Below are 144,179 nucleotides of genomic sequence, written 5' to 3'. Positions count from 1 at the left end.
CAATATCGCACCAACCGAGACTCCCTGATTCCCATCCATAAGCTAATTCGTCAATTGGAGAGCCAAGGAGTGATCAGCAAGACTCATTCACCTTTCAATAGTCCCATATGGCCAGTGCGAAAGTCTAATGGCGAGTGGAGACTAACAGTGGACTATCGCGGCCTGAACGAAGTCACGCCACCACTGAGTGCTGCAGTGCCGGACATGCTGGAACTTCAGTATGAACTTGAATCGAAGGCAGCCAAGTGGTACGCCACAATTGATATCGCTAATGCATTTTTCTCCATCCCTCTAGCAGCAGAGTGCAGGCCACAATTTGCCTTCACTTGGAGGGGAGTCCAATATACTTGGAATAGGCTGCCCCAGGGGTGGAAACACAGCCCTACCATTTGCCATGGACTGATCCAGTCTGTGCTGGAACAGGGGGAAGCTCCTGAACACCTGCAGTACATCGATGACATTATTGTGTGGGGTGACACAGCAGAGGAAGTTTTCGAGAAAGGGAAGAAAATAGTCCAAATCCTTCTGAAAGCCGGTTTTGCCATAAAACAAAATAAAGTCAAAGGACCTGCACGGGAGATCCAGTTTTTAGGAATAAAATGGCAAGATGGACGTCGTCAAATCCCAATGGATGTGATCAACAAAATAACAGCTATGTCTCCACCAACTAACAAAAAAGAAACACAGACTTTCCTAGGTGTTGTGGGGTTTTGGAGAATGCACATCCCAAATTACAGTCTGATTGTAAACCCACTCTACCAAGTAACTCGTAAGAAGAATGAGTTTGAATGGGGCCCTGAACAACGACAAGCCTTTGAACAAATCAAGCAGGAAATAGTCCATGCAGTAGCCCTTGGGCCAGTTCGAACAGGACCAGATGTAAAGAATGTGCTCTACACTGCAGCCGGGGAGAACGGCCCCACCTGGAGCCTCTGGCAGAAAGAACCTGGGGAAACTCGAGGTCGGCCCCTGGGGTTTTGGAGTCGGGGATACAGAGGATCTGAGGCCCGCTATACTCCAACTGAAAAGGAGATATTGGCAGCATATGAAGGAGTTCGATCTGCTTCGGAGGTGGTCGGTACTGAAGCGCAGCTCCTCCTAGCACCCCGATTACCGGTACTAGGCTGGATGTTCAAGGGAAGGGTCCCCTCTACGCATCATGCAACTGATGCTACATGGAGCAAGTGGGTTGCACTGATTACTCAGCGGGCTCGAATAGGAAACCCCAGTCGCCCAGGAATATTGGAAGTGATCATGGACTGGCCAGAAGGCAAATACTTTGGGATATCATCAGAGGAGGAGGTGGGTCGTGCTGAAGAAGCCCCACTGTACAACCAGTTGCCAGAGAATGAGAAGCAATATGCCCTGTTCACTGATGGGTCCTGTCGTATTGTGGGGAAGCATCGGAGATGGAAGGCTGCTGTATGGAGTCCTACGCGACGAGTTGCAGAAGCTGCTGAGGGAGAAGGTGAATCGAGTCAGTTTGCAGAAGTGAAAGCCATTCAGCTGGCTTTAGACATTGCTGAACGAGAAAAATGGCCAGTTCTCTATCTCTACACCGATTCATGGATGGTAGCAAATGCCCTGTGGGGATGGTTACAGCAATGGAAGCAAAACAACTGGCAGCGTAGGGGCAAACCCATCTGGGCTGCTGCTTTGTGGCAAGATATTGCTGCTCGGGTAGAGAACCTGGCTGTGAAAGTACGCCACGTAGATGCTCATGTGCCCAAGAATCGGGCTACTGAAGAACATCAAAACAACCAGCAGGTGGATCAGGCTGCTAAGATTGAAGTAGCTCAGGTGGACCTGGATTGGCAGCATAAAGGTGAATTATTTATAGCCCGATGGGCCCATGACACCTCAGGCCATCAAGGTAGAGATGCAACATACAGATGGGCTCGTGATCGAGGGGTGGACTTGACCATGGACGCTATAGCACAGGTTATTCATGACTGTGAAACATGTGCTGCAATCAAGCAAGCCAAACGGTCAAAGCCTCTTTGGTATGGAGGACGATGGCTGAAATATAAATATGGAGAGGCCTGGCAGATTGATTACATCACACTCCCTCAAACTCGCAATGGCAAGCGCCACGTACTTACAATGGTGGAAGCAACCACCGGATGGCTGGAAACATATCCTGTGCCTCATGCTACCGCCCGGAACACCATCCTGGGCCTTGAAAAGCAAGTCCTATGGCGACATGGCACCCCAGAAAGAATAGAATCAGACAATGGGACTCACTTCCGAAACAACCTTATAGACACTTGGGCCAAAGAACATGGTATTGAATGGGTGTATCACATCCCCTATCATGCACCAGCCTCCGGGAAAGTTGAACGATACAATGGACTGTTAAAGACTACATTGAAAGCAATGGGCGCTGGGACGTTCAAAAACTGGGATACGCATTTGGCAAAGGCCACCTGGTTAGTCAATACTAGGGGATCTACCAACCGAGCTGGACCTGCCCAATCAAACCTGTTACGTACTGTAGATGGGGATAAAGTTCCTGTAGTGCATGTAAAAAATATGCTGGGTAAAACAGTCTGGGCTACTCCTGCCTCAGGAAAAGGCAAACCTATTCGTGGAATTGTTTTCGCTCAGGGACCTGGATATACTTGGTGGGTGATGCAAAAGAACGGAGAGGTCCGGTGTGTACCTCAAGGAGATTTAATACTGGGTGAGAATAGCCCATGAACTGAATTGCACCATGTTAAATAGTATATTATACTGTATGTTATCACTACCATGATTACTATAGGTGACTAATTAGAATGTATGGAAAAGAGTGTAACCTGAGCATGACATAAATGGTATGGAATAAGGGGTGGATAGATGTCCTGGTTTCAGTTAGCACAGAATTAATTTTCTTCCTAGTAGCTGGTGGAATGCTGTGTTTTGGCTTAGAATGAGAAGAGTGCTGATAACACCCCGATGCTTTAATTGTTGCAGAGCAGTGCTTATACTAAGCCAAGGACATCTCAGCCTTTGCTCTGTCCTGCCAACGGGCAGGCTGGGGGGTGCAGTAAGAGCTGGGAGGGGACAGACCCAGGACAGGTGACCCAAACTAGCCAAAGGGGTATTCCATACCATCTGACGTCATGCTAAACAATATATAGGGGTGGCTAGCCGGGGGGAGGGGGCCGGACTGCTCGGGGTTAGGCTGGGCATCGGTCAGCGGGTGGTGAGCAATTGCATTGTGCATCACTTGTTTGTACATATTATTATTACTTTCGTATTATCACCATTGTATCATCATTATTATTATTGTTATTATTATTTTTGTTATTTTCTTTTCCTGTCTTATTAAACTGTCTTTATCTCAACTCACGGGCTTCACTTTCCATTTCTCTCCCCCGTCCCAGAGAGGGAGGGGGGAGGGTGAGCGAACGGCTGCGTGGTGTTTAGCTGCCGGTCGGGTTAAACCACGACACTAGGGTACAGCATTTGTCAAAACATGACAGGTCCTTGGCTCAGGGTTGCAAGAAGTGCGGCTTATCGGTCTCAGTGTGCACAAGAACAATCGAGTCCCCACCTGGTACAGAGCCTAGCCGTGGTGTCTCCACTCCACTCTATGCTCCGTACTGTTCCTTAGAGTCAGCATCTAAGGTTGGAAGCCTAGGGAACGCTCAGGTAATGCAGCTACGCCCTACCCTGAAAGCCTCTTCAACGTTGTACATTTTCTTTAAAATGTGAATGTTAGTTTTATTGTCCTAGTTACTTCAGGCAACTGTACCACAATGCCATGGCATGGTTTACGGGGTATGTTTCCAGCCACCCAGTAGTTGCTTCTACCATGGTGAGTATGTACCGTTTGCCTTGGTGGGTTTGTGGGAGTGGTCCGATATAGTCAATCTGCCAGGCCTCACCATATCGATATCCAAGCCATCTCCCCCTGTTCCAGGGAGATTTTACCTTCATGGCTTTCTTGACTGCAGCACAGGTCTCACACTCATGGGTAACCTGTATGATGGCCTCAATGGTCAGGTCCACCCCTCAATCACAACCCATCTGTATGTGGCATCCCTTCCCATATGTCCTGACGTTTCATGGGCCCATCGAGCTATGAACAGCTCACCCTTACGTTCCCAGTCTAGGTCCACCTGAGCCACTTCAATTTTCGAAGCTCGATCCACTTCTTAGTTGTTCTGATGTGAGGTCTTTCATGTAATTATTTTGTCTAAATTAAACTTTCTTAATCTCCATAATGAGACCAATAGGTATCACATTCCTCTCTGCAGCTTCCTGAGGAGGGGAGGCAGTGAGGGAGGTGCTGGTCTCTGCATCCTCGTAAGCAGTGACAGGACATGAGAGAACCGCACACACATCTGCACCAGGGGAGGGTCAGACAGGGCATGAGGAAACATTTCTGTTATGTGAGGGTGGTCAGACACTGGAACAGGCTTGCTACAGGGTGGTTGGTGCCCCAGGCCTGACAGTGTTCAAGGGACATTTGGATAATGCCCTCAATAACATGCTTTATCTGATGGTTAGCCCTGAAGTGATCAGACAGTTGTATTTGATGATCCAAAATCTCACAGCTGAAGTGCTACTCCTATTCTATTCAATAGAATATTCTAGAATATTCTATATAGAATATATAGAATAGAATAGAATAGAATAGAATAGAATAGAATAGAATAGAATAGAATATTCTGAAGGAGGAGGAGACATGTCCTTCACAGGAGAGAAAGCCTGGGAGGAAAATTGGTGCAGTTACTTTACCTGCAGTGGGACAGAGTTCATAACTACAAACCCAGACAGGTCTTAGACTTTTTCGGTATGTCAGTGCTAGTATTTGTATTGCCTATATGGGAAAGGTTATTGATCTACTGGCAAGAAGATGATCAAAATTATTTCTACTTTTACTCTACAAATATTAGTTGAATTAGAAGAGGGATAAAGCTGGCCAGAGATATCCTGATGATTTTCCTCACTAGTCATGTGGTAGGAGTTGCTCTCAGGCAATGTTTACATTTAAAATGAAATTCATTCTTGATCTAATCATCTTTGAAATTACCTGAATCTATTTCATTTATTTATTTATTTATTTAAAACTAACATCCTTCACTTTTGTTTTATTTTCATATAAAAAATATATTGGACATAGAAAATTTGGGTATACTTTTTCCTCCTCTTGCCAAGCTCTATTCAGTAGTTCTTGTTCTACCTTCCTGGCACAGGCATGTTGTACAGTACTATAGGCTTTTTTGTATTATTGTAATGTATTGCTGCTGTAGCACTTTGTTAAAAGCTTTACACACACATAGGGAATGATATTGAAGCTCTGTAAAATCTACATATGGAAATGCAAATGAATAGAAACAGTGATTATCCTTATTTCAGAGGACAGAGGATGACAGGTTGAAAGCACAAGGGCAGAAAGATTTAATTTAATTTAGCATAGCTGGCACACACCTATTTTATACACTAGGCTGTATAGGTGTTATTTAACCCCATGTTCAAAGGAAATCTGAGAGTAATAGTACACAGTATTAAAAAATGATGGGGGCTTCAATTCTGATGCTTGTTCAGAACACAGGCCCCTGTCTGCCTTGATATGGGAGGTGAGATGGAAGGGCTCGCTGGTATCCATTTATGCACAGCTCAGTGCAGGACTAGGAAATACATGAAACAACAGAGACCAGTTCATTCAGGGAGGTAAACAATTCAATTAATAATCTTACAAATAAAGCAAAAATAAAATTCACATCTCCACTAGCAGAAAACATTATTTTTTCTTTGCAGATTAAAAACCTCTAAAGTAGTTCAGAAAAATGTTTACAATGAGTGCAACCTAAACTTTTGGTAGATGTGCTTAAGTTTTTTAATCCAGCTTCCCTAAAGTATCCACTACAGTTGTCCTCACTTGTCTGGTGAATATTTCAATATCTTTCATGTAATTATTTTGTCTAAATTAAACTTTCTTAATCTCCATAATGTTTGTTATTTCACCTTACACTAAAAGAATAAAAATATGAATTGCCTCTCATTTTCCCTTCTTTCCCCAATGGACAGTCACTCTCTTGGCTACAGTAAACTGTCTGATTTCATGAAATGCTTCAGTAAGTTATAATAAAGTAACTAAATTTTGCTTTTCAGAAAACATTTGGAGGTGTCACATTAAGCTGTAGAACTATTAAAGGTAATGTTAGCTGTTTATTTTGAGTTGAATGAAACATCACTATTCTTAATGAGAAACAGCATAATTTGTTGAGAGTGACAATGAGATACTCATACCATGTATGAAAGGTGATTATATTTCTACAGCTTTTTCAGTATTGCAGAAATTCACAACAACCTCTTAAAACATATAGCAATATCATATTAGTCAACTGTCAGAGAACCAACTCTGAATTTTGCAAAAAGAAATGAAATGCATCATTCCTTGTGTTAATAAGGACTAATGCAAACTTTTCATATAAGTAGCAGCTAAATCTAACACCCACACAGTTCCTCTGAATTAAGGTTCTGTAAAGGTGAATAAACTCTGTCCCACAGACTATACAGCCTACAGGAGAATGGGGTTAATTCCTTTGTTAATCATGACTGTGAGAGTAAACACCATTCATATAGCATATATTGTTTTTTGCTTTTTTTTTATAGCTAGTTTTGAACCAGATGATGAAATGTAAAAGCAAGTTAGGGAGTTAAAGAGATTCATTAAAATATTCCTCTGTAAAAGCTTAGAAATATTTGTTTAGGAATAATGATAATAAAAAGTATAATGATAATAAAAAATATACTAAAAAAAATAATAAAAATCCCTCATCTTTAAGGGATTAGAGTGATAACACCTTACCTAGTGGTTTACCAAACTAAATTCTTACTGAATTCCCAGCTGGTGAAAACTGCATTGTTCATGTGGATTTCCATACACATTTTTTGAGCATATCTGAGTCATGGATGAGAGATTGATAAATTCAGTCTTGTATAAATCAAGGTGTTAGGAATCCTCTTGCAGAAACCAGCTGGCACAAATCATGAAGAATGTCCCCCATTAACCAGGAACACATTTCAATGGTTCTGTGAAACAGGCAAATGAACATATTTCTACAGTGAGGAGAAATATTTTTTCCTATTTATTGCTAACCTGGAGACTACAACCATATCTCCACCCTCTATATTTTGTAGTTTTGATGAGCAGCTGAGTGACCTCATGTCTGGATTATTTTGTAATTTCTGTGCTGCCCCATCTCAAATGTTGTAAATCTCTTCACTCCTTATTTGCAGTTAAATCTGTGATAGTAATGAAAATTACCCATCCCTTAGGATACCTCTTAGGTCACTTCTAAACTCTTACCTTTAACTTGTCTTTGTTGTAGAACAACATCTATTTTCTTTTTAAAAAATCCTTAGCTTCCATGGATATATGTCACATGACTTCAGACAACTGATAGATGCTCTTTGAGTGTTTTTAAGAAAATGAACACCTGACTTAGATATTTTTGGACAACTACTGCTCCTACTTTCCATGTAGTATATAGGAAATAAAAACAGCGAATCATAGAACCACTTAGGTTGGAAAAGACCTCTAAGATCATCAAGGCCAACCATTAACCTAGCACTGTCAAGTCTACCACTACACTATATCCCTAAGCACCACATCTACACGTCTTTTGAATATCTGAAGGAATGGTGACTCAAATACTTCCCTGGGCAGCCTGCTCTAATGCCTCACAGCCCTTTCAGTGAATAAATCTTTCCTAATATCCAACGTAAACCTCCCTTGGAGCAACTTGAGGCCGTTTCCTCTTGTTCTCTTGCTTGTTGCATGGGAGAAGAGACTGACCCCCACCCTGACACAACCTCCTTTGAGGTAGTTACAGACAGTGATAAGATCTTCCCAAAGCCTTCTTTTCTCTAGGCTAAACAACCCCAGTTCCCTTAACCAGTCCTTGTAAGACTTGTTCTCTAGACCCTTCACCAGCTTTGTTGCCCTTCTATGGACTTGCTCCATCACCTCAGTGTCCTTCTTTTGGTGAGGGGCCCAAAACTGAACACAGTACTGTGGTGGTTTTACCGTGCTGGGCAGCTAAACCCCACAACCGCTCTCTCACTCCCCCTCCTTTAGATAAGGAGGGGGAGAAGTAAAGCAAAGAACAACTCACGGGTTGAGATAAGGATAATTTAATTAAAGGGAAATAATTATAATAATTAAATAAAGACTACCATGAATTAAACAATTTAACTAAGGGGAAAATAAAAGGGAAAGGGGAAAAAGGGAGGAAAACAAACAAACAAAATAAATGAAAGCTATATGGAAGTGCAGAGGAAAGAAATTACTCTCTACTTCCCACAAATGAGCGATGATTGACCACGTCCTTGAAGCAAGGCCTCAACGCACGCAGCCGGTGTTCGAGAGGAGGACCGACGTCTTCTCAACGAGAGCCCACCCCTCCCCTCTTCTTCCTGTTTCCACCTTTTATTGCTGAGTGTGACACCACATGGTATGGAATATCCCTTTGATTGGTTTAGGTCAGCTGCCCTAGTGATGTTTCTCTCCTCACTTTTTGCCCACCCCCTAGGAGGGTTAGAGAAAGGCCCAATGCTGTGCCACTGCTGCTCAGCAGTAGACACAACACTGGTGTGATAACACTGCTGTTCCAGCTACAAGTACAGAGTACGGCACTGAATGGGCTGCTGCCGGGAAAGTTAACATTCCAGCCAGACCCAGTACAAGTACTCGAGGTGCGGCCTCACCAGAGCTGCAGGGGGACAATCATTTACCTAGTCCTTCTGGCCATGCTATTTCTAATACAAGCTAGGGTGCTGTTGGCCTTCCTGTCCACCTGAGCACACTGCTGGTGCATATTCAGTTGGCTGTCAACCAATCCCCCCAGGTCCCTTTCCATTTGACAGATTTCCAGCCACTCTTCACTTAGCCTGTAGCGTTGCATGGAGTTGTTGTGCTTCAGTAGCAGGACTTGGCACTTGGCCTTGTTGAACTTCATACATTTTGCCTCAGACCATCGATCCAGCCTATCCAGAGCCCTCTGCAGAGCCCTCCTACCCTCGAGCAGATCAACACTCACACCTAACTTGGTGTTGTCTGTGAACAAGGTAGCACTCGATCCCCTCATACAGATAATTGACAAAGATATTGAAGAGAACTTGCCCCAGTACTAAGCTCTGGAAGACACCACTTGTGACCTAAGCATACAAAAGTTTACCATTTCTGAGCTTTGTGAGGTTTGTGTTACCATGCTTGCCACGGGTATTATGATGTTGCTATATTTGTAAAGCAAATATTGTCCTCTTACAGGCTCAGGCAGCAGGTAGAGTGCAGCCTGTTCATTCTGCATGGGAATCACAGTTGTATTGTGGTTTGTGCCAGACAATTTTATTTGTTAGCATTTTTATTTCTTATTTAAATTCCATGCATTTGTTCTCCTCTCCAGTTTTTTATATGAGCTTCTTTTAGACACAGTTGTGTTATATATTCCCTTTAATCTTTGTATTATTGTGGTGGTTTTACCGTGCTAGGCAGCTAAACACCACAACCGCTCTTTCACTCCCCCTCCTTAGATGAGGAAGAAGTAAAGGAAAGATGGGGAAGAAGTAAAGGAAAGAAAAACTCACGGGTTGAGATAAGGATAATTTAATTAAAGGGAAAAATAATAATAATTATTATTATTATTAAGGAAAGATTATTATTAACTAAACAATTTAACTAAAGGGAAAAATAATGGAAAGTGGAAAAGGGAGGGGGAAAGGGAAAAAAAGAAAAACAAACAAACAAAACAACTAAAGGCTATGTGGAAGTGCAGAGTAAAGAAATTACTCTCTACTTCCCACAAATGAGCGATGCTTGAAGCAGGGCCTCAATGCACATAGCCAGTGTTCAGGAGGAGGACAGACGTTTTCACAATGAGAGCCCACCCCTCCCCTCTTCTTCCTGTTTCCACCTTTTATTGCTGAGTGTGACATCATATGGTATGGAATATCCCTTTGGTTGGTTTAGGTCAGCTGCCCTGGTGATGTTTCTTTCTCACCTTTTTTGCCCACCCCCTAGGAGGGTTAGAGCGAGTCCTGATGCTGTGCCAGCACTGCTCAGCAGCAGACACAACACTGGTGTGATACCACTGCTGTTCTAGCTACAAGTGCAGAGCACAGCATTGTATGGGCTTCTGCCGGGAAAGATAACATCCCAGCCAGACCCAGTACACATTGGCCTTCTGGGCCACCTGGGCACACTGCCAGCTCATGTTCAGGTGAGCATCAATCAGCACCCCTAGATCCTTATCCTCTGCACAGCTTTCCAGCTACTCTATTCATTCTAATGAGCTGATAATTCTTGGTGCACAACAGCACTAACACTTAATTAGACCAAAAGTTCCGCACAGCTGAATAAACTGCCTCAAGTACTGCCTAGCAGCAAATAGAAAATCAGGAAAAACAAAGGTACTACTGAGTCATGTCAGTTTCTATCAGCCAGTAGTTTAAGTGTATTTACTGAAGAACAGGCATTGTTTAAAGAAGAGTCGCTAAAGTTGAGGTCCCCATCATAAATAAGATGCTTTATTTTCCCCCAGAAGTAATTGCCTAGAAGCACAACATTTGATTTTCTTCCTACTTTATAACATTTTTCAAAGACAGCACAGCAAGGGTCTACTTTAGATCCCTAATTGGGTCCAATATTCATCAGTGGACAACTTTATAGTAATCATCTCTTTTCAGGAACAGTATCTAGCTTCTTGTATCAGAAGATAAAAAATGGCCCTGCAGAAATCAGTGAGGAAGGCATCTAGTCATTCTAGATCAGGTAACAGAGCCCCAACTGCCTACGATAAACAAAGGTACCCTTCATGCCGGAAGACATAGAGTCCCTCATCACCAATAGATAAGAAAAACTGTGTGTGATTAATCAGTTTTTTTCCCTTTATACCCAAAGCTTGAGAGAATCTGTTAAAGGAATGGGCAAACTTAGTCCAACAGATTCTTAAGCCTTTAGGGCAGACATCTTTGCTGGTGTTGAGCCGCTCAAGCAGAAGAAACAAGCAGAGTATGTATCCTGGGAACAGAACACAGTTCAGGTACAGTAGAAGAGAAAGGCTGATGAACTACCAAAATTATCCAGGTAAAGGAACAAAGGCAAATATGGAAGAAGTTGCAATGCTACATACTAGAGAATCAGATTACATTCTGCTCTGTATACTCATGCACAGAAGTGATGCTTGTCTTTCCAGGCCCAAGATAGTGTTTCGGGCCGTGGCATGGTTTACAGGGTATGTTTCCAGCCACCCAGTAGTTGCTTCTACCATGGTGAGTATGTACCGTTTGCCTTGGCGAGTTTTTGGGAGTGGTCCGATATAGTCAATTTGCCAGGCCTCACCATATTGAAACCCTAGCCATCTCCCCCTGTTCCAGGGAGATTTTACCTTCATGGCTTTCTTGATTGCAGCACAGGTCTCACACTCATGGGTAACCTGCGTGATGGCCTCAATGGTCAAGTCCACCCCTCGATCACGAGCCCATCTGTAAGTGGCATCTCTCCCCAGATGTCCTGATGTTTCATGGGCCCATCGAGCTACAAACAGCTCACCCTTACGTTCCCAGTCTAGGTCCACCTGAGCCACTTCAATTTTCAAAGCTCGATCCACTTCTTTGTTGTTCTGATGTTCTTCAGTAGTGCGACTCTTGGGCATGTGGGCATCTACATGACGTACTTTAACATCCAGGTTTTCTACCCGGGCAGCAATATCTTGCCACAGGGTAGCAGCCCAGATAGGCTTACCTCTGCGCTGCCAGTTGCTCTCTTTCCATTGCTGCAGCCACCCCCACAGAGCATTTGCCACCATCCATGAGTCAGTATAAAGATACAATACTGGCCAATTTTCTCTTTCGGCGATATCTAGGGCTAGTTGTATGGCTTTTACTTCTGCATACTGACTCGACTCACCTTCCCCTTCCATGGCTTCCACAACTCGTCGTATGGGATTCCACACAGCAGCTTTCCATTTCCGATGGCTCCCTATCACACGGCAGGATCCGTCAGTAAACAACGCATACTGCTTTCTGTCTTCTGGCAACTCATTGTATGGTGGTGCCTCTTCAGCACGGGTTACCTCTTCTGTTGGCACTCCGAAATCTCTGCCTTCCGGCCAGTCCATAATCTCTTCCAGGATTCCTGGGCGATTGGGTTTTCCCATTCGAGCCCGCTGTGTAATTAACGCTATCCACTTACTCCATGTAGCATCAGTTGCATGGTGTGTAGTGGGAATTTTCTCTTTGAACATCCAATGTAACACAGGTAGCCGCGGTGCCAAGAGGAGCTGTGCCTCTGTACCCACAACTTCTGAAGCAGCTCGAACACCCTCATATGCTGTGAGTATTTCCTTTTCAGTTGGGGTGTAATTGGCTTCTGATCCTCGATAGCCCCGACTCCAGAAGCCCAGAGGTCGACCTCGAGTTTCTTCTGGGGTTTTCTGCCAAAGGCTCCAGGTGAGCCCATGCTCCCCAGCTGCAGTGTACAGTATATTTTGCACAGCTGGTCCAGTACGGACAGGCCCAAGGGCTACTGCACGAGCTATTTCTTGTTTGATTTGTTCAAATGCCTGTTGTTGCTCAGGGCCCCACTCAAAATAGTTTCTCTTTCGAGTCACTCGATATAGAGGACTCACAAGCTGACTATAGCCTGGCACATGCATTCTCCAGAATCCCACGAGGCCTAGGAAAGCTTGCGTTTCCTTTTTGCTAGTTGGCGGAGACATTGCTGTTATTTTATTGATCACATCCATTGGAATATGGCGACGTCCATCCTGCCATTTTACCCCCAAGAACTGGATTTCCTGTGCAGGCCCCTTGACCTTGCTCTTTTTAATGGCAAAACCAGCTTTCAGGAGAATTTGGATTATTTTCTTCCCTTTCTCAAAAACTTCTTCTGCTGTGTTGCCCCACACGAGGATGTCGTCAATGTACTGAAGATGCTCAGGAGCTCCCCCTTGCTCCAGTGCAGACTGGATCAGTCCATGGCAAATGGTAGGGCTGTGTTTCCACCCCTGGGGCAGCCGATTCCAGGTGTATTGGATGCCCCTCCAAGTGAAAGCAAACTGCGGCCTGCATGCTGCTGCTAAAGGGATGGAGAAAAATGCATTAGCAATATCAATTGTGGCATACCACTTGGCTGCCTTTGACTCTAGTTCGTACTGAAGTTCTAGCATGTCTGGCACTGCAGCACTCAGTGGTGGCGTGACTTCATTCAGGCCTCGATAGTCCACTGTTAGCCTCCACTCGCCATTAGACTTTCGTACTGGCCATATAGGACTATTAAAGGGTGAGCGAGTCTTGCTGATTACTCCCTGACTCTCCAGTCGGTGAACCAACTCATAGATGGGAATCAGGGAGTCTCGGTTGGTGCGATATTGCCGTCGGTGCACCGTTGTGGTAGCAATTGGTACCTGTTGTTCTTCAACCTTCAGCAATCCTCCACCAGAAGGGTCTTCTGAAAGGCCAGGCAGGGTAGACAGCTGCCTAATCTTCTCTGTGCTCAAAGCAGCTATGCCAAAAGCCCACCGGTATCCTTTTGGATCCTTGAAGTACCCTCTCTTGAGATAGTCTATGCCAAGGATGCACGGAGCCTCTGGGCCAGTCACAATGGGATGCTTTTGCCACTCATTCCCAGTTAGACTCACTTCAGCTTCCAGTACAGATAGTTGTTGGGATCCCCCTGTCACTCCAGAGATACAGGTGAGTTCTGTCCCTTGGTAGCCTGATGGCATTATGGTACATTGTGCGCCAGTGTCCACTAAAGCTTTGTATTCCTGTGGTTCTGATGTTCCAGGCCATCGGATCCACACAGTCCAATAAATCCGGTTATCCCTCTCCTCTACCTGGCCAGAGGCAGGGCCCCTCTAGTCCTGGCTGGAGCGTCTGCCACTTAATTCTTGCAAATGCACAAATTCTGGCAAATGAGAGGTAGAGGTCCCTTCATCGTGGTCAAGAATAACATCAGCTCTTCTACTGCCTCTGGGGTACTGCCCAATAGAAACTGGAGCAGCATTTCTCTTAGGAGCCCCTCTTCTTGCTGCTGTATTTCCTTTCAGTTCACGTACCCGAGCAGCTAGGGTTGAAGTAGGTACACCATCCCATTTCCTCATATCTTCCCCATGGTCACGCAGATAAAACCACAAGGTGCCACGTGGTGTACGTCTTGGGTACTCTCTCTCTTGAGCAGGCGAATGCTGATTCTTAGTGGCTGAAGTATCACTCTGTCTAGATGAGGGGGAATATACTTTCTCCACAAGCTTGTCAAGTCCTTTAGACAATTTCTCCACAGCTGAGACACAGGACTGTAGCGGAGCAGAGAGATTGTCTTCATATTTTTGAAGTTGGCAGGAGACATCATACATTGTTGGTCCCATCCCCTCATCCCAGTGAATTGCTGCCAGGGTACTGGCATGTGCTGCTGGTGCACTCCGCACAAATTTACGCCACATGGATGTTGTGCACTGGACTTCATCGGGGTCTTGAGGTGTCTGGGCATTGTCCAAATCACTATAAATCATCTCCCGCACAGCTTATTCCTGCAGATGCTGGAGACCTTTATCCACAGTGGTCCACTCGCCTATGTGATATACAATATCTTCCTTATGGGGATATCTTTCTTTGATAGCTGCCAGGAGTCGTCTCCAGAGGCTGAGGGCCTGTGCTCCTCTCCCGATTACTTTGTCGATTACCCTTTCTCTAGAGAGGGATCCCAGCTGCTTGGCTTCATTGCCTTCTAATTGTAGGCTACTGGCCCCAGCATCCCAGCATCGGAGCAGCCAAGTGAGGATGTGTTCACCTGGGCGTCGACCATAATCCTTTCGTATTTCTCGCATCTCACTCAGGGATAAGGATCGAGTGATTTCTGATTCCTTTATGATTTCCGTCTCGTCTTCCTGCTGTTTTTGTGACGGCTCTGCTTTAGAGGTACCTGCCAATTCCCCTTCTCCCTCCTTCTTAGGAGAGCCTTCTTCCCTTACTAAACGAGCTGACCTCCGTTTCCATTGTTTTGACTTGACTATGGGGGCGACTGATACCATAGTTGGTTGGTCCTCTGGGTCAGCCACAGCATGTGTTACTTGGTCATCAGATTCAGAGACTTCCTCCCTCTCTTCAAGTTGCTGGATGATGTTAAACAGTGTTTGATAGGAATAAACCAGGACCCAGCACAATGCTGCAAGCTGTCGTTCTCCGGCATTATCAGGGTCAGGACATACAACTCTCAAACATTCTACCAAGTTTTTAGGATTTAGCACTTGCTCAGGGGTGAAGTTCAAAACTATTGGAGGAGACACTCGTGACAGGTATCTGCTAACATCATCCCACACACCGTGCCACTCACCACGAGACTGTTTCGGGACAGATTCCCAAGTAAGTTTTCTAAACAATCGACTAATCTTAGAGAGAAAATGAAACCTGTTATTCAGAATTAGAAATAGCAATACATGGGTTACAGATGGATCTTCAAAATACTCCCAAACTGTTGTAATTAGCCCACTGTGAAAGAAGGGAAAGGTACCATTCCTGATATTATTAATAAACTGGTGTCCAGATGAGAAAAGGAAGGCAGTGTAGTTCTGAATATTCTCTGAAAGATAGTTTCCATGGGACCCAAATGATAACAGCGCAGAGCCTGAATTCCAGAGTAAAACCAAGGTCAGTGCTTGGCAGCACAACGAATTAAAAAAAGTGAACACAGATTGTAGCACTTGGTCGGATCGGATATATAGGAGAAAGGAGAATATGACACGGATTGCATGATATATGAACAAAGCCATTATTATTAACAGGGCAAGGAACATGGTTACTAGCAAGCGTGTTAGTTGTATGCGTTTAATCAATTCTATTGTTATCTCAACCCTTCGTGCCCCACGTTGGGCGCCAAAAAGGACTGTGGTGGTTTTACCGTGCTGGGCAGCTAAACCCCACAACCGCTCTCTCACTCCCCCTCCTTTAGATAAGGAGGGGGAGAAGTAAAGCAAAGAACAACTCACGGGTTGAGATAAGGATAATTTAATTAAAGGGAAATAATTATAATAATTAAATAAAGACTACCATGAATTAAACAATTTAACTAAGGGGAAAATAAAAGGGAAAGGGGAAAAAGGGAGGAAAACAAACAAACAAAATAAATGAAAGCTATATGGAAGTGCAGAGGAAAGAAATTACTCTCTACTTCCCACAAATGAGCGATGATTGACCACGTCCTTGAAGCAAGGCCTCAACGCACGCAGCCGGTGTTCGAGAGGAGGACCGACGTCTTCTCAACGAGAGCCCACCCCTCCCCTCTTCTTCCTGTTTCCACCTTTTATTGCTGAGTGTGACACCACATGGTATGGAATATCCCTTTGATTGGTTTAGGTCAGCTGCCCTAGTGATGTTTCTCTCCTCACTTTTTGCCCACCCCCTAGGAGGGTTAGAGAAAGGCCCAATGCTGTGCCACTGCTGCTCAGCAGTAGACACAACACTGGTGTGATAACACTGCTGTTCCAGCTACAAGTACAGAGTACGGCACTGAATGGGCTGCTGCCGGGAAAGTTAACATTCCAGCCAGACCCAGTACAAGTACTCGAGGTGCGGCCTCACCAGAGCTGCAGGGGGACAATCATTTACCTAGTCCTTCTGGCCATGCTATTTCTAATACAAGCTAGGGTGCTGTTGGCCTTCCTGTCCACCTGAGCACACTGCTGGTGCATATTCAGTTGGCTGTCAACCAATCCCCCCAGGTCCCTTTCCATTTGACAGATTTCCAGCCACTCTTCACTTAGCCTGTAGCGTTGCATGGAGTTGTTGTGCTTCAGTAGCAGGACTTGGCACTTGGCCTTGTTGAACTTCATACATTTTGCCTCAGACCATCGATCCAGCCTATCCAGAGCCCTCTGCAGAGCCCTCCTACCCTCGAGCAGATCAACACTCACACCTAACTTGGTGTTGTCTGTGAACAAGGTAGCACTCGATCCCCTCATACAGATAATTGACAAAGATATTGAAGAGAACTTGCCCCAGTACTAAGCTCTGGAAGACACCACTTGTGACCTAAGCATACAAAAGTTTACCATTTCTGAGCTTTGTGAGGTTTGTGTTACCATGCTTGCCACGGGTATTATGATGTTGCTATATTTGTAAAGCAAATATTGTCCTCTTACAGGCTCAGGCAGCAGGTAGAGTGCAGCCTGTTCATTCTGCATGGGAATCACAGTTGTATTGTGGTTTGTGCCAGACAATTTTATTTGTTAGCATTTTTATTTCTTATTTAAATTCCATGCATTTGTTCTCCTCTCCAGTTTTTTATATGAGCTTCTTTTAGACACAGTTGTGTTATATATTCCCTTTAATCTTTGTATTATTGTGGTGGTTTTACCGTGCTAGGCAGCTAAACACCACAACCGCTCTTTCACTCCCCCTCCTTAGATGAGGAAGAAGTAAAGGAAAGATGGGGAAGAAGTAAAGGAAAGAAAAACTCACGGGTTGAGATAAGGATAATTTAATTAAAGGGAAAAATAATAATAATTATTATTATTATTAAGGAAAGATTATTATTAACTAAACAATTTAACTAAAGGGAAAAATAATGGAAAGTGGAAAAGGGAGGGGGAAAGGGAAAAAAAGAAAAACAAACAAACAAAACAACTAAAGGCTATGTGGAAGTGCAGAGTAAAGAAATTACTCTCTACTTCCCACAAATGAGCGATGCTTGAAGCAGGGCCTCAATGCACATAGCCAGTGTTCAGGAGGAGGACAGACGTTTTCACAATGAGAGCCCACCCCTCCCCTCTTCTTCCTGTTTCCACCTTTTATTGCTGAGTGTGACATCATATGGTATGGAATATCCCTTTGGTTGGTTTAGGTCAGCTGCCCTGGTGATGTTTCTTTCTCACCTTTTTTGCCCACCCCCTAGGAGGGTTAGAGCGAGTCCTGATGCTGTGCCAGCACTGCTCAGCAGCAGACACAACACTGGTGTGATACCACTGCTGTTCTAGCTACAAGTGCAGAGCACAGCATTGTATGGGCTTCTGCCGGGAAAGATAACATCCCAGCCAGACCCAGTACACATTGGCCTTCTGGGCCACCTGGGCACACTGCCAGCTCATGTTCAGGTGAGCATCAATCAGCACCCCTAGATCCTTATCCTCTGCACAGCTTTCCAGCTACTCTATTCATTCTAATGAGCTGATAATTCTTGGTGCACAACAGCACTAACACTTAATTAGACCAAAAGTTCCGCACAGCTGAATAAACTGCCTCAAGTACTGCCTAGCAGCAAATAGAAAATCAGGAAAAACAAAGGTACTACTGAGTCATGTCAGTTTCTATCAGCCAGTAGTTTAAGTGTATTTACTGAAGAACAGGCATTGTTTAAAGAAGAGTCGCTAAAGTTGAGGTCCCCATCATAAATAAGATGCTTTATTTTCCCCCAGAAGTAATTGCCTAGAAGCACAACATTTGATTTTCTTCCTACTTTATAACATTTTTCAAAGACAGCACAGCAAGGGTCTACTTTAGATCCCTAATTGGGTCCAATATTCATCAGTGGACAACTTTATAGTAATCATCTCTTTTCAGGAACAGTATCTAGCTTCTTGTATCAGAAGATAAAAAATGGCCCTGCAGAAATCAGTGAGGAAGGCATCTAGTCATTCTAGATCAGGTAACAGAGCCCCAACTGCCTACGATAAACAAAGGTACCCTTCATGCCGGAAGACATAGAGTCCCTCATCACCAATAGATAAGAAAAACTGTGTGTGATTAATCAGTTTTTTTCCCTTTATACCCAAAGCTTGAGAGAATCTGTTAAAGGAATGGGCAAACTTAGTCCAACAGATTCTTAAGCCTTTAGGGCAGACATCTTTGCTGGTGTTGAGCCGCTCAAGCAGAAGAAACAAGCAGAGTATGTATCCTGGGAACAGAACACAGTTCAGGTACAGTAGAAGAGAAAGGCTGATGAACTACCAAAATTATCCAGGTAAAGGAACAAAGGCAAATATGGAAGAAGTTGCAATGCTACATACTAGAGAATCAGATTACATTCTGCTCTGTATACTCATGCACAGAAGTGATGCTGTGTAAATTAATGCTTTCATGGATTTTATGAAAGTAAAATATGCAAAACAGTTTTGAGTGACACTTCCCAGGAAAAATAAAAATCAGAAACTCATCAGAAAACAGAGTTCTTCAGTGAGCAACTGTGTTGAGTCTGTCTGGGATGGAGTCACCTATCCCTGCAGAAGCCCACACAGTGCTGTGCTCTGCACTCGCAACTGGAACAGCACTGGTATCACTCCAGTGTTGTGTTTATTGATGAATAGTGCAGCAATAAGAAATAGCTTGTGCAGTAGCCCTTGGGCCTGTCCGTATCAGACCAGCTGTGCAAAACATTGTCCTGGTTTCAGTTAGGAAAGAGTTAATTTTCTGCCTAGTAGCTGGTAGGGTGCTATGTTTGGGATTTAGGATGAGAATAATGCTGATAACACACAGGTGTTTTAATTGTTGCAGAGCAGTGCTTACACCAAGCCAAGGATGTTTCAGCTTCTCACTCTGTCCTGCCAGCAGGCAGGCTAGGGGTGCAGCAGGAGCTGGGAGGGGACAGATCCAAGACAGATGACCGAAACTGTCCAAAGGGGTATTCCACACCATCTGACATCATGCTAAACAATGTATAGGGGTGGCTAGCTGGGATGGGGGGGCTGGCTGCTCGGGGTTAGGCTGGGCATTGGTCAGCAGGTGGTGAGCAATTGCATTGTGCATCACTTGTTCGTACACATTATTAGTAGTACTATTATCATCATTATTGTTATTATGATTATTATTACTTTGTCTTAATAAACTGTCTTTATCTCAACTCATGGGCTTCACTTTCCCATTTCTCTCCCCCATCCCAGAGAGGGAGGGGGGAGGGTGAGCGAACGGCAGTGTGGTGTTTAGCTGCCGGCCGGGTTAAACCACGACAGTCCTTTTTGGAGCCCAACGTTGGGCACAAACGGTTGAGATAACAACAGATCTGACCAGAGTGTGTTAAACTAAAATTGGTATAAGTATTAGACCTGCTTAATAGTTGCTAGTCACAGCATTGATTGCTTTGATCTCAAGTCTGCTGTGCCTTTTTCCCAAATTTAGTTTTATAGCACGTTACTTTCCGTATGTGCTCCCTGCCGTGCTGTTTATCCTTTCCGGGCCCTGGTTTAAGATCATTATTGTACTCTGCGGTGTAACAGTGGCTTATGATATGATGAAATATCTGGTCATGACTCTAACTTGGTATTTGTACTCAGCAACGTCGTTGACTCTATACTTTGGAAACCGTATCTCGGAAACTATTAGCAATTATACCTATTGCCTTTTTTCATCAGAGAGCCAATCTGTGGAGGGGAAAGGGGAAGATATTTTTTCCTACTTGTTCACTCTCCCTTTCTCCTTCACCACCCTCTTATCCTTCGAGCTAGTTACAATAGTTATTCAAGATTTTGAATATCCTTGGGATTTTCAGACCAGCATGTTCTTGTTGTTATGTCTCCTGAAGTCATTTCAGGTTTTGTTTAAGGTTAAACAACTACTTAGGAATCTCATCCAGAGATCTATCCTGAGGCAGGTTAGTTGAGAGTGGCAGGGAGCGTGGGAGGATATGGGCAGGTTTCTAGAGCAGTGGGCGCCTCCAGTGTTTTGGAAATTAACCCCTGAACAACTGAAAAATCCTAAAAAAAATGGTTAGAATTCTTGAAAAATGGTGTGTCATCACTCTGGCAATTCCAAAGAGATACAAATCACTGCAGCATGCTGGGGTCTGTCCTATGTCTATCAAGCTGCAATTGATGCTACTATAAACCTAGTGACAGACCCTGTGGCCACTCCAACTCCTGCAGCCACTCCGGCCCCTACGATGGCCCCTGCAGCCACTCCAGCTCCCATGGCCCCTCCAGCTCCCGTGGCCTCTCCAGCTCCTGCGGCCTCTCCAGCTCCTGTGGCCACTCCAACCCCTGTGATGGGCCCTGCAGTTGGTTCAGATCCTGTGACAGGCCCAGCGGTTGTTCCAGCTCCTGTGAAATGCCCTGTGGTTGTTCCAATCCCTATTATGTGCCCAGCGGTCATCCCAGCCCCTGTGATGGGCCCAGCATGTATTCCAGCCCCTGTGGCAGGTCCTGTGGCTTGGTCAGAGAAACAAGCTGTAGCAGTGCAGTCACCTGTAGACAGTCACCTGTAGACAAGGTGAAAAGATGGTATAGAGTGTCACATTAAGGGGTGTAGCCGAATAACCGTTATGGGTCCGGTCAGATTCAGGGTAGCCGATTAACTGTTACGGGTCTGGCTGGATTCAGGATACTGAACTACAACGATCACAGATTCACCAGTAACGTATAACCGCCCTTACTCTAGTCGCTTTCAATGAGAACAATTGTGATGGTTTTACTTGGGTGGGCAGCCGAGCTCCACCACAACTGCTTTCTCCCCCCCCCTCCCAAAGAGGAAGGGAGAGAAAATACAACACAAAGAGCTCGAGGTTTTGTTGAGGGATTCTTGAGACAGCACAGAGGCCATAACTTGCTTCCGCTGAGCAAACCAAGCTGCCCGTACGACTATGAGAAGTTCCCATGATCTACATTCCCACACGCCCGATTGAGGAATTAAAAAATATTGTTGCCAGCAGCTGGCTTGTGGATAGTTAGGGTCTGGCAACCAGAGGATTTCGCGCTGTATGGAAAGGTGGAGCCCGTCCCTTGATGGACAGTAGTGCATGGTCTGTGACGTAAGCAAGCGGAAGTGACGTTGTGGGCCTCGGCTATATAACCCCATGTGACTCAACAATAAACGCCATTTGCCATCCACCACATTGGTGTCTGTGAGCCGATGGACCGAGCGGCCTGGGGTTGGTCGCCGTGCCGTTCCTGAACCAGGTCGCCACTGCCCCCTGAAGACAACAAGTGGTGCCAAAACCCGGGAAAACTCCTGGATTCGGGTGAACGGCGGCCGGAGCGGCAGGACCAGCCCGGCGGGGAGGACGCTCCCGGACCAACAAGGAAGATGGAAATTCTTGTGAAGGTCGTATCAAAATTATGGAAGCTATGGGGTGGCTCAGCTGAGGAAGCCAGGGGTGCCGGTGGGGAACCAGAGCCTGAGGAAATCTGGGAGAGACCACCGCCATGTGCGCCCCAATACGGTGTCGAACTAGAAGACGAAGAGTGGGGAGAAGAAGCCTCCGGTGGGAACGGGGAAGAAGTGCCAGGTTTTACTAACATGTGCAAATGGGAGAAAGAGAACGGCTGTGGGGGAAACCGGGGAGGAGGTAGAAGCGCGAGAGAGGGGCAGAGAGCCAATCGGAACGTCCATCCGAAAAAATGCTCTTGTGGGGCAAACACCTCACCGAGAAGGTGGCGGGGTGAGCCACGAGGGAGAGAGCGACCCGCCCGCAGGGGTAGTGGGTGGGGCCGGAACTCGATGGGAGGGTACCGGAACTCGGAGGTGACCAGTCAGTCGAGCTCCGACTCCGGATCAGATACTGATTCAAATTTGGAGGAGGAGGAAATGGGGACAGATAGCAAAAATATCCCCATCCGAAATAAAGCAGCACCACGAGGGGGAGAAATTCCTCTCACGGATTGGAGGAAAATTAAAATTGCGTGCGCTGACTGGGCTCTATCGGCCACGCTAGCATTCCCAGTCCGGGTGATGGATGGGAGACAGAGGGTCCACTCACCAATAAACCCTAAGGATGTACAAGCGATTGTTAAATCCATTGTGGATAAAGGGCTTAATTCTGCAATGGTCTCCACCCTCATAGATGGTGTTTTTGGGGGAGATGACATGCTCCCGTTTGATATAAAACAAACTTGTAGACTGATCTTTGACGGGGGGGGATGATCATTTTTAAACAAGAATGGGAGGACAACTGTATGAGACTACTGGCCCAAGTAACTGGGGCGGATCACCCACTATATGGCTCTAGCCTGCAGCGGCTAATGGGTACGGACCCAACAATGATCGCCCCCCAGGCGCAAGCCCAGGGCCTGCGGGCCCATGAAGTTATGGCAACTACTCATGTGGCCAGAGAAGCTCCAAACAGCCAACGCCCCAACTTCCAATGGAAAATGCTGCCTCAAGGAATGCCTACTGTCTGCCAGATCATGGTGGATCAGGCGCTGGCGCCAGTTTGGTGCAGTGACCTGACCACGACTATCATCCACTACATGGACGATATCCTGATCGCTGCACCGTCAGGAAGTCAAGTGGACCAGCTAGTGTCAACAGTCTCAGAAACTCTAAAAACAAACGGGTTTGAAATCGCGAGCGCGAAAATTCTCGAGCGCTAGAAGAAGGCCCATCAGTTATAGTTAGAAATGAGCTGGGAGGATGGGAACAAGGGTGGAAATTAGTTCTGACAGGGCGAGGGTATGCTGCAGTCAAAAAAGATGGCAGGGTCAAATGGTGTCCGCTTAAGTCCATCAAAACGGACCTTCAGAACAAAACTAATGAAAACTGAGTTTCTGTTCACAGGAACGAATCATCGGACACCCCCATAATCTGTATACCCCGGTGACAAGAGAAGCCAATAAGTCGGCAAGCGTCCTGTCTACGCCTGAGAGTTCCACACTGGCAGAATCCAGACAACAGCGAAGCAGCCTCCATGGGTGGGGGGCTGCAATGCCTTTGTGTGATCTTATCTTTGGACCTTGTATACTAAATAAGCTTGTGTTGTTTGTTGGAAGCTGGTTAGAGAAAGTTTACATTATGTTGGTAGAACACCAACAACTACTTTAAGAGTGTATTTACTCAGGGTTACCAGTTACCTCCTAGTTTTCTCCTGGTTATTGTGCCTTATGCTTTTTATTTAAGTTATGATGTCTACCTCTTAAGATTGTGTAGTGGGTTTACGTGGCAAGGTTTTGGTAGCAGGGGGCTATAGGGGTGGTTTCTGTGAGAAAGATCTAGAAGCTGCCCCATGTTTGGGAAGGGCCCCATTGTTTTCCAGATCCGAGCCAATAAGCGATGTTGTTTGCGCCTCCGTGAGAGCATATTTAAGACAGGGAAAAAACGCTGCGCCACACAGCAGCCGGGAGAGTCAAGGGAGTGGGAGAACAGCCTTGCACCAAGGTCAGTGTAGAAGGAGGGGGAGAGGTGCTCCAGGCGCCGGAGCAGAAGTCCCCTGCGGCCTGTGGTGAGGACCATGGTGAAGCAGGATGTCCCCCTGCAGCCCATGGAGTACCACGGTGGAGCAGGGTTCCACGCTGCAGCCCGTGGAGGAGACCACGGTGGAGCAGGTGGCCCTGCACCGACGGAGGCTGCCGCCTGTGGAAGACCCCTGCCGGAGCAGATTCCGGGCCGGACCTGTAGCCCGTGGAGAGGAGCCCACGCAGGAGCAGGTGATCTGGCAGGAGCTGCTGCCCGTAGGGGAGCCAGGTTGGAGCAGTTTTCTCCTGAGGGATGGACCCCGTGGTACGGACCCATATCTGGAGCAGTTCTGGAAGAGCTGCTGCCTGTGGGAAGCCCACGCCGGATCAGTTCATCAAGGACTGCATCCCGTGGGTGGGACCCCACAGCACAGGGGACGAGAGTGACCGAGAAGGAGCGGCAGAGAAGAAGTGCTGTAGACTGACCATAACCCCCATTCCCCGTTCCCCTGCGCCGCTCGGGGGGAGGAGGTGGAAAAGGGTGGATGGGGGGGGAAGGTGCTTTTTTTTTTTTCTTTTTTTTTTTTTTTTTTTTTTAGATAAGAAAGGTTTAATTAAAGGGAAAGGGAATGGGAGGAAAAAAAACAGAGACAAAAGAAGCAATCAGTCCGCGCGGAAGCACAGAGGGAGGAAAAATTATTCTCTACTTCCCATCAGCGAGCGGTGTTCGGCCACGTCCTGGGAAGCAGGGCCCCAAACGCGTAGTGGTTGTTCAGGAGGAACAGCCCCCTCCCCCACGAGAGCCCCCCCTTTTATTGCTGAGTGTGACATCAGGTGTTATGGAATATCCCTTTGGTTGGTTTAGGTCAGCTGCCCCAGCAATGTCCCCTCCCCATCACTTGCCCACCCCCAGTCTGCTGGCTCTTGGGGGCTTGGAAGGAGTCCTGATGCTGTGCCAGCACTATGCAGCAATAGACACAACACTGGAGTGATATCAGTGCTGTTCCAGCTACGAGTGCAGAGTACAGCACTGTGTGGGCTGCTGCAGGGAAAAGGTGACTCCAGCTCAGACAGACCCAACACAGATTGTTATCAGAATTGTTTTTTAGATTGTTATATTTTAGCTAATTTGGTTGTGCATAGGGAGGGGGGAAATGTGGGTAGTTAGGGTCTGGCGGCCGGAAGATGTCGCGCTGTACAGAAAGGTGGAGCCCCTCCCTTGATGGACAGTAGTGCGTGGTCTGTGACGTAAGCAAGCGGAAGTGACGTTGTGGGCCTTGGCTATATAACACCATGTGACTCGACAATAAACGCCATCTCCAACCAACACACTGGTGTTTGAGAGCTGATGGACCGAGCAGCCTGGGGTTGGTCGCCGTGCCGTTCCTGAACCAGGTCGCCACTGCCCCCTGAAGGCAACACTGGCTTCAAGGACAAGATCTACGTGACTGCTAATTACAAGGGGGTTGTTTTCTTGCAGGTGGGGTTGTTTTCTTGCAGTTGTTTGTCTGAGTGCTTTTGACCAATAATCTTGTGTGAGACACTATCCGCCCCTGTTAAGTTTGCTATAAAAGTCAGGCTATTCGGGTAATAAAGTAGAGCATGATCTGACAATACTAGTGTCTGTCGTGTTTTTGGCCGTTCTTCCTGCAACAAGGTTTGAGATGAGAAGGATTTAATTAAAGAGAAAGGGAATGGGGAGAAAAAGAAACAAAAGAAACAATAGAGCCACACGGAAGCACAGAGAGAAAGAAAAAAAAAGTTATTTTCTATTTCCCGTCAACGAGCAATATTTGGCCATGTCCTGGGAAGCAGGGCCTCAAAACGCATAGTGGTTGTTCAGGAGGACAGCCCCCTCCCCCATGAGAGCCCCCCTTTTTATTGCTGAGTGTGACATCAGGTGTTACAGAATATCCCTTTGGTTGGTTTAGGTCAGCTGCCCTGGCGATGTCCCCTCCCCATCACTTGCCCAACCCCAGCCTGCTGTCTCTTGGGGGCTTGGAGGGTGTCCTGATGCTGTGCCAGCACTACACAGCAATAGACACAACACTGGAGTGATATCAGTGCTGTTCCAGCTACGAGTGCAGAGCACAGCACTGTATGGGCTGCTGCAGGGAAAGGTGTCTCCATCCCAGACAGACCCAACACAACCTCCACCCCTTATTCCATAACATTTGTGTCACACTCAGGTCCCACACAGTTTAGTATATAGATGCTCTCATCACAATTGTTTCCTGTCCATTAAAGTATTTATACGGCTGTACTTCTTTTCATTCCATAGGTCTTTCCCCAAAGTGTTCATAAAAACTGTTGATGGTTTCAGCTTCATCTGTCAAAGTGGTCACTCAGGGCAGGCGAAGTTGGTTTTCTTGACACCAGCACCAGCTTAGCTCACATCACTGTTGCACTTGCCTGGTTCCTTGCGATGTTGACCTGTCGTTGGTTCTGCAGTGTCCTCCTACAACACATAACTTGGATTACAGATTAATTTTCTCCCAAGCTTAAATCTCCTTGAGGCACACACCTGATATCCCCATCCTTCTGCATGACCCACCAGGTATACCCTGGTCCTTGGGCAAAGACAATCCCACGAGTGGGTTTGCCTTTTCCCGAGGCAGGAGCGACCCACACCGCCGTCCCCATCCACTTTCCCACATGCACTACAGGGACTTTAGCTCCTTTCACTGTGTGTAGGGGTTTTGTTTCAGCAGGACCAGGACGACTGTCAGACCCCCTGTTGTTAACTAGCCAAGTGGCTTCTGGTAGATTTATATCCCAATGTTTCCATGTCCCAGCACCCAATGCTCGTAACATAGTTTTTAACAATCCATTGTAACTCTCAACCTTCCCAGAGGCTTGTGGGTGATAAGGTGTTGCGAAGCACGGACGAAAGCACGACAGACACCAGCAGGCCATGGGATTTCTAAGGCCTACCCCTGGTTGCTTAAAGCAAGCTTAGATCGAACAATTATGCCAATTCCCAACAATTCCCCCCTTTTCTTTTTGTACAAGCAGTACTTGGTTTTACAGCAGATGTCAAATACATAACACAACACAACTATATAACTTAATCCTAATAACACTACAATTACTGTAAGCACTTAATGGTAACACAATCTAATAGTAACACACTTAAACCTAATCACTTGATGGTGATCGACGGCTGTTCTTGACAGTCCTTGAGGTGTCACAGCCCACGTCATTGTCAGAATGATTATCAGGAACCTCTTCATGGTCGTCTTCAGCGTGTGCAGATTCTAAAACTGCTTCAGTCCACTTTGCAGTGATCCACTGGGTACCTGTTCCCGGCACCACTTCAAAATCCCTATAACATTTTGCAAGTAACCCTTTAACCACATTTATCACAATACTACGTGTAATGATGATTGACACCACAATGAACAGAATCCTTAATCCCCCTTTGACTAATCCCAGTAACCATCTATGCATTGTTTCAAACAAATCAGTGAACCATTGATTGAAAGGATTGATACCATATTGACTCTTTCTCATGTGCTCTTTCAGGAAAGTAATGAATTTGTGAGTTGAAAAGGTCTAAACAGTACATTCCCTTAAATTTCTCCAAGTGGCTACTTCAAACAATGACTCCGTACTAGTGAAACTTGATTTTGCTCAACCGATCACAACTAGCCCTGCTAGTTGCTTACAATTGACTCCCCGTTTTTCTAACAGCGCTGTAATAAATCCATTTCTTCTGATTTTTGCCAGCACCAATTTCCTATGCTTTTAGCCTGCCCTATGGTTATATCCCGGGATCCTGCACTGTGGCAACAATAACCTCTACTAAGGCTATATTCCGGAATCCTGCACTATGGCAACAATAACCTGAATTATGGCTATATTCCGGAATCCTGCACTATGGCAACGATAACCTGTACTATGGCTATATCCCGGGATCCTGCACTGTGGCAACAATAACCTGTACTATGGTTATATTCCGGAATCCTGCACTATGGCAACAATAACCTGAACTATGGCTATATTCCGGAATCCTGCACTATGGCAACGATAACCTGTACTAGGGCCATATTCCGGAATCCTGCACTATGGCAATAACCTGCACTAAGGCAATAACCTGCACTGTGGCAAACCTGCACTAAGGCAATAACCTGCACTATGGCAAAAGCGCGCTCTCACTCACACAGTACACAGCACAATCACACATACAGAGCACAATCGCACACCCAGAGGCCTCTGGCACATCTCACTCTCAATCATACCACAAGAACATAATTTAGAATGATAAGCAAACAAACAAGTATTGTCTCTCATTGTGTTCCTCGTGAAATGACTTGCAACACTTTGTTTTAAAACCTTACCCTTACACAAATACTTTCAACACAAAATACCTGGACATTTAAGAATAACACATAAAATTATTAACACTCCAGTTAGTATCCCTCCAGCAGCTGAAAACATACTGTTTGTCTGCAGTTTCAGGAGATCTTTGTCTGCTCCTGCGGTGAGCGGCTGAGAGTGGAGTCCCCTCCGAACAAAACGCTCAGGGTGCACCTAGGGGCGTCCACACCACAGCCAATCCCCGCAGCCGAGCAGTTGTTACGTGCGGCCGCAGATGCCACTCCAGGCACTAAAATTGCCAATGCCGCTCTAGCTGCAACCCCACACAATTCAACATTATCATTGCAATCCCATGCAAGCAATGCCCATTTATGTCTGGTGATCTCACGCAACTGTAACAAGCTAGGAGCAAATACAATGAGTTTATCTAAGTAACATGGACATCTGATATCATTTGCAGAGATACCTTGCCAGGTCCTATCCCCACAAATCAGAGAAACATCAGGAGGTAAGGCCAAAGCTGTACAATTGTTCCAAACACTGTAGTTGTTACCCCTTGTCTCCGTGCTATAAACCCCTAAACCCTGCTTAGCAGCGTCATTGTAATCACAGGTGTTATTTGTATTTCTATACCCGTATGGCCCTTTCCAGATTCCTGTAGCAGAATTCATCTGATAGCCACGGCTACATTCACATTCGTAGCCACCTTTCAGGTTGATACATATTTGACTACAGCTACCAGGGTTTTGGCATTCATCAATGTCTCCACAGTTTCTCTTGTCTACAAACTCAAACCCAGCTGGACAGTCACACTCATTTATGATGCATTCCTCCAGGGGCTCATCACCCCAGTCCTTGCAGTCTCTCTGCTGGTTACACACTTTATTGATATCTATGCATTCTCCACTTCTGCACTTGAATTTGCCAGGTCCAGAGCACTGAATAACATTGTTACAGTTTGCTTCATCAGTGCCATCCAGACAGTCTCTCACACCACTGCACTGCCTACTCCCATGGACACAGTTCCCATCTTCACATCTGAACTGGTCTGGCCTGCAGGTCTGAGAAGGGCAGTTAATTTCATCACTTCCATCCTTGCAATCAGGATCTCTGTCACAGTCTTTTTCACCATCACATTTCCAGGACACTGGGATACACTGGGTTGACTGAGGCAGCAGTGCACAGGCAGGTGAGGGCAAGCAGCAGGCAAAGTGCCCCACAGCGCGGCAGCGCCCGCCGCCGCCCTGCACCTGTGTCACTTATACTATTCCTATTACCCGTTCTGTTAGTGTCAGTGGCATCCTCCTGGTACCGTTTCTGTCTTTGTCTCCCCTTACTCTCCCCCTTTTCTTTTTGCCACTGACCATTCACCACAAATGGATGAGACACGATTACTAGTTAGGAAAGAGAGTGTAACGTCTGCTATACGGCTGCAGGCCGTGCCAGCTGCAACCCTAGCAGCTGTTTGTGAACAAGCCTGCCAGTGGTCATTTGGCGGTGTAATCTGCGTCTCTGCACTCCTGCCCTGCAATAGAGCTAAATCGTCATTAATAGTCTGTAGAATGTGGCAACCCCACGGAATGTTATCCAGAAACATAGTTATAACACCGATCTGGGGACGAATAGTCTTTTTTGCATTGCAAGATAAACCTCTTATAAAAGGAATGCTAGAGCGAAACAGCACAGCCGCTGCTGCCGCTGCCTCCATGGTTCCGTCAGACAGGCTGCAGGGTCCTGATGTCCGTCCCTCTGCTCTGTGCCGACTCGCCACACGGTGAGGGTCGGCTGCCGTTGTCCACTGACGCCTCTGGTCTCCCATACCAACTCGATCTCGGATGTCCCGCATCGCACCGCGATTACTTCAATTTCACGCGATTACTTCAATTTCCCGCGTTTTCCGCGGCTCCGTTTACCACGTCCCTCCACGATTCCGCGTCCCACCGTGATTCCCTTTTCCGCGTCTCTCCGCGATTCCTTTTTCCACGTTCCCCACGGTTTCTTTTCCCCGTGTCTTACCGTGAGTCCTTTGTACAGTGTTTGCGGCTTGGTGTCTGGTCAGGTGCAGCGCCGGTCTGATGTCCGCTCCGATGTCCACTCCGATGTTCCGGCGGCGCTCCGATGTCCCGCGCTGCTCCGATGTCTCAGTCTCGGGCTCAGGCTCAGCGCTGTGATGTCGCAGCGCCGCTGGCCCCGGCGCCGCGCCGATGTCCCGGCGCCCGGCGCCGCTGATCCCCGATGTCCCGGCGCCGCTGGTTCCCGCGCCACGCCGATGTCCCGCTGCGCTGCGATGTTCGCCCTGGCGCCGCTGCGATGTCCGTGCTCGGCTGCGATGTCTGCTCCGGTGCTGCGATGTCCGTCCCGCTGCGATGTCCTGTTCAGGTCCTGTTCAGGTCTCAGCCTGTTCGGGCGCCATTTGTTGCGAAGCACAGACGAAAGCACGACAGACACCAGCCGAGTCAGACCATGCTTCACCATTTTATTGCCCGAATAGCCTAACTTTTATAGTGAATTTTACAGGGGTGGACAGTGTTTCACACAAGATTATTGGTCAAAAGCACTCAGACAAACCGTTAAGAAAATAACACCACCTGCAAGAAAAGAACCCCCCTTTTGATTAGAAGTTAGGAAAACAACCCCCTTTGTGATTAGCGGTCACGTAGACCTAGTCCTTGAGGCCAGCTGCTGGTAACAATATTTTCTGAGTTCCTTAATTAGGCGATGTGGGAGTCATTGCCGTGGGAGCTTCTCACAGGTACTCTGGCAGCTTGGTTTGCTCAGCTACAGCAGGCCATGGGATTTCTAAGGCCTACCCCTGGTTGCTTAAAGCAAGCTTAGATCGAACAATTATGCCAATTCCCAACAATAAGGGATGTGATACACCCACTCAGTGCCATGTCTCTTGTCCCAGGAGTTGACCAAATTGTTTCGAAAGTGACTCTCATTGTCGGACTCAATTCTCTCTGGTGTACCATGTCACCACAGCACTTGTCTTTCTAGGCCCAAGATAGTGTTTCAGGCCATGGCATGGTTTACTGGTTATGTTTCCAGCCACCCAGTAGTTGCTTCTACCATGGTGAGTATGTACCGTTTGCCTTGGCAGGTTTGTGGGAGTGGTCCAATATAGTCAATCTGCCAGGCCTCACCATATCGAAATCCAAGCCATCTCCCCCTATTCGAGGGAGGTTTTACCTTCATGGCTTTCTTGATTGTAGCACAGGTCTCACACTCATGGGTAAGCTGTGTGATGGCCTCAAAGGCCAGGTCCACCCCTTGATCACGAGCCCATCTGTAAGTGGCATCCCTCCCCAGATGTCCTGATGTTTCATGGGCCCATCAAGCTACAGACAGCTCACCCTTACGTTCCCAGTCTAGGTTCACCTGAACCACTGTACTGGGTCTGGCTGGAATGTTAACTTTCCCGGCAGCAGCCCATTCAGTGCTGTACTCTGTACTTGTAGCTGGAACAGCAGTGTTATCACACCAGTGTTGTGTCTACTGCTGAGCAGCAGTGGCACAGCATTGGGCCTTTCTCTAACCCTCCTAGGGGGTGGGCAAAAAAGTGAGGAGAGAAACATCACTAGGGCAGCTGACCTAAACCAATCAAAGGGATATTCCATACCATGTGGTGTCACACTCAGCAATAAAAGGTGGAAACAGGAAGAAGAGGGGAGGGGTGGGCTCTCGTTGAGAAGACGTCGGTCCTCCTCTCGAACACCGGCTGCGTGCGTTGAGGCCTTGCTTCAAGGACGTGGTCAATCATTTGTTTAGTTCATGGTAGTCTTTATTTAATTATTATAATTATTTCCCTTTAATTAAATTATCCTTATCTCAACCCGTGAGTTGTTCTTTGCTTTACTTCTCCCCCTCCTTATCTAAAGGAGGGGGAGTGAGAGAGCGGTTGTGGGGTTTAGCTGCCCAGCACGGTAAAACCACCACAACCACTTCAATTTTCGAAGCTCGACCCACTTCTTCGTTGTTTTGATGTTCTTCGGTGGCATGATTCTTGGGCATGTGGGCATCTACAAGACGTACCTTTACAGCCAGGTTTTACATCCATGAGTCAGTGTAGAGATACAATACTGGCCATTTTTCTCTTTCAGCAATTTCTAGGGCCAGCTGTATAGCTTTCACTTCTGCATACTGACTTGATTCGCCTTCCCCTTCCATGGCCTCCACAACTCATCGTGTGGGACTCCACACAGCAGCTTTCCCTTTCCGATGGCCCCTACCACAGGGCAGGATCCATCAGTGAACAACACATACTGCTTTCTGTCTTCTGGGAACTCATTGTATGGTAGTGCCTCTTCTGTTGGCACTACAAAATCTCTGCCTTCCCTCAAGTCCATGATCTCTTCCAGGATTCCTGGGCAATTAGGTTTTCCCATTCGAGCCCGCTGTGTAATTAACGATACTCACTTACTCCACGTAGCGTCAGTTGCATGATGTGTAGTGGGGATTTTTCCCTTTGAACATCCAATGTAACACAGGTAGCCGTGGGGCCAAGAGGAGCTTTGCTTCTGTACCAACAACTTCTGAAGCAGCTCGAACACCCTCATATGCTGTGAGTATCTCTTATTCAGTTGGGGTGTAATTGGCTTCTGATCCTCGATAGCCCTGGCTCCAGAACCCCAGAGGTCGACCTCGAGTTTCTCTTGGGTTCTTCTGCCAGGGGCTCCAGGTGAGGCCATGCTCCCCAGCTGCAGTGTAAAGTATGTTTTGCACAGCTGGTCCAGTACGGACAGGCCCAAGAGCTACTGCAAGAGCTATGTCTTGTTTGATTTGTTCAAAGGCTTGTTGTTGCTCGGGGCCCCAGTTCCTCTATCACGGCTAGGAACAATGCAGTTAAGTGCAATTTATTACAGCAAGAGGTACATAGGTTCTTTGGATTGCTGGTGATAGTTACTGTCTGCAAAAGCAAGCTAGCATGCATGAAATACACAGGTGTTCAGCCTGGAAACTAATGCGTTAAAAGACACAAAGACTCTATAGAGACTCCTAAGTTTCTGCGGAGACACCCAGTATAGCCAAGTGTTCAAGTCTCACTCAAAGGTGTCCCAGTGGGGGGGGAAGAGAGGCTCAGCCCGTCGACTGATCCCAGGAGTCAGGAGGTCCAATCGTAATGGTATATTCCCTTGTAATGGTATCTCCCCTGATGACAGTATCTTCCCCAACATCCCCTCTCTCTTAGGCCAATTTATATTATTTTCTATCTTTTAGGTGGAGCTTGAGTGACTCTAGTCAAGCATATCTGAGTTATGATTGGTGAAAAATTTTCCCGTCTCCATTTAAAGGAATAGGCTCCTTGAAATTCAGAGTGCATGCTCAGTGAGGGGTGGTTGCACCTTGGAGGCGGGTAGCCTTTGGGATGGAGGTGTGTTTTGATATTATAATGATATTATAAAGAGCAAAAGTACACTAGGGTACAGCATTTGTCAAAACACGACAGGTCCTTGGCTCAGGGTAGCAAAACGTACAGCTTATCGGTCTCGGTGTGCACAAGAACAATAGAGTCCCCACCTGGTCACAGAGCCTAGCCGTGGTGTCTCCACTCCACTCTAGGCTCCGTACTGTTCCTTAGAGTCAGCACACCAGGTTCCCCCAGTATGATAGCATCTAATGTTGGAAGCCTAGGGAACGCTCAGTTAATGCAGCTACGCCCTACCCTGAAAGCCTCTTAAATGCTGTACATTTTCTTTAAAATGTGAATATTAGTTTTATTTTCCTAGTTACTTTAGGCAATTGCACCACAGAAAGTCAGGTTGTTTAGAAGGCAGAGAAACTTCTTCTAAGACTAAGTGTAGAGAAGACAAGGCCGGGCCATCAGAGGAACAGGAAGATGAAGATGTCGGAAAAGCAACAGTAACTACCTATGGTGGTTTTACTTGGGTGGGAAGCTGAGCTCCACCACAACCACTCTCTCATTCCCCCTCCTCAAAGAGGAACCAGGAGAAAATACGATAAAAAGGGCTCAAGGGTTGAGATAAGGACAGGGAGATCACACAGTAATTATTGTGATGGGCAAAACAGCCTCAGCATAGGGAGACAGTAAGATTTATTGCTTATTACTAACAAGCTAGAGGAGTGAGAAACAAAGGAAGGAAACCAAAAGCACCTTCCCCCTTCCCCCATCCACCATCTTCCACCTCCTCCCCCCGAGTGGCGCATGGGGACAGGGGAATGGGGGTTATAATCACTCTATAGCACTTCGCCGCCTCCGCTCCTTCTCAGTCACTCTCGTCCCCTGTGTGGTGGGGTCCCTCCCATGGGATGAAGTCCTTGGTGAACTGATCCGGTGTGGGCTTCCCACAGGCAGCAGCTCTTCCAGAACTGCTCCAGATATGGGTCCGTACGACGGGGTCCATCCCTCAGAGCGGTTGTGGTGTTCAGCTGCCTAGCACAATAAAACCACCACAAGCATGCTGCTCCAACTTCCAGCAAGCAGTCCTTCAGACACAGAAATTAAGATTCTGACCAGGATTAGAGGGGCCCTGCCTCCAGCCAGGGGGAGGAAAGGGACAATCGAGTTTATTGTACTGTGTGGATTCGATGGCCTGGCACATCAGACACACAGAAGTATAAGGCTTTAGTAGACACCAGTGCACAATGTACTCTAATGCCATCAAGCTATAAATGGCCAGAGCCCAACTCTATTTATGGAGTGATGGGAAGATCTCAGCAGTTAACTGTATTGGAGGCTGAAGTGAGTCTGACTGGGAATGAGTGGCAAAAGCACCACATCGTGACTGGCCCGGATGATATTTCAAGGACCCAAAAGGGTTCTGGTGGGCTTTTGGCATAGCTGCCTTGGAGACAGAGGGCATTAAACAATTATCTACCTTGCTCGGTCTCTCAGAGGACCCCTCTGTTGTGGGGTTGCTGAGGGTCGAAGAACAGCAAGTGCCAGTCGCTACCACAATTGTGCACCGGCAGCAATATCGCACCAACCGAGACTCCCTGATTCCCATCCATAAGCTAATTCGTCAATTGGAGAGCCAAGGAGTGATCAGCAAGACTCATTCACCTTTCAATAGTCCCATATGGCCAGTGTGAAAGTCTAATGGCGAGTGGAGACTAACAGTGGACTATCGTGGCCTGAACGAAGTCACGCCACCACTGAGTGCTGCAGTGCCGAACATGCTAGAACTTCAATACAAACTACAATCTAAGGCAGCCAAGTGGGATGCCACAATTGATATCGCTAATGCATTTTTCTCCATCCCTCTAGCAGCAGAGTGCAGGCCACAATTTGCGTTCACTTGGAGGGGAGTCCAATATACTTGGAATCGGCTGCCCCAGGGGTGGAAACACAGACCTACCATTTGCCATGGACTGATCCAGTCTGCACTGGAGCAGGGGGAAGCTCCTGAACACCTGCAGTACATCGATGACATTATTGTGTGGGGTGGCACAGCAGAGGAAGTTTTCGAGAAAGGGAAGAAAATAGTCCAAATCCTTCTGAAAGCCGGCTTTGCCATTGTGAAATGTGTTCATCTGATTTGTGTCAATGTGGAACAATGCTAGGGCCGCATGATATGATGAAATGCGACCTTCTGTCTTACATGCCCTTCTGTAACCACAAGTCTAAGAAAAACAGAGTGGTTAATGTATATAGTTCTTGTATCTTGCAAAGGAATGGTCCAGCAATTCGTTTCAATAGGGGATAAGAGAACAAAGGGGTTTCAGAATAACTGCTGACTATTATGACTATTGCATGGGACACTATGCAAGTCTCTGATATCTGGCCAAGAGATTAAGGAGAAGGGGAAAGCCGAAGGACGACTAAAAGACAAAGCTTGCAGGGGACACTGAACAAGTCTCTGACATCCGGCCAAGATGGACAAAGGAGAAGGACAAGAAAAAAACCCTGGGAGGAAGACTACGAGCCTTCAGCACAAGAGACCCCCAGAGGGACCACCGTAGACTGATACACATGCTCCAGAAGGAGGGTTTGGATTCCGGGAACTAATTATAATAACCCTGCCTTTTCTAGAAGTAACAATGAATATGTAGGAGCCTAGGAGCATAAAAACCAGCCGCTTGATGTAACTTGTGTGCATCTTGGTGGAGCAGAGACTCCCGGCTCACCCAGTGCTGTTTGCTTACCTCTATTAGGGGTAAATGGGACTTAGCCAGTTATTACAGCCATAAAACAAAATAAAGTCAAAGGACCTGCAGAAGAGATCCAGTTTTTAGGAATAAAATGTCAAGATGGACGCTGTCTAATCCCAATGGATGCGATCAACAAAATAACAGCTATGTCTCTAACAACTAGCAAAAAAGAAACACAAACTTTCCTAGGTGCCGTGGGGTTTTGGAGAATGCACATGCCAAATTACAGTCTGATTGTAAACCCGCTCTACCAAGTAACCCGTGAGAAGAATGATTTTGAATGGGGCCCTGAGCAACGACAAGCCTTTGAACTAATTAAGCAGGAAATAGCTCATGCAGTAGCCCTTGGGCCAGTCCGAACAGGACCAGATGTAAGGAATGTGCTCTACACCGCAGCCAGGGAGAATGGCGCCACCTGGAGCCTCTGGCAGAAAGAGTCCCGGGAAAAGCGAGGTCGACCCCTGGGGTTTTGGAATTGCGGATACAGAGGATCTGAGGCCCGCTACAGTCCCAACAAAAAAAGAGATATCGGCAGCATATCACAGAATCACAGAATCACAGAATTTCTAGGTTGGAAGAGACCTCAAGATCATCGAGTCCAACCTCTGACCTAACGCTAACAGTCCCCACTAAACCATATCCCTAAGCTCTACATCTAAACGTCTTTTGAAGACTTCCAGGGATGGTGACTCCACCACTTCCCTGGGCAGCCTGTTCCAATGTTTAACAACCCATTCGGTAAAGAAGTTCTTCCTAAGATCCAACCTAAAACTCCCCTGGCGCAACTTAAGCCCATTCCCCCTCGTCCTGTCACCAGGCACGTGGGAGAACAGACCAACCCCCACCTCGCTACAGACTCCCTTGAGGAATCTATAGAGAGCAATAAGGTCGCCCCTGAGCCTCCTCTTCTCCAGGCTGAACAAGCCCAGCTCCCTCAGCCGCTCCTCGTAGGACTTGTTCTCCAGACCCCTCACCAGCTTCGTCGCCCTTCTCTGGACCCGCTCAAGCACCTCGATGTCCTTCTTGTAGCAAGGGGCCCAAAACTGAACACAGTACTCGAGGTGTGGCCTCACCAGAGCCGAGTACAGGGGGACAATCACCTCCCTAGCCCTGCTGGTCACACTGTTTCTGATACAAGCCAGGATGCTGTTGGCCTTCTTGGCCACCTGAGCAGACTGCTGGCTCATATTCAGCTGACTATCCACCATCACTCCCAGGTCCTTCTTTGCCTGGCAGCTCTCCAACAATTCCTCTCCCAGCCTGTAGCTCTGCTTGGGGTTATTGCGCCCCAGGTGCAGGACCCGGCACTTGGCCTTATTAAACTTCATGCAGTTGACCTCAGCCCATTGGTGCAGCCTATCCAGATCCTCCTGCAGAGCCTTCCTACCCTCGAGCAGATCAACACACGCACCTAACTTGGTGTCATCTGCGAATTTACTGAGGGTGCAATCGATGCCCTCGTCCAGATCATCGATGAAGATATTAAAGAGGACCGGCCCCAGCACCGAGCCCTGGGGGACGCCACTAGTGACTGGCCTCCAACTGGACTTGACTCCATTCACCACGACTCTTTGGGCCCGGCTATCCAGCCAGTTTCTAACCCAACGAAGCGTGCGCCAGTCCAAGCCAAGAGCAGCCAGTTTCTTGAGGAGAATGCTGTGGGAGACGGTGTCAAAAGCCTTGCTGAAGTCAAGGTAGACCACATCCACAGCCTTTCCCTCGTCCACCCAGCGCGTCACTCTGTCATAGAAGGAGATCAGGTTCGTCAAGCAGGACCTGCCTTTCATAAACCCATGCTGACTGGGCCTGATCGCCTGCTTGCCCTGCAAGTGCTGCGTGATGACTCTCAGGAGGATCTGCTCCATGAGCTTCCCTGGCACTGAGGTCAAACTGACAGGCCTGTAGTTTCCCGGGTCTGCCCTCCGGCCCTTCTTGTAGATGGGCGTCACATTTGCTAGCCGCCAGTCAACTGCGACCTCCCCCTATAGACAGGACTGCTGATAAATGATGGTAAGCGGCTTGGCCAGCTCCTCTGCCAGTTCCCTCAGTACCCTTGGGTGGATCCCATCCGGCCCCATCGACTTGTGCGCATCTAAGTGCTGTAGAAGGTCACCAACCAGTTCTTCATGGATAGTGAGGGCCACATCCTGCTCCCCATCCCCTTCCACCAGCTCAGGGTACTGGGTATCCAGAGAACAACTGGTATTGCCGCTAAAGACTGAGGCAAAGAAGGCATTGAGCACCTCCGCCTTCTCCTCATCTCTTGTAACTAAGTTTCCCCCCGCATCCAGTAAAGGATGGAGATTCTCCTTAGTCCTCCTTTTTGTGTTGATGTATTTATAGAAACGTTTTTTGTTATCTTTAACGGCAGTAGCGAGATTGAGCTCCAGATGAGCTTTGGCCTTCCTAATTTTGTCCCTGCACAGCCTCGCTACATCCTTAAAGTCCTCCCTAGTGGCCTGCCCACTTTTCCAAAGCTTATAAACCCTCTTTTTTCTCCTAAGCTCAAGCCACAATTCTCTGTTGAGCCAGGCTGGTCTTCTTCCCCGCCAGCTCGTCTTTGGGCACGTGGGGACAGACCGTTCCTGCGCCATTAAGACTTTCCTCTTGAAGAGCGCCCAGCCTTCCTGGACCCCTCTGCCCTTCAGAACCGCCTCCCAAGGGACTCCACCAACTAGTGTCCTGAGCAGCTCAAAGTCAGCCCTTCGAAAGTCCAATAGAGCGGTTTTACTGGTCCCCGTCCTGGCCTCGCCAAGAATAGTGAACTCCACCATTTCGTGGTCACTCTGCCCAAGACAGCTCCCGACAATCACATCCTCCACCAGTCCTTCTCTGTTTGTGAAGAGAAGGTCTAGCGGGGTGCCACCCCTGGTAGGCTCACTAACCAGCTGTGTCAGGAAGCTATCTTCCACGCTCTCCAGAAACCTCCTAGACTGCTTTCTCAGGGCTGTGTTGTGCTTCCAGGATATGTCAGGGAAGTTGAAGTCCCCCACGAGAACAAGCGCTGAAAATTTCGCAAGTTCTGTCAGCTGCCTGTAGAATTCCTCATCCGTCTCCTCATCCTGGTTCGGCGGTCAATAGCAGACCCCGACCAGGACGCTAGCCTTATTGTCCCTGCCGATCCTAACCCAAAGGGACTCGACCTTGTCGTTCCCAGACTCGAGTTCTACAACCTCGAAAGACTCTCTAATATAGAGAGCCACACCACCACCCCTTCTGTGCTGCCTGTCCCTTCTGAAGAGCTTATAGCCAGGCATTGCAGCACTCCAGTCATGAGAGTGTACCCACCACGTCTCAGTGATGGCAACCAAGTCGTGGCCTGCCTGCTGCACGATGGCTTCCATCTCCTCCTCTTTGTTACCCATGCTGCGTGCATTGGTGTAGATGTACTTCAGCTGGGCCATTGCCTTATCCTCCGGCCTTGCTATTGTTCCCCCTGGCACAGCCCCAACAATCCTAGCTTCAGCCCCATCCCCCTTCTTACCTAGTTTAAAGCCCTCTCAATGAGCCCTGCCAGCTCCTGGCCCAGGATCCTTTTTCCCCTAAAAGATAGGGACCCGTCTGCGGCCATCTGGCCAGGTGCTGAGTGAAGTGCCCCATGGTCGAAAAACCCAAGATTTCTGCGTTGGCACCAGCCCCGGAGCCACGTGTTTAACAGGTGGGCTTTCCGTGTCCTCTCTGTACCCCTCCCTGCCACCGTAGGGATGGACGAAAACACCACCTGCACTCCCGCTCCATCCACTAACCGACCCAGCCCCCTAAAGTCTTGTTTGATAGCCTTCAGGCTTCTCTCTTCAATGTTGTCACTGCCTGCCTGGACTATCAAAAGAGGATAATAATCAGAGGGGCGTACCAGGTTGCTGCCCGGGTGGAGAACCTGGCTGTAAAAGTACGCCATGTAGATGCTCACGTGCCCAAGAATCAGGCTACTGAAGAACATCCAAAGAACCAGCAGGTGGATCAGGCTGCTAAGATTGAAGTAGCTCAGGTGGACTTGGACTGGCAACATAAGGGTGAATTATTTATAGCTCGATGGGCCCATGACACCTCAGGCCATCAAGGCAGGGTTGCAACATACAGATGGGCTCAGGATCGATGGGCGAACCTGACCATGACTGCTATTGCACAAGTTATTCATGATTGTGAAACATGCTGCAATCAAGCAAGCCAAGCGGTTAAAGCATCTTCGTTATGGGGGAGGAATGGGGAGGTCCGATGTGTACCTCAAGGGGATCTGATGTTGGGTGGGAATAGCCCATGAGTTGAATTGTATTATGTTAATTATTATATAATGCTGTATGTCATCACTACCTTGATTGCTACATGTCAATGTCACATTAATGGTATCACAGTAACAGCCACGCAGATAATGATGAATGAATTTTGATAGAATTGGACAAGCACAGCGGTGTGATGGAACCAGAACGAGCTTCAGCATGCGATGATCCAACATCACACATCATCCCTTCTGCCTGTCGCGTTAAGGGGTGTAGCTGATTAACCGTTACGGGCCCGGTCAGATTCAGGATACTGAACCAGTCGGACATTCACCAAAAACACATTAACCGTCTGGGGGTCCAGTCAGACATTCACCAAAAACGCATTAACGGCCTGGAGGTCCGTTCAGACATTCACCAAAAATGCATTGACCGCCTGGGGGTCTGGTTAGATTCAGAACACTGAACTATCACGGATAACCACCCTCACCCTCGTTGCACTCAATGAGAGTTATCACAATGCAATCAAGTATGGTTTATTACAGCAACAGATAATCAGGTTCTTTTGGATTGCCGGCGATAGTGACTGTCTGCAAAAGCAAGTTGGTATGCATAAAATACACAGGTGTTATAGGTGTTATAGGTGTTGTAGGTGTTACAGATGTTACAGGTGTTTATAGATGTTACAGATGTTACAGGTGTTATAGATGTTACAGATGTTATAGATGTTACAGGTGTTACAGGTGTTTACAGGTGTCACAGGTGTGCAGCCTAGAAATAAACGCGTTGAAAGGATCAAAGACTCTATAGAGATTTATAAGCAAGTATTCAGATCTCACCCAAAGGCGTCCCAATGTGGGGGGAAGAGAGGCTCAGCCCGTCGACTGATCCCAGGAGTCAGGAGGTCCTAAGGATGTTGTCCTCGGGATGGTATCTCCCCTGACGGTGGTATCTTCCCTAACATCCCCTTTCTCTTGGGCCAATTTATATTATTTTCTATCTTTTAGGTGGAGCTTGAGTGGCTCTAGTCAAGCATATCTTAGTTATGATTGGTGTAAAGTTTTCCCGTCTCCGTTTAAAGTAATAGGCTCCGAGGAATTCAGAGCGCATGCTCAGTGAGGGGTGGTCGCACCTTGGAGGTGGGTAGCTTTTGGGATGGAGGTGTGTTTTGGTATTATAATGATATTATAATGAGCAAAAAGTACACTAGGGTACAGCATTTGTCAAAACATGACAGGTCTTTGGCTCAGGGTGGCAAAAAGTGCAGCTTTGTGCACAAGAACAATCGAGGTCCCATCTGATTACAGAGCCTAGCCGTGGTGTCTCCACTCCACTCTATGCTCCGTGCTGTTCCTTAGAGCTAGCACACCAAGTTTCCCCAGCACGATAGCATCTAAGGCTGGGAGCCTAGGGAACGCTCAGATAAAGCAGTTATGCCCTACCCTGAAAGCCTCTTCAATGCTGTACCTTTTCCTTAAAAATGTGAATGTTAGTTTTATTTTCCTGGTTACTTCAGGCATTTACACCACATAATGCACCCCGTGACTATAGTCACTCAAGCTTCACGACAGTTGGAATATGTCGGGGATATCACATACATTCTCGGATTGAGGTTTATCGAGTGTATGTACATTGTGTAGAGATGCTAAACGTTTCATCATAAACCAGAGTTTAACATTCAAACTAATTGTAGTATTAGCAGAATAATAAAAGGGTGAAGCATCTTGTTGAAGATTCCCTTGGCAGCTGGCAACCATCCAAACAAAGTGTCCCACCAACGGTGTCTCTCATCTCTCTTTACTCTTTCCATCACTCGATGCATTTCTTGTGCATCATGATGGACAGTAATCAGAGTCTTTTGTCCATTTTCTCGGACCTGTGTCATCAGCTGCTTCAGGTCCTCATGTACCAGCAATTTCTTCACCAAGGTAAGGTTCATTCCAATAGGAGTAGGCAGCAGTTCATGAAGCAGAATATAATTAGATGCAATAAGTTGATAAGAAGTGACAGGAACTGAATATTTAAAATCACATCCTAGAATTTTGGTAAAATTGCAAACACAAACATTTGAGTGATTACCGGTATCTACCACTGTATTATCTACGACTATAGAATCACAATGAGTTCTCATGCAAACACAACCTTTCCCAATATATACAAGTACAGTTTCGAGGGTTTCATTAGGATGTATCTCAAAGTGGCAAATATTTTGCTCAATGTCAAGACAAATGTCTTGGGATTCCAGCGTGTTACTTTCACAGATGAAACCTTTTTGTTCACGCACAATACATGCATTTACATCAATTGTTTGCCACTTTCCTCCCTTTTGATGGGCCCATACTTTATGCTCTTTAGGATAAAGTATGGTTCCATTATGATTGAGTCCTAATGCAATGATTGGATATACATTGTATACGGTGGCATTACTTATAGTAAGTATAAAGGCAACAATTTTATCATTTTCTGCATAATGGGTAAAGTTGACTAATTGCCACCATGCTTGAAATTCTTTTTCAAATTCTGAAGCATTATCCCAAATCAATTTTCGAATTTCAGTGGGCAAAGTTCCTCCTTCTCCCTCTCCAATAATAGCTGCTGCTACAGATTGTATCCATAACTGTACTTGGATACAGCTCAAGGCAAGGGAGGTATTGCCTTGGGCTTTTCCAAGGGCATTTACAATTAATTGATGATCATTTTCCTCAATTTGTTCCCAATGGGGTAAAATATCTGATAGAAGCCATTGATTTGCTCCTAAAGCCAATAAGGATGATTTTATTGGTTGTTCCAGTTTCCTTAGGTCATCTGTAGTAGCAGTTATTCTACTCATTAGGACCTCAGCATCAATGCTATTTAATATACCTAATCCTGTCCCTAATAACCTAGTTGCATCCTGTGGCCCTTTTTAGGGACCAACTAGGGTCAAAGAGAATTTGTTATTGAATTATGTAAGGGCCTGTATTGAAGATGGAAGGCAGTTAGACTAATGGGAGGCTGAGTTGGTTCATTTTCAAATATCTGCAGGGGCAGAGGCTTCTTAATTCTGTGCCTCTGTAACCCCAAAGACAGTACACAATTATAGGTTTGGTGAAAGTAAAATTGTACCAGCAATCAAAATTTGGTTCAGTTATTGTGGAAACTGTCTTAATTTCAGTCGGCTGATTATAAGTGGATTCATTAGTTATTCGACAACCAATTTGTCTTAAAGTTCAGCCATTCTTAGAGAATCATTCCAACTCCATTCATCTTTTGAAAATATTTTGATTTAGGTCCTTTTTGTTTTGAGATGTTCCAGTGACTGTGCTATACTGTGACAATACATGGTTAAATGCCGTGGTGAAACACCTCAGCTCCATGCACAGCCACAGTAGCTAAGTTTCCTTTAAGGTCTGTAATTGCATCAAGGTCAGGGTAAAGCATGGCATTATTAATCCAAACTGTTGATTTGTCATCTTCCAGCTGCCCATATACAGTTTGCTCAGGGTTCCTGTGAACACAAAAGAAAATAAAATATGCTCGGTTGTATTCAACCGGCAGGGTTAGAAAGAGGGTGAAATAGCAATCTTTGATTTCCCATGCATAGTAGTTAGCACTATTACTACTGTTAGATACACAGAGGGCTTTCACTATCTCTGCCACGTTTGGAACTGCGGCAGTCAAAGGTGTAGTGTTAGCATTCAACTGTCCGTATTCCACTGTAAAATGCCATTGCCTGGTTGGTTTCTTCACTGGCCACACCAGTGAATTCTAAGGTAAATGAGTCCTTTTAATAATGCCTCTTTTTTCCAATTCTGTTACTACCCCGTCAATCCCCATAAGTGCTGCTGCTGACAACAGATATTGCCGATCATTAATGATTTTAGCAGGGGATAAGGGTATGGATGTTTGTAACAGGCTCAGTCTCATGGTGCCTGAATCCCTTTGAAGTGTTGCGAAACTCCACACAGTTCCATCAGGGAGTTTCCACATACAACCATGCAGTATGTCAAATCCTAAAATATTAGTATATGCAGCACCAACTAATACTTCTATCCTGGTTAATTTTTGTTCCTCTGGCAACAAGAGTGAATTTTTTGCAGTGGGGCATTGTTTTTCCACGCCATTGATTCCCGTGAATTTAACCCTGCGTTGACCAGGTGTTATGCTCAGGGTTTGTTCTGTCTCGTGTGTAATTACTGACATTTGGGTCCTGTTATCAATAAGAAAATTTACCAATATTTTTGGGGGTTCAACAGGAATGGCAATTATAGGGTCAGAGTGTTCATTAGAGAGCCATTGAATTGCTAATACCCACTGAGCAGGGTGGCTCATTGCCCTCCCCAGGGACAAGAGTTTTTTTGCCGACACCACAACTCACCTTGTTCCCTATTAGGTTTGAACCTCTCTTTGAATTTGTGATATCTGGGATTTTTAGTGTGGATTTGGCAGACTCGCCGAGAGTGGTCTTGGGATTTAACACTGGATGAATTAATCCAGCCTATTCGGTGTCCGTATTTATCTATGTCTTGTACCAATTCACTCCAGGTGGGAATAGGGGAGTTAGGATTTCGCCTACAACCACTATCATCATCCCTACAAGCAGCTAGTATGTGATCTTGGGTGTTTTCTACAAACATCTTAAGACAATCAGGGAGTCCACGGATGAGAGGGGTTAATTGAACCGGGTCAATAGGAGCTAACATTGGGGAATTCCTTAATTTATCTCTTTCATATATCGCCTGAATGCAGGCTGCTTTCTGTACTGCTACAGCCAAGTCAGCTCCTGGTGTGGTGGTTAAAAATACTCCAGGTCTCCAAAAGCCTCCTACTTCTTCCTTACACAACATCATTCGATCTCCTCCTTTAAGAGAAACTCGACACACATACTCAACTTCTGATTCCCCTGACCGCCTTGAGAACTTCTCCTGTATTTTAACCAACTCTGCTGGTGACAACGGAATCGTTTGCACAGTAGTACGGATTTCATCATTATCATCAACAGTAGTCTCAGTCTTAACCAAAGGTCTCAAGGAAATCGATTGAGGTTCAGAATCAGAAATCTCTTCAACACTATCATCACTGTCAGACCAGAAATCACTGTCCCAACTTTCAGCTTCTACACTATGCAGCACTCCACGAATCTGCTTGACCGGAGCGCAAGGCTGTACTTTATTTAACAGATGACTAACCCTCTCCAGCAATTGTTTAAGATGATTATTCTCACTCACAAGTTTATCATTTTCAGTCACAAGTTTGTCATTCTCAATGGAAAGTTTATTATTTTCATCCAAAAGTTTACCCACTCTGATTCCTAATGTTTTTCCCGTCTCCCTTTCAAAGGCCAATGATGACTTCAACACATCAATCTCTGATTTCAAAGCTGTATGTTCCGCATCAGAGATCAGTTTGGGAGCAGGAGTTTCCTTAGCTTTTTGCCGAGCACAAGACAAACAGGCTCCTAACACAGCACAAATTGCACCTTTACCCTTTCTTTGACCAATCTTTCGTGAAGCCTGACACTGCTCAATGCGCTCTACCACTTTCTCTTCATCTTTCCAAAACTTTTGGGAAAACTCCTTCCCTGCCTGGGAAGGGGCACATTTGTATTTTTGCAGAAGTTTATCCATAGCAATCCTGCCGACTACGCCAATTTTACTGTCGCGTTAAGGGGTGTAGCTGATTAACCTTTACGGGCCCGGTCAGATTCAGGGTACTGAACCAGTCGGACATTCACCAAAAACACATTAACGGCCTGGGGGTCCGTTCAGACATTCACCAAAAATGCATTAACCGCCTGGGGGTCTGGTTAGATTCAGAACACTGAACTATCACGGATAACCACCCTCACCCTCGTTGCACTCAATGAGAGTTATCACAATGCAATCAAGTATGGTTTATTACAGCAACAGATAATCAGGTTCTTTTGGATTGCCGGCGATAGTGACTGTCTGCAAAAGCAAGTTGGTATGCATAAAATACACAGGTGTTATAGGTGTTGTAGGTGTTACAGATGTTACAGGTGTTTATAGATGTTACAGATGTTACAGGTGTTATAGATGTTACAGATGTTATAGATGTTACAGGTGTTACAGGTGTTTACAGGTGTCACAGGTGTGCAGCCTAGAAATAAACGCGTTGAAAGGATCAAAGACTCTATAGAGATTTATAAGCAAGTATTCAGATCTCACCCAAAGGCGTCCCAATGTGGGGGGAAGAGAGGCTCAGCCCGTCGACTGATCCCAGGAGTCAGGAGGTCCTAAGGATGTTGTCCTCGGGATGGTATCTCCCCTGACGGTGGTATCTTCCCTAACATCCCCTTTCTCTTGGGCCAATTTATATTATTTTCTATCTTTTAGGTGGAGCTTGAGTGGCTCTAGTCAAGCATATCTTAGTTATGATTGGTGTAAAGTTTTCCCGTCTCCGTTTAAAGTAATAGGCTCCGAGGAATTCAGAGCGCATGCTCAGTGAGGGGTGGTCGCACCTTGGAGGTGGGTAGCTTTTGGGATGGAGGTGTGTTTTGGTATTATAATGATATTATAATGAGCAAAAAGTACACTAGGGTACAGCATTTGTCAAAACATGACAGGTCTTTGGCTCAGGGTGGCAAAAAGTGCAGCTTTGTGCACAAGAACAATCGAGGTCCCATCTGATTACAGAGCCTAGCCGTGGTGTCTCCACTCCACTCTATGCTCCGTGCTGTTCCTTAGAGCTAGCACACCAAGTTTCCCCAGCACGATAGCATCTAAGGCTGGGAGCCTAGGGAACGCTCAGATAAAGAAGTTATGCCCTACCCTGAAAGCCTCTTCAATGCTGTACCTTTTCCTTAAAAAATGTGAATGTTAGTTTTATTTTCCTAGTTACTTCAGGCATTTACACCACACTGCCCTGAAAGACTGCTGGGACAGATAGAGCCCAAAGTCAGTCACAGACTCCACAAGCTCAGTGGACATTTTATATACATATATGAAGGTGGTGACTAATTGGAATGTATTGGGAAATGTGGGACCTAAGCATGACATAAATGGTATGGAATAAGGGGTGGCTGTTGTCCTTGTTTTGGCTAGGATAGAGTCAATTTTCCTCCTAGTAGCTGGTATGGTGCTGTGTTTGGGATTTAGGATGAGAATAATGTTGATAACACACAGGTGTTTTAATTGTTGCAGAGCAGTGCTTACACTAAGCCAAGGACTTTTCAGCTTCTCACACTGTCCTGCCAGCAGGCAGGCTGGGGGTGCAGCAGGAGCTGGGAGGGGACAGACCCAGGACATCTGACCCAAACTGGCCAAAGGGGTATTCCATCCCATCTGACGTCATGCTGAACAATTAATATGGGGGGGGGCTGGCCAGGGTGGGGAGGGATGGATCTGCTGCTTGGGGACAGGCTTGTCAGCGGGTGGTGAGCAATTGCATTGTGCATCACTTGCTTTGTACACATTAGAAGTATAGTAGTACTGTTGCTATTATTTTCCTTTCTTTTCTGTCCTAATAAACTGTCTTTATCTCATCCCATAAGCTTTCACTTTTTTTTTTTTTCCTGATTTTCTCCCCTGTTCCACAGGGGGGTGGGGGGAGGGTGAGTGAACAGCTCTGTGGTCCTTAGCTGCTGGCTGGGTTAAAACACAACAGTGATTACTTAAATTATTTACTCAAAAATTAATTTATTCTGAGCTTCAGTATCCTTTGTTTTCTTGATTTTTCAAAGGCCAGGTTGGAGACCTTTTATAAAGAAGGTTATTATTTTTTTCACTGTTAGCAGATGCAATTCTAGACATTATATTAATTTCTAATACATGGAGCAAGTCAGAGTAGATCATAAGGAAGAGGTTCTTCATTGAGAGGGTGTTTGCACACTGGAACAGGCTCCCCAGGGAAGTAGTCACTGCAACAAGCCTTTCAGAGTTTAAGAAGCGTTTGGACTGTGCACTTCGTCACATGGTCTAAACTTCTGGGTAGACCTGTATGGTGCCAGGAGTTGGACTCGATGATCCTTACGGGTCCCTTCCAACTCAGGATATTCTATGATTCTATAAATGTTACTACCTCTGTAAAATCCCTGGATACTCTGTAACAAGTCTTGTATGTGTCTGCACTGTAATCTGTTTTTAAAGTGTGTGGAGATATGAGTTCTGCTAACAGGTGCTTGCTAGGTTCTGCACTATGCTTGCCCTATAATGGTCTTACACTTCCTGGTTAGAAGTTACTGCAATATATTGCCAGTTTGCCTGCTTATTTATCGGTTGTGATTTAACCTGTCAGACAGTTAAATACTACACGCTTGTTTGCTTCCCCCCACCCCCAAGTGGGATAGGGGAGAAAATTGAAAAGTGCAAGAACTCATGAGTTGATAAGGATAGCTTAATAATAAGAAGGGGGGGAATAAACCAAGTGATGCACAATGCAATTGCCCAGTGTAGTGGGTTTACGTGGCAAGGTTTTGGTAGCAGGGAGCCATAGGGGTGGTTTCTGTGAGAAAGATCTAGAAGCTGCCCCATATTTGGGAAGGGCCCCATTGTTTTCCAGATCCGAGCCAATAAGCGATGTTGTTTTGCACTTCTGTGAGAGCATATTTAAGACAGGGAAAAAACGCTGCGCCAGACAGCAGCCGGGAGAGTCAAGGGAGTGAGAAACAGCCTGCAGGTGCCAAGGTCAGTGTAGAGGGAGGGGGAGAGGTGCTCCAGGCGCCGGAGCAGAAGTCCCCTGCGGCCTGTGGTGAGGACCATGGTGAAGCAGGATGTCCCCCTGCAGCCCATGGAGTACCACGGTGGAGCAGGGTTCCATGCTGCAGCCCGTGGAGGAGACCACGGTGGAGCAGGTGGCCCTGCACCGACGGAGGCTGCCGCCTGTGGAAGACCCCTGCCGGAGCAGATTCCGGGCCGGACCTGTATCCCGTGGAGAGGAGACCACGCAGGAGCAGGTGGCCCAGCAGGAGCTGCTGCCCGTAGGGGAGCCAGGTTGGAGCAGTTTTCTCCTGAGGGATGGACCCCGTGGTACGGACCCTTATCTGGAGCAGTTCTGAAAGAGCTGCTGCCTGTGGGAAGCCCACACCAGATCAGTTCATCAAGGACTGCATCCCGTGGGTGGGACCCCACAGCACAGGGGACGAGAGTGACCGAGAAGGAGCGGCAGAGAAGTGCTGTAGACTGACCATAACCCCCATTCCCCCGTTCCCCTGCGCCGCTCGGGGGGAGGAGGTGGAAGAGGGTGGATGGGGGGAAGGTGTTTTTGTTTTTTTTTTTTCCTTTGTTTTCTCACTTCTCTCGCTTGTTAGTTGTAGGCAATAAATCTTACTATCTCCTTATGCCGAGTCTGTTTTGCCCGTTACAATAATTATTGCGTGATTTTCTCGTCCTTATCTCAATCCTTGAGCCCTTTTCACATATTTTCTCCCCATTCCTCTTTGAGGAGGGGGAGTGAGAGAGCGGCTGTGGTGGAGCTCGGCTGCCCACTCGAGCGGAACCATGACACCCAGGCAGCCCCCCAGCAACGGTCCCCTCAATTTTTATTGTTCTGTGTGACATCCTATGGTATGGACTATCCTTTTGGGTCAGCTGTCCTGGTTCTGTCCCCTCCCAGCTTCTTGTGTACCCTTAGCCTCCTTGCTGGCAGGACAGCATGAGAAGCTTGAAAAGTCCTTGATTTAGTGTAAGCACTGCTCTGCAACAGCTGAAACAGCGTGTCGCCTGCATTATTTTTCTCCTAAGTCCCACACACAGCACCGTACCAGCTACTAGGAGGAAAATTAACTCTATCCCAGCCAAAACCAGGGCATTATTGAAATCCTTCAGGAATGAAGGAGGGTGAAATCTGTAACTGACAGTTCTGGTGGCAGGAGTCCTTTTTCTTTTTTCCTCCTGGTGAATGGGGGGGGGGGGTGGTGGTAAGATTTTTATATATTCAAGAAAATGCAAAGGAGGAAAATTTTTTTTTGGGGGGGGGTTTAGTTAAACAGTTTCATGTATAACAATTCTTAATTTCTGGCATTTAAGCATAATAGGAATTGACAGATTTGAATATTTGAAGTCTTAAAGTTGTTCCAGAATCCTGTTCTTCTGATCTTCAAAACCCCATTTCCAGCTGTGTTTTTTTTTAATTATTTTTTTTTTATTGTCATTTTGTGGTGTTTTGGATTAAAACACCTCTTTTCTCAGTGGAATTTACTCCTTCAGATGTTTATGACCAATGGTTAAATATATCTTAGTTCCTCATTTTGTGAGGCAAAGCAAGCAGAGAAGTTTTCTTAGAGGCTTCTTTTGTCCATGATGACTGAAGTAGTTTGCTATTGCCCTTGGAAAAATTTTGAATTGATGACGGTATTCCAAATGTGGCCTTACTTGTATTTTGTTTTGTGATGATATAAAAAAGAAAATGTTCAGGGAAGAACGACTGTGCTGTTTAACATTTGTTTGTTTGTTTGTTTTTAATTAATTTGGTAAGCCCAAGCTAAAGATAGTTGTTTTAGTTCCATCTTTTTGTTGTGTTTTTTTTTTTTTGGTAATGTGGAGTTCTGGGAGTTGACTCTAGATGATGTTTTTCTTAGCCTTTTCACAGAAGTCTTGACTTCTGATTCATGCGGTTGCTTTCAATTTCCCTTTTCTCAACACGTTACTACTCTTTCTAAAACAGAGGCAAAATATATTAAGCTTTCCTGAATACTGTTGTGCTAAGACAACTTTGTTTTAAAAGTGTCTCCAGCTACTTTAAAACTGATGAAAAATACTTTGTCACAAAAGGACCCTATCAACTCCATCATAAAAAAAAAAAAAAGACAAACTGACCTTTTTGATTGTTTGATTTGTGTAGTGTTCTCGCTTCAGCTGCTAATGTGGCTCAAAGTGGGTGACTTATCTTTACGAGATCAAATCTCTTCACTGTACAGTGTTTGGAACTAGCTGTTCATTTTTACTTGGTGTTCGCTGCCTTGTTGATGTTCAGACCTCACAAAACAATAGAATTAAATTTTCAGTAATTAAATACTGGAATAATTTTTGCACGTTACCTGAAACAAAATTCTTTACAGACTTCTTAGATGACCCTCAAGAAAAAAAAATGAATTAATTTTTTCTTTGCTGCAAGCTATTCTACTATCCACGTGCATAGCAAAACATACATTTTGTGAAGATTTTAATCTAAATCTATACCAATGGAAGGCTTTTTTATGAAGTCACTATGCAGAACTTGAATCAGACATCAGAAACTATTGCTACCGTGAGACTTAATCAGACTGCTAAAAATGTTCAGGAAACTGAAATGCATTTGAATGTTAATAGTAAGAGGATAGCAATATTTCAGTATCCTTTTATTGCCTTTTTAGAATTTTACAGCTCTGTTTCAGTGATGGGCAACCTAAGCCAAGTTAGCTTTCAGGATACTTTTACTAAAGGCAGGTATGTTTTGAGTTTGTGCTACTAAAGAACGATGAGTTCATCGTGACAAATTTTGGGCTTAATCTTTTGTTACCAAGACAGCTTCTGAAAACAGTAAAATCACCGTATTCAGATCTATGGAGCTTACCTCAATACATTTCTGATAGCCGTTTTTTAATGTTGGGAGTACAACTGTTTTATCATGGAATCATGGAATGGTTTAGGTTGGAAGGGACCTTAAAGATCATATAGTTCCACCCCCACCCCCACACCCCCCCATGAGCAGGGATGCATTCTACCACCTTCCGCTAGACCAGGTTGCTCAAAGCCCTGTCTAACCTGGCCTTGAACAATTCTAGGGATGGGGCATCCACAACTTCTCTGGGCAACCTGCTCCAGTGCCTCACCACCCTCTGAAGAATTTCTTCCTAATATCTAATCTAAATCTATCCTCTTAGTTTAAAGCCATTACTCCTTGTCCTATCACTACATTCCCTGACAAGGAGTCCCTCCCCAACTTTCCTGTAGGCCCGGTTTAGGTACTGGAAGGCTGCAATGAGAACTTCCTGGAGCTTTCTCTTCTCCAGGGAACAACCCCAACTCTCTCAGCCTGCCTTTCTAGGAGAGGTGCTCTCTGGTCATCATTTATCAAAGTTAATGAACAGTGATTGATCTGGTGTGTCTCTTCTTAGGGGAACAGAGGGCCCTCTTTGTCGGCCTGAACCTACCCGTAGGGAGGTCTGCTGCCTCCCTGGGGCCAGGGTCAGGGACGTTGCCAGGAAGCTTCCCACAATGGTACGCCCCTCTGACTATTACCCTCTTTTGATAGTCCAGGCGGGCAGTGAGAACATTGAAGAGAGAAGCCTGAAGGATATCAAAAGAGACTTCAGGGGGCTGGGTCGGTTAGTGGATGGAGCGGGAGTGCAGGTGGTGTTTTCGTCCATCCCTACGGTGGCAGGGAGGGGTACAGAGAGGACACGGAAAGCCCACCTGTTAAACACGTGGCTCCGGGGCTGGTGCCAACACAGAAATCTTGTTTTTTTTGATCATGGGGCACTTCACTCAGCACCTGGCCAGATGGCCGCAGACGGGTCCCTATCTTTTAGGGGAAAAAGGATCCTGGGCCAGGAGCTGGCAGGGCTCATTGAGAGGGCTTTAAACTAGGTAAGAAGGGGGATGGGGCTGAAGCAAGGATTGTTGGAGCTGTGCCAGGGGGAATGATGGCAAGGCCGGAGGATAAGGCAATGGCCCAGCTGAAGTGCATCTACACCAATGCACACAGCATGGGTAACAAACGGGAGGAGATGGAAGCCATCGTGCGGCAGGCAGGCTACGACTTGGTTGCCATCACTGAGACGTGGTGGGACCAGTCTCATGACTGGAGTGCTGCAATGCCTGGCTATAAGCTCTTCAGAAGGGACAGGCAGCACAGAAGGGGTGGTGGTGTGGCTCTCTATATTAGAGAGTCTTTTGAGGTTGTAGAACTCGAGTCTGGGAACGACAAGGTCGAGTCCCTTTGGGTTAGGATCGGCAGGGACAATAAGGCTAGCGTCCTGGTTGGGGTCTGCTATAGACCGCCGAACCAGGATGAGGAGACGGATGAGGAATTCTACAGGCAGCTGACAGAACTTGCGAAATCTTCAGCGCTTGTTCTCGTGGGGGACTTCAACTTCCCTGACATATCCTGGAAGCACAACACAGCCCTGAGAAAGCAGTCTAGGAGGTTTCTGGAGAGTGTGGAAGATAGCTTCCTGACACAGCTGGTTAGTGAGCCTACCAGGGGTGGCACCCCGCTAGACCTTCTCTTCACAAACAGAGAAGGGCTGGTGGGAGATGTGGTGGTTGGAAACTGTCTTGGGCAGAGTGACCACGAAATGGTGGAGTTCTCTATTCTTGGCGAGGCCAGGACGGGGACCAATAAAACCGCTGTATTGGACTTCTGGAGGGCTGACTTTGTGCTGCTGAGGACACTGGTTGATGGAGTCCCTTGGGAGGCGGTTCTGAAGGGCAGAGGAGTCCAGGAAGGCTGGGCGCTCTTCAAGAGGAAAGTCTTAATGGCGCAGGAACGGTCTGTCCCCACGTGCCCAAAGACGAGCCGGAGTGGAAGAAGACCAGCCTGGCTGAACAGAGAATTGTGGCTTGAGCTTAGGAGAAAAAAGAGGGTTTATAATCTTTGGAAAAAAGGGCAGGCCACCGAGGAGGACTATAAGGATGTTGTGAGGCAGTACAGGGACAACATTAGAAAGGCCAAAGCTCATCTGGAGCTCAATCTGGCTACTGCCGTTAAAGATAACAAAAAACGTTTCTATAAATACATCAACACAAAAAGGAGGACTAAGGAGAATCTCCATCCTTTACTGGATGCGGGGGGAAACTTAGTTACAAGAGATGAGGAAAAGGCAGAGGTGCTTAATGCCTTCTTCGCCTCAGCCTTTAGCGGCAATACCGGTTGTTCTCTGGATACTCACTACCCTGAGCTGGTGGAAGGGGATGGGGAGCAGGATGTGGCCCTCACTATCCACGAAGAACTGGTTGGTGACCTGGTACAGCACTTGGATGTGCACAAGTCAATGGGGCCGGATGGGATCCACCCAAGGGTACTGAGAGAACTGGCAGAGGAGCTGGCCAAGCCGCTTACCATCATTTATCAGCAGTCCTGTCTATCGGGGGAGGTCCCAGTTGACTGGCGGCTAGCAAACGTGATGCCCATCTACAAGAAGGGCCGGAGGGCAGACCTGGGAAACTACAGGCCTGTCAGTTTGACCTCAGTGCCAGGGAAGCTCATGGAGCAGATCCTCCTGAGAGTCATCACGCAGCACTTGCAGGGCAAGCAGGCGATCAGGCCCAGTCAGCATGGGTTTATGAAAGGCAGGTCCTGCTTGACGAACCTGATCTCCTTCTATGACAAAGTGACACGCTGGGTGGATGAGGGAAAGGCTGTGGATGTGGTCTACCTTGACTTCAGCAAGGCTTTTGACACCGTCTCCCACAGCATTCTCCTCAAGAAACTGGCTGCTCTTGGCTTGGACTGGCGCACGCTTCATTGGGTTAGAAACTGGCTGGATAGCCGGGCCCAAAGAGTCGTGGTGAATGGAGCCAAGTCCAGTTGGAGGCCAGTCACTAGTGGCATTCCCCAGGGCTCGGTGCTGGGGCCGGTCCTCTTTAATATCTTCATCGATGATCTGGACGAGGGCATGGAGTGCACCCTCAGTAAGTTCGCAGATGACACCAAGTTAGGTGCGTGTGTCGATCTGCTCGAGGGTAGGAAGGCTCTGCAGGAGGATCTGGATAGGCTGCACCGATGGGCTGAGGTCAACTGCATGAAGTTTAACAAGGTCAAGTGCCGGGTCCTGCACCTGGGGTGCAATAACCCCAAGGAGAGCTACAGGCTGGGAGATGAGTGGTTAGAAAGCTGCCTGGCAGAGAAGGACCTGGGAGTATTGGTTGATAGTCGGCTGAATATGAGCCAGCAGTGTGCTCAGGTGGCCAAGAAGGCCAACAGCATCCTGGCTTGCATAAGAAACAGTGTGACCAGCAGGGCTAGGGAGGTGATTGTCCCCCTGTACTCGGCTCTGGTGAGGCCGCACCTCGAGGACTGTGTTCAGTTTTGGGCTCGTCGCTACAAGAAGGACATCGAGGTGCTTGAGCGGGTCCAGAGAAGGGCAATGAAGCTGGTGAGAGGCCTGGAGAACAAGTCCTACGAGGAGCGGCTGAGGGAGCTGGGCTTGTTCAGCCTGGAGAAAAGGAGGCTCAGGGGCGACCTTATTGCTCTCTACAGATACCTTAAGGGAGGCTGTGGAGAGGTGGGGGTTGGTCTTTTCTCCCACGTACCTGGTGACAGGACGAGGGGGAATGGGCTTAAGTTGCGCCAGGGGAGTTTTAGGTTGGATCTTAGGAAGAACTTCTTTACTGAAAGGGTTGTTAGACATTGGAACAGGCTGCCCAGGGAAGTGGTGGAGTCACCATCCCTGGAAGTCTTCAAAAGACGTTTAGATGTAGAGCTTAGGGATATGGTTCAGTGGGGACTGTTAGTGTTAGGTCAGAGGGTAGACTCGATGATCTTGAGGTCTCTTCCAACCTAGAAATTCTGTGATTCTGTGATTCTGTGTATATATAAGAGAAGGCTTGCTAGGAGACGAGTTCTTCATGGTCTGTCATTATAACTAAATCACTCTTGTTAATGCTTGTATGGGTGCATGCTACTTATTTTCATTCTATCCAAATTCTTAAGGTGTGAATTTTTAGTTAAATGTGGGACAGTCCTGTATTTCTCAATGGCGGAAATGTTCTTCTGAGATGCTTATCAGTGCTACCTATTTGCCTTAGGCTCATCAGTCTTTGCAAAGGTAACTGTTTGATGTCAAGCTGGAAGGACATATCAAGTGAACTAAATAGGTCTCTTCATTTTTTTATTAACATCTGCAATAATGAAATAGAGCATACTTATTAAATATGTAGGTAGTACAAATCTGAATAGAGGTTGCAGTCGCTTTGGGGGGTACAGAATGCAGAAATGTCTCTGACTGCTGGAGATAGGTGAAGTAAATGACTTGAATAGCAGGGGAAAAAAACAAAAATGGTCAGATCTTGTAGAAGAAATCTTTGAAACGATGTAAGAGCAATTCAGTGCTGGAACGTGTTGCAGAAGAAAGTGGTAGTCTAACTTGTTGGTGTAACTTAATTTGAAATCAGCCAAAAATCAAACTGATGTTTGGCAACCAAACTGACTGTAAATGGTTTAGGCATAGCAAATCTTGCCTGAGGTGACGGTAGTCTTGCTGGCCTTCCGCTCTCACTTGGCGACCTGTTTTCAGTTTGCCAAAAATATTTTCCTGGGGATGAAGAGTACTCTAGTGTTGATACTTGTAATGAAGCAGAGCTCATACTTGTAATGAAAACATATTCTGTATTAAAATACATTCTAAGGCAAGCTTGTTGGCAACATCAGAAAGGTAGCAACTAAGAATATTTATGGAGCCTGGTAAAACATGGGGTTGGTAACTTAAAGCTGGATAGGCTGTATATTCTAAAATGTGGTTTAAAGAAAAACTAACCGATCAGGTGGATGATTAGTTGTGTGGCACTTGCCACACTCAGGGTTTTGGGTTCTACAATCTCAGGTGCACTTTTGACCAGCCATGTTGGCACTGGATGGTGCACACTTGACCAGGTGGTGCAAGAGCATTCTGGGTAGCAAGTTGGCAGGATTTATTATCAGAGCTTTGAACTAGATTTAGTGGAGGAAGGAATGTACCTCTTACAGAAAAGAACTAGGGACTGCTGAAACTTTAGGAAGCAACAGGGGAAATAGTTGTGAGTTGTCACAAAGGAAGGAGGAATTGTCACAAATTGTCACAAAGAAACTGTCAGAAATAGGAGGGCTCCTATAAAAAGACCTGGTGGATGAGATACCCTGGAACACTGTCCTTAGCTCTGTTCATCTCCTTTGTCCCTGGCAACTCTTTAAGGATGTTTTTCTTAGAGTGCAAGAACTCTCCACCCCCCTGTGTAAGAAAGAAAGCAAGCAGGGAGGGCAGGAAACTGGGATGGCTGTGCAAGGACCTGCTGGTCAAACTGAGGCGCAAGAAGGAAATGCACAGGCAGTGGAAGCAGGGGCATATGGCATGGGAAGAGTACAGGGATGCTGCCTAGACGTGCAGGGATAGGATCAGGAAAGCTAAAATGAAAGAAAAAACAAACAAAAAACCAGCTTTAGTATGAATTCATGGCATAAAAAAAAGAAGCAGCAACTCAACTAAGTAGTGCAGTTTAATACTTACAAATTTGCTAAACTTCTTTTTAATTGTTGAAATTTCTCTTGCTGGAAGTCTGCAGTAGCCCAATTCAGGCCAAAATGCAATAATAATTATCAGTTACCTAGTTCAGATTCCACAGTGCTTGTTAAAACTTATCAAATTACAGCAGTTTTAGATTAAAGTGACCCACGTCTGTGTTCACTAACAGATTTGCACTCTGTTGTGCATAGGATGGAATACGTTTATTTGCTTTTCCCTATAGCATGTGCTTGAATGTTAATTATGTTTTCACTACATGAATTTCTAATAACGTGTATATCATACTTAAATATTTTTGAGTCATTGATAATTTTGCGGTATCCAGCCGTAGAGCATGATTCCCTTATAATTCAGGTAGTGTTTCATCCATTTCTTTCCTTTCAGTGCTATTGTTCAGCATTAAGCAATAGTTTATATTACCTTGTGTCCTGGTTTCAGTTAGAAGAGAATTAATTTTCTTCCTAGTAGCTGGTGGAATGCTGTGTTTTTGCTTAGGATGAGAAGGGTGCTGATAACTGCTTGAGGGTAGGAAAGCTCTGCAGGAGGATCTGGATAGGCTGCACCGATGGGCTAAGGTCAACTGCATGAAGTTCAACAAGGCCAAGTGCCGGGTCCTGCACCTGGGGCACAATAACGCCAAGCAGAGCTACAGGCTGGGAGAGGAATGGTTGGAGAGCTGCCAGGCAGAGAAGGACCTGGGAGTGATGGTTGATAGTCAGCTGAATATGAGCCAGCAGTGTGCTCAGGTGACCAAGAAGGCCAACGGCATCCTGGCTTGTATCAGGAACAGTGTGACCAGCAGGGCTAGGGAGGTGATCGTCCCCCTGTACTCAGCTCTGGTGAGGCCTCACCTCGAGGACTGTGTTCAGTTTTGGGCCCCTCGCTACAAGAAGGACATCGAGGTGCTTGAGCGGGTCCAGAGAAGGGCGACGAAGCTGGTGAGGGGCCTGGAGAACAAGTCCTACGAGGAGCGGCTGAGGGAGCTGGGCTTGTTCAGCCTGGAGAAGAGGAGGCTCAGGGGCGACCTTATTGCTCTCTACAGATACCTTAAGGGAGGCTGTAGTGAGGTGGGGATTGGTCTGTTCTCCCACGTGCCTGGTGACAGGACGAGGGGGAATGGGCTTAAGTTGAGCCAGGGGAGTTTTAGGTTAGATGTTAGGAAGAAGTTCTTTACTGAAAGGGTTGTTAGGCATTGGAACAGGCTGCCCAGGGAAGTGGTGGAGTCACCATCCCTGGAAGTCTTCAAAAGAAGTTTAGACGTAGAGCTTAGGGATATGGTTTAGTGGGGACTGTTAGTGTTAGGTTAGAGGTTGGACTCGATGATCTTGAGGTCTCTTCCAACCTAGAAATTCTGTGATTCTGTGATAACACCCCGATGTTTTAATTGTTGCAGAGCAGTGCTTATACCAAGCCAAGGACATCTCAGCCTTTCGCTCTGTCGTGCCAACAGTCAGGCTGGGGGTGCAGTAAGAGCTGGGAGGGGACAGACCCAGGACAGGTGACCCAAAATAGCCAAAGGGGTATTCCATACCATCTGACGTCATGCTAAACAATATATAGGGGTGGCTAGCCGGGGGGAGGGGGCCGGACTGCTCGGGGTTAGGCTGGGCATCGGTCAGCGGGTGGTGAGCAATTGCATTGTGCATCACTTGTTTGTACATATTATTATTACTTTCCTATTATCACCATTGTATCATTATAATTATTATTGTTATTATTATTTTGTTATTATTATTTTCCTGTCTTATTAAACTGTCTTTATCTCAACTCACGGGCTTCACTTTCCATTTCTCTCCCCCGTCCCAGAGAGGGAGGGAGGAGGGTGAGCGAACGGCTGCGTGGTGTTTAGCTGCCGGCCGGGTTAAACCACGACACCTTGCATTCTCTTGTTTACTGAGAAATGTTTCTCTGCCTGTGGGGAGAACAAGGGGTAGAAAAAGTACTCTCGCGTTTTGCCTTAAGCCATTACCTTCTCTTGCCCATGTTCAAACTAGTGAATTTTACTGGATTTTGGCAATATTTCTGGATATTCAGGCTCTGTTTCCATTCAATCGAGAGGAAAGTACGGCGTTCTTGGCATCTAGTTTTCTCATGAGGAATCTTAATGTGGCCTCTGAGATTAACTTTCAGGGGCTAATTTGGGAAATCAGCTTCTTCTAAGAAGCTAGTGAAATAGCTTCTATAATCCATTCTAGACAGTATCAGAAAATATTTCAATGAGATAATTTTGCCACAGCTTTCTGATCAGACGTCACGCAAGATGCTTCATCCAATTTGCAGGAGGAAATAAAGGAATGAATATTAGTTCTAATTTTATGATCTTTTTGAAATATTTGATTAATGTGACACTTTGGTAATAAAAGGACAAATGTGACGCTGTAATGAGATAAGGCTAGCTAGATTACAAATCATATCTGTTTGAGACAACAATACCAGACAACAGAAAGGAGGTAGTGATTATACCACAAGCATAATGTTCTTGAAATGAGTACTTTTTAGATGTTTACCTTGTTTTTCAAATTACAGGGACTTGCCATGGAGTGCTGAAGCCTTGCCTCATTGATTCAGAGACCTAAATGGCGCAGCATGACTTTGCTCCAGCCTGGCTTAATTTTCCTACTCCACCATCATCAACAAAGGTATGTTTTTGCTGTTCTGATCAGGCAGCTTCAATATTACAGAATCACAGAATCACAGAATTTCTAGGTTTGAAGAGACCTCAAGATCATCGAGTCCAACCTCTGACCTAACACTAACAGTCCCCACTAAACCATATCCCTAAGCATTATTGCAGATGTTAATAAAAAAAATGAAGAGACCTATTTAGTTCACTTGATATGTCCTTCCAGCTTGACATCAAACAGTTACCTTTGCAAAGACTGATGAGCCTAAGGCAAATAGGTAGCGCTGATAAGCATCTCAGAACATTTCCGCCTTTGAGAAATACAGGACTGTCCCACATTTAACTAAAAATTCACACCTTAAGAATTTGGATAGAATGAAAATAAGTAGCATGCGCCCATACAAGCATTAACAAGAGTGATTTAGTTATAATGACAGACCATGAAGAACTCGTCTCCTAGCAAGCCTTCTCTTATATATACACAGAATCACAGAATCACAGAATCACAGAATTTCTAGGTTGGAAGAGACCTCAAGATCATCGAGTCCAACCTCTGACCTAATACTAACAGTCCCCACTGAACCATATCCCTAAGCTCTACATCTAAACGTCTTTTGAAGACTTCCAGGGATGGTGACTCCACCACTTCCCTGGGCAGCCTGTTCCAATGTTTAACAACCCTTTCGCTAAAGAATTTCTTCCTAAGATCCAACCTAAAACTCCCCTGGCGCAACTTAAGCCCATTCCCCCTCATCCTGTCACCAGGCACGTGGGAGAATAGACCAACCCCCACCTCGCTACAGCCTCCTTTAAGGTATCTGGGCCTCCTTTAAGGTATCTGGGTATCAATGGGCCCATCCGGCCCCATTGACTTGTGCACATCCAAGTGCCGTACCAGGTCACCAACCAGTTCTTCGTGGATAGTGAGGGCCACATCCTGCTCCCCATCCCCTTCCACCAGCTCAGGGTACTGGGTATCCAGAGAACAACCGGTATTGCCGCTAAAGACTGAGGCGAAGAAGGCATTAAGCACCTCCGCCTTTTCCTCATCTCTTGTAACTAAGTTTCCCCCCGCATCCAGTAAAGGATGGAGATTCTCCTTAGTCCTCCTTTTTGTGTTGATGTATTTATAAAAACATTTTTTGTTATCTTTAACAGCAGTAGCCAGATTGAGCTCCAGATGAGCTTTGGCCTTTCTAATGTTGTCCCTGTACTGCCTCACAACATCCTTATAGTCCTCCTCGGTGGCCTGCCCTTTTTTCCAAAGATTATAAACCCTCTTTTTTCTCCTAAGCTCAAGCCACAAGTCTTTGTTGAGCCAGGCTGGTCTTAAAGAAGTCTAAGGAAGTCTAAATGTCATAACATCAATCATAATAAAAATAATAATAAAACATAATAAATATGGGAAGGGTGATAACAGATGATATATATCAAGTCTTGCTGTCATGATTTAAATAGTTGAACCTTGGTTCTCCAACTCATATCTCTAGTAGGGGGTTTCTGCTTGAGCACCTGAGTTCATGGAAAGAAGAATGCGGACACATTGCCAGAGCTGTTGTTAGATTAAAATTTCCTTCATCAGTAACTCAAAAAGAATTATTGTATTGCTGGAAAAACTGAGAGGTATGTTCTTGATGTTCTTGCTTCTGATTTTGCTTTGTCCTATACATTTTAGAGAATGTTTTTTCTTATTCCATCATCCAAGTGATCAAAAAAATGCTTTTGAAAATAGACCTTCTGTCCTGGTTTCAGTTAGAACAGAATTTTCTTCATAGTAGCTGGTGGAGTGCTGTGTTTTGGCTTGGGATGAGAAGAGTGCTGATAACACCCCGATGTATTAATTGTTGCAGAGCAGTGCTTATACCAAGCCAAGGACATCTCAGCCTTTTGCTCTGTCCTGCCAACGGGCAGGCTTGGGATGCAGTAAGAGCTGGGAGGGGACATACCCAGGACAGGTGACCCAAAATAGCCAAAGGGGTATTCCATACCATCTGACATCATGCTAAACAATATATAGGGGTGGCTAGACGGGGGAGGGGGCTGGACTGCTCGGGGTTAGGCTGGGCATCGGTCAGCGGGTGGTGAGCAATTGCATTGTGCATCACTTGTTTGTACATATTATTATTACTTTCCTATTATCACCATTGTATTATTATTATTATTATTATTGTTATTATTATTTTGTTATTATTATTTTCCTGTCTTATTAAACTGTCTTTATCTCAACTCACGGGCTTCACTTTCCATTTCTCTCCCCCGTCCCAGAGAGGGAGGGGGAGGGGGAGCGAACGGCTGCGTGGTGTTTATCTGCCAACCGGGTTAAACCACAACAGTCCTTTTTGGCGCCCAACGTGGGGCCCGAAAGGTTGAGATAATGGCAGATCTGACCAGAGTGTGTTAAACTAAAATTGGTGTAAATATTAGACCTGCTTAATAGTCACTTGTCATAATGCTGATTGCTTTAATCTCAACTCTTCTGTGCCTGTTTTCCAAATTGAGTATTATAGCACATTATTTTCCGTATTTACTCTCTGTCATGTTGTTTATCCTCTCCGGGCCCTGGTCTCAGATCATTATGGTACTGTGTGTTGTAGCAATGGCTTACGAGACGATGAGATATCTGGTCATGACTCTAACTTGTACTATACTATGTACTCAGTAACATCGTCGACTCTGTACTTTGGAAACTGTATCTTGGAAATTATTAGCAATTATACCTATTGTTTTTTTTCCATTAGGGAGTCAATCTGTGGAGGGGAAAGGGGAAGATATTTTTTCTTACTTGATTACTCTCCCTTTCTCCTTCACCACCCCTGTATCCTCCTGGATCACTCTCCCTTCCTCCTTCACCACCCTCTTATCCTCCGAGCTTATTACAATAGCTCTCCAAGATATTGAATATCCTTGGGATACTCAGACCAGCATGGTCTTGTTGTTCTGCCTCCTGAATGTGCTTCAGATTCTGCTTAAAGTTAAACAACTACTTAGGAAGCTCATCCGGAGATCTGCCCGGAGGCAGTATAGTTGTGGGTGGCAGGGAGTATGGGAGGATATGGGCAGGCATCTAGAGCAGTTGGCACCCCCAGTGTTTTGGAAATTCACCCCTGAACAACTGCAAAATCCTCAAAAACTGGCAGAATGCTTGAAAAAAAGGTGTCATGATTCTGGCAGTTCCAAAGTAACACAAATCATTGTAACATGCTGGGGCCTGGCTCATGCCTATCGAGCTGCCATTGATACTGCTATCAACTTAGTGACAGACCCTGCGGCCACTCCAAGTCCTGTGACAGATCCAACGGCCACTGTGACCCCTACGGTGGACTCTGCAGCCGCTCCAGTCCCATCTCCTGCAGCTGCTCCAGCTCCGGTTCCTGCAGCTGCTCCAGCTCCGGTTCCTGCAGCCGCTCCAGTCCCAGCTCCTGCAGCCGCTCCAGCTCCGGTTCCTGCAGCCGCTCCAGCTCCAGTTCCTGCAGCTACTCCAGTCCCTGCTCCTTCAGCCGCTCCAGTCCCAGCTCCTGCGGCCTCTCCAGCTCCAGTTCCTTCAGATACTACAGTTCCTGCAGCCACTCCAGCTGGGTCAGAGAAACGAGCTGTAGCAGTGCAAGTTGACCCTGCAGAGGGTATTCCAACCCCTGTGGCAGACCCTGTAACGGGGTCAGAGAAACGAGCTGTAGCAGTGCAAGTTGACCCTGCAGAGGGTATTCCAACCCCTGTGGCAGACCCTGTAACAAGGTCAGAGAAACGAGCAGTAGCAGTGCAAGCTGCCCCTGTAGAGAAGGTGAAAAAATGGTATAGAGATTCAGGTCGTTTAGAACGCAGAGAGTCTTCTGCCAAATCTAGGTATAGAGACGACGACGACGCTGGGCCATCAAGGATTCAGGAGGAGGAAGATGAGGATGACGAAAAATCAACAGTAACTACCCGAAGCCTATACAAGCGTGAGTTACGAGATGTGCAAAAAGATTTTGGTCGCTGTATAGGTGAGCAGCTTGTCACCTGGCTGCTCTGGTGCTGGGACTCTGGAGCCAATTGTGTGGAATTAGGTGGCAGGGAAGCCAGGCGGCTGGGATCCCTTGCTCGAGACGCCGGCATTGACAAAGCAATTGCAGATGGAGCACAATCTCACAGCCTCTGGAGGCGTCTCCTCTCAGCTGTGAGGGAAAGGTATCCCTTCAAGGAAGAACTTTTATGTCTACCAGGCAAGTGGACCACTATGGAGAAGGGAATCCAGTACCTGAGGGAATTAGCCGTACGGGAAGTGATTTATGAGGATCCAGACCTCAGACAAACATCCAAAGATCCAGATGAAGTCAGGTGTACACGACCCATGTGGCGGAAGTTTGTACGGAGTGCACCATCATCATATTTGCCATTTGCCAAGGCGATCGGCTCCGGGGCAGATGCGTTCTGCAGCGGAGCGGGGGATCGGGCCAGGCAGGGCTAATTATTCCGGCATCGAGCCTACTTGAGGGAGCCGCCAGGACCTGGCAGCCCTCGTGAGGGAGGCTGACGAGGCGAAGGCGGAACCAGCAGCGCCCCCTCCCCAGCCGTTCAAAAGCTGCCCCTAGGGAGCGCGAGCGACCAGGAGTGCGGCGACCAGGACGGACAAACAGGGCGTGGCGCATCAGAAGGGAGTGGCGCGGCAGTTAGCGTGGCAGTTCGCGCAGGAAGGGCGCACAGGAAAGGCAGAGCGCTCCCCCTGCCCACACGAACACCTCCTTAACAACAGCCATTAGATAGGTGATAATGGTCTCCACCAGGCACGGTGCGCTCTCCAGAAAGTCGGTACACACCCAGACCGACTACCCGTTAAAAAATGCCGCAGTTCAGGTCACCAGATGCAGGGAGTGTCTGAGCCTGTTGCTGCCATCGGCGGGAGGCAGAGAAACTGTGTGCGTGAGGTGCGAGCAGGTGGATGACCTGGTCCGGATGGTGGCGGAGCTCAAGGAGGAGATGGAGAGGTTGAGGGCCATCAGGGAGTGTGAGCAAGAGATAGACTTGTGGAGTAACTCCCTGCAGGGCCTCAAGGGGAGGTACCGAGGTGAGACTCCTCAAATGGGGGTGGACCCCCTGCCCTGTAGCCGTCGGGCAGAGGGAGGGGATCTGGGATTTCAGGAGGAATGGAAACAGGTCCCTGCTCGACATCGCAGGCAATGCCCTCCCCTTCCGGCCCCGCATTCCCAGGTGCCCTTACACAACAGGTTTGAGGCCCTGGAGCTCGACAGACCAGTAGCTGAGGAAGAGGTAGCAAGTGTTCCCAGGAGGATGCCTAGGGCGAGGAGGTCGACTCCACGCCTCAGGACTGCCTCCATCAAGAAAGACAGGAGGGTTATTGTTGTTGGAGACTCTATTCTTAGGGGAACAGAGGGCCCTATTTGTCAGCCTGACCCTACCCATAGGGAAGTCTGCTGCCTCCCTGGGGCCAGGGTCAGGGACGTTGCCAGGAAGCTTCCCACAATGGTACGCCCCTCTGACTATTACCCTCTTTTGATAGTCCAGGCGGGCAGTGAGAACATTGAAGATAGAAGCCTGAAGGATATCAAAAGAGACTTCAGGGGGCTGGGTCGGTTAGTGGATGGAGCGGGAGTGCAGGTGGTGTTTTCGTCCATCCCTACGGTGGCAGGGAGGGGTACAGAGAGGACACGGAAAGCCCACCTGTTAAACACGTGGCTCCGGGGCTGGTGCCAACGCAGAAATCTTGTTTTTTTTGATCATGGGGCACTTCACTCAGCACCTGGCCTGATGGCCGCAGACGGGTCCCTATCTTTTAGGGGAAAAAGGATCCTGGGCCAGGAGCTGGCAGGGCTCATTGAGAGGGCTTTAAACTAGGTAAGAAGGGGGATGGGGCTGAAGCTAGGATTGTTGGGGCTGTGCCAGGGGGAACGATGGCAAGGCCGGAGGATAAGGCAATGGCCCAGCTGAAGTGCATCTACACCAATGCACGCAGCATGGGTAACAAACAGGAGGAGCTGGAAGCCATCGTGCAGCAGGCAGGCTACGACTTGGTTGCCATCACTGAGACGTGGTGGGACCAGTCTCATGACTGGAGTGCTGCAATGCCTGGCTATAAGCTCTTCAGAAGGGACAGGCAGCACAGAAGGGGTGGTGGTGTGGCTCTCTATATTAGAGAGTCTTTTGAGGTTGTAGAACTCGAGTCTGGGAACGACAAGGTCGAGTCCCTTTGGGTTAGGATCGGCAGGGACAACAAGGCTAGTGTCCTGGTTGGGGTCTGCTATAGACCGCCGAACCAGGATGAGGAGACGGATGAGGAATTCTACAGGCAGCTGACAGAAGTTGCGAAATCTTCAGCGCTTGTTCTCGTGGGGGACTTCAACTTCCCCGACATATCCTGGAAGCACAACACAGCCCTGAGAAAGCAGTCTAGGAGGTTTCTGGAGAGCGTGGAAGATAGCTTCCTGACACAGCTGGTTAGTGAGCCTACCAGGGGTGGCACCCCGCTAGACCTTCTCTTCACAAACAGAGAAGGACTGGTGGAGGATGTGATTGTCGGGAGCTGTCTTGGGCAGAGTGACCACGAAATGGTGGAGTTCTCTATTCTTGGCGAGGCCAGGAAGTGGACCAGTAAAACCGCTCTATTGGACTTCCGGAGGGCTGACTTTGAGCTGCTCAGGACACTAGTTGGTGGAGTCCCTTGGGAGGCGGTTCTGAAGGGCAGAGGAGTCCAGGAAGGCTGGGCGCTCTTCAAGAGGGAAATCTTAATGGCGCAGGAACGGTCTGTCCCCACGTGCCCAAAGATGAGCTGGCGGGGAAGAAGACCAGCCTGGCTCAACAGAGAATTGTGGCTTGATCTTAGGAGAAAAAAGAGGGTTTATAATCTTTGGAAAAGTGGGCAGGCCACTAGGGAGGATTATAAGGATGTTGTGAGGCTGTGCAGGGACAAAATTAGGAAGGCCAAAGCTCATCTGGAGCTCAATCTGGCTACTGCCGTTAAAGATAACAAAAAACGTTTCTATAAATACATCAACACAAAAAGGAGGACTAAGGAGAATCTCCATCCTTTACTGGATGCGGGGGGAAACTTAGTTACAAGAGATGAGGAGAAGGCGGAGGTGCTCAATGCCTTCTTCGCCTCAGTCTTTAGCGGCAATACCGGTTGTTCTCTGGATACCCAGTACCCTGAGCTGGTGGAAGGGGATGGGGAGAAGGATGTGGCCCTCACTATAAATGAAGAACTGGTTGGTGACCTGGTACGGCACTTGGATGTGCACAAATCAATGGGGCCGGATGGGATCCACCCAAGGGTACTGAGAGAACTGGCAGAGGAGCTGGCCAAGCCACTGTCCATCATTTATCAGCAGTCCTGGCGATCGGGGGAGGTCCCAGTTGACTGGCGGCTAGCAAATGTGACGCCCATCTACAAGAAGGGCCAGAGGGCAGACCCGGGAAACTACAGGCCTGTCAGTTTGACCTCAGTACCAGGGAAGCTCATGGAGCAGATCCTCCTGAGAGTCATCACGCAGCACTTGCAGGGCAAGCAGGCGATCAGGCCCAGTCAGCATGGGTTTATGAAAGGCAGGTCCTGCTTGACGAACCTGATCTCCTTCTATGACAAAGTGACGCGCTGGGTGGATGAGGGAAAGGCTGTGGATGTGGTCTACCTTGACTTCAGCAAGGCTTTTGACACCGTCTCCCACAGCATTCTCCTCAAGAAACTGGCTGCTCTTGGCTTGGACTGGCGCACGCTTCGTTGGGTTAGAAACTGGCTGGATAGCCGGGCCCAAAGAGTCGTGGTAAATGGAGCCAAGTCCAGTTGGAGGCCAGTCACTAGTGGCGTCCCCCAGGGCTCGGTGCTGGGGCTGGTCCTCTTTAATATCTTCATCGATGATCTGGACGAGGGCATAGATTGCACCCTCAGTAAGTTTGCAGATGACACCAATCTATGCGCGTGTGTCGATCTGCTTGAGGGTAGGAAAGCTCTGCAGGAGGATCTGGATAGGCTGCACTGATGGGCTGAGGTCAACTGCATGAAGTTCAACAAGGCCAAGTGCCGGGTCCTGCACCTGGGGCGCAATTACCCCAAGCAGAGGTACAGGCTGGGAGAGGAATGATTGGAGAGCTGCCAGGCAGAGAAGGACCTTTGAGTGATGGTGAAGGCTAACGGCATCCTGGCTTGTATCAGGAACAGTGTGACCAGCAGGGCTAGGGAGGTGATCGTCCCCCTGTACTCGGCTCTGGTGAGGCCGCACCTCGAGGACTGTGTTCAGTTTTGGGCCCCTCGCTACAAGAAGGACATCGAGGTGCTTGAGTGGGTCCAGAGAAGGGCGACGAAGCTGGTGAGGGGCCTGGAGAACAAGTCCTATGAGGAGCGGCTGAGGGAGCTGGGCTTGTTCAGCCTGGAGAAGAGGAGGCTCAGGGGCGACCTTATCGCTCTCTATAGGTACTTCAAGGTAGCGAGGTGGGGGTTGGCCTGTTCTCCCACGTGCCTGGTGACAGGACGAGGGGGAATGGGCTTAAGTTGAGCCAGGGGAGTTTTAGGTTAGATGTTAGGAAGAACTTCTTTACTGAAAGGGTTGTGAGGCATTGGAACAGGCTGCCCAGGGAAGTGGTGGAGTCACCATCCCTGGAAGTCTTTAAAAGACGTTTAGATGTAGAGCTTAGGGATATGGTTTAGTGGGGACTGTTAGCGTTAGGTCAGAGGTTAGACTCGATGATCCTGAGGTCTCTTCCAACCTGGAAATTCTGTGATTCTGTGATTCTGTGATATGCCAGCTCATTGGCAATAATGGCCTGGAATGAGGATGAGGAACCCACAGTGGATGAAGTGGCTAAACAACTCTGGCAGTATGAAGAAAGTCTCTCCTCTTCCTTACAGGCCTGCGTCTCAGCTGTGGAGAAACTTTCTGAAAAGGTTCACCACCTTGAAGAGAGATTATTCTCCTCCGCACCTGTACAAAGCAGTGTCTCAGCTATCAGGGGTAGGCGTTCATCCACACAAGGAAGACGATATGGTGGGTACTCACCCCGTGCCACCCTGTGGTTTTACTTACGAGACCATGGAGAGGACATGAGAAAATGGGATGGAAAATCTACCGCGACCCTAGAGGCACAGGTACGTGAGTTGCAAAAGAAAAAAATCAAGAAAAAGGGATTCTCTGAAAAGTTTGCTGCTTCAACTTCCAGCAGACAGTCCTTCAAACACAGAAACGAAGAAGATTCTGACCAGGATTAGGGGGGCCCTGCCTCCAGCCAGGGGGAGGAAAGGGACAATCGAGTTTATTGGACTGTGTGGATTCGATGGCCTGGCACGTCAGACGCACAGAAGTATAAGGTTTTAGTAGACACCGGTGCACAATGTACTCTAATGCCATCGAGCTATAAAGGACCAGAGCCCATCTGTATTTGTGGAGTGACAGGGGGATCTCAGCAGTTGACTTATTGGAGGCTGAAGTGAGTCTGACTGGGAATGAGTGGGAAAAGCACCGCATTGTGACTGGCCCGGATGCTCCGTGTATCCTTGGCATAGACTATCTTAGAAGAGGATATTGCAAGGACCCAAAAGGGTTCCGGTGGGCTTTTGGTATAGCTGCCTTAGAGACAGAGGACATTAAACAATTATCTACCTTGCCTGGTCTCTCAGAGGACCCCTCTGTTGTGGGGTTGCTGAGGGTCGAAGAACAGCAAGTGCCAATCGCTACCACAACTGTGCACCGGCGGCAATATCGCACTAACCGAGACTCCCTGATTCCCATCCATAAGCTAATTCGTCAATTGGAGAGCCAAGGAGTGATCAGCAAGACTCATTCACCTTTCAGTAGTCCCATATGGCCAGTGCGAAAGTCTAATGGCGAGTGGAGACTAACAGTGGACTATCGTGGCCTGAACGAAGTGATGCCACCACTGAGTGCTGCAGTGCCGGACATGCTGGAACTTCAGTACGAACTTGAATCGAAGGCAGCCAAGTGGTACGCCACAATTGATATCGCTAATGCATTTTTCTCCATCCCTCTAGCAGCAGAGTGCAGGCCACAATTTGCCTTCACTTGGAGGGGAGTCCAATATACTTGGAATCGGCTGCCCCAGGGGTGGAAACACAGCCCTACCATTTGCCATGGGCTGATCCAGTCTGCGCTAGAGCAGGGGGAAGCTCCTGAACACCTGCAGTACATCGATGACATTATTGTGTGGGGTGACACAGCAGAGGAAGTTTTCGAGAAAGGGAAGAAAATAGTCCAAATCCTTCTGAAAGCCGGTTTTGCCATAAAACAAAATAAAGTCAAAGGACCTGCACGAGAGATCCAGTTTTTAGGAATAAAATGGCAAGATGGACGTCGTCAAATCCCAATGGATGTGATCAACAAAATAACAGCTATGTCTCCACCAACTAACAAAAAAGAAACACAGACTTTCCTAGGTGTTGTGGGGTTTTGGAGAATGCACATCCCAAATTACAGTCTGATTGTAAACCCGCTCTACCAAGTAACCCGTAAGAAGAATGAGTTTGAATGGGGCCCTGAAAAACGACAAGCCTTTGAACAAATCAAGCAGGAAATAGTTCATGCAGTAGCCCTTGGGCCAGTTCGAACAGGACCAGTTGTAAAGAATGTGCTCTACACTGCAGCCAGGGAGAACGGCCCCACCTGGAGCCTCTGGCAGAAAGGTGAATTATTTATAGCCCGATGGGCCCATGACACCTCAGGCCATCAAGGTAGAGATGCAACATACAGATGGGCTCGTGACCGAGGGGTGGACCTGACCATGGACGCTATAGCACAGGTTATTCATGACTGTGAAACATGTGCTGCAATCATGAAAGCCAAACGGCTCATATTTATACAGCGAAACAATGAATATTCTATTACCGCCTATACATATTCATTACTTAACCCCGCCTACTCTCGCTTCATATGCTAATTAGCTTATCAGTACTTGCGCTTGTGCAAAGGTTTAACTCTGCTTCTAAGTAATGCTAAAGGAAGGGATTGAAGCCATGACAAATTAGCTTCTTGTCCGATTTCAGCTATTTGTTGTTTAATTAAATGGTTCATTTTTCTACCTGTCCACTTGTCTGTGGTCTATAAGGAGTATGCAGTTGCCAATCTGTCTTTAGAATCTTACTTATCTGTTGTACCACTTTCACAAAAAAATGTGAACCTCTCTCAGAAGACATTGCTACTGGAATACCAAAGCGTGGTATTATTTCATTTAACAAGGCTTTAACCACTTCTCTTGCTGTGTTTGTTCGACAAGGAAAAGCTTCGGGCCATCCTGAAAACGTGTCAGTCAGAACCAGTAAATAACGATACCCCCCTTTTCTAGGGAGTTTTGAAAAAATCAATTTACCACTGTTGTCCCAGATAATTTCCTTTACTGATTATTCCAAATTTTATTCTATTCTTAGTATTGGGGTTGTTACGTAAACAGATGCTACATTGTTGAGTTACTTGTTTTATTGTTGTGTATAAATTTCGTCCCACTAATGTCTAACTCATGCTCTTATGCAATGTGTCAGCTCCCCAATGTGTTTTATTGTGTTCTGTAAGAACTATGGGCCATATCAAATTAGAGGGTATTATCACGTGGTTATCTTTTAAATATACCCATCCATCTGATTTCATTTTACCTTTCAAATCTTCAATTAATTTTAAGTCTTCTTTTGTATAATTTGGCTTTTTGGTTCATGTATATAGTTTGGATTTTACCGTCTGGTATCAAAGACAATGCCTTCACCTCAGTTATTTCAGCTGCCTGTTTAGCCTCCTGATCTGCCAATCGATTTCCAATTTCAAAATCAGCATTTCCCTTTTGGTGTCCCCAACAATGCATGATAGCTACCTTTTCTGATTGTTTTACAGCCTCTAACAATTTTTAAATTTCTTCAGCATGTTTCATCTGTTTTTCCTGAGCAGTCAGCAATCCACTTTCTTTCCAAATTGCTCCATGAGCATGTACCACACCGAATGCATATTTAGAATCTGTCCAAATATTTATTTTCCTTCCTGCTGCCAGTTCCAGTGCTCACGTAAGTGCAATTATCTCTGCTTTCTGGGTGGACATCCCAGGGAGTAATGGTTTGGACTCGATTACCTGTTGAGCAGTTGTAACAGCATATCCTGCCTTACATTGTCCTTGTTTTACAAAGCTGCTTCCATCAGTATACCAATGATTCATCAGCATCTTCTAAAGATTCTTCCTTAAGATCAGGTTGACTAGAATACACAGTCTCCATTGTTTCTGTACAATCATGAGTTATAGGTTCATCCAGAGTTCCGCTAAGGAAAGAAGCTGGATTTACGACGTTAGTGACCACAATTTCCACATCATCTTGTTCCACTAATATTGCTTGATATTTTAAAAATCTTTGCGGTGAAAGCCAATGGTTTCCTTTTTGTTCCAAAACTGTTGAGACCGTATGGGAGACTAACACTGTCATTTTCTGTCCCATTGTAAACTTCCGAGCTTCTTGTATATTGATAACAACAGCTGCAACAGCTCGAAGGCATCCGGGCCATCCTTTACTTACTTCATCTAATTGTTTAGAGAAATAAGCTACTGCTCGTTTATAGGGACCCAATCTTTGTGCTAGTACTCCCAAAGCTATCCCTTGTCTCTCATGAGAAAACAACCAAAAGGGTTTCGAGAGATCCGGTAATCCCAAAGCCGGAGCTTGCATCAATTCTCGTTTAAGTTGTTTAAAGGCGTTTCGTGCTTCTCCAGTCCAGACTAACTTTGACTGATTAATCTTTATCAATTCATATAGAGGCTTTACCATTAGTCCATAATTATAAATCCAAAGGCGACACCAACCTGTCATTCCTAAAAAGGTTCGTAGCTCCTTTACAGTTTGGGGTTCTGGAGTCCGGCAAATGACTTCCTTACGTTCAGTTCCTAGTTCTCGCTGACCTCCCGAAATTCCAAATCCCAAGTAGGTCACCTGTTGTTGATCCAGCTGGACTTTCTGTTGAGAGACTCGATATCCATTTAAACCCAGAAAATTAAGGAGACTTATAGTCCATTGAATACAACTCTCTTTAGTCTTGGTAGCTATTAAGAGATCATCTACGTATTGTAACAAAGCCCCTTCAGTGTCCGGAGGTATCCAAGTTTCAAGTTCCTTTGCTAATTGGTTTCCAAAAATAGTGGGGCTATTCTTGAATCCTTGAGGTAGCACTGTCCACATAAGCTGCATCTTTCTGCCTGAGTCAGGGTTTTCCCATTCAAAGGCAAATAAGTTTTGGCTTTCAGTGGCTAAGGATAGGCAGAAGAAGGCGTCTTTTAAATCCAGTACTGTAAACCAGACTTGACTATTCCTTAATTTAGTCAGCAAAGTATAAAGGTTTGCCACTACTGGATGTATAACCTTGGTGATCTTATTTATGGCCCTCAGATCCTGAACTAGCCTATGTCTTTTTCCATCTGCCTTTTTAATTGGCAATATGGGTGTATTGTATTCTGATTTGCATTCAATCAATAATACATACTGTATAAATCTATCAATTATCTCTTTAATTCCTTTCCTATCTTCTATCCTCAAAGGATATTGCTTAACCTTAACTGGTTTCTCTCCTGGCTTTAATTTAATAATTATTTGGGTCACATTTTTAGCTCTTCCAGGGACTTCAGTGGCCCAAACTCCTGGATATACTTGATTTATGATCTCTAAGGGTATTTCACTTTTAGGGTCCGTTTATATTAGTGCCAGGCTTAACACATTTATTAGTTGTTCTTCTCCTATCCTTAATTCCATTTTCCCTTTTTCAAATATAATTTCTGCTTCTAATTGTTCTAACAAATCTCAACCTAATAGAGATTTTTGGAGATCCAGGTGGATATAAAAACCTATGTATCCCCATTTGTTTCCTGTTATAAATGAGGTCTGAATTTTGTAATATTTATAAAACAAATATTTCTGAAATGTATAAAAGGCAAGTAAACAGTGCTGGGTGTGCGGGGAGTCTGTGCTCCACCAACACACACACACGAACATCAAACGTTCTAAATACATGTATACAGAACATTGCTTTTCATAATAACCCGAGTATGACTATACATACATACAATCAGGATAGGTAACAAACAATTCTTTATGTTCCATAGCTTAACAGTCTCCATTCTCCCAGCCTGTTCCTCTTCACTTCTTTTTCCTGCTTCTTTACTGATGTAACTTCATAGTGTTGCTTTTTTTTTTTTTTTTCTTTTTCTTCTTGAGGGCAGGCTCCCTTCTTATACCCTTCTCTCCAAAGCAGTTCTTTTCCAAACAACTTTTCATTGGTCAAACAACTTTGAATGTAACAACAACAGCAAACACCCAGAAACATCCATGCCTTATGGGCTGGAGAACAAGAGAACCAGCTGGAGAACAAGAAACCCTGAGACTGCGTGGAGTCTCCTGAATCACCCTTCTTTGTTCCCTCTAGACTCTTTTATATTCCTGATGGCCTCATCCTTAAGAGTCTAATGTTATCTCAATCATGGGGTTTTCCAACCTCCATGACCACATTCCCAAATCTCCCCCTTCTTTGTTAATATCAACCATTTTCTTGACACGATTTACCACTCCATATATAACATTTCCCCAACTTGTACTTCAAAGGTTCACAAAAATAAGTCTTTTCGGTTGCACCCTTTTACCTTAACATAATCATTCCGTAAAGGCATTAATGCTTGATTTTGAACTGAATACGTTGCCCCATATCAATAAGAAATTTCACTTCTGTTCCTCTCCTAACTTCATTATAACCAGTGGAGGATCCGCTAGGGTAGATTCCCCAGATCCCCGTTATTCCTGTTGAAATCAGGGGCCGATGATTACCCTAGAAAAAGGCTAGTCAATTTGTCCTCCAGGTCCAAACCGTTTTTTTTGTTTGTTTGTTTTTGTTTTTTCTTTTTCTTTTTTTTTCCTCCTTCCCCATTACATTTCAGAGTTGGTCCAAAAATTCCATAGGTGTTTCTTTTAGACCTTGTTGGATGCATATTCTCAATTCCCAATTCGTCCAGATTCTAGTATTTACTTAATCGTTCATAATTTTTGGGATGATTAGGGTCTTAGTGGGGGTCGGTCAGGGGAATGCAATTGTCCACAGTTCCCTGAGCGGTCCCATCAGCAATCTGAGCTCACACATGAACTCAGGTTGTTTTAAGGGTTAACTGTTTTTCTGTTTCAGTGAGAACTCTCTCGGACCCATCATGATCCCTTTGCCCCAGAGAGCTAAACGCAAGATTTTAAGGTCTCAGCCCCGGGCTGAGGCAGAACTGTTAACATTCCTACATCCTCTTTCCCTGCTCATTCAACTTCAAACACCTTTAACACTTTCAATAACCCTTTTAACACTTCCTTTATCTTTTTCCAGCCTGTACTTTTCTAATGCCAACATCAAAGGCTCAGTCAGGGGCCAACTTAGTTCTGTACCTTTTCCCACCAAGATTCTGAAACATCAGTATACAACATTTCATCCTGTTCTCCTTCTCAAAAACAACATTAACTGAAGCAAAATATTAGAGTTTAAAGTTCCATTTAGGGGCCACTTTTCTCCACATTCCAGCTTATAAAGTGGCCACCATTGATTACGATATTTTATCAATGTTTTCCTGTTCACACTTCCACCGGCAGATCCTCCAATATCCTTCCAGTGACTCAAAACACATCCTAACGCACTTTTCTTTGGAATTTCACTGCTTACTCGCCCCCCCATTTTCCAGTTCACACTTTCAGAATACACGTATCACTTACAAAAATGTAGGCACGCAGGTATCTTTCAATAGCGATGGCACAAAACTATTACTATTACCAGGAATATTGCCAAAATCACAATAACAACAATCAGAGTCAAATTCCACATGCGATAAGTCAGAAAACCAAAATGTGTAACACTGTAACGATATCTTTCTTATAACAACGCCACGAACCTACTATTATCACCAAGAAAATAGCCAAAATCGCAGTAACAATAACCAGAGTTAAATACCACACTCCATGAGTCAGAAAACCAAAATAGGCAACACAATTCCAGATGGACCTTAAAGCGAGCTCCTTCCTTAAGGTCCCCAAACATATACTTATGGTGCTAACCACAAAGTATATACCAAATACTGCCTCTCAGAAGATCACCTTCCGACTTAACAGACAGTTCCAGATGATCGGTCTACCAGAAAACCAAACCAGAATAAAGAATATACTCACTTACAATGATGGGGTCCTTGTCTGCCTCCGCAGTGATCCAGTGAGTCGAGGAGTCCCTCCAGGAAATCCCGGGGGTACCCTAGGGAGTCCTGTCCCCAGCGGGTCCTGCGGACCAGCAGGGAGGTTGTCCCACCTGGGTCGTCAAATTGATTTAAAGATCAAAGCCGAATTTCCTTAAGTGGTATATTCTTTACTGCAGCGCTGGATGCACGGGGGATCTTTCCACCTATTGTGCATGTTCGAAGTGACAAACTATCTCATATTTATACAGCGAAACAATGAATATTCTATTAGCGCCTATACATATTCATTACCTAACCCCGCCTACTCTCACTTCATATGCTAATTAGCTTATCAGTCCTTGCGCTTGTGCAAAGCCTTCCAAGAATTGTGGGCCAGGGTCTTCAGGATGTGGGCAGTGGTCTTTGGGAGGAAGGCCGTAGGTCTTCCTCATGATGCACTTTTCACCTTTTGTTTAATCAGTTGTTTTCCAAGCTGTAAAAATGCTGAGTTGGCTTTCGGTTTAACTGATGGTCGGCAGATGTCTCAGTTAACAAGACATAACGGACAGTTGACTCAAGTTATCTCAAGTCTCAGCCTGACTGAGGGTTAACAGATACCGGGATGTTTTCAAATAACAAGATGCTTCAACATAACAGAAGGTCTACAGATAACAACATGTCGTTTACTTTGTTTTCGCTAACTTTTAACCACAAGTTTTATTCTATCCTAAAGTGAGTTTATACAATATCAGTCGGATCAGTAAAGGAGCCCACAGCTCCCTCACTATCTGGCAAACCACACGTTTCTGACTGTGGCCCCACATGGCTCTTTAAGGCCTCAGAGACTGCTTGCCAGGTGCCGAGCAATCCCACTGCAACCTTGTCGTTTTTAGTTGCAGAGTCCCACACCTTGACCTCAGTTTGGTCCCATGTTTCAGGCTCATAAACTGTCCAATTGTTAATGAGGAGAATAAGCTGTAAGGTTACCAGGACAGTCTTTGTTCCTAAGGACGTATGATTCCCCATAATGCGCAACTGCTTACCAGCGAGAGGCAGTTGTGTGCACAGGTCCTCTTCTCTCAGCTTGATCTTCTTCCCAGCTCTGGTGCACCCATTTCCAGCATCTTTCAGTACGAGCTTCTTTGAGTGGTTTGCTGAGTTTGGCCGAACCTATCTTCATGAGGCAATCAACGTGCCTGTTCCCGTCCGGGTCTCCATTCTGCTAGCCTGTTCCTTTTCATTCCTCTTTCCTGCTTCTTTATTGATGACATAACTTCATCGTGCTGCCTTTTTTTTTTTTTTTTTTTTAATCTTGAGGGCAGGCTCCCCTCTTATACCCTTCTCTCCACAGCAGTTCTTTTCCAAACAACTTTTCATTGGTCAAACAACTTTGAATGCAACAACAACAGCAAACACCCAGAAATATCTATGCCTTATGGGCTGGAGAACAAGAAACCATCTGGAGAACAAGAAAACAGAGACTGCATGGAGTCTCGTGAATCATCCTTCTTTGTTCCCTCTAGACTCTTTTATATTCCTGATGGCCTCGTCCTTAAGAGTCTAATGTTATCTCAACCATGGGGCTTTCCAACCCCCATGACCACATTCCCAAATCTCCCCCTTCTTTATTAATATCAACCATTTTCTCGACATGAATTACCACTCCATATATAACAAAATAAATTAATAAACAAATAAAAAGGAATGGGAAATCAAGGAAATGAGCAATATCCAAAACAAAGACGTTTTAAAGAAAGCCTCCTCGGGTGCATATTGGCACATTCGAAGGATATTGTTAGAACTGGGGGCACAGAAAGCAAGAGGACTTTCACTAAGTATTGCAATCAATGGTGGCCACTATATAAGCTAAATGGCCACTTTATGGATCAATCGACTATAACACTATCTTGCAATTAATGTTGTTTTTGAGGAGAGAAGGAAAATAGGATTAAATGTGATGATCTTGATGAGGGCATTGAGTGCACCCTCAGTAAGTTTGCAGATGACACCAATCTATGCGCGTGTGTCGATCTGCTTGAGGGTAGGAAGGCTCTGCAGGAGGATCGGATAGGCTGCACCGATGGGCTGAGGTCAACTGCATGAAGTTCAACAAGGCCAAGTGCCGGGTCCTGCACCTGGGGCGCAATAACCCCAAGCAGAGCTACAGGCTGGGAGAGGAATGGTTGGAGAGCTGCCAGGCAGAGAAGGACCTGGGAGCATTGGTTGATAGTCAGCTGAATATGAGCCAGCAGTGTGCTCAGGTGGCCAAGAAGGCCAACAGCATCCTGGCTTGCATAAGAAACAGTGTGACCAGCAGGGCTAGGGAGGTGATCGTCCCCCTGTACTCGGCTCTGGTGAGGCCGCACCTCGAGTCCTGTGTTCAGTTTTGGGCCCCTCGCTACAAGAAGGACATCGAGGTGCTTGAGCGGGTGCAGAGAAGGGCGACGAAGCTGGTGAGGGGCCTGGAGAACAAGTCCTATGAGGAGCGGCTGAGGGAGCTGGGCTTGTTCAGCCTGGAGAAGAGGAGGCTCAGGGGTGATCTTATTGCTCTCTACTGATACCTTAAAGGAGGCTGTTTAGAGGTGGGGGTTGGTCTATTCTCCCACGTGCCTGGTGACAGGACGAGGGGGAATGGGCTTAAGTTGCGCCAGGGGAGATTTAGGTTGGATCTTAGGAAGAACTTCTTTACTGAAAGGGTTGTTAGGCATTGGAACAGGCTGCCCAGGGAAGTGGTGGAGTCACCATCCCTGGAGGTCTTTAAAAGACGTTTAGATGTAGAGCTTAGGGCTATGGTTTAGTGGGGACTGTTAGTGTTAGGTCAGTGGTTGGACTCGATGATCTTGAGGTCTCTTCCAACCTAGAAATTCTGTGATTCTGTGATTCTGTCTCATACTGATATGTTGTTTCAGCATCTTAGAGGGAAAAGGAGTGGAATTAAGTTGGCCCCTGACTGAGCCTTTGGTTTTGGCATGAGAAAAGTACAGGCTGGAGAAAGATAAAGGAAGGGTTAAAAGAGTTGTTGAAGGTGTTAAAGTTGTGGCATGTAGTATTTAACAGAGCTGTTTGAAGTTGAATGAGCAGGGAAAGAGGATGTAGGAATGTTAATAGTTCTGCCTCAACAGGAGGCTGTGATCTCAGAATCATGGGTGTGAGCCCTTTGGGGCAGAGGGACCATGATGGGTCCTAGAGAGTTGTCATGGAAACAGAAAAGCAGTTAACCCTTAAAACAACCTGAGTTTATGAGTGAGCTCAGATTGCCAATGGGACCGCTTAGGGAACTATTGACAATTGCATTCCCCTGACCGACTCCATGCTGAGACTATAGTCACCCCGGAAATAATGAACGGTAAATACCAAAATCTGGTTAAATTGGGAATGGAGAATCTGTTCCAACAAGATCCAAAAGAAACCCCTATGGAATTTTTGGACCGACTATGAAATGGAATGGAAAACAAAACAAACCAAACAAACAAAACTGGAGAAAATAGGGGCTAAGTTAAAACAAGGAAAATGGACACTGCCAGACAGGTGAGACATATTGCCAAAAGATTATGCGAAGCAAATATTGGGACATTTGCATGCACAAACACATTGGGGTACAAAGGTGTTAAGTGATCATTTACTAAAACAATTTGGTTGCATTGTCTTTTTTTGAAATAGCAAAGCAAATTACACAACATTGCATAACTAAACAGAAGATAAATAAGAAAGTGTTTCAACAAGCAGCCACGGGAGGGAGAAAAAAAAAAAAAACAACAAACAGCTTATAGGCCTTTCGAGAAAGTACAAGTTGATTTCACTGAATTGCCCGAGGTAGGGAGGATAAAATATCTATTGGTAATAGTAGATCATTTAACACAATGGGTAGAAGCTTATCCCGTAGCATGAGCTACAGCACAAATGGTGGTAAAAATTCTATTAGAACACCTGATACCTAGATATGGGATAATCCAGTACATTAATTCTGATCAGGGCACTCACTTTACTTCTGAAATAATAAAATTATTATGTCAATCATTAGGTATTCAGTGGGAATACCACACTCCGTGGCACCCACAAAACTCAGGGAAAGTAGAAAGACTGAATCAAACAATAAAACAACAATTGGCTAAATTAATGACTGAGACACAAATGCCCTGGACAAAATGCTTACCATTGGCACTTCTAAACATAAGAACTAAACCACACAGTGAGACTGGATAATCACCATATGAAATGTTATATGGTATGCCTTATTCTCAAGGGATGCCTCTAGGGAACAATGTAGTTGAGGATCATAGCATCCAGAAATATATAATTACTATTGGAAGGAGATTACAAGAGCTAAGAGAAATTGGAATGATGGCTCAAACACCACCTTTAGGATTTGCTATTCATAAGATACAACCAGGAGACAAGGTCTTAATAAAAACTTGGAGGGAAGAATCATTGAACCCCCGATGGGAGGGACTGTACCTTGTTTTACTTACAAGGTACAGCTTGTAAGGAAAGAGCTGTAAGAACAGCAGAAAGGGGTTGGACCCACACATCCAGAGTAAAGGGACCAGTAACTACCGAAACTTGGAGGGTTGAGTCCGCTCCTGGGAAACTGAAACTCAAGCTAAGGGAGAACTAATATTCTGGCAACGAGGCTCTGCATGAATTAAGGATGCCAAATAAAGGGGACAAGCCTAAAGGGAGGAAAGGGAGAAGGCAAGACCGGGGCAGGACCCTCCACTGTGGTGTGTAGGGTCTACCGAGGGAGGCAACCCCTATGGGTATTGACTGCTGAGTGAGAGGGCCTCGACCGGACTTCTCCCACACTAAGGTCAGGTTGTCCCGAGAAAATAACATAAGAACCTCTTTTTTTTAAACCTATATAAAATTGTGATTTGTTTTCCAGGAGCTGGATCACCCTGACAAGCCGAACGGTAACACAAGCCTGAATCGATCCTGAAAGCGGACCAACCCCTTGATTGAAGGCGTTTCCCTATTATGATCCAGCTATGTGGGCAGAAGATGGATCCTGGGGCTATAGGACCCCAATATATATACTTAATAGAATAATTAGGTTACAAGCTGTAATAGAAATAGTTATAAATAAAACTGGAGATGCACTTGGATTAATTGCAAAGCAAAATACCAAGATGAGAACTGCTTTGTATCAAAATAGCTTAGCTTTGGATTATTTACTAGCACAAGAAGGAGAAGTCTGGATAATTTAACTTTAGTAATTGCTGTTTAAAGATTGATGATGAGGGTGTTTCTTCCTAGTAGCTGGTAGAATGCTATATTCTGGTTAGGATGAGAAGAGTGCTGATAATATGCTGATGTTTTAATTGTTGCAGAGCAGTGCTTACACCAAGCCAAGGATGTTTCAGCTTCTCACTCTGTCCTGCCAGTGGGCAGGCTGGGGGTGCAAGAGCTGGGAGGAGGGCCGGACTGCTCGGGGTTAGGCTGGGCATCGGACAGCAGGTGATGAGCAATTGCATTGTGCATCACCTGTTTTGTACACATTATTACTAGTAGTACTATTATCATCATTATTGTCATTATTATTATTGTTGTTATTATTATTTTCTTGTCTTTATCTCAACTCACAGGCTTCACTTTCCCATTTCTCTCTCCCATCCCAGAGAAGGAGGGGGGGAGGTGAGCGAGCGGCTGTGTGTTGTTTAGCTGCCTGCTGGGTTAAACCACAACAGAAAGAAAAGCTGTAAATGAACTTGTAAAGGAAATGAAGAAAATTGCACATGTCCCAGTTCAAATTTGAAATGGAATCGATCTAAGAGGATTACGGAAGAGGGTTTATGGGTGGTGATTGGTTTGCTAAAATAAGGGTGGTTGTACTGGGGATATGGGGAGAATTGTTAATAATTCCATGTTTAATACCCTGTATTACCAGACTAATACACTCGGTTATACAAGGAATGCAAATATCTGTGGTACCTGTTGACCGAGCACCAGGGAAAGAGAAAACCCATTCCCTGATGATAATAAAAACAAAGATCCAAAATTGGTATCAATGGCATCAATTCAGGAAGTATTGGCTTGATTAGAAAGGAAAACACGAATCAATGCCATGAAAAAGGAAATGGTGGATTGTGAGATATGTTCATCTGATTCGTGTCAGTATGGAACAATGCTAGGGCCGCATGGTATGATGAATGTGACCTTCTGTCTTACATACCCTTGTATAACCACAAGTCTAAGAAAAACAGAGTGGTTAATGTATATAATTTTTGTATTCTGAAAAGGAATGTTTTAGCATTTCGTGTCAATAGAGAGCTTGAAGGGAAATGTATTTGAAGGCTTTTCATTGAAGTCTCTGATATCTGGGGGGTTTCAGAATAACTGCTAGCTATTATGACTATTGCATGGGACACTATGCAAGTCTCTGATATCTGGCCAGGAGATTAAGGAGACGGGGAGAGCTGAAGAACAACTAAAAGACAAATATTGCAGGGGACGTTGCACAAGTCTCTGACATACAGCCAAGTTGGACAAAGGAGAAGGACAAGAGGGAGGAAGACTATGAGCCTTCAGCACGAGAGACCCCCAGAGACCCCCAGAGGGACCACCGGAGACTAATACGCATGCTCCAGTAGGAGGGTTTGGATTCCGGAAACTAATTATAGTAACCCTGTTTTTCTTAGAAGTAGTAATAAATATGTATTAGCCTAGGAGCATAAAAATCAGCATCTCAATGTAACTGGTGTGCGTCCTGGTGGAGCAGAGACTCCCGGCACACCCAGCGCTGTTTGCTTACCTCTATTCCTTTAATAAATTGTAAACTTTGATTATAGTCCTATTTTGAAGACTGAGCCATTTATTATAGCTGCAACCCCTAATGGCCCCAAACCCTAACCCTAACCCTAACCCTACTCATAAATCCAACTCTTGGCCCCGTAACCTGTTGAAGGAAGAACGGCCGAAAACACGACAGATACCAGTATGGTCAGATCATGCTCTCTATTACCCAAATAGCCTGACTTTTATAGCAAACTTAACAGGGGCAGATAGTGTCTCACACAAGATTAATGATCAAAAGCAGTCAGACAAACAACTGCAAGAAAACAACCCCACCTTGTGATTACCAGTCACGTAGACCCCATCCTTGAAGTCAGCTACTGGCAACAATATTTTTTAATTCCTCAGTCGGGCAGTGTGGGAACCCTTGGCACCAACCCCTAAAGGCCACAAACCCTAAACATAACCCTAACCCTACTCCTAACACCAACCCCTGGCCCCAAAGCAAAACATCTCCAACCCCTAACCCTAACGTTACTCCTCATGCCAACGCTAGGCCCCAACCCCTAAGGGCCCCAACCCCTAACCGCCCCAACCCAAAACCCTACTGCTAAAGCCAACCCTTGGCCCAAAACCCTAACAGCCCCAACCATTAACCCTAACCCTACTCCTAACGCCAACCCTTGGCCCCAATTCCTTACAGGCCCTAATACTAACGATATCCCTAGTGCTAACGTCAAACCTTGGCCCCAGCCACCAATGGCCCCAACTCCTATCCCTAACACTAATCCTACTCCTAACGCCAACCCTTGGCTCCAACCTCTAATGGCCCCAACCCCTAACACTAAACCTAACCCTACTCCTAACAACAACCCTTGGCTCCAACCCCTAACGGCCACAACTCCTAACCATAAACCTAACTGTACTCCTAACGCCAACCCTAGGCCCCAACCCCTAATGGCACCAACACCTAACACTAACCCTAACCCTACTCCTAACGCCAACCCTTGGCTCCAAACACTAAAGGAACCAACACCTAACCCTAACCCTATTCCTAATGCCAACACTTGGCCCCAACCCCTAACGACCCAACCCTTAACCCTAACCCTACTCCTAACACCAGAAATTGGCCCCAACACATAACCCTAAACCCAATCCTACTCCTAATGACAACCTTTGACCCAAATCCTAATGGCCCCAAACCCTAACCCTACTCCTAACACCAACCCTAGGCCCCAGCCCTTAACAGCCTCAACCCCTAACCCTAATCCTACTCCTAACACCAACCCATGGCCCCAAACCCTAACGGCCCCCAACCCCTAACCTTCACCCCACTCCTAACACCAATCCCTAATGGCCCCAAACCCTAATGGCCCCTAACCTAACTGCCCCAACCCCTAACCCTAATCCTACTCCTAACGCCAACCCTTGGCCCCAACTCCTAATGGCCCAAACTCCTAACGGCCCCAAACCCTAACCCTAACCCTACTTCTACCTCCAACCATTGGCCCCAGCCCCTTAGGGCCCAAACTCCTAATCCTAAACCTAAACCCAAACTCTACTCCTAACGCCAGCACTTAGCCCCAACACATAAACGTAACCTAACCCATTTCCCAACGTCAGCCCTTGGCCCCAACCCCTAATGGCCCCAACCCCTAACCCTAAACCTACTCCTAACGCCAACCCTTGGCCCAAACCCCTATCTGCCCCAAACCCTAACCCTAACCCTACTCCTACTGCCAACCGTTCGCCCCAACCCCTAAGGGCCCAAACCCCTAATCCTAACCCTAGCACTAACCCTACTCCTAACACCAGCACTTGGTCCCAACACATAAACGTAACCCAACCCTACTCCTAACAACAACCTTTGACCCAACACCTAATGGCTCCAACCCCTAAACCTAACCCTTCTCCTAACACCAACCCTAGGCCCCAAACCCCAACGGCCCCAACTCCTAAACCTAACCCTATTTTTAATGCAAACTCTTGGCCTGAACCCCTAACGGCCCCGACCCCTAACCCTAACCCTACTTCTAATGGCAATATGTGGCCCCAACTCATAACTGTAACCCTACTCCAAACGCCAGCCCTTGGCCTGAACCCCTAACGGCCCCAACCCCTAACCCTTACCCTACTCCTAATGCCAATCCTTGGCCAAAACCCTAATGGCCGCAACCCGTAACCCTAATGCTATTCCTATTGCCAGCCCATCGCCAAAACCATTAACAAACCCAACCCCTAACCGTAACCCTATCCCTACGGATAAAGCCAGCCCTTCGCCCAAATCCCTAAAGGCCCCAAACCCTAACCTTAACACTACTCCTAACACCAGCCCTTGACCCCAACCCCTAACGGCTCCAATCCCAACCCTAACCCTACTTCTAATGCCAACACTGGCCCCAACCCATAACCCTATCCGTACACCTAACGTCAAACCTTGGCACGAACCCCTAATGGCCCCAACCCCTAACCGTAAACCAAACCCTACTCCTAACCACAACCCTAGGCCCCAACCCCTAATGGCCCCAACCCCTAACCCTAACACTACTGCTGAAGCCAACCCTTGGCCCCAAACCCTAAGGGCCCCAACACCTAATCCTAATCCTAACGCCAGCCCTTGGCCCCAACCCGTAATGGCCCCAACCCCTAACCCTACTTCTGAAGCCAACCCTTGGCCCCAAAACCCTAACGGCCCCAACCCCTAATCCTAACCCTAATCCTACTCCTAACGCCAACCTTTGGCCCCAACCCCTAATGGCCCCAACTCCTAACTGTAACCCTACTTTTAATGCAAACTCTTGGCCTGAACCCCTAACTACCCCAACACCTTACACTAACACAAACCCTAACCCTACTACTACCACCAGCCGTTGGCCCCAACCCGTAACGGCCTCAACACCTAACACTTCTCCTAACGCCAATCCTTGGCCCCAACCCCGGACGGCCCCAGCCCCGGACGGCCCCAACCACTAACCCTTCTACTAATGCTAGCCCGTGGCCCCAACGCTGGATGGCCCCAACCCCGGAGAGCCCCAAACCTGGACGGCCCCAACCCCTAACCCTTCTCCTAATGCCAACCCTTGGCCCCAAACCCCTAACTCTTCTCCGAACGCCAACCCTTGGCCTGAACCCCGGACGGCCCCAAGCCCTAACCCTTCTCCTAACAGCAAAACTTTGCCCCAACTCCTAACCCTTCTCCTAACGCCAACCCTTGGCCCCAACCCCTAAACTTTCTCCTAACAACAACCCTTGTCCTTAACCCCTAACTTTTCTCCTAACGCCAACACTTGGCCCAAACCCTGGATGGACCCAAGCCCTAACCCTGCTCACAACGCAAACCCTTGGCCCCAAACACTTACCCTTCTGCTAATGCCAACCCTTCGCCCCAACCACGGATTTCCCCAACCCCTCACCCTTCTCCTAACACCAAATCCTTGGCCCCAAATCCCTCACCCTTCTCAGAACGCCAACCCTTGGCTCCAGACGCGGATGGCCCCAACACCTCACCCTTCTCCTAACGACAACCCTTGGCCCCAATCCTCTACGGCCCCAACCCCTAACACTTCTCCTATCGCAAAAACTTAAACCCTAACCATTTTCTTAACACCAACATTAGACCCAACACCTAAAACTTCTCCTAACGCCAACCCCTGGCCCCAACCCCTAACTCTTCTCCTCACACCAATCCTTGGCCCTAATCCTGGACTGCCCAAACCCCTAACCCTTCTCTAAATGCCAATCCTGGACGGCCCCAACTCCTAACCCTTCTCCTAAAGCCATCCCAGGATGGCCCCAACCCCTAACCCTTCTCCTAACATGAACCCTTGGCCTCAACCCGTAATCCATCTCCTAACGCCAACCCTTGGCCCCAAACCCGGACGGCCACAACCCCTAACCCTTCTCGTAAGGTCAACCCCGGATGGCCCCAACACCTAACCATTCCCTTAACGCCAGTCCTTGGCCACAAACTAGGATGACCCCAAATCAAAACCCTTCTCCTAAAGCCAAGCCCAGATGGACTCTTCTCCTAACGCCAAACCTTGAACCCAAACCCAGGATGGCCCAAACCCCTAACACTTCTCCTAACGCCAAACCTTGAACCCAACCCTGGACGGCCACAACTCCTAACCCTTCTCCTAATGCCAACCCTTGGCCCCAAACCATAAAATGTCTCCTAATGCCAACCCTTGACCCCAAGCCCTAACTCTACTACTAAAGCTAGCCCCTGGCCTCAACCCCAGTCGGCCCCAACCCCGGAGGGCCCCAACCCCTAACCCTTCTCCTAATGCCAGCCCCTGGCCCCAACCCAGGATGGCCCCAAGCACGGATGGCCCCAACCCCTAACCCTTCTCCTAACGACAGTCCTTGGCCTAAAACCCTGTCGTGGTTTAACCCGGCCGGCAGCTAAATACCACGCAGCCGTTCTCTCACCCTTCCCCCTCCCTCTCTGGGACGGGGGAGAGAAATGGAAAGTGAAGCCCATGAGTTGAGATAAAGACAGTTTAATAGGACAGGAAAATAATAATAACAATAATAATAATAATGTTACAATGGTGATAATAGGAAAGTAATAATAATATGTACAAACAAGTGATCCACAATGCAATTGCTCACCACCCGCTGACCGATGCCCAGCCTAACCCCGAGCAGTCCGGCCCCCTCCCCCCGGCTAGCCACCCCTATATATTGTTTAGCATGATGTCAGATGGTATGGAATACCCTTTTGGCTAGTTTGGGTCACCTGTCCTGGGTCTGTCCCCTCCCAGCTCTTACTGCACCCCCAGCCTGCCTGTTGGCAGGACAGAGCAAAAGGCTGAGATGTCCTTGGCTTGGTATAAGCACTGCTCTGCAACAATTAAAACATCGGGGTGTTATCAGCACTCTTCTCATCCTAAGCCAAAACACAGCATTCCACCAGCTACCAGGAAGAAAATTAATTCTGTTCTAACTGAAACCAGGACATCTATCCACCCCTTATTCCATACCACTTATGTCATGCTCAGGTTACACTCTTTTCAATACATTCTAATTAGTCGCCTATAGTAGTCATGGTAGTGATAACATACAGTATTATAAAGTAATTAACATGATACAATTCAGTTCATGGGCTATTCTCACCCAGTATTAAATCTCCTTGAGGTACACACCGGACCTCTCCGTTCTTTTGCATCACCCACCAAGTGTATCCAGGTCTCTGAGCGAAAACAATTCCACGAATAGGTTTGCCTTTTCCTGAGGCGGGAGTAGCCCAGACTGTTTTACCCAGCATATTTCTTACATGCACTACAGGAACTTTATCCCCATCTACAGTACGTAACAGGTTTGATTGGGCAGGTCCAGCTCGGTTGGCAGATCCCCTAGTATTGACTAACCAGGTGGCCTTTGCCAAATGCGTATCCCAGTTTTTGAATGTCCCAGCGCCCATTGCTTTCAATGTAGTCTTTTACAGTCCATTGTATCGTTCAACTTTCCCAGAGGCTGGTGCATGATAGGGGATGTGATACACCCACTCAATACCATGTTCTTTGGCCCAAGTGTCTATAAGGTTGTTTTGGAAATGAGTTCCATTGTCTGACTCTATTCTTTCTGGGGTACCATGTTGCCATAGGACTTGCTTTTCAAGGCCCAGGATAGTGTTCCGGGCGGTGGCATGAGGCACAGGATATGTTTCCAGCCATCCGGTGGTTGCTTCCACCATTGTAAGTACGTGGCGCTTGCCATTGCGAGTTTGAGGGAGTGTGATGTAATCAATCTGCCAGGCCTCTCCATATTTATATTTCAGCCATCGTCCTCCATACCAAAGAGGCTTTGACCATTTGGCTTGCTTGATTGCAGCGCATGTTTCACAGTCATGAATAACCTGTGCTATAGCGTCCATGGTCAGGTCCACCCCTCGATCACGAGCCCATCTGTATGTTGCATCTCTACCTTGATGGCCTGAGGTGTCATGGGCCCATCGGGCTATAAATAATTCACCTTTATGCTGCCAATCCAGGTCCACCTGAGCTACTTCAATCTTAGCAGCCTGATCCACCTGCTGGTTGTCTTGATGTTCTTCAGTAGCCCGATTCTTGGGCACATGAGCATCTACGTGGAGTACTTTCACAGCCAGGTTCTCTACCCGAGCAGCAATATCTTACCACAATGCAGCAGCCCAGATGGGTTTGCCCCTACGCTGCCAGTTGTTTTGCTTCCATTGCTGTAACCATCCCCACAGGGCATTTGCTACCATCCATGAATCGGTGTAGAGATAGAGAACTGGCCATTTTTCTCGTTCAGCAATGTCTAAAGCCAGCTGAATGGCTTTCACTTCTGCAAACTGACTCGATTCACCTTCTCCCTCAGCAGCTTCCGCAACTCGTCGTGTAGGGCTCCATACAGCAGCCTTCCATCTCCGATGCTTCCCCACAATACGACAGGACCCATCAGTGAACAGGGCATATTTCTTTTCATTCTCTGGTAACTGGTTGTACAGTGGGGCTTCTTCAGCACGACCCACCTCCTCCTCGGATGATATCCCAAAGTATTTGCCTTCTGGCCAGTCCATAATCACTTCCAATATTCCTGGGTGACTGGGGTTTCCTATTCGAGCCCGCTGAGTAATCAGTGCAACCCACTTGCTCCATGTAGCATCGGTTGCATGATGCGTAGAGGAGACCCTTCCTTTGAACATCCAGCCTAGTACTGGCAATTGGGGTGCTAGGAGGAGCTGCGCTTCAGTACCAACCACCTGCGAAGCAGATCGAACTCCTTCATATGCTGCCAATATCTCCTTTTCAGTTGGAGTATAGCGGGCCTCAGATCCTCTGTATCCCCGGCTCCAAAACCCCAGGGGCCGACCTCGAGTTTCCCCAGGTTCTTTCTGCCAGAGGCTCCAGGTGGGGCCATTCTCCCTGGCTGCAGTGTAGAGCACATTCTTTACAACTGGTCCTGTTCGAACTGGCCCAAGGGCTACTGCATGAACTATTTCCTGCTTGATTTGTTCAAAGGCTTGTCGTTTTTCAGGGCCCCATTCAAACTCATTCTTCTTACGGGTTACTTGGTAGAGCGGGTTTACAATCAGACTGTAATTTGGGATGTGCATTCTCCAAAACCCCACAACACCTAGGAAAGTCTGTGTTTCTTTTTTGTTAGTTGGTGGAGACATAGCTGATATTTTGCTGATCACATCCATTGGGATTTGACGACGTCCATCTTGCCATTTTATTCCTAAAAACTGGATCTCTCGTGCAGGTCCTTTGACTTTATTTTGTTTTATGGCAAAACCGGCTTTCAGAAGGATTTGGACTATTTTCTTCCCTTTCTCAAAAACTTCCTCTGCTGTGTCACCCCACACAATAATGTCATCGATGTACTGCAGGTGTTCAGGAGCTTCCCCCTGCTCTAGCGCAGACTGGATCAGCCCATGGCAAATGGTAGGGCTGTGTTTCCACCCCTGGGGCAGCCGAATCCAAGTATATTGGACTCCCCTCCAAGTGAAGGCAAATTGTGGCCTGCACTCTGCTGCTAGAGGGATGGAGAAAAATGCATTAGCGATATCAATTGTGGTGTACCACTTGGCTGCCTTCGATTCAAGTTCGTACTGAAGTTCCAGCATGTCCGGCACTGCAGCACTCAGTGGTGGTGTCACTTTGTTCAGGCCACGATAGTCCACTGTTAGTCTCCACTCGCCATTAGACTTTCGCACTGGCCATATGGGACTATTGAAAGGTGAATGAGTCTTGCTGATCACTGCTTGGCTCTCCAATTGACGAATTAGCTTATGGATGGGAATCAGGGAGTCTCGGTTAGTGCGATATTGCCGCCGGTGCACAGTTGTGGTAGCGATTGGCACTTGCTGTTCTTCGACCCTCAGCAACCCCACAACGGAGGGGTCCTCTGAGAGACCAGGCAAGGTAGATAATTGTTTAATGTCCTCTGTCTCTAAGGCAGCTATACCAAAAGCCCACCGGAACCCTTTTGGGTCCTTGCAATATCCTCTTCTAAGATAGTCTATGCCAAGGATACACGGAGCATCCGGGCCAGTCACAATGCGGTGCTTTTCCCACTCATTCCCAGTCAGACTCACTTCAGCCTCCAATAAGTCAACTGCTGAGATCCCCCTGTCACTCCACAAATACAGATGGGCTCTGGTCCTTTATAGCTCGATGGCATTAGAGTACATTGTGCACCGGTGTCTACTAAAACCTTATACTTCTGTGCGTCTGACGTGCCAGGCCATCGAATCCACACAGTCCAATAAACTCGATTGTCCCTTTCCTCCCCCTGGCTGGAGGCAGGGCCCCCCTAATCCTGGTCAGAATCTTCTTCGTTTCTGTGTTTGAAGGACTGTCTGCTGGAAGTTGGAGCAGCAAACTTTTCAGAGAATCCCTTTTTCTTGATTGTTTTCTTTTGCAACTCACGTACCCGTGCCTCTAGGGTCGCGGTAGATTTTCCATCCCATTTTCTCATGTCCTCTCCATGGTCTCGTAAGTAAAACCACAGGGTGGCACGGGGTGAGTACCCACCATATCGTCTTCCTTGTGTGGATGAACGCCTACCCCTGATAGCTGAGACACTGCTTTGTACAGGTGCGGAGGAGAATAATCTCTCTTCAAGGTGGTGAACCTTTTCAGAAAGTTTCTCCCAAGTGTTCTCTTTTGGTCGGTGGACACTGGTTGGTTCAGGTGGGGAGGACGATAGATTCTCTTCAAGTTGGTGAACCTTTTCAGAAAGTTTCTCCACAGCTGAGACGCAGGCCTGTAAGGAAGAGGAGAGACTTTCTTCATACTGCCAGAGTTGTTTAGCCACTTCATCCACTGTGGGTTCCTCATCCTCTTTCCAGGCCATTATTGCCAATGAGCTGGCATATGATGATGGTGCACTCCGTACAAACTTCCGCCACATGGGTCGTGTACACCTGACTTCATCTGGATCTTTGGATGTTTGTCTGAGGTCTGGATCCTCATAAATCACTTTCCGTACGGCTAATTCCCTCAGGTACTGGATTCCCTTCTCCATAGTGGTCCACTTGCCTGGTAGACATAAAAGTTCTTCCTTGAAGGGATACCTTTCCCTCACAGCTGAGAGGAGATGCCTCCAGAGGCTGTGAGATTGTGCTCCATCTGCAATTGCTTTGTCAATGCCTGAGTCTCTAGCAAGGGATCCCAGTCGCTTGGCTTCCCTGCCACCTAATTCCACACAATTGGCTCCAGAGTCCCAGCATCGGAGCAGCCAGGTGACAAGCTGCTCACCTATACAGCGACCAAAATCTTTTCGCACATCTTGTAACTCACGCTCATTTATGCTTCGGGTAGTTACTGTTGATTTTTCGGCATCCTCATCTTCCTCCTCCTGAATCCTTGATGGCCCAGCGTCGTCGTCGTCTCCGTCGTCTCTCTACCTAGATTTGGCAGAAGACTCTCTGCGTTCTAAACGACCTGAATCTCTATACCATTTTTTCACCTTCTCTACAGGGGCAGCTTGCACTGCTACTGCTCGTTTCTCTGACCTTGTTACAGGGTCTGCCACAGAGGTTGGAATACCCTCTGCAGGGTCAACTTGCACTGTTACAGCTCTTTTCTCTTACCCAGCCACTGGAGCTGGAGCAGCTGCAGGAACCGGAGCTAGAGCGGCTGCAGGAGCTGGAACTGGAGCAGCTACAGGAGCTGGAAATGGAGTGGCTGCAGGAGCTGGGACTGGAGCGGCTGCAGGAGCTGGAACTGGAGCAGCTGCAGGAGCTGGAACAGGAGTGGCTGCAGGAGCTGGGACTGGAGCGGCTGCAGAGTCCACCGTAGGGGTCACAGTGGCCGTTGGATCTGTCACAGGGCTTGGAGTGGCCGCAGGGTCTGTCACTAAGTTGATAGTAGTATCAGTGGCAGCTCGATAGACATGAGCCAGGCCCCAGCACGTTACAATGATTTGTGTCACTTTGGAACTGCCAGAATCATGGCACCTTTTTTTCAAGCATTCTGCCAGTTTTTGAGGATTTTGCAGTTGTTCAGGGGTGAATTTCCAAAACACTGGGGGTGCCAACTGCTCTAGATGCCTGCCCATATCCTCCCATACTCCCTGCCACCCACAACTATACTGCCTCCGGGCAGATCTCCGGATGAGCTTCCTAAGTAGTTGTTTAACTTTAAGCAGAATCTGAAGCGCATTCAGGAGGCAGAACAACAAGACCATGCTGGTCTGAGTATCCCAAGGATATTCAATATCTTGGAGAGCTATTGTAACAAGCTCGGAGGATAAGAGGGTGGTGAAGGAGGAAGGCATAGTGATCCAGGAGGATACAGGGGTGGTGAAGGAGAAAGGGAGAGTAATCAAGTAAGAAAAAATATCTTCCCCTTTCCCCTCCACAGATTGACTCCCTAATGGAAAAAAACAATAGGTATAATTGCTAATAGTTTCCAGGATACAGTTTCCAAAGTACAGAGTCGACGATGTTACTGAGTACATAGTATAGTACAAGTTAGAGTCATGACCAGATATCTCATCGTCTCATAAGCCATTGCTACAACACTCAGTACCATAATGATCTGAGACCAGGGCCCGGAGAGGATAAACAACATGACAGAGAGCAAATACGGAAAATAATGTGCTATAATACTCAATTTGGAAAACAGGCACAGCAGAGTTGAGATTAAAGCAATCAGCATTATGACAAGTGACTATTAAGCAGGTCTAATACTTACACCAATTTTAGTTTAACACACTCTGGTCAGATCTGCCATTATCTCAACCTTTCGAGCCCCACGTTGGGCGCCATGGCAGCAAACCCTAACCCTTCTCCTACTGCTAAGCCCAGATGGTCCCAACACCTAACCCTTCTCCTAATGCAAAACCTTGGCCCCAACCCCAGATGGCCCCAAACCCTAACCCTTCTCCTAATGCCAGCCGATGGCCCCAACCCCGGACGGCCCAAGCCTAGACGGCCCCAAACCCTAACCCTATTATAACGCCAACTGCGGACGGGCCCAACCCCGGACAGCCCAAACCCCTAACCCTTCTCCTAATGCCAACCCATGGCCCCAACCCCGGACAGCCCAAACCCCGGATTGCCCCAAATCCTAATCCTTCTCCTAATGCCAGCCCCTTGTGCCTGCCCCGGACGGCTCCAAATGTGGACAGACACAACCCCTAACAATTCTCCTAAATCCAGCCCCTGGCCGAAATCCTGGAGGGCCCCAAACCTGGATGGCCCCAACCCCTAACACTTCTCATAACGCCAATCCTTGGCCCCAAACCCGGATGGCCCCAAACCATAAACCTTCTCCAAACACCAAGCCCGGATGGGCCCAACCCCGGAGAGATCCAACTCCTAACCCTTTTCCTAACACCAGCCCATGGCCACAACCCTGCACCGCCCAAACATCGGCTGGCCGTAAACACTTACCCTTCTACTAATGCTGGCCAGTGACCCCTACCCCAGATGGCCCCAACCCCGGATGGCCCCAACCCCGGAGGCCCCCAACCACCGAAGGACCCAACCCCCGGAGGCCCCAACCCCTAACCCTTTTCCTAACACCAACCCATGAGGGCCCCAAGCACGGACGACCCCAACGCAGGACGGCCCCAACCCTGGCTAGCTATAAACTCTAACACTTCTCCTAATGCCAGCATTTGGCCCCAAACCCTGGATGGCCCCAGCCCCTAATCCTTCTTCTAACACCAACCCTTGGCCCCAACCCTGGAGAGCCACAACTCCTAACCCTTTCCCTAATACCAATCCTTGGCCCCAAACCATAAACTTGTCTCCTAATGCCAGCCCCTGGCCCCAACCCCGGAGGGCCACAATCCCAGACGGCCCCAAATCCTAACCTTTTTCCTAATGCCAATCCTTGGCCCCATCCCCGAACGGCCCCAGCCCCTAATCCTTCTGCTAATGCCAGCCCCTGGCCCCAAGCCCGGATGGCCCAAGGCCAGATGGACCAAACCCCTAACCTTATTCTAATGCCAACCGCGGATGGCCCCAACACCGGACAGCCCAAACCCCTAACACTTCTACTAATGCCAGCGCATTGCTCCAACCCCGGACGGCCCAAACCCCGGATGGCACCAACCCCTAACCCTTCTCCTAACGCCAGCCCCTTGCGCCTGTCCTGGACGGCTCAAACCCTCGACAGATACAACACCTAACCCTTCTCCTAAAACCAGCCCTGGCCCAAACCCCAGAGGGCCCCAAACCTGGATGGCCCCAACCCCTAACACTTCTCATAATGCCAATCCTTGGCCCCAAACCCGGACGGCCCCAAACCATAAACCTTCTCCAAACACCAAGCCCGGACGGGCCCAACCCCGGAGAGATCCAACTCTGGATGGCCCCAACCCCTAACCTTTTCCTAAAACCAACACATGGCCACAACCGCAGACCACCCAAACAGCGGCTGGCCCTAACCACTTACCATTTTACTAATGCCGGCCAGTGATCCCAACCACAGATGACCCCAACACCGGATGTCCCCAACCCCAGATGGCCCCAACTCCTGACCCTTCTCCTAACGCCAATCCTTGGCCCCAACCCCGGATTTCCCCAACCCATCACACTTCTCATAACGCATACTCTTGGCTCCAACCCCGCACGGACCAAACACCTCACCCTTCTCCTAATGCCAACCCTTGTCCCCAACCCCAGATGGCAACAACCCTTACCCTTCTCCTAACGCCAAACCTTGGCCCCAACCCCTCGCCCTTCTCCTAACGCAAACCCATGGCCCCAGCCCCGGACAGCCACAACCCCTAAAACTTCTACTAACGCCAACCCTTCACCCAAAACCCTAACATTTCTCCTAACGCCAACTCTTGGCCCCAAGCCCTAAGCCTTCTCCTAATGACAACCCTTGTCCCCCACTTCTCACTCTTCTCCTAACGCCAACCCTTGGCCCCAACCCCAGACGACCCCAACCCCTAACCCTTCTCCTAACGTCAGCCCCTGGTCCCAACCCAGGATTGCCCCAAGCAGGGACGGTCCCAACCCCGGACGGCCATAAACTGCAACACTTCTCCTAACGCCAGCCTTTGGCCCCAACCCCGGATGGCCCCCAACCACAGATGGACCCCTTCACCTAACACCAACCCATGAGGGCCCCAAGCACGGACGACCCCAATGCCGGACGGCCGCAACCCTGGCTGGCGCTAACAACTAACCCTTCTCCTAACACCGGCCAGTGGCCCCAACCCCGGACGGCCCCAACACCAGACGCCCCCAACCACAGTCAGCCTCAACCCCCAACGGCCCCAACCCTTAACCCTTCACCTAACATTAACCCTGGACGGCCCCAACTCCAAACCATTCTCTTAACGCCAACTCTTGGCCCTAACTCCTAACCCTTCTCCAAACACTAACCCTTGGCACCAACCCCTTACCCTTCTACTAAAACCAACCCTTGGCCCCAACCCCAGATGGCCCCAACCCCTTACCCTTCTCCTAAGGCCAAACCTTGGCCCCAAACCCGGACAGCCCCAACCCCTAACCCTTCTTCTAACGCCAAGCCCATATCGTCCCAACCCCTAACCCTTCTCCTAATGCCAATCCTTGGCCCTAACTGCGGACGGCTCCAACCCCTAACCCTTCTTCTAACGCCAAGCCCATATCGTCCCAACCCCTAACCCTTCTCCTAATGCCAATCCTTGGCCCTAACTGCGGACGGCTCCAACCCCTAACCCTTCTTCTAACGCCAAGCCCGCACGGCCCCAACCCCTAACCCTTCTCCTAACGCCAGCCCCTGGCCCCAACCCAGGACGGCCCCAAGCACGGACGGCCCAAACGCTGGAAGGCCATAAACTCTAACACTTCTCCTAACGCCAGCCTTTGGCCCCAACCCTGTACGGCCCAAACACTGGATGGACCCCACCATTAACACTTCTCCTAATGCCAGCCCCTGGTCCCAACCTCGGAGGGACCCAAACCTGGACAGCCCCAACCCCTAACGCCAATCCTTGGCCCCATCCGGAGGGCCCCAACACCTAACACTTCTCCAAAGGTCAGCCCCTGGCCCCAACCTCAGACGGGCCCAACCCCAGACGGCCCCAAGCCAAAACCTTTCTCCTAGTGCCAATCCTTGGCCCCAACTAAGTTCAACTAAGTTCAACAAGGCCAAGTGCCGGGTCCTGCACCTGGGGCGCAATAACCCCAAGCAGAGCTACAGGCTGGGAGAGGAATGGTTGGAAAGCTGCCAGGCAGAGAAGGACCTGGGAGTGATGGTGGATAGTCGGCTGAATATGAGCCAGCAGTGTGCTCAGGTGGCCAAGAATGCCAACGGCATCCTGGCTTGTATCAGGAACAGCGTGACCAGCAGGGCTAGGGAGGTGATCGTCCCCCTGTACTCGGCTCTGGTGAGGCCGCACCTCGAGTACTGTGTTCAGTTTTGGGCCCCTCGCTACAAGAAGGACATCGAGGTGCTTGAGCGGGTGCAGAGAAGGGCGACGAAGCTGTTGAGGGGCCTGGAGAACAAGTCCTACGAGGAGCGGCTGAGGGAGCTGGGCTTGTTCAGCCTGGAGAAGAGGAGGCTCAGGGGCGACCTTATCGCTCTCTATAGGTACCTCAAGGGAGGCTGTAGCGAGGTGGGGGTTGGTCTGTTCTCCCACGTGCCTGGTGACAGGACGAGGGGGAATGGGCTTAAGTTGAGCCAGGGGAGTTTTAGGTTAGATGTTAGGAAGAACTTCTTCACTGAAAGGGTTGTGAGGCATTGGAACAGGCTGCCCAGGGAAGTGGTGGAGTCACCATCCCTGGAAGTCTTCAAAAGACGTTTAGATGTAGAGCTTAGGGCTATGGTTTAGCGGGGACTGTTAGTGTTAGGTCAGAGGTTGGACTCGATGATCTTGAGGTCTCTTCCAACCTAGAAATTCTGTGATTCTGTGATTCTGTGAACTCCGGACGGCCCCAACCCCTAACCCTTCTCCTAACGCCAGCCCCTGGCCCCAACCCAGGACGGCCCCAAGCATGGACGGCCCCAACCCCAGATGGCCCCAACCCTAGATGGCCCCAACCACCGAGGGCCCAAACCCCTAACCCTTCACCTAACACCAATCCATGACGGCCCCAAGCACGGACGACCCCAATGCCGGACGGTTCCAACCCCGTCTGGCGCTAACCACTAACCCTTCTCTTAACAGCGGCCAGTGGCCCCAACACTGGATGGCCCCAACCCCGGAGGCCCCCAACCCCCGACGGCCCCAACCCCCGACAGCCCCAACCCCTAACCCTTCCCCTAAAGACAACCCTTGGCCCCATCCCCTAATGCTTCTCCTAACGAAAACCCTTGGCCCGAACCCAGGACGGCCCCAACCCCTAACCATTCTCTTAACGCCAACCCTTGGCCCCAATCCCTCACCCTTCTCCTAACGCTAACCCTTGGCCTCAACCCCTAACCCTTCTCCTAACGCAAAACCCTGGTCCCAACCCCAGATGGCCCCAACACCTGACCCTTCTCGTAACGCCAGCCCCTGGCCCCAACGACGGTGGGCCTCAACACCTCAACCTTCTCAGCACGCCAAACCTTGGCCCCAAACGTAGATGGTGCCAACCCCTCACCCTTCTCCTAATGCCAACACTTGGCCCCAACCCCGGACGGACACAACCCCTAACCTTTCCCTAAAACAAACTCTTGGCCCCAACCCCTAACCCTTCTCATAACGGCAAACCTTGGCCCCAACCCCGGACGGCCCCAAGCCCTAACCCTTCTCCTAACGCCAATCCCTGGCCCCAACCCCAGATGGCCCCAACCCTTCACCCTTCTCATAACGTCAACCCGTGGCCCCAACACCGGATGGCTGTAAACCCTAACCCTTCTCCTAACACCAATCCCGGGCCCCAACCCCGGACGGCCCCAAACCTCTAACCCTTCTCCTAACGCAAACCCTGGCCCAAACCCAGATGGCCCCAAGCCCTAACCCTTCTCCTAACACCAATCCCTGGCCCCAACCCCCGAGGTCCCCAACCCCTAACCCTTCTCCTAACGCCAACCCCTGGCCCCAACCCCCGAGGTCCCCAACCCCGAATGTTGCAGGAAGCACGGCCGAAAGCACGACAGACACCAGTAGAGTCAGATCATGCTCCAATTTATTGCCCGAATAGCCTAACTTTTATAGAGAACTTAACAGGGGTGGACAGTGTTTCACACAAGATTATTGGTCAAAAGCACTCAGACAAACAGCTACAAGAAAACAACCCCACCTGCAAGAAAACAACCTCCTTGTGATTAGCAGTCACATAGACCTTGTCCTTGAGGCCAGCTACTGGTAACAATATTTTCCTGAATTCCTCAATTGGGCGATGTGGGAACACTGTCATGGGAACTTCTCATAGTTGCCCTGGTAGCTTGGTTTGCTCAACTACAGCAAGCCATGGGATTTTTGCTGTTTCAAGAAATCCCTCAACAATTCCCCCTTCTTCTTTTGAGCAAACCAAGCCCGACACAGCAGTTTTACAAGTAACTCTTTAGCTATACTTACAACATACAACGATGATTACCACCATAAACCAAATCCTTAATCCCCTTGTGATTAAACCCAGCAACCATCTACACTTTGTTTCAAACAAGTCAGTGAACCATTGATTGAAAGGATTGATACCATATTGAATCTTTCTCATGTGCTCTTTCAGGAAAGTAATGGATTTGTGAATTGACTCATTATGATCAGAAAGGTTTAAACAGTACATTCCCTTAAAGTCCTCACACCCATTCCTTTGAGCCAAAAGCAAGATGTCAATAGCAGCTTGATCCTGTAAAAGCAGATGTCGCAGACTATTTTGATCTGGTAACATCTCCTCAAGTATCTCTGTCGTGGCATAGGCTTGCCTCTCGGCCCAGCATACCAAATTTTCTAAGTTGTTACGTGCGGCTGCAGATGCCACTCCAGGCACTGAAATTGCTAATGCCGCTCTAGCTGCAACCCCACACAATTCAACATTATCATTGCAATCCCATGCAAGCAATGCCCATTTATGTCTGGTGATCTCACGCAACTGTAACAAGCTAGGAGCAAATACAATGAGTTTATCTAAGTAACATGGACATCTGATAGCATTTGCAGGGATACCTTGCCAGGCCCCATCCCCACAAATCAGAAGCACATCAGGAGGTAAGGCCAAAGCTGTACAATTGTTCCAAACACTGTAGTTGTTACCCCTTGTCTCCATGCTATAAACCCCTAAGTCCTGCTTAGCAGCGTCATTGTAATCACAGGTGTTATTTGTGTTTTTGTACCGGTATGGCCTTTTCCAGGTTCCTGTAGCAGGATTCATCTGATATCCACGGCTACGTTCACTTTTGTAGCCACCTTTCAGGTTGATACATATTTGACTACAGATACCAGGGTTTTGACATTCATCAATGTCTCCACAGTTTCTCTTGTCTACAAACTCAAACCCAGCTGGACAGTCACATTCCTTTATGATGCATTCCTCCAGGGGCTCATCACCCCAGTCCTTGCAGTCTCTCTGCTGGTTACACACTTTATTGATATCTATGCATTCTCCACTTCTGCACTTGAATTTGCCAGGTCCAGAGCACTGAATAACATTGTTACAGTTTGCTTCATCAGTGCCATCCAGACAGTCTCTCACACCACTGCACTGCCTACTCCCATGGACACTGTTCCCATCTTCACATCTGAACTGGTCTGGCCTGCAGGTCCGAGAAGGGCAGTTAATTTCATCACTTCCATCCTTGCAATCAGGATCTCCATCACATCGCCACTTCTTGTGGATACATTCACCTGAGCCGCACTGCACCTCACTCGTAGAACACTTCACTGGAGGTGCAGGCAGGCGGCCACACTGCTCCAAAGATTCATCCGAGTGGTCGGAGCAGTCAGCATCATCATCACACACCCAGCTGATAGGGATGCAGGTAGAACTCTTGCACTGAAACTCATGAACACCACAGGTAGGAGGTGCACACTCCAGCTCATTGCTACCATCACTGCAGTCATCTTGAACATTTCAGACAAAGCTTTTGGAAATACATTGCCCACTACTGCATGTGAATTCTGCTACACTACAAGTCACAATGCCACAATTCTCTTCATCTTCTCCACTGTCACAGTCCTTTTCACCATCACATTTCCAGGACACCGGGATACGCTGGACTGACAGGACCACAGCTAATTTCATTTACCCGACATGTTCTCATATGACACAGATCAGCACTCTCATCAGACCCATTTTCACAGTCCGGATCCCCATCACACTGCCATCGATTTGGCACACACTGACCACTGTTGCACACAAAGTCAGGTTCAGCACACGTCTTCTTCACACAAGCACTCTCATCACTGCCATCTGAGCAGTCTTCACATTTTACTCTTGCACTGTTGGCGGCAGTGCACAGGCAGGCGAGGGCGAGCAGCAGGCAGAGTGCCCCACAGAGCAGCAGCGCCTGCCACCGCTCCGCACCTGTGTCACTTATACTACTCCTATTACCTGTGCCGTCAGTGTCAGTGGCATCCTCCTGGTACCGTTTCTGTCTTTGTCGCCCCTTGCTCTCCCCCTTTTCTTTTTGCCACTGACCATTCACCACAACTGGATGAGACACATGATTACTAGTTAGGAAAGAGAGTGTCATGTCTGCTTTACGGCTGCAGGCCGTGCCAGCTGCAACCCTAGAAGCTGTTTGTGAACAAGCCTGCCGGTGGTCATTTGGCAGTGTAATCTGTGTCTCTGCACTCCTGCCCCGCAATAGAGCTAAATTGTCACTAGTAATCTGTAGAATGTGGCAACCCCACGGAATCTTATCCAGAAACATAGTTATAACACCGATCTGGGGACGAATAGTCTTTTTTGCATTGCAAGATAAACTTCTTATAAAAAGAATGCCAGAGAGAAGCAGCACAGCCGCTGCTGCATCCATGGTTACGTCAGGCAGGCTGCAGGGTCCTGATGTCCGTCCCTCTGCTCTGTGCCGACTCGCCACACGGTGAGGGTCGGCTGCCGTTGTCCACTGACGCCTCTGGTCTCCCGTAGCAACTCGATCTCGGATGTCCCGTATCGCACCGCAATTACTTCAATTTCATGCGATTACTTCAAATTTCCCGCATCTCTCCGCGATTCCTTTTTCCGCGTCCCCCCGCGACTCCGCGTCTCTCCGCGATTCCCTTTTCCGCGTCCCCCCGCGATTCTGCGTCCCTCCGAGATTCCGCGTCCCACCGCGATTCCATTTCCCGCGTCCCACTGCGATTCCGCGTCCCTCCGCGATTCCGTTTTCCGCGTCCCACCGCGATTCCGTTTCCCGCGTCTCACTGCGATTCCGCGTCCCTCCGCGATTCCGCATCCCACCGCGATTCTGTTTTCCGCGTCCCACCGTGATTCCGTTTCCCACGTCCCACCGCGATTCCGCGTCTCACCGCTATTCCGTTTTCCGCGTCCCGCATCTCTCACCGGGAGTACCGCGTCTCACCGTGAGGCCTGTGTACAGTGTTTCCAGGTCGGTGTCTGGTCTGCTCCAGCGCCGGTCGGATGGGCGCTCCGATGTCCCGGCGGCGCGGCGAGGTCGCGGCGCCGCTGGTCCCCTGCGCCGCTGGTCCCGGCGCCGCTGGTCCCGACGCCGCTGGTTTCCTGGTTCCCCTGCGTTCCGATGTGCCGGAGCCACTAGTGTCCCGCTGCGCTGCGATGTTTGTCCCGGCGCCGCTGCGATGTCCTGTTCGGGTCCTGTTCAGGGGTCCCTGTTCGGGCGCCATATGTTGCAGGAAGCACAGCCGAAAGCACGACAGACACCAGTAGAGTCAGATCATGCTCCAATTTATTGCCCGAATAGCCTAACTTTTATAGAGAACTTAACAGGGGTGGACAGTGTTTCACACAAGATTATTGGTCAAAAGCACTCAGACAAACAGCTACAAGAAAACAACCCCACCTGCAAGAAAACAACCTCCTTGTGATTAGCAGTCACATAGACCTTGTCCTTGAGGCCAGCTACTGGTAACAATATTTTCCTGAATTCCTCAATTGGGCGATGTGGGAACACTGTCATGGGAACTTCTCATAGTTGCCCTGGTAGCTTGGTTTGCTCAGCTACAGCAAGCCATGGGATTTTTGCTGTTTCAAGAAATCCCTCAACACCCGAACCCTTCTCCTAATGCCAGCCCATGGCCCCAACCCCAGACGGCCCCAACTACTAACATGTCTCCTAATTCCAGCCCCTGGCCCCAGCCCCTGACGGCCCCAACCCCTAACCCTTCTACTAAAGCCAACCCCTGGCTCCAACCCCAGATGGCCCCAACACCTTACCTTTCTCCTAAAGCCAACCTTTGGCCCCAGCCCCGGAGAGACACAACCCTTAAACCTTCTCCGAACGCCAACCCTTCGCCCAAAACCCTAACACTTGTCCTAACACCAACCCTTCGCCCCAACCCCTAACCTTTCTCCTAATGCCAGCCCCTGGCCCCAACACCGGACGGCCGCAAACACTGACACGTCTCCTAACACCAGCCCCTGGCCCCAGCCCCGGACGGCCCCAGTCCCTAACCCTTCTCCTAATGCGAACCATTGGCCCCAACACCGAATGACCCCAACCCCTAACCCTTCTCCTAATGCAAACCATTGGCCCCAACCCCGGACGGACACAACCCCTAACCTTTCCCTAAAACCAACTCTTGGCCCCAACCCCTGACCCTTCCCCTAATGCCAACCCGTGGCCCCATCCCCGGACGGCCCTAAGCCCTAACCCTTCCCCTAATGCCAGCTCCTGGCCCCAACACCGGACGGCCCCAAACACTAACAATTCTCCTAATGCCAGCCCCTGGCCCCAGCCCCGGATGGCCCCAACCCCTCACCCTTCTCAGAACGCCAAACCTTGACCCAAAACCCAGATGGCCCCAACCCCTCACCCTTCTCCTAATGCCAACCCTTTGCCCCAACCCCAGATGGCACCAACCCCTTACCTTTCTCCTAAAGCCAACCTTTGGCCCCAGCCCCGGAGAGCCACAACCCCTCACCCTTCTCAGAACGCCAAACCTTGACCCAAAACCCAGATGGCCCCAACCCCTCACCCTTCTCCTAATGCCAACCCTTTGCCCCAACCCCAGATGGCACCAACCCCTTACCTTTCTCCTAAAGCCAACCTTTGGCCCCAGCCCCGGAGAGCCACAACCCCTAAACCTTCTCCGAACGCCAACCCTTTGCCCAAAACCCTAACTCTTCTCCTAACTCCAACTCTTAGACCCAAGCTCTAACCCTTGTCCTAACACCATTCCTTGGCCCCAACACTTAACCCTTTTCCAAACGCCAGCCCCTGGCCCCAACCCCAGACGGCACCAACCCCGGATGGCCCCAAGCCCTAACCCTTCTTCTAACGCCATACCTGGAAGGCCACAACCCCTAACACTTCTCCTAAGGCCAACCCCAGACGGCCTCAACCCCGGACGGCCCCAACCCCTAACGCTTCTCCTAATGCCAATCCTTGGCCCCAAACCTGGATGGCCCCAAACCCTAACCCTTCTAACAAAAAACCCCGGACGGCCCTAACCCCTAACCCTTCTCCTAACGCCAGCCCCTGGCCCCAACCCAGGACGGCCCCAAGCACGGACGGCCCCAACCCCGGACTGCCACAAACCCTAACCCTTCGCCTAATGCCAGACCATGGCCCCAACCCCAGATGGCCCAAGCCCAGGCGGCCCCAACCCATAACCCTATTCTAACGCCAACCCTGGCAGCCCCAACCCCTAACACTTCCCCTAACACCAGCCCCTGGCACCAAGCCCGGCCAGCCCCAACCTCAGACGGCCCCAAACCCCTAACCCTTCTCCTAATACCAGCCCCTGGCCCCAACCACGGAGGCTCCCAACCCTGGACGGCCCCTACCCCTAACCCTTCTCCTAACGCCAGCCCCTGGCCCCATCCCCAGACAGCCCAAACCTTGGACAGCACCAGTCCTGAAGGGCCCCAATCCCTAACCCTTCTCCTAACGCCAATCCTTGGCCCCAAACCTGGACGACCCCAAACCATAAACCTTCTCCAAACGCCAATCCCAGAAGTGTCCAACCCTGGAGAGATCCAACCCCGGACGGCCCCAACCCCCTACGGCCCCAACCCTTAACCCTTCACTTAACGCCAACCCTGGACGGCCCCATCCCCTAAACCTTCACCTAACGCTAACCCCAGACGGTCCCAAACGCTAACCCTTCTCCTAACGCCAACCCTTGGTCCGAACCCAGGACGGCCCCGACCCCTAACCATTCTATTAACGCCAACCCTTGGCCCAACTCCTTAACCTTCTCCAAACGCAAATCCTTGGCCCCAACACCTTAAAGTTCTCCTAACGCCAATCCTTGGCCCCAACCCCAGATGGCCCCAAGCCCTAACCTTTCTACTAACGCCAACCCTTGGCCCCAACCCCGGACGGCCCCAAACCTTCACCCTTCTCATAACGCCAGTCCTTGGCCCCAACCCTGGACGGCCCCAAGCCCTAACCCTTCTCCTAATGCCAACCCTTGGCCCTAAACCCGGACAGCCCCAAGCACTAAACCATCTCTTAACACCAAGCCTTTGCCCCAACCCCAGACGGCCCCAAGCCCTAACCCTTCTCCTAACGCCAACCCTTGGCCCCAAACCTGGACGGCCCCAACCCCTAACCCTTCTCCTAATGCAAACCGTTGGCCCCAACCCCGGACAGACACATGTACTGGGTCTGGCTGGAATGTTAACTTTCCTGGCAGCAGCCCATTCAGTGCCGTACTCTGTACTTGTAGTTGGAACAGCAGTGTTATCACACCAGTGTTGTGTCTACTGCTGAGCAGCAGTGGCACAGCATTGGGCCTTTCTCTAACCCTCCTAGGGGGTGGGCAAAAAAGTGAGGAGAGAAACATCACTAGGGCAGCTGACCTAAACCAATCAAAGGGATATTCCATACCATGTGGTGTCACACTCAGCAATAAAAGGTGGAAACAGGAAGAAGAGGGGAGGGGTGGGCTCTCGTTGAGAAGACGTCGGTCCTCCTCTCGAACACCGGCTGCGTGCGTTGAGGCCTTGCTTCAAGGACGTGGTCAATCATCGCTCATTTGTGGGAAGTAGAGAGTAATTTCTTTCCTCTGCACTTCCATATAGCTTTCATTTATTTTGTTTGTTTGTTTTCCTCCCTTTTTCCCCTTTCCCTTTTATTTCCCCTTAGTTAAATTGTTTAGTTCATGGTAGTCTTTATTTAATTATTATAATTATTTCCCTTTAATTAAATTATCCTTATCTCAACCCGTGAGTTGTTCTTTGCTTTACTTCTCCCCCTCCTTATCTAAAGGAGGGGGAGTGAGAGAGCGGTTGTGGGGTTTAGCTGCCCAGCACGGTAAAACCACCACAACACAACCCCTAACCGTTCCCTAAAACCAACTCTTGGCCCCAACCCCTGACCCTTCTCCTAATGCCAGCCCCTGGCCCCAGCCCTGGATGGCCCCAACTCCTAACCCTTCTCCTAACACCAATCCCTGGCCCCAACCCCAGATGGCCCCAACCCTTCACCCTTCTCATAACGTCAACCCTTGGCCCCAACCCTGGACGGCCCCAACCCCTCACCCTTCTCCTAATGCCAAGACTTGGCCCCAACCCCAGAAGGACCGAACCCCTAGCATTTCCCTAAAACAAACTCTTGGCCACAACCCCAGATGGCCCCAACCCTTCACCCTTCTCATAACGTCAACCCTTGGCCCCAACCCTGGACGGCCCCAACCCCTCACCCTTCTCCTAATGCCAAGACTTGGCCCCAACCCCAGAAGGACCGAACCCCTAGCATTTCCCTAAAACAAACTCTTGGCCACAACCCCAGATGGCCCCAACCCTTCACCCTTCTCATAACGTCAATCCTTGGCCCCAACACCGGATGGCCCCAAACCCCTAACACTTCTCCTAACGCCCAGCCCCTGGTCCCAACACCAGACGGCCCCAACCCCTCACCCTTCTCCTAAGGCCAACCCTTGGCCCCAAACCCTCACCCTTCTCAGAACGCAAACCCTTGGTTCAAATCCCTAACACTTCTCAGAACGCCAACCATTGGACCCAACCCCTCACCCTTCTCAGAACGTCAAACCTTGCCTTCAAACCTGGATAACCACCAACCCCTCACCATTCTCCTAATGCCAACACTTGGCCCCAACCCCGGACGGACCCAACCCCTAACGTTTCCCTAAAACCAACTCTTGGCCCCAAGCCCTAAACCTTCTCCTAACGCCAAACCCTGGCCCCAACCCTGGACGGCCCCAACCCCTAACCCTTCTCGTAATGCCAGCCCCTGGCCCCAACCACGGTGGGCCCCAACACCTCAACCTTCTCAGAACGCCAAACCTTGGCCCCAAACGTGGATGGTGCCAACCCCTCACCCTTCTCCTAATGCCAACACTTGGCCCCAACCCCGGACGGACACAACCCCTAACCTTTCCCTAAAACAAACTCTTGGCCCCAACCCCTAACCCTTCTCATAACGGCAAACCTTGGCCCCAACCCCGGACGGCCCCAAGCCCTAACCCTTCTCCTAACGCCAATCCCTGGCCCCAACCCCAGATGGCCCCAACCCTTCACCCTTCTCATAACGTCAACCCGTGGCCCCAACACCGGACGGCTGTAAACCTTAACCCTTCTCCTAACACCAATCCCGGGCCCCAACCCCGGACGGCCCCAAACCTCTAACCCTTCTCCTAACACAAACCCTGGCCCAAACCCAGATGGCCCCAAGCCCTAACCCTTCTCCTAACACCAATCCCTGGCCCCAACCCCCGAGGTCCCCAACCCCGAACCCTTCTCCTAATGACAGCCCATGGCCCCAACCCCGGAGGTCGCTAACCCCTAACCCTTCTCCTAATGCCAACCCCTGGCCCCAACCCCGGACGGCCCAAACCACTAACATGTCTCCTAATGCCAGCACCTGGCCCCAACCCTGGACGTCCCCAACCTTTAACCCTTCTCCTAAAGCCAACCCCTGGCCACTGCCCCGGACTGCCCCAAGTCTTAATCCTTATCCTAAAGCCAGCCCCTGGCCAATATCCCAGACGGCCCCAACCCCTAAGCCTTCTCCTATTAATGTCAATCCCCGGCCCCAAGGCCAGAAGGCCCCAACCCTTCACCCTTCTCATAACGCCAATCCTTGGCCCCAACCCCTCACAATTCTCCTAACGCCAACCCTTGGCCCCAACCCCGGACAGCCCCAAGCCCTAACCAATCTCATATCGCTAAACATTGGCCCCAACCCTGGATGGCCACAAAACCTAACCCTTCTCCTAATGGCAACACTTGGCCCCATCCCCAGATGGCCCCAAGCACTAACCCTTCTCCTAACGCCAGCCCCTGGCCCCTACCCCAGAGGTCCTCAACCCCTAATACTTCTCCTAACGGCAACCCTTGGACCCAACCTCTTACCCTTCTCAGAACGCAAACCCTTGGCTCCAACCCCGGACGGCCCCAATCCCTAACACTGCCTCTAACGCCCAGCCCCTGGCCCTAAACCTGGATGGCCCCAACCCCTAACCCTTCTCCTAACGCCAATGCCTGGCTCCAACCCCGGACGGCCCCAAACCCTAACCCATCTCCTAGCGCCAGCCCCTGGCCCCAAACACAGTGGGCCCCAAACACAGTGAGCCCAAACCCCTAACCCTTCTCCTAAAGCCAGCCCCTGGCCCCAGCCCCGGACAGCCCCAAGCCCTAAGACTTCGCCTAATGCACATCCCTGGCCCCAACCCCAGACGGCCCCAACACCTATCCCTTCTCTTAACGCCAATCCCTGGCCCCAACCTCGGACAGCCCCAACCCCTAACCCTTCTCCTAACGCCAGCCACTGGCGCCAACCCCAGAGGACCCCAACCCCTAACACTTCTCCTAACGCCATCCCCTCACCCCAACTGCAACAGGCCCTACCCTGGACTGCCCCAACCCCAGACGGCCCCATGTCCTAACCCTTATCCTAACGCCAGCCCATGGCCCCTATCCCGGATGGCCCCAACCCCGGATGGCCCCAAGCTCTAACCCTTCTCCTAACGCCAACCCTTGGCCTCAACCCAGGACGGTCCCATCTCCTAACCCTTCTCCTCATGGCAACCCTTAGCCCCAATCCCAGACGGCCCTGAACCCTAACTCTTCTCATAACGCCAACCCTTGGCCTCAACCCCCGGACGGCCTCAACCCCGGACGGCCCCAAACCCTAACCCTTCTCCTATCGCCAACCCCTAATGGCCCCAAACCCAGACAGACCCAACCCTGGACACCTCTTAAAGCCAGCCCCTGACCCCAACCCAGGACGGCACCAACCCCTAACCCTTCTTCTAATGCCAGTCCCTAGCTCCAACCCCAGACGGCCCCAACCCCCGATGACCCCAAACCCTAACCATTCTCCTAACGCCAAGCCTGGACGGCCCCAACCCCGGATGGCCCAAAGCCCTAAGCCTTCTCCTAATGCCAGCCCCTGGCCCCAACCCCGGACTACCCCAAGCTTGGACGGCCCCATCCCGGCCGGCCCCAACCCCTAACCCTTCTCCTTAATCCAGCCCCTGGCCCCAACCCCAGACGGCCCCAACCACTAACCTTTCTCTTAACGCTAGCCCCTGGCACCAACTCCGTACAGCCCCAACCCTGGACATCCCCAACCCATAACCCTAAACCTTGGCCCCAAACCCGGATGGCCCCAAACCCTAACCCGTCTCCTAACGCCAAGCCCAGACGGCCCCAACCCCGAACAGCCCCAACACCGGATGGCACTGTTATAAATGGCTAAGTCTCAAAATAGGACTATAATCAAAGTTTACAATTTATTAAAGGAATAGATGTAAGCAAACAGCACTGGGTGCACCAGGAGTCTCCGCTCCACCTAGACCCACCCAGCGCTGTTTGCTTACCTCTATTCCTTTAATAAATTGTAAACTTTGATTATAATCCTATTTTGAGACTTAGCCATTTATAACAACTTGGGGGCTTGTCTGGGATGGTTTTGGTTCCTGGATTTTAATCTAGGAGAGGCGTCCCACCATTTCGTGGCTCCTGTCCGGAACCAATGCCATCTTGTACCTGAATAAAGGTAAGCAAAGATTTTGATTTTGATTTTGATTTTGATTTTGATTTTGATGAGCTCCCTTGCTGGCTGCAGCACTGTTTTTCGCCCATAATTCTGCGTGCGAAGATCCGGACGAAGACGACGGAGTCATAAGTATTTAAGGCATATACCATCTGGTTGGGTGGGATTCGGTTGCCTGTGTGTGTAAGAGTGTGACTGAGACGGAACTCAGTTCCGAAGCGAATTTGGAGGTCTTCTAACCGCGGTTCCAATCTCCCATGAGGGACTTGGCCGGTGAAGGACTGAGGCGATTCCTATAGGATCCGTGGGTGGGTAATAGGTCCTAAATCCCCTGCAAGACACTCTTACTAAGGTAACCAAGGGGCTGTGGGAATTGCCATAGTAAAATTCCTAGATGGGTCAGACAAAGTCAAAGACCAGGGACCAGAAGGAAGGGAGCGAAATACCAGATATACCACCAGAAAGTCCATTAGGAATAATGATTGGAAATTGGAACGATAGGGGCCCCAGAAAGGGAAAAAGTAAATTAAAAACGGTTCAGTATTGTATGATAGAATGACCAAAGGAGCCTTTAAGACCACATGCCTGTTGACACATGCCTGTTTTTGGATCTTTTGAAGACTGGATCTGCCAGGCCTTAAATATACATGTTAATTCAAAAAAACCTTTTTGCCGGGAAGAAAGTGATTATGCAGGATTATGGATTAGGATTTAACGTCCAGCTTCAATATTTACACTAAAAACAAATGAGAATTTTGAAGAAGAAGAAAAACATGAAAAAGAAAAAGATGATGAATGGGAGCCATTGGATAATTTACCACCTCTATATCCTAACAATACATCCCTGGAGGCTCCCCCTCTGGTGGCCGTAATATCTCCAGCAGTACCACCGTTGTCCCTGCCTCCACCACTAACAGCACCGGAATTAGACGGACCTCCGGCTGCATGTATAAGAAGTAGGACTGCCGTATCTGAGAGAGCTTCTCTATATCCCTTAAGAGAGGTAAACCTCGGAGGCAATCAGGGAGGCATCGGGTTCGTGGCAGTCCCCTTAAATACCACAGATGTAAGGAATTTTAAGAAAGAAATGGGGATCCTATTAAATGACCCCCTCAGAGTAGCTGAAAAACTGGACCAATTCCTAGGCCCTAATACTTATACCTGGGAAGAAATACAGTCCATTTTAAGAATCTTATTTACTGCTGAGGAAAGGGGAATGATTAGGCAAGCTGGAATGAGGATTTGGGAAAGACAGAATCAAGCAGGACCCCCAGGAGACCAAAAATGGCCAAATGCGGATCCCCACTGGGATCATCAACAACCCCAAGGAAGACAGAATATGAGGGATTTGAGAACATTAATCATACAGGGAATAAGGGAAGCAGTTCCACGAGGACAAAACATTAATAAAGCATTTAATGAACAACAAGGGAAAGATGAATCTTCAACAGAATGGTTGGAGAGATTAAGGAAAAGCCTACAAATGTATTCGGGAATTATTACGAATACAGTGGTTGGAACCGCACTCCTTAGAAGACAATTTGTAGCTAAATCCTGGGGGGGCATAAGAAGAAAATTAGAAAAGCTGGAAGACTGGCAAGACAGAGGAGTAGAAGAATTATTTAGGGAAGCACAGAAAGCATATGTTAGAAGAGATGAAGAAAAACAAAAAGCAAAAGCCAAGATCTTTGTAGCAGCAGTAAGAGAAAGTCAGAAAAAGACCTCGTCCAGAGAGAGGAGGGAAGAAGGAATAGAAAAAAACCCTAGGGGGCAGCCTTGTCGAGAGAGATTCACAATTCACGTCTGTTACTATTGCAACAAAAAGGGACGTATTCAGAGGAACTGTCGTAAGTGGGAAAAAGATGAGAAAATATTCAAAGAAGAATAGGGGTGTCAGGGGCTATATCTTCTGGGGACTTCAACATCAACAGAGCCCTTGATAAAACTATTAATTGGTCCCCATAAAGAGGAAGTCTTATTTTTAGTAGACACAGGGGCTGAAAAATCCACTATTCAAAAACTTCCAAAAGGAATAGAAGAAGGGAAGAGTTATATGTCTGTAATAGGGGCAAAAGGAGAGCCCTTTAAGGTACCTGTTTTGAAAGATGTAGAAGTAGAAACAGAGAAAAAAAAATTGTCTTAATGGTTTACTTTTGCTCCCTGAAGCGGAGTACAATTTACTAGGAAGGGATTTGGTTTTAAAATTAAACTGAAGCATTCAAAGCCAAGGGGATAAATTGCAGATTAAATTTATACACTTTGACACAAAAAGATGAAGAATTCATTAACCCTTCAGTGTGGTATAAGGAAGGGGAAATTGGAAAAATAGAAATGGACCCCATAAATGTTCAAATAATGGATCTACATCATCCAATTCGAATTAAACAATACCCTATACCAATGGAGGGTCGAAAAGGATTAAAACCTATAGTTGACAGACTTCTCGAAAAAGGAACTCTAGAACCATGTATGTCACCTCATAATACACCCATCCTCCCTGTAAAGAAATCGGATGGGTCATACAGAATGGTACAGGACCTGAGAGCTGTAAATCAGCGAACAATCACTAAATTCCCTGTGGTGGCAAATCCCTATACTTTACTAAGTCATATCTCTCCCAAACATACTTGGTATAGTGTAATAGACCTGAAAGATGCTTTTTGGGCCTGCCCTCTGGATGAGGAATCCAGAGATTATTTTGCCTTTGAGTGGGAGGACCCTGAAACAGGACGGAAACAACAATTAAGGTGGACCGTGCTACCACAGGGGTTTACAGAGTCACCAAATCTATTTGGACAAACTTTAAAAAAAGTTTTACAAGATTTTACATTACCCAGGGAGGTAAAATTACTGCAATATGTGGATGATCTATTAGTAGCAGGAGAAACTGAAGAGGGAACCCGAGAAGCTACTATTAAATTGTTAAATTTCCTGGAAGAAAAGGGAATAAAGATGTCTCGATCAAAATTACAATTTGTGGAACAGGAAGTAAAATACTTAGGACATTGGTTAAGTAGGGGAAAAAAGAAGTTAGATCCTGACAGGGTATCTGGGATCCTATCCTTAAGACCCCCACAAACTAAAAAGGAAATCCGGCAAATATTGGGATTATTAGGATATTGTAGACCATGGCTTGAAAGCTACAGTGAAAAAGTTAAATTCTTATATGAGAAATTAATTAATAACCAACTGAAGTGGTCTGCAGAAGATGATCAAAAATTTGAGGAAATAAAAGAGGCATTAATACAAGCACCTGTATTGAGCCTTCCAGATCTGGAAAAAACTTTTTATCTCTTTGTGAACACATCAAACCAGACAGCATATGGAGTTCTTACTCAAGACTGGGCAGGAATTAAGAAACTCGTGGTGTATTGTTCTAAGTTACTTGATCCAGTAAGTAGAGGGTGGCCTGCTTGTAACCAAGCTTTGGTCGCTATGGCTTTATTAATAGAGGAAGTTAGAAAGATCACCTTTAATGCTCCCTTAAAAGTGTATACTCCACACAATGTCAGAAGTGTCTTACAACATAAAGCAGAGAAATGGTTAACAGACAGCCGGATCCTAAAGTATGAAGCTATACTAATTGACTCCCCTGACTTAGAACTAAGGGTAACCTCTGCTCAGAGTCCAGCACAATTTTTGTTCAGAAAACCATCAGAGGAATTACAACGTAACTGTTTGGAGGTAATTGAGACCCAGACTAAAGTAAGACCAGATTTAAGGGATACTGAGTTGGAGAAAGGAGAAGCACTATTCATAGATGGCTCCACCCGAGTAGTGGAGGAAAAAAGAAAATCAGGATATGCAATAATTAATAAACACCTGGAACCTGTGGAATCAGGACCCTTGAGTCCATCATGGTCAGCTCAGGCTTGTGAGCTGTATGCCCTATGTAGGGCTCTGGAACTATTAAAGGGGAAAAGTGGAACTACATGTATATATACAGATTCTAAATATGCATATGGGGTGGTTCATACCTTTGGAAAAAATTGGGAAGAAAGAGGTTTAATTAATACTCAAGGGAGGAATATTATACATTAAGAATTAATAATAAAAATTTTAAGGGCATTAAGAGAACCAAAAGAAATAGCAGTGGTACATGTAAAAGGGATTAGATTACCACACCAGAGGGAATAATCTAGCAGATAAAGAAGCTCAGGAAGCAGCCTTGAGAACTCAGGCTGCTAAAATTAATATAGTACAGGAGGAAGAAAGGCGAGAGGGAGAAGAAAAAAAGTTTACCCCTGAAGAACAGACAAAACTGGAGAAAATAGGTGCTAAATTAGAACAAGGAAAATGGACATTGCCAGACGGGGGAGAGATATTACCAAAAGCTTATGCAAGGCAAATATTGGAACGTTTGCATACACAAACACATTGGGGTACAAAAGCATTAAGAAATCATTTACTAAAACAATTTGGTTGCATAGGGGTTTTTGAAATAGCAAAGCAAATTACACAAGGTTGCTTAACTTGTCAGAAGATAAATAAGAAAGTGTTTCGACAAGCAGGAAAAGAGCTTATAGGCCTTTCGAGAGAGTACAAGTTGATTTCACTGAATTGCCCGAGGTAGGGAGGATAAAGTATTGGTAATAGTAGATCATTTAACACAATGGGTAGAAGCTTATCCCGTAGCACGAGCTACGGCACAAATGGTGGTAAAAATTCTATTAGAACACCTGATACCTAGATATGGGATAATCCAGTACATTGATTCTGATCAGGGCACACACTTTACTTCTGAAATAATAAAATTATTATGTTAATCATTAGGTATTCAGTGGGAATACCATACTCCGTGGCACCCACAAAGCTCAGGGAAAGTAGAAAGACTGAATCAAACAATAAAACAACAATTGGCTAAATTAATGACTGAGACACAAATGCCCTGGACAAAATGCTTACCATTGGCACTTCTAAACATAAGAACTAAACCACACAGTGAGACTGGATTATCATCATATGAAATGTTATATGATATGCCTTATTCACAGGGGATGCCTCTGGGGAACAATGTAGTTGAGGATCGTAGTATCCAGAAATATGTAATTACTATTGGAAGGAGATTACAAGAGCTAAGAGAAATTGGAATGATGGCTCAAACACCACCTTTAGGATTTGCTATTCATAAGATACAACCAGGAGACAAGGTCTTAATAAAAACTTGGAGGGAAGAATCATTGAACCCCCGATGGGAGGGACTGTACCTTGTTTTACTTACTACTGAAAGAGCTGTGAGAACAGCAGAAAGGGGTTGGACCCATGCATCCAGAGTAAAAGGACCAATAACTACCAAAGTTTGGAGGGTTGAGTCCGCTCCTGGGGAACTGAAATTAAAGCTAAAGAAGAACTAATATTCTGGCAATAAGGCTCTGCAGAAATTAAGGATGCCAGATGAAGGGGACAAGCCTGAAGGGAAGAAAGGGAGAAGGCAAGACCGGGGCAGGACCCTCCACTGCGGTGTGTATGGTCTACCGAGGGAGGCAATCCCTACGAGTATTGACTGCCGAGTGAGAGGGCCTCGACCAGACTTCTCCCATACTAAAGCCAGGTTGTCCCAGGGAAAAGAAACAAAAAAACAAACAAAGATATATGTATATAATAAATAAGATATTTTTTAAACCTATTGTAATTAGTTTTCCAGGAGCTGGATCACCCTCAAAGGCTGAATGGTAACACAAGCTCAAATAGATCCTGGAAGTGGGCCCAACCCCTTGATTGAAGGCATTTCTCACACCCCCACGATACCCCCTGGGTGACGCAGAAGGATGTTATACTTCCTGTTACTATTTTTACAGGGGCAATTAAGCCATGGGCAAGAATGGAGGAATAACTTTTTCATTCTGGGGGAGGAAGTGGCCAAGACTTTTAACCTTAGCAATTGATGGGTTTGTGGGGGACCAGGGGGAACTGAAAGTTGGCCCTGGGTAGCTGGCCTGGTTGAACCTAAGTGGTGGGTTAGTAATTTGAGTGAAGTTCATAATGGTACACAATTCTGGAAAGAGGAAGAAGGCCCATGGCAATTGCACTCGTCAGAGTGGGGTATATACTGTTTAAACAGAACAGGAACAGTAGAGGTGGGAAAAAGCATTTTTAATTGGACTCTATCTCCCGGATATGATTGTACTGATCCTGAATGTGGACCTATAAACTGTACAGCAAGTAAAGGAAAATGGAACGCTACACACGTCCAGCTGAAAAACAGGACTTGGCTGAAATGCTCGTATAAGGAATTTTTTGGACCTGGATGTAAAGCCATGGCAAGAGCACAATCAAAGGGACAATTCGATGTTCAGATCCTGAGTTGTCAGCGTGATAACACCACTAGGGAGCAGCATGTGGTAAGAGTCTACCGCTGGAGGTGGTAAGATGAGAATGGGACAAGTGTTCTTTAAACATTTCTGGTCATCTCGTAATATGACAAGCCGTGAAGGAGAACTTAGTCGTAATTGTGAGTGGGAATCTGGTGCGGGAGCTTGGAAGTGTATATATACGAGTACTAATGGGGCAGACATTGTAACAGGACCACTTGGTAACAAAAACACTCTGTATTTTCACGCCCCAAGGAATAAAAGAGAATGGGACGGTCCTTTTCCAAATGGGACGTGGGCTCTAAAGGGACATTATTGGGTATGTGGCAAACAGGCCTACAAAAGGCTACCAAAGGACTGGTCAGGAATATGCTATGTGGGGTACATAAGACCCTTGTTCTTTTTATTGTCACAAATACAAGGAAATCATTTAGGAATAAAATTATATGATGATCTGAATAGAGAAAAATGATCTATTGATGCTTCCTTAGCCGGGGGTAGTGCTCAAAAATGGAGAGAAAATGAATGGCCCCCTGAAAGAATCATACAGTATTATGGACCAGCTACCTGGAACCCGAATGAGGTAATATCTGGAGCCCTAGAACCTATTTATAATTTGAATCGAATAATTAGGTTGCAAGCTGTCCTCAAAATTATAACCAATCAAACAGCGACGGCTTTGGATCTTTTAGCTGATCAGTCCACCCAGATGAGGAATGTTATCTTTCAACATAGAATGGTTTTAGACTATTTACTAGCAGAAGAGGTGTGTGTGTGTGTGTGTGTGGGAAACTAAATGATTCTAATTGTTGCTTAGAAATTGATGATAATGGGAAAGTGGTTGAACAGATAACAAAAGAAATTAGAAAATTAGCCCACGTCCCAGCACAAACTTGGAAGGGTATGGATTGGGATTTGTTTTCATGGCTGCCCGGTGGACCATGGGATAAAAGGATGTTATTTTTATGTGGTGTAATGATGTTATTATTCATACCTTGTATGATACCTTGCTTTACATTATTGATACACTGGATAATAAATAGTACATTTGTAATGACTTCATTAAAAAAGGAAGGGGATATGTCAATTATGATGCTTAAGAATTGGACCCTCCGAGAACGGACTGATTAAATCCAGTTATTACTGACAAAAGTTGAAAAAGAGACACGAATTGAGGATATTAAAAAGACGATAAGGGATTGTGAGGAATGTTTTACCAATTTGTGTCAATAGAGAGCTTGAAGGGAAATGTATTTATAGGTTTTTTCCTTGAAGTCTCTGATATTTGGGGGGTTTCAGAACAACTGCTAACTATTATGACTGTTGCATGGGACACTATGCAAGTCCCTGATATCTGGCCAGGAGATTAAGGAGAAGGGGAAAGCTGAAGGACGGCTAAAAGACAAAGCTTGCAGGGAACGCTGTGTAAGCTTTTGACATGCAGCCAAGAAGGACAAAGGAGAAGGACAAGAAAAAAAGGCTGAGAGGAAGACTATGAGTAGTCAGCATGAGAGACCCCCAGAGACCCCCAGAGGGACCACCAGAGACTGATATGCATGCTCCAGTAGGAGGGTTTAGATTCCGGGAACTAATTATAATAACCCTATTTTTTTTAGAAGTAGTAATGAATATGTATTAGTCTAGGAGCATAAAAATCAGCATGTTGATGTAACTGGTGTGCGTCTAGGTGGAGCGGAGACTCCAGGCGCACCCAGTGCTGTCTGCTTACCTCTATTGCTTTAATAAATTGTAAATTTTGATTATAATCCTGTTTTGGGACTTAGCAATTTATAAAAGCACAAACAACTAACCCTTCTCTTAATGCCAGCCCCTGGCCCCAACCCCAGACGGCCACATCCCTTAACCCTCATCCTGAAGTTAACCCCGTACCACCCCAACCCTGGATGGCCTCATCCCCTAACCCTTCTCCGAACTTCAACGCCGTACGGCCCCAAACCTGGACAACCCCAACCCCTAACCCTTCTGCTAACGCCAAACCTTGGACCCAACCCTGGACAGCCCAAACACCTAACCCTTCTTCTAACGCCAAACCTTGGCCCCAACCCCGGACAGCCCCAACTGCTAACCCTTCTCCTAACGCCAAACCTTGGCCCCAAACCCAGACGGCCCCAACCCCTAACCCTTCTGCTAACACCAAACCTTGGCCCCAACCCTGGACAGCCCGAACACCTAACCCTTCTCCTAACGCCAACCCTTGGCCCCAACCCCAGATGGCCCCAACCCCTAACCCTTCTCCTAACGCCAAACCTTGGCCCCAACTCCAGACAGCCCCAACCACTAAATCTTCTTCTAACGCCAGTCCCTGACCGAACCCCAGACGGCTCCAGCATCGGACGGCCCCAAGCCTGGATGGGCCCAAACCCCTAAGCCTTCTCCTAACGCCAACCCTGTACGTCCTCAACACCTAACCCTTCTCCCAACGCCAACACTTGGCCCCAACCCTGGACAACCCAACCCCCTAACCCTAAACCTTGACCCAAAATCCTGACGGCCCCAAACCCTAACCCTTCTCCTAACACCAAGCCCGGATGGCCCCAACCCCAGACAGCAACAACACCTAACACTTTTCCTAACGCCAATGCTTGGCCCCAACGCTGGACGTACCCAAGTCATAACCCTTTTCCTAACGCCAAACCTTGGCCCAAACCCCGGATGGCACCAATCCCTAACCTTCTCTTAGCTCCAAGCCCTGATGGCCACAACCACTAACCCTTCTCCTAACGTGAGCCAAAGAAAGCCCCGTCCCCGAACAGCCCCAACCACTAACCCTTCTTTTAACGTCAGCCCCTGGCCCAAACCCTGGACAGCCCCGGCCCCGGACGGTCCCAACCCCGGACGGCCCCAACCCCTAACCCTTTTCCTAACACCAACCCTGGACGACCAGAACCATAACTGTTCTCCTAATGCCAGCCCCGGACAACTCCAACCCCTAACCCTTCTCCCAACGCCAATCCCGGACGGCCCCAACCCCTAACCATTCTCCTAACACAAAACCCAGATGGCCCCAAAACCTAACCCTTCTTCTAATGCCAACCCCTGGCCCCAACCCCGGATGGCCCCAACCCCGGACAGCTCCAACCCCTAACCCTTCTCCTAATGCCAAGCCAGTACGGCCGCAACCCCAGACAGCTCCAACAAAAGACAGCCCCAACCATGGACGGCCCCAACCCCTAACCCTTATCCTAACGCCAGCCCCTGGCTCCAACCCGTGAGGGGGCCGAGCCCTAACACTTCTCCTAACGCCAACCCTGCACGGCCCCAGCCTTAACCCTTCTCCTAAAAGCCAACCCCGGACGGCCCCAGCCCCTAACCCTTTTTCTAACACCAACCCCGGACGGCCTTAATCCCCTAACCCTTCTCCTATCGCAAACCCCGGACAGCCTTAGCCCCTAACCCTTCTCCTAATGCCAACCCTGCACAGCCCCAGCCCTTAACCCTTCTCCTAACGCCAACACTTGGCCCCAACCCCGGACAGCCCAAACCCCTAACCCTAAACCTTGACCCAAAATCCTGACGGCCCCAAACCCTAACCCTTCTCCTAACGCCAGCCCCTGGCCCCAACCCCGGACGGCCCCAGCAACTAACCCTTCTCCTAACGTGAACTCCCGAGGGCCCCAGTTCCTAACCCTTCTCCTAAAGCCAATATCGGATGGCCCCAAACCCTAACCCATTTCCTAACACCAACCCTTGGCCGCAACCCCTAACCCTTCTCCTAAGGCCAGCCCCAGACGGCCCCAACCCCTAACCTTTTTCCTAACACCAACCCCAGACGACCAGAACCATAACTGTTCTCCTAACGCCAGCCCCGGACATCCCCAACCCCTAACCCTTCCCCTAATGCCAGCCCCGGACAGCCCCAACCCCTAACCCTTTTCCTAACACCAACCCCGGATGACCAGAACCATAACTGTTCTCCTAACGCCAGCCCCGGACGTCCCCAATCCCTAACCCTTCCCCTAATGCCAGCCCCGGACAGCCCCAACCCCTAACCTTTCTCCTAACGCCAAACCTGGATGGCCCAAAACCCTAACCCTTCTTCTAATGCTAACTCTTGGCCCCAATCATGGACAACACCAACCCATAACCATTCTCCTAATGCCAACTCCAGACAGCTCCAACCCCTAACCCTTCTAACGCCAACCCCAGACGGCCCCAACCCCTAACCCTTCTCCTAATGCCAAGCCTGGACAGCCCCAACCCCGGACAGCGCCAACAAAAGACAGCCTCAACCACGGACGGCCCCAAACACTAACCCTTATCCTAATGCCAGCCCCTGGCTCCAACCCGTGAGGGGGCCGAGCCCTAACACTTCTCCTAACACCAACCCCACACGGCCCCAGCCTTAACCCTTCTCCTAAAAGCCAACCCCGGACGGCCCCAGCCCCTAACCCTTTTTCTAACACCAACCCCGGACATCCTCAACACCTAACCTTTCTGCTAATGCAAACACTTGGCCCCAACCCTGGACAGCCCAAACCCCTAACCTTAAACCTTGACCCAAAAACCTGACGGCCCCAACCCCTAAACCTTCTCCTAACGCCAAACCTTGGCCCCAAACCCAGAGGGCCCCAAACCCTAACCCTTCTCCTAACGCCAACCCTTGGACCTAACCCTGGATGGCACTAATTCCTAACCTTCTCTTAGCTCCAAGCCCTGATGGCCACAACCACTAACCCTTCTCCTAACATGAGCCAAAGAAGGCCCCGTCCCCGAACAGCCCCAACGACTAACCCTTCTTCTGACGCCAGTCCCTGCCCCAACCCTGGATGGCCCCTGCCCCGGATACCCCCGGCCCAAACCCCTTATCCCGACACCAACCCCGGATGGCCCCAACCCCTAACCCTTACCCTAATGCCAACCCCGGACGGCCCCAACCCCTAACCCTTCTCCTAACGCCAGCCCCTGGCCCCAACTGTGGACGGCCCCAACCCCTAACCCTTTTTGTAACAGCAACCCAGGAGGGCCCCAACCCCGGAAAGCTTCTACCACTAACCGTTCTCATAACCTGAGCCCCTGGCACCAATCCCGGAAGGCCCCAACCCCAGACAGACCCAACCCCTAACCCTTCTAACGCCAACCCCAGACGGCCTTAGCCCCTAACCCTTCTCCTATTGCAAACCCCGGATGGCCCCAAACCCTAACCCATTTCCTAATGCCAACCCTTGGCCCCAACCCCGGAGAGCCCCAACCCCTAAGCCTTCTCCTAACACTAGCCCCAGATGGCCCCAACCCCTAACACTTCTCCTAACGCCAACCTCGGACGTCTCCAACCCCTAACCCTTCTAACAACGTCAACCCGGACGACCCCAAACCCACAGAATCACAGAATCACAGAATTTCTAGGTTGGAAGAGACCTCAAGATCATCGAGTCCAACCTCTGACCTAACACTAACAGTCCCCACTAAACCATAGCCCTAAGCTCTACATCTAAACGTCTTTTGAAGACTTCCAGGGATGGTGACTCCACCACTTCCCTGGGCAGCCTGTTCCAATGCCTCACAACCCTTTCAGTGAAGAAGTTCTTCCTAACATCTAACCTAAAACTCCCCTGGCTCAACTTAAGCCCATTCTCCCTCGTCCTGTCACCAGGCACGTGGGAGAACAGACCAACCCCCACCTCGCTACAGCCTCCCTTGAGGTACCTATAGAGAGCGATAAGGTCGCCCCTGAGCCTCCTCTTCTCCAGGCTGAACAAGCCCAGCTCCCTCAGCCGCTCCTCGTAGGACTTGTTCTCCAGGCCCCTCAACAGCTTCATCGCCCTTCTCTGCACCCGCTCAAGCACCTCGATGTCCTTCTTGTAGCGAGGGGCCCAAAACTGAACACAGTCCTCGAGGTGCGGCCTCACCAGAGCTGAGTACAGGGGGACGATCACCTCCCTAGCCCTGCTGGTCACACTGTTCCTGATACAAGCCAGGATGCCGTTAGCCTTCTTGGCCACCTGAGCAGACTGCTGGCTCATATTCAGCCGACTATCCACCATCACTCCCAGGTCCTTCTCTGCCTGGCAGCTCTCCAACCATTCCTCTCCCAGCCTATAGCTCTGCTTGGGGTTGTTGCGCCCCAGGTGCAGGACCCGGCACTTGGCCTTGTTAAACTTCATGCAGTTGAACTCAGCCCATCGGTGCAGCCTATCCAGATCCTCCTGCAGAGCCTTCCTACCCTCAAGCAGATCGACACATGCGCATAGCTTGGTGTCATCTGCAAACTTACTGAGGGTGCACTCCATGCCCTCGTCCAGATCATCGATGAAGATATTAAAGAGGACCGGCCCCAGCACCGAGCCCTGGGGGACGCCACTAGTGACTGGCCTCCAACTGGACTTGACTCCATTCACCACGACTCTTTGGGCCCGGCTATCCAGCCAGTTTCTAACCCAACGAAGCGTGCGCCAGTCCAAGCCAAGAGCAGCCAGTTTCTTGAGGAGAATGCTGTGGGAGACGGTGTCAAAAGCCTTGCTGAACTCAAGGTAGACCACATCCACAGCCTTTCCCTCATCCACCCAGCGCGTCACTTTGTCATAGAAGGAGATCAGGTTCGTCAAGCAGGACCTGCCTTTCATAAACCCATGCTGACTGGGCCTGATCGCCTGCTTGCCCTGCAAGTGCTGCGTGATGACTCTCAGGAGGATCTGCTCCATGAGCTTCCCTGGCACTGAGGTCAAACTGACAGGCCTGTAGTTTCCCGGGTCAGTCCTCCGGCCCTTCTTGTAGATGGGCGTCACATTTGCAAGCCGCCAGTCAACTGGGACCTCCCCCGATCGCCAGGACTGCTGATAAATGATGGATAGTGGCTTGGCCAGCTCCTCTGCCAGTTCTCTCAGTACCCTTGGGTGGATCCCATCCGGCCCCATCGACTTGTGCACATCTAAGTGCTGTAGCAGGTCACCAACCAGTTCTTCGTGGATAGTGAGGGCCACATCCTGCTCCCCATCCCCTTCCACCAGCTCAGGGTACTGGGTATCCAGAGAACAACTGGTATTGCCGCTAAAGACTGAGGCAAAGAAGGCATTGAGCACCTCCGCCTTCTCCTCATCTCTTGTAACTAAGTTTCCCCCCGCATCCAGTAAAGGATGGAGATTCTCCTTAGTCCTCCTTTTTGTGTTGATGTATTTATAGAAACGTTTTTTGTTATCTTTAACGGCAGTAGCCAGATTGAGCTCCAGATGAGCTTTAGCCTTCCTAATTTTGTCCCTGCACAGCCTCGCTACATCCTTAAAGTCCTCCCTAGTGGCCTGCCCACTTTTCCAAAGCTTATAAACCCTCTTTTTTCTCCTAAGCTCAAGCCACAATTCTCTGTTCAGCCAGGCTGGTCTTCTTCCCCGCCAGCTCATCTTCGGGCACTTGGGGACAGACCGTTCCTGCGCCATTAAGATTTCCCTCTTGAAGAGCGCCCAGCCTTCCTGGACCCCTCTGCCCTTCAGAACCACCTCCCAAGGGACTCCACCAACCAGTGTCCTGAGCAGCTCAAAGTCATCCCTCCGGAAGTCCAATACAGCGGTTTTACTGGTCCCCTTCCTGGCCTCGCCAAGAATAGTGAACTCCACCATTGCGTTGTCACTCTGCCCAAGACAGCTCCCGACAATCACATCCTCCACCAGTCCTTCTCTGTTTGTGAAGAGAAGGTCTAGCGGGGCGCAACCCCTGGTAGGTTCACTAACCAGCTGCGTCAGGAAGCTATCTTCCACGCTCTCCAGAAACCTCCTAGACTGCTTTCTCTGGGCTGTGTTGTGCTTCCAGGATATGTCAGGGAAGTTGAAGTCCCCCACGAGTACAAGAGCTGACGATTTTGCAACTTCTGTCAGCTGCCTGTAGAGTTCCTCATCTTTCTCCTCATCCTGGTTCGGCGGTCTATAGCAGACCCCAACCAGGACACTAGCCTTATTGTCCCTGCCGATCCTAACCCAAAGGGACTCGACCTTGTCATTCCCAGCCTCGAGTTCTACAACATCGAAAGACTCTCTAATATAGAGCGCCACACCACCACCCCTTCTGTGCTGCCTGTCCCTTCTGAAGAGCTTATAGCCAGGCATTGCAGCACTCCAGTCATGAGACTGGTCCCACCACGTCTCAGTGATGGCAACCAAGTCGTGGCCTGCCTGCTGAACGATGGCTTCCATCTCCTCCTCTTTGTTACCCATGCTGCGTGCATTGGTGTAGATGCACTTCAGCTGGGCCATTGCCTTATCCTCCGGCCTTGCCATTGTTCCCCCTGGCACAGCCCCAACAATCCTAGCCTCAGCCCCATCCCCCTTCTTACCTAGTTTAAAGCCCTCTCAATGAGCCCTGCCAGCTCCTGGCCCAGGATCCTTTTTCCCCTAAAAGATAGGGACCTGTCTGCGGCCATCAGGCCAGGTGCTGAGTAAAGTGCCCCATGATCAAAAAACCCAAGATTTCTGCGTTGGCACCAGCCCCGGAGCCACGTGTTTAACAGGTGGGCTTTCCGTGTCCTCTCTGAACCCCTCCCTGCCACCGTAGGGATGGATGAAAACACCACCTGCACTCCCGCTCCATCCACTAACCGTCCCAGCCCCCTAAAGTCTCTTTTGATAGCCTTGAGGCTTCTCTCTTCGATGTTGTCACTGCCTGCCTGGACTATCAAAAGAGGATAATAGTCAGAGGGGCGTACCAGGTTGGGAAGCTTCCTGGCAACGTCCCTGACCCTGGCCCCAGGGAGACAGAAGACTTCCCTACGGGTAGGGTCAGGCCGACAAATAGGGCCCTCTGTTCCCCTAAGAATCGAGTCCCCAACAACAATAACCCTCCTGTCTTTCCTGGTGGAGTCAGTCCTGAGGCGTGGAGTCGACCTCCTCGCCCTAGGCATCCTCCTGGGAACACTTGCTACCTCTTCCTCACACACCGGCCTCTCAATCTCTAGGGCCTCAAACCTGTTGTGTAAGGGCATCTGGGAAGGTGGGGCTGGAAGGTGAGGGCGTCGCCTGCGATGTCGAGCAGGGACCTGTTTCCATTCCTCCTCAGCTCCCAGATCCCCTCCCTCTGCCCGACGGGGACAGGGCAGGGGGTCCACCCCCATTTGAGGAGTCTCACCTTGGTACCTCCCCTTGAGGCCCTGCAGGGAGTTACTCCACAAGTCTACCTCTCGCTCACACTCCCTGATGGCCCTCAACCTCTCCATCTCCTCCTTGAGCTCCGCCACCATGCGGACCAGGTCAAACCCCTAACCCTTCTCCTAACGCCAACCCCGGACGTCCTCAACACCTAACCCTTCTCCTAAAGCCAACAGTTGGCCCCAACCCCGGATGGCCCCAACCCCTTACCCTTCTCCTAACACCCACCCCAGATGGGCCACAAACCCTAACTCTTCTTCTATCGCCAATCCCTGGCCCCAAGCCCGGACGGCCCCAGCACCAGACGGCCCCATGCCTTAACCCTCCTCCTAACGTTAATCCAGAATGGCCTCAACTCCGGACGGCCTCAACCCTTAACCCTTCTCCTAACACCAACCCTGGAGGGCCACAACCCCCAATCCTTCTTCTAACACCAACCCTTGGCCCCAACCCCAGACAGCCCACACCCCTAACCCTTCTCCTATCACCAACCCTGGACGGCCCCAACCCCTAACCCTTCTCCTAACGCCAGCCCCGGATGGCCCAAACCCCTAACCCTTCTCCTAACGCCAACCGAGGATGGCCCCAAACACTAACACTTCTTCTAATGCAAACCCCTGGCCCCAACCCCATATGGTCCCAACCCTGGACAGCCCCAACACCTAACCCTTCTCCTAACGTGAACCCTTGTCCCAAACCTGGACGGCCCCAACCCCTAACCCTTCTCCTAATGCCAACCCTTTGCCCCAGCTGTGGACAGCCCTGTGAGATATGTTCATCTGATTCGTGTCAGTATGGAACAATGCTAGGGCCGCATGGTATGATGAATGTGACCTTCTGTCTTACATACCCTTGTATAACCACAAGTCTAAGAAAAACAGAGTGGTTAATGTATATAATTCTTGTATCTTGCAAAGGAATGTTTTAGCAATTCGTGTCAATAGAGAGCTTGAAGGGAAATGTATTTGTAGGCTTTTCCTTGAAGTCTCTGATATCTGGGGGGTTTCAGAATAACTGCTAACTATTATGACTATTGCATGGGACACTATGCAAGTCTCTGATATCTGGAGGGGAGAGCTGAAGAACAACTAAAACACAAAGCTTGCAGGGGACGTTGCACAAGTCTCTGACATACAGCCAAGTTGGACAAAGGAGAATGTCGTGGTTTAACCCAGCTGGCAGCTAAATACCACGCAGCCGTTCACTCACCCTTCCCCCTCCCTCTCTGGGACTGGGGAGAGAAATGGAAAGTGAAGCCCGTGAGTTGAGATAAAGACAGTTTAATAAGACAGGAAAATAATAATAACAAAATAATAATAACAATAATAATAATAATGTTACAATGGTGATAATAGGAAAGTAATAATAATATGTACAAACAAGTGATGCACAATGCAATTGCTCACCACCCGCTGACCGATGCCCAGCCTAACCCCGAGCAGTCCGGCCCCCTCCCCCCGGCTAGCCACCCCTATATATTATTTAGCATGATGTCAGATGGTATGGAATACCCCTTTGGCTAGTTTGGGTCACCTGTCCTGGGTCTGTCCCCTCCCAGCTCTTACTGCACCCCCAGCCTGCCTGTTGGCAGGACAGAGCAAAAGGCTGAGATGTCCTTGGCTTGGTATAAGCACTGCTCTGCAACAATTAAAACATCGGGGTGTTATCAGCACTCTTCTCATCCTAAGCCAAAACACAGCATTCCACCAGCTACTAGGAAGAAAATTAATTCTGTTCTAACTGAAACCAGGACATCTATCCACCCCTTATTCCATACCATTTATGTCATGCTCAGGTTACACTCTTTTCCAGACATTCTAATTAGTCACCTACAGTAGTCATGGTAGTGATAACATACAGTATTATATAGTAATTAACATGGTACAATTCAGTTCATGGGCTATTCTCACCCAGTATTAAATCTCCTTGAGGTACACACCGGACCTCCCCATTCTTTTGCATCACCCACCAAGTGTATCCAGGTCCCTGAGCGAAAACAATTCCACGAATAGGTTTGCCTTTTCCTGAGGCGGGAGTAGCCCAGACTGTTTCACCCAGCATATTTCTTACATGCACTACAGGAACTTTATCCCCATCTACAGTACGTAACAGGTTTGATTGGGCAGGTCCAGCTCGGTTGGCAGATCCCCTAGTATTGACTAACCAGGTGGCCTTTGCCAAATGCGTATCCCAATTTTTGAATGTTCCAGCACCCATTGCTTTCAATGTAGTCTTTAACAGTCCGTTGTATCGTTCAACTTTCCCGGAGGCTGGTGCATGATAGGGGATGTGATACACCCACTCAATACCATGTTCTTTGGCCCAAGTGTCTATAAGGTTGTTTCGGAAATGAGTTCCATTGTCTGACTCTATTCTTTCTGGGGTACCATGTCGCCATAGTACTTGCTTTTCAAGGCCCAGGATAGTGTTCCGGGCGGTGGCATGAGGCACAGGATATGTTTCCAGCCATCCGGTGGTTGCTTCCACCATTGTAAGTACGTGGCGCTTGCCATTGCGAGTTTGAGGGAGTGTGATGTAATCAATCTGCCAGGCCTCTCCATATTTATATTTCAGCCATCGTCCTCCATACCAAAGAGGCTTTGACCGTTTGGCTTGCTTGATTGCAGCACACGTTTCACAGTCATGAATAACCTGTGCTATAGCGTCCATGGTCAGGTCCACCCCTCGATCACGAGCCCATCTGTATGTTGCATCTCTACCTTGATGGCCTGAGGTGTCATGGGCCCATCGGGCTATAAATAATTCACCTTTATGCTGCCAATCCAGGTCCACCTGAGCTACTTCAATCTTAGCAGCCTGATCCACCTGCTGGTTGTTTTGATGTTCTTCAGTAGCCCGATTCTTGGGTACATAAGCATCTACGTGACGTACTTTCACAGCCAGGTTCTCTACCAGAGCAGCAATGTCTTGCCACAAAGCAGCAGCCCAGATGGGTTTGCCCCTACGCTGCCAGTTGTTTTGCTTCCATTGCTGTAACCATCCCCACAGGGCATTTGCTACCATCCATGAATCGGTGTAGAGATAGAGAACTGGCCATTTTTCTTGTTCAGCAATGTCTAAAGCCAGCTGAATGGCTTTCACTTCTGCAAACTGACTCGATTCACCTTCTCCCTCAGCAGCTTCTGCAACTCGTCGTGTAGGGCTCCATACAGCAGCCTTCCATCTCCGATGCTTCCCCACAATACGACAGGACCCATCAGTGAACAGGGCATATTTCTTTTCATTCTCTGGTAACTGGTTGTACAGTGGGGCTTCTTCAGCACGACCCACCTCCTCCTCGGATGATATCCCAAAGTATTTGCCTTCTGGCCAGTCCATAATCACTTCCAATATTCCTGGGCGACTGGGGTTTCCTATTCGAGCCCGCTGAGTAATCAGTGCAACCCACTTGCTCCACGTAGCATCAGTTGCATGATGCGTAGAAGAGACCCTTCCCTTGAACATCCAGCCTAGTACTGGCAATCGGGGTGCTAGGAGGAGCTGCGCTTCAGTACCGACCACCTCCGAAGCAGATCGAACTCCTTCATATGCTGCCAATATCTCCTTTTCAGTTGGAGTATAGCGGGCCTCAGATCCTCTGTATCCCCGACTACAAAACCCCAGGGGCCGACCTTGAGTTTCCCCAGGTTCTTTCTGCCAGAGGCTCCAGGTGGGGCCGTTCTCCCCAGCTGCAGTGTAGAGCACATTCTTTACATCTGGTCCTGTTCGAACTGGCCCAAGGGCTACTGCATGGACTATTTCCTGCTTGATTTGTTCAAAGGCTTGTCGTTTTTCAGGGCCCCATTCAAACTCATTCTTCTTACGGGTTACTTGGTAGAGCGGGTTTACAATCAGACTGTAATTTGGGATGTGCATTCTCCAAAACCCCACAACACCTAGGAAAGTCTGTGTTTCTTTTTTGTTAGTTGGTGGAGACATAGCTGATATTTTGCTGATCACATCCATTGGGATTTGACGACGTCCATCTTGCCATTTTATTCCTAAAAACTGGATCTCTCGTGCAGGTCCTTTGACTTTATTTTGTTTTATGGCAAAACCGGCTTTCAGAAGGATTTGGACTATTTTCTTCCCTTTCTCAAAAACTTCCTCTGCTGTGTCACCCCACACAATAATGTCATCGATGTACTGCAGGTGTTCAGGAGCTTCCCCCTGCTCCAGTGCAGACTGGATCAGCCCATGGCAAATGGTAGGGCTGTGTTTCCACCCCTGGGGCAGCCGATTCCAAGTATATTGGCCTCCCCTCCAAGTGAAGGCAAATTGTGGCCTGCACTCTGCTGCTAGAGGGATGGAGAAAAATGCATTAGCGATATCAATTGTGGCGTACCACTTGGCTGCCTTCGATTCAAGTTCGTACTGAAGTTCCAGCATGTCCGGCACTGCAGCACTCAGTGGTGGCGTCACTTCGTTCAGGCCACGATAGTCCACTGTTAGTCTCCACTCGCCATTAGACTTTCGCACTGGCCATATGGGACTATTGAAAGGTGAATGAGTCTTGCTGATCACTGCTTAGCTCCCCAATTGACGAATTAGCTTATGGATGGGAATCAGGGAGTCTCGGTTAGTGCGATATTGCCGCCAGTGCACAGTTGTGGTAGCGATTGGCACTTGCTGTTCTTCGACCCTCAGCAACCCCACAACAGAGGGGTCCTCTGAGAGACCAGGCAAGGTAGATAATTGTTTAATGCCTTCTGTCTCTAAGGCAGCTATACCAAAAGCCCACCAGAACCCTTTTGGGTCCTTGCAATATCCTCTTCTAAGATAGTCTATGCCAAGGATACATGGAGCATCCGGGCCAGTCACAATGCGGTGCTTTTCCCACTCATTCCCAGTCAGACTCACTTCAGCCTCCAATACAGTCAACTGCTGAGATCCCCCTGTCACTCCACAAATACAGATGGGCTCTGGTCCTTTATAGCTCGATGGCATTAGAGTACATTGTGCACCGGTGTCTACTAAAGCCTTATACTTCTGTGCGTCTGACGTGCCAGGCCATCGAATCCACACAGTCCAATAAACTCGATTGTCCCTTTCCTCCCCCTGGCTGGAGGCAGGGCTCCCCTAATCCTGGTCAGAATCTTCTTCATTTCTGTGTTTGAAGGACTGTCTGCTGGAAGTTGGAGCAGCAAACTTTTCAGAGAATCCCTTTTTCTTGATTGTTTTCTTTTGCAACTCACGTACCCGTGCCTCTAGGGTCGCAGTAGATTTTCCATCCCATTTTCTCATGTCCTCTCCATGGTCTCGTAAGTAAAACCACAGAGTGGCACGGGGTGAGTACCCACCATATCGTCTTCCTTGTGTGGATGAACGCCTACCCCTGATAGCTGCGACACTGCTTTGTGCAGGTGCGGAGGAGAATAATCTCTCTTCAAGTTGGTGAACCTTTTCAGAAAGTTTCTCCACAGCTGAGACGCAGGCCTGTAAGGAAGAAGAGAGACTTTCTTCGTACTGCCGAAGTTGTTTAGCAGCTTCATCCACTGTGGGTTCCTCATCCTCTTTCCAGGCCATTATTGCCAATGAGCTGGCATATGATGATGGTGCACTCCGTACGAACTTCCGCCACATGGGTCGTGTACACCTGACTTCATCTGGATCTTTGGATGTTTGTCTGAGGTCTGGATCCTCATAAATCACTTCCCGTACGGCTAATTCCCTCAGGTACTGGATTCCCTTCTCCATAGTGGTCCACTTGCCTGGTAGACATAAAAGTTCTTCCTTGAAGGGGTACCTTTCCCTCACAGCTGAGAGGAGACGCCTCCAGAGGCTGTGAGATTGTGCTCCATCTGCAATTGCTTTGTCAATGCCTGCGTCTCTAGCAAGGGATCCCAGTCGCTTGGCTTCCCTGCCGTCTAATTCCACACAATTGGCTCCAGAGTCCCAGCATCGGAGCAGCCAGGTGACAAGCTGCTCACCTATACAGCGACCAAAATCTTTTCGCACATCTCGTAACTCACGCTCGTTTAGGCTTCGGGTAGTTACTGTTGATTTTTCGTCATCCTCATCTTCCTCCTCCTGAACCCTTGATGGCCCAGCGTCGTCGTCGTCTCCGTCGTCTCTCTACCTAGATTTGGCAGAAGACTCTCTGCGTTCTAAACGACCTGAATCTCTATACCATTTTTTCACCTTCTCTACAGGGGCAGCTTGCACTGCTACTGCTCGTTTCTCTGACCTTGTTACAGGGTCTGCCACAGAGGTTGGAATACCCTCTGCAGGGTCAACTTGCACTGCTACAGCTCTTTTCTCTGACCCAGCCACAGGAGCTGGAGCGGCTGCAGGAGCTGGAGCAGCTGCAGGAACCGGAGCTGGAGTGGCTGCAGGAACTGGAGTTGGAGCAGTTGCAGGAGCTGGGACTGGAGTAGCAGCAGTAGCTGGAACAGGAGCGGCTGCAGGAGCTGGGACTGGAGCAGCTGCAGGAGCTGGGGTGGAGCGGCTGCAGGAGCTGGGGCTGGAGCGGCTGCAGGAGCTGGGACTGAAGCGGCTGCAGGAGCTGGGACTGGAGCGGCTGCAGGAGCTGGAACTGGAGCGGCTGCAGGAGCTGGAACTGGAGTGGCTGCAGGAGCTGGGACTGGAGCGGCTGCAGGAGCTGGAACTGGGGCGGCTGCAGGAGCTGGAACTGGAGTGGCTGCAGGAGCTGGACCTGGAGGGGCTGCAGGAGCTGGACCTGGAGCATCTGCAGGAAATGGGACTGGAGCATCTGCAGGAGCTGGAACTGGAGCGGCTGCAGAGTCCACCGTAGGGGTCACAGTGGCCGTTGGATCTGTCACAGGGCTTGGAGTGGCCGCAGGGTCTGTCACTAAGTTGATAGCAGTATCAATGGCAGCTCGATAGACATGAGCCAGGCCCCAGCATGTTACAATGATTTGTGTTACTTTGGAACTGCCAGAATCATGACACCTTTTTCTCAAGCATTCTGCCAGTTTTTGAGGATTTTGCAGTTGTTCAGGGGTGAATTTCCAAAACACTGGGGGTGCCAACTGCTCTAGATGCCTGCCCATATCCTCCCATACTCCCTGCCACCCACAACTATACTGCCTCCGGGCAGATCTCCGGATGAGCTTCCTAAGTAGTTGTTTAACTTTAAGCAGAATCTGAAGCACATTCAGGAGGCATAACAACAAGACCATGCTGGTCTGAGTATCCCAAGGATATTCAATATCTTGGAGAGCTATTGTAACAAGCTCGGAGGATAAGAGGGTGGTGAAGGAGGAAGGCATAGTGATCCAGGAGGATACAGGGGTGGTGAAGGAGAAAGGGAGAGTAATCAAGTAAGAAAAAATATCTTCCCCTTTCCCCTCCACAGATTGACTCCCTAATGGAAAAAAACAATAGGTATAATTGCTAATAGTTTCCAAGATACAGTTTCCAAAGTACAGAGTCGACGATGTTACTGAGTACAAATACCAAGTTAGAGTCATGACCAGATATCTCATCGTCTCATAAGCCATTGCTACAACACTCAGTACCATAATGATCTGAGACCAGGGCCCGGAGAGGATAAACAACATGACAGAGAGCAAATACGGAAAATAATGTACTATAATACTCAATTTGGAAAACAGGCGCAGCAGAGTTGAGATTAAAGCAATCAGCATTATGACAAGTGACTATTAAGCAGGTCTAATACTTACACCAATTTTAGTTTAACACACTGTGGTCAGATCTGCCGTTATCTCAACCTTTCGAGCCCCACGTTGGGCGCCAAAAAGACTGTCGTGGTTTAACCCGGCCGGCAGCTAAACACCACGCAGCCGTTCACTCACCCTTCCCCCTCCCTCTCTGGGACGGGGGAGAGAAATGGAAAGTGAAGCCTGTGAGTTGAGATAAAGACAGTTTAATAAGACAGGAAAATAATAATAACAAAATAATAATAACAATAATAATAATAATGTTACAATGGTGATAATAGGAAAGTAATAATAATATGTACAAACAAGTGATGCACAATGCAATTGCTCACCACCCGCTGACCGATGCCCAGCCTAACCCCGAGCAGTCCGGCCCCCTCCCCCCGGCTAGCCACCCCTATATATTGTTTAGCATGACATCAGATGGTATGGAATACCCCTTTGGCTAGTTTGGGTCACCTGTCCTGGGTCTGTCCCCTCCCAGCTCTTACTGCACCCCCAGCCTGCCTGTTGGCAGGACAGAGCAAAAGGCTGAGATGTCCTTGGCTTGGTATAAGCACTGCTCTGCAACAATTAAAACATCGGGGTGTTATCAGCACTCTTCTCATCCTAAGCCAAAACACAGCATTCCACCAGCTACTAGGAAGAAAATTAATTCTGTTCTAACTGAAACCAGCTTCAAACAGCTCTGTTAAATACTACATGCCACAACTTTAACACCTTCAACAACTCTTTTAACCCTTCCTTTATCTTTCTCAACCCTGTACTTTTCTCATGCCAACACCAAAGGCTAAGTCAGGGGCCAACTTAATTCCACTCCTTTTCCCTCTAAGATGCTGAAACAACATACCAGTATGAGACATTTAATCCTATTTTCCTCCTCTCCTCAAAAACAACATTAATTGCAAGATAGTGTTATAGTCGATTGATCCATAAAGTGGCCATTCACTTTATATAGTGGCCACCACTGACTGCAATACTTAGTGACAGTCCTCTTGCTTTCTGTGCCCCCAGTTCTAACAATATCCTTCCAATGTGCCAGTATGCATCCAAGGAGGCTTTCTTTAAAACGTCTTTGTTTTGGATATTACCCATTTCCTTGATTTCCCATTCCCTTTTATTTGTTTATTTATTTATTACTATTCCTTACTAGTTACTGTCCTTTGTTTCAATTTCCACTCAAACCTTTTTACTGCGGGTTTTTACTATCTTTTCCTAATCTTCTTCCCAAATGTCCCAAGTCATTAAAGGATTAAACTCTTCTTCCCACATACAAACTTTACTATTTCAGATTATTAATGAGCCCCGTTTCAATCATAAATCCACGGAACTTTAGGAAAACAGCTGAAGCATGCAGCCTTCCATCTTCTAGACAAGCCTTACCACCTTTTCCACAAAAATTTACATTTCAACAGGACCGAATTTCAAGCCGAATGCCAATTTTTCTCATGTACTTTGTTAGTAAGACCATACAAAACAAGGAATCGCTCCTGTGTATCCTAGGTATTGATGCCTAAATAAATTCGCTCCCCCCCTTCTTACCAAATTCCTAGGGCTCAAGCCCAAACCACCAAAGAAATGACTCTCTCCGTTCTGCTTTGATAATCAGACAGCCTCCTTCCCCCCCCCGCCAGTACTTGGGAAACTGACCAAACACCACAGCAAATACACCAACACTTCTCAACTGTGTTGTGGTTCCGCTAGAGTGGGCAGCTGAGCTCCACCACAGCTGCTCTCTCACTCCCCCTCCTCAAAGAGGAATGGGGAGAAAATATGTGAAAAGGGCTCAAAGGTTGAGATACGGATGAGAAAATCACTCAGTAATTATTGTAACGGGCAAAACAGACTCTGCATAAGGAGATTTATTGCCTATTACTAACAAGCTAGAGAAGTGAGAAACAAAGGAAAGAAGCCAAAAGCACCTTCCCCCTCCCATCCACCCTCTTCCACCTCCTCCCCCCGAGCGGCGCAGGGGAACGGGGGAAATGGGGGTTATGGTCAGTCTACAGCACTTCTTCTCTGCCGCTCCTTCTCGGTCACTCTCGTCCCCTGTGCTGTGGGGTCCCACCCACGGGATGCAGTCCCTGATGAACTGATCCGGCGTGGGCTTCCCACAGGCAGCAGCTCTTCCAGAGCTGCTCCAGATATGGGTCCGTACCACGGGGTCCATCCCTCAGGAGAAAACTGCTCCAACCTGGGTCCCCCACGGGTAGCAGCTCCTGCCAGGTCACCTGCTCCTGCGTGGTCTCCTCTCCACGGGCTACAGGTCCGGCCTGGAATCTGCTCCGGCAGGGGTCTTCCACAGGCGGCAGCCTCCATCGGTGCAGGGCCACCTGCTCCACCGTGGTCTCCTCCACGGGCTGCAGCATGGAACCCTGCTCCACCGTGGCACTCCATGGGCTGCAGGGGGACATCCTGCTTCACCATGGTCCTCACCACAGGCTGCAGGGGACTTCTGCTCCGGCGCCTGGAGCACCTCTCCCCCTCCTTCTGCACTGACCTTGGCGCCTGCAAGGCCGTTCCTCACTCCTTTCACTCTCCCAGCTGCTGTGTGGCGCAGCGTTTTTTTCCCTGTCTTAAATATGCTCTCACAGAGGCGCAAAGCAACATCGCTTATTGGCTCAGCTTTGGAAAACAATGGGGCCCTTCCCAAACATGGGGCAGCTTCTAGATCCATCTCACAGAAACCACCCCTATGGCCCCCTGCTACCAAAACCTTGCCACGTAAACCCACTACAAACTGTTAGTTACTTAGATAATGCTGTTATCAATGGCTCAGGATTCAAATTAGGATTAAATAAAAAAATAGGATTTATTAAAAGAATATAAAGGAATAGAGGTAAGCAAACAGCGCTGGGTGCACCGGGAGTCTCCGCTCCACCAGGACGCACACCAGTTACATCAAGCAGCTGATTTTTATGCTCCTAGACTAATACATATTCATTACTACTTCTAAAAAAATAGATTATTATAATTAGCTTCCGGGGTGCAGTCCCTCCTACTGGAGCATGCGCAGTCTCCTCTGGGGGTCTCTTCTGGGGGTCTCCAGGGGTCTTTCATGCTGAAGGCTCGTAGTCTTCCTCTCCCCCTTTGTACTTACTTGGCACCATGCCAAGTTTATAGAACATTCTCTGCAAGTCTTGTCTCCCAGCCGACCTTCAGCTTCTTTTTCCTTCCTCTTAATCTCTCGGCCCCCCTAACCAGATACCAAAGATCCGCATAGTATCCCATAACAGTCACTAGTTGTTATCAGTTGTTCTGAAACTCCCAGACATCAAACACAAACAGCTTTCTTATTTGACGCTTCACGAGTAATTAAAACATTCTTCCCCAGCCATTCACAGACACATCTATAGCAGTGTTAGAAATAGAAGTCCGGAATAACAAAAGCAAACAGGTTCATAAATTTAAGGAGTGTTTTCTGAAGACGTGATAAATTGACTAGAATGAGGGGGATACTGGGACACACTGCATCTGTGGTTCAAGAATTAAATTGCCAGTGCAGGGCCCAGAGGCAGACAGGATTCAAACAGAATTGTTCTTCATGGACACGAACTGTTAAAACATTCCTCACAATCCCTTATCTTCTTTTTAATATCAACAATTCGTGTCACTTCTGTTGTTAATAACTGGATTTCATCAGTCCGTTCTTGGACGGTCCAATTCTTAAACATCATAATTGACATATCCCCTTCCTTTTTTAATGAAGTTATTACAAATGTACTATTTATCACCCGGTGTATTAATAATGTAAGACAAGGTATCATACAAGGTATAAACAATAACATCATTACACCACATAACAACAAAAATAACACTCTTTTAACCCATGGTCCACCAGGCAGCCATGAAAATAAATCCCATTCCATATCCTTCCAGGTTTGTGTTTGCTCGCTCACCTCCCCCCCCTCCTTCTCTCGGATGGGAGAGAGAAATGGGAAAGTGAAGCCTGTGAGTTGAGATAAAAACAAGAAGATAATAACAATAATGATGATAATAGTACTACTAGTAATAATGTGTACGAAACAAGTGATGCACAATGCAATTGCTCACCACCTGCTGTCCGATGCCCAACCTAACCCCGAGCAGTCCGGCCGTCCTCCCAGCCTGCCTGCTGACAGGACAGTGAGAAGCTGAATTTGGCTTGGTCCTTGGCTTGGTGTAAGCACTGCTCTGTAACAATTAAAAACAATTAAAACATCATCATATTATTAACATTCTTCTCATCCTAAACCAGAACATAACATTCTATCAGCTACTAGGAAGAAACACCCTTTTTCTCAATCTTTAAACAGCAATTACTAAAGCTAAATTTTCCACAGACTTCTCCTTCTTGTGCTAGTAAATAATCCAAAGCTAGGCAATTTTGATACAAAGCAGTTCTCATCTTTAAAACTCATTTAGATTAGTTGTCATCATTTATAACTATTTCTATTACAGCTAATAACCTAATTATTCTATTAAGTATATATACTGAGGTCCTATAGCCCCAGGATCTATCTTCTGCCCACGTAGCTGGATCATAATAGGCAAACGCCTTCAGGGTCGATTCAGGCTTGTGTTACCGTTCAGCCTGTCAGGGTGATCCAGCTCCTGTAAAACGAATCACAATTTTATATAGGTTTAAAAAGGTTCTTATGTTATTTTCTTGGGACAACCTGATCTTAGTGTGGGAGAAGTCCGGTCGAGGCCCTCTCACTCAGCAGTCAATACCCATAGGGGTTGCCTCCCTCGGTAGACCCTACACACCGCAGTGGAGGGTCCTGCCCCGGTCTTGCCTTCTCCCTTTTCTCCCTTTAGGCTTGTCCCCTTTATTTGGCATGCTTAATTCATGCAGAGCCTCGTTGCCAGAATATTAGTTCTCCCTTAGCTTGAGTTTCAGTTTCCCAGGAGCGGGACTCAACCCTCCAAGTTTCAGTAGTTACTGGTCCTTTTATTCTGGATGCGTGGGTCCCTTTCTGCGGTTCTCACAGCTGTTTCAGTAGTCAGTGAAACAAGGTACAGTCCCTCACATCGGGGGTTCAGTGATTCTTCCCTCCCATGGCTGCTTGTTGAAACACTTTCTTTTTTATCTTCTGACAAGTTAAGCAACGGTTATGTAGTTTGCTTTGCCGTAGCAGGATTCATCTGATAGCCATGGCTACATTCACATTTGTAGCCACCTTTCAGGTTGATACAGATTTGACTACAGCTACCAGGGTTTTGGCATTCATCACTATCTCCACAGTTTCCCAGCTGGACAGTCACATTCATTTATGTTGCATTCCTCCAGGGGCTCATCACCCCAGTCCTTGCAGTCTCTCTGCTGGTTACACACTTTATTGATATCTATGCATTCTCCACTTCTGCACTTGAATTTGCTAGGTCCAGAGCACTGAATAACATTGTTACAGTTTGCTTCATCAGTGCCATCCAGACAGTCTCTCACACCACTGCACTGCCTACTCCTATGGACACAGTTCCCATCTTCACATCTGAACTGGTCCAGGAAGGGCAGTTAATTTCATCACTTCCATCCTTGCAATAAGGATCTCTGTCACATCACCACTTCTTGTAGATACATTCACCTGAGCCGCACTGCACCTCACTCACAGAACACTTCACCGGAGGTGCAGGCTGGCAGCCACACTGCTCCAAAGATTCATCCGAGTGGTCGGAGCAGTCACCTTGACCATTGCAGACAAAGCTTTTGGAAATACATTGTCCACTACTGCATGTGAACTCTGCTGCACTACAAGTCACATTGCCACAATTCTCTTCATCTTCTCCACTGTCACAGTCTTTTTCACCATCACATTTCCATGACACTGTTCTTATATGACACAGCTCAGCACTTTCGTCAGACCCATCTTCACAATCCGGGTCCCCATCACACTGCCATCTGTTTGGCACACACTGACCACTGTTGCACACAAAGTCAGATTCAGCACACATCTTCTTCACACAAGCACTCTCATCACTGCCATCTGAGCAGTCTTCACATTTTACTCTAGCACCGTCGGCAGCAGTGCACAGTCAGGCGAAGGCGAGCAGCAGGCAGAGCGCCCCGCACCGTCACCTGTGTCAATTATACTACTCCTATTACCTGTGCTGTTAGTGTCAGTGGCATCCTCCTTTTCTTTTTGCCACTGACCATTCACCACAACTGGATGAGACACATGATTACTAGTTAGGAAAGAGAGTGTAACGTCTGCTATACGGCTGCAGGCAGTGCCAGCTGCAACCTTAGGTTTGTGAAAGAGCCTGCCGGTGGTCATTTGGCAGTGTAATCTGCGTCTCTGCACTCCTGCCCTGCAATAGAGCTAAGTCGTCATTAGTAATGGTTATAACACCGATCTGGGGACTAATAGTCTTTTTTGCATTGCAAGATAAACCTTTTATAAAAAGAATGCTAGAGTGAAGCAGCACAGCCGCTGCTGCTGCTGCCTCCATGGTTACATCAGACAGGCTGCAGGGTCCTGATGTCCGTCCCTCTGCTCTGTGCCGACTCGCCACACGGTGAGAGTCGACTGCCGGTGTCCACTGATGCCTCTGATCTCCCGTAGCAACTCGATCTCGGATGTCCAGCAATTACTTCAATTTCCCCGCGTTTTGCAGCTTCTGTCAGGTCTATTCTGTGTCTCTCAGAGCCGTCCGTGGCTCTGCAGCGTCTCTCAGGGCTCTCTCCGTCTAGCGGTAGTCCCTCCGTAGTTTCTCTGGTCTCCCAGCGCCACTCCAGTCTCTCGGCGCCGCTCCAGTCTCTCGGCCTGTTCAGGTCTCAGCGAGTCCAGGTCTCGGCCTGTGCGGGCCTCATATGTTGCAGGAAGCATATCATGTCATGCTCCTGCCTTTTTCTTGTCACAGTCAAAACATTTAAGAGCAAAAATAGGATACACAAGATACACAAGATACACCGGGCCCATATATTAGGCACCACCACTCAAAACTTGGATAAAACAGCACTTCTTTTCAGTCTGTCAAGCACTTTGTTCGTCTCTGCCCACTCCCCTTGTGGAGTGCACGGAATCACGGATCGGAACTCTGCACTCGCTTTGCATCTCACTCACACAGCACAATCGCACACGGAGGCCTCCAGCACATCTCATTCATACCACAGGAATATAATTTACAATGATAACCAACCAAATAAGTATTGTCTCTGACTGTGTTCTTCGTGAAGTGACTTGTAACACTTTGTTTCAAACCCTTACACTTACACAAATACTTTCAACACAAAATACATACAATATGCAAATATTACAATATACAAAATTTCAACACAAAATAAAACTCAAAATTCATACATAAAAACACATACAATTATTAACACTCCAGTTAGTATCCCTCCAGCAGCCGAAAACATACCGTTTGTCTGCAGTTTCAGGAGATCTTTGCTCCTGCGGTGAGCAGCTGAGAGTGGAGTCCCCTCTGAGCAAAAACACTCAGGGTGCACCTAGGGGCGTCCACGCTGCGGCCGATCCCACAGCCGAGCAGAGTGTTTCCTGCCTGGCTCACCAAAATGACTCACAGAAAGCTGACTCCACAATCAGTAAGATTGTAAAGTAGGTATGTTTACTCAGTTCCATGCAGCACGGGGCAGGTAGTCCCACCAAAGTCGTGCGCGCCTAACGTGGCAAATTGCTCTAGTAAAGAGTTACATATACATGAACATTCCTATACATATACATATTCCTAACTTGTCCCTTTGTGAACAGTCCTCCTTATCTTAGACCCCTTGATTAAAGTCCGAACCATGAGGTTGTTTTTGATCTGGTTCTCGGGGTCCAAGAGGCTCCTGTTATCTGGTGGTATAAGTGCAGCACAGGCACAAATGTAGCACATATTCATTCTTAATCAATTGCTCTCTAATTTCTAATTCCAATGTTTCAGCTTGCTCTTTTCCGGATCCACAGGTATTCTACTATTAATGTTCAAAGCCTGACAGACCCCGTCCTCCGTGGATCAAAATACATGGGGTCTTAAGGGTTCTTTTGGTCATTCTATCATATAATACTGGATCATTTTCAATTTACTCTTTAATTTTCTGGGGCCCCTATTGTTCCAATTTCTAATCATTATTCATAATGGACTTTTTGGTCATATATCTGTTAATTTGCTCCCTTTCTGGTCCTTGGTCTTCGATTTTATCTGACCCATCCGGGAATTTTACTAGTGGCAATTCCCACAGCCCTTGGTTGCCCCCAGTGAGAGTGTCTTGCAGGGGGTTTAGGACCTATCACCCACCCACGTATCACTCCCTTCACCAGCCCAGCCCCCCCAACAGGAGATTAGAACCGGTGAGAAAACAGAAAGACCTCCACGCTGACTTTAGAAGTCTCAGTTACACTCTCACACACAAAAACTGGCAACCGCACCTTTACCCAACCGGACGGTATCTTATGAATCAGTCATCTTCATCCAGAATCCAACTGGACGGTATCCACAAGCATCTCTGCTGTCTTCGTCTGGGATCGAACCAGACGGTATCCACAAACGACTGTCGTCTTCATCCGGTTCGATTCCGGACACTGGAATCCAACCGAACGGTATCCAAACGACCCTGTCGTCTTCGTCCGGATCTTTGCGCGCAGAATTACGGGCAAAAAAACAGCCGGCAAGGGAGCTCAAAAAAAATCAAATTCTTTGCTTACCTTTATTCAGGTTCAGGATGGCATTAGTCCCGATCTGACTCAAACAGGAGCCACCAAATGGTGGGGTGCCTCTCCTAGATTAAATCAGAATTCAGGAACTATAGCCATCCCGGACGAGCCCCCAAATTGTTATAAATGGCTCAAGATTCAAATTAGGATTAAATAAAAAAATAGGATTTATTAAAAGAATATAAAGGAATAGAGGTAAGCAAACAGCGCTGGGTGCACCGGGAGTCTCTGCTCCACCAGGACGCACACCAGTTACATCAAGCAGCTGATTTTTATGCTCCTAGACTAATACATATTCATTACTACTTCTAAAAAAATAGATTACTATAATTAGCTTCCGGGGTGCAGTCCCTCCTACTGGAGCATGCACAGTCTCCTCTGGGGGTCTCTTCTGGGGGTCTCCAGGGGTCTTTCATGCTGAAGGCTCGTAGTCTTCCTCTCCCCCTTTGTACTTACTTGGCACCATGCCAAGTTTATAGAACATTCTCTGCAAGTCTTGTCTCCCAGCCGCCCTTCAGCTTCTTTCTCCTTCCTCTTAATCTCTCGGCCCCCCTAACCAGATACCAAAGATCCGCATAGTATCCCATAACAGTCACTAGTTGTTATCAGTTGTTCTGAAACTCCCAGACATCAAACACAAACAGCTTTCTTATTTGACGCTTCACGAGTAATTAAAACATTCTTCCCCAGCCATTCACAGACACATCTATAGCAGTGTTAAGTTAATCTCAAAGAAGACAGGAAAAAAAAAGGCTGTAACTGTTAGAAGTCCGGAATAACAAAAGCAAACAGGTTCATAAATTTAAGGAGTGTTTTCTGAAGACGTGATAAATTGACTAGAATGAGGGGGATACTGGGACACACTGCATCTGTGGTTCAAGAATTAAATTGCCAGTGCAGGGCCCAGAGGCAGACAGGATTCAAACAGAATTGTTCTTCATGGACTTAAATTGTTAAAACATTCCTCACAATGCTCCTGCCTTTTTTCTTGTCATGCTCAAAGCATTTAAGAGCAAAAAAAAAATAGGATCACAAGATACACCGCCAGGCCCATATATTAGGCACCACCAATCAAAACTTGAATAAAACAGTACTTTCTTTTCTTTTTTTTTTTTTTTTTTTTTTTTTTTTTTTTTTTTTGTCACGCATTTCATTCGTCTTCACCCACTCCCCTTGTGGAGAATACAGAACCGCGGATCGGAACTCGTCACTCGCTTTGCAGCGCCGCTGCGTCTCACTCACACAGCACAATTGTGCAATCACACAGAGAAGCCTCCAGCACATCTCATTCATACCACAAGAATATAATTTAGAATGATAACCAACCAAACAAGTATTGTCTCCCTTCTCCTAACGTCAACCCCTGGTCCCAACCCCGGCTGGCCCCAGCCTCTAGCCCTTCTCCTAAACACCAACCCCGGACAGCCCCAGCCCCTAACCCTTCTCCTAATGCCAACCACGGATGGCCCCAGCCCCTGACGGCCCCACGCACTAACCCTTCTCCTCATGCCAGCCCCTGGTCCCAACCCCGGACGGCCCCAACTCCTAACCCTTCTCCTAATGCCAACCCCCCACCGGCCCCCACCCTAACCCCCAACCCCAATGACCCTAACCCCAAAAAATAAACCCCAAACCCTGACCCTAATGACCCTAAAGCCCTAACTCTATAAACCCTTACAACCCTAACCCTACACCCTAAAGCTAATACTAAACCCTAACCCTACTTCCTGAGAACTACATCTCCCAGCATGGGAGAATTTAAGACCCTCAAAACCATAGTCCTGGACAACCTAACCTGAAAGAAAAAAGAAAAAAAAATTAAGACCTTAAAACCCTAACCCTAAATATCTGACCAAAAATAAAACCCAAACCACCCACAGAAGCAGTCCTCCTTATCTCAGACCCCTTGATTAAAATCCGAACCATGAGATTGTTTTGATCTGGTTCTCGGGGTCCGAGGGGCTCCTGTTATCTGGAGGTCTAAGCGCAGCACAGGCACAGTACATCACAAATGTAGCACATATTCATTCTTAAATCAATTGCTCTCTAATTTCTAATTCCAATGTTTCAGCTACAGCATACTTGCTCTCTTCTGGATCCGCAGGTATTCTACTATTAACATTAATGGTCAAAGCCTGACAGACCCAGTCCTCCGTGGACCCAAATATCGACCAAAATACAT

General features: G+C 48.0%; 1 pseudogene across 1 annotated transcript; it reads right to left on the bottom strand.

The window, feature by feature from the left end:
* Positions 1-30,461: 30,461 nt before the first annotated feature.
* On the bottom strand, positions 30,462-103,017 carry LOC309889511 (very low-density lipoprotein receptor-like; annotated as a pseudogene). The gene is made up of 3 exons: positions 102,738-103,017; positions 100,548-101,764; positions 30,462-30,777 (listed from the first exon to the last, which is right to left on the bottom strand). The product of its transcript is annotated as a very low-density lipoprotein receptor-like (transcript).
* Positions 103,018-144,179: the final 41,162 nt, after the last annotated feature.

Source organism: Aythya marila (assembly GCF_965140915.1).
Source record: "Aythya marila genome assembly, chromosome: W".
NCBI classification, from domain to species: Eukaryota; Metazoa; Chordata; class Aves; order Anseriformes; family Anatidae; genus Aythya; species Aythya marila.
The sequence above is the reverse complement of the archived record's forward strand: the minus strand, read 5'-3'. Positions and strand labels throughout refer to the sequence as shown.